The sequence below is a fragment of the Rhinatrema bivittatum genome, chromosome 2 (genome assembly GCF_901001135.1).
Source record: "Rhinatrema bivittatum chromosome 2, aRhiBiv1.1, whole genome shotgun sequence".
Lineage (NCBI taxonomy): Eukaryota > Metazoa > Chordata > Amphibia > Gymnophiona > Rhinatrematidae > Rhinatrema > Rhinatrema bivittatum.
This window is the reverse complement of record NC_042616.1, coordinates 92,102,599-92,246,777: the sequence shown is the minus strand read 5'-3', so window position 1 is coordinate 92,246,777 and position 144,179 is coordinate 92,102,599. Positions and strand designations below refer to the sequence as shown.

At 41.7% G+C, this 144,179-nt stretch overlaps 1 protein-coding gene across 5 annotated transcripts; it reads right to left on the bottom strand.

The window, feature by feature from the left end:
• Positions 1 to 24,952: 24,952 nt before the first annotated feature.
• ACTR3B (actin related protein 3B) lies at positions 24,953 to 117,784 on the bottom strand. Of its 5 annotated transcripts, XM_029588454.1 has the most exons (14): positions 117,513 to 117,782; positions 115,461 to 115,506; positions 113,264 to 113,319; positions 94,828 to 94,952; positions 90,127 to 90,237; positions 81,402 to 81,497; positions 69,356 to 69,409; positions 68,360 to 68,467; positions 67,239 to 67,382; positions 60,190 to 60,363; positions 56,054 to 56,146; positions 36,294 to 36,419; positions 26,220 to 26,303; positions 24,953 to 25,434 (listed from the first exon to the last, which is right to left on the bottom strand). In XM_029588454.1, exons 4-14 carry the CDS (start codon positions 94,897 to 94,899, stop codon positions 25,339 to 25,341), a joined length of 1,158 nt encoding a protein of 385 aa, XP_029444314.1. In that variant the 5' UTR covers positions 94,900 to 94,952; positions 113,264 to 113,319; positions 115,461 to 115,506; positions 117,513 to 117,782; the 3' UTR covers positions 24,953 to 25,338. The 5 variants fall into 5 exon arrangements, with proteins under 5 accessions (XP_029444314.1, XP_029444312.1, XP_029444313.1 ...); XM_029588452.1 differs by lacking the exon at positions 115,461 to 115,506 and having other exon boundaries at positions 117,513 to 117,784; XM_029588453.1 differs by lacking the exons at positions 69,356 to 69,409; positions 115,461 to 115,506.
• Between the last annotated feature and the right edge of the window lie 26,395 nt (positions 117,785 to 144,179).

The window sequence follows — 144,179 nt, the reverse complement described above, 5'->3', positions numbered from 1 at the left end:
TTAATAAATTGCTTACAGATTCTGATAAATTGCACAAAGAGATGTACATTTTAACAACAATTAGATATCAGTCTACAGCCATATGATAGGACAATACATATAGAAGGGAACAATAGGAACATTCCAAACAGAACGCTTAAACTACAGCTGTATAGATGACCTAGTTTATGATAGTGCTAATGCAATTTAGTGGTCATCTGAATTCTGACCCCTTAAATATGTTACAATGGAATTTGAACCACTAAGACGAAGTTAAAAAAAATGGATTAGAGATTACATAAAGACAAGCCACTGTAAAACACAAACAAATATCAGTGGTATTTACCAGTGCTTACAGGTTCTGCCTTTTTTGTCTTTCCATTTTCCTCTTATGCTTTATAAGTAAGGACCTTTGTTTTCAATTTTTATTTTATGATGCCTTGGAATTTCACTGTTAGAACATAAAAGAAATCAAGGGAAAAATGACTTTTCCACTGATTTTTCTCCTGGCTTTATATCAGTCATTTATGTTCTTAAAATTGAAATTCTCAGGCAAAATAGAACAAAAATTGGAAATGAAGGTCCCTATTCATAAGTAAAAGTTTGAACTCTGTGGTATTGCATTGCTACCCAGAAAATTCCATGCCCCAGGTATGGTAATAATATGATATTAATATGGTTTAATATCACAAAAAGGATACGGAAAAGAAGCACAAAGACCCAAGTTTTGCAGTTCAAAAACACGGACTTTCATGAAATGGGGAAGTACCTGGAGGAAGAACTAAAAGGCTGGGAGAACAAGAGACATGTGGATCAACAGTAGACCAATCTAAAAGGAGCAATTACCAAGGCAACTAATCTATATGTTAGAAAAGTAAAGAAAAGCAAAAGAAAAATGAAACCTATCTGGTTCTCAAAGGAGGTGGCTGACAAAATAAAGGCTAAAAGAACAGCATTCTAGAAATATAAAAGATCCCAAAGGGAGGAGCACAAAGAAGAATATCTAGTAGAACTGAGGGAGATGAAGAAATTAATCAAGACAGCAAAAAGTCAAGTGGAAGAGAGGATTGCCAAGGAGGTAAAGAGAAGTGACAAAACATTTTTCAGATATATCAGTGAAAAGAGAAAAGTTCAAAGTGGTATAGTGAAATTGAAAGGTGGAAAGGATCAATGTGTGGAGAGAGACGAAGAAATGGCAGAAATATTAAACGAATACTTCAGTTCTGTGTTCACTAAAGAGGACCCTGGAGAAGGGTCGACGCTAGTTAACAAGCAACTGGAGGGGAGTGGAGTAGATGTAACTCCATTTACAGTAGAAAATGTATTGGAAGAGCTGGAGAAACTGAAAGTGGACAAAGCCACGGGGCCTGATGAAGTTCATCCCAGGATACTGAGGGAGCTCAGAGATGTGCTGGTGGGTCCACTGTGTGACCTGTTCAAAGGATCCCTAGAAACGGGAGTGGTGCTGAGTGATTGGAGAAGAGCAGTGGTGGTTCCGCTTCACAAGAGTAGGAACAGAGAAGAGGCTGGTAACTACAGACCGGTTAGCCTCACTTCGGTGATGGGAAAAGTATTGGAGTCACTGTTGAAAGAGAGAATAGTGAACTATCTACATTCGGGAGAATTGCTGGACCAGAGGCAGCATGGATTCACCAGGGGAAGATCAAATCTGATTGACTTTTTTGACTGGGTAACCAATGAATTGGATCAAGGAAGAGCACTCGATGTCATCTACTTGGATTTCAGCAAAGCTTTTGATATGGTCCCGCACAGGAGACTGGTGAATAAAATGAGAAGCATAGGAGTGAGTGCAGAGGTGGTGGCCTGGTTGACAGACAGAAGACAATTTGTGATGGTAAATGGAACTCTCTCTGAAGAGAGAGCTGTTTTAAGTGGTGCACCGCAAGGATCGGTGTTGGGACCGGTCCTATTCAATATCTTTGTGAGCGACATTGCGGACAGGATAGAAGGTAAGGTTTGTCTTTTTGCGGATGACACTAAGATCTGCAACAGAGTGGACATGCCAGAAGAAGTGGAGAGAATGAGATGGGATTTAAGGAAGCTGGAAGAGTGGTCAAAGATATGGCAGCTGAGATTCAATGCCAAGAAGTGCAGAGTCATGCTTCGCTGGGATTTTGCTGGATACCAATCTTCAAGTTTGGTGAGTGAGATAATATTTCTTTTAGAATCTCCCTCTCTCTCCTAAACCTCATCATAGAGATCCAAGTTAGCTGTGAAGTGGAGGAACTGCGTACCCCTTTGTTTTACATATTTTCTTATATGTCTCATTCCGCCCGGAAAAGGAAGGCTAAGGAGCGACAAGCCTCATCTGCTCCAGAGGCTATATCTGTAGTGGGTCCAATGGATTTTCATATCCTCCATAGGATGAATGTGGAGGTAGAGAACTCGCTGAGCACAATGGGGGGAGAAGAAGAGCCCCCAGGCGTTCCAGAGTTATTAACATCTCTTTCCCCCGAAGGGAGATCGACACTGCCGAATCTGGCTGGCAGACTCCTGATGGAGGGAGGAAAGATCAGGCTGCCCAAAGAGGAGAGCCAGATAGAATTCCCCTTGAGGCATAATGACAATCTGGAAATACTGCCGGAATTTATCAACAACCAGGAGAGTGGTGAAAACTCCAGATGGATGGCAGATGAAGTTCCTGGAGAGAATTTTAATGAAATTTCTTTATTTCCATTTAAAGATTTGCCAAGACCTCAGACTTTCAGTATGGAATTCATTTGGTAGGCTATAAATGCCTTAAATAAGAACATGGGGTCACAAATGGAAATTTTAATTAAGATGCAATCAGATACAGGAATAAGAGTGGGGAAAAATAGAAAAAGATAATCTGCAAGTTATAAGTGATGTTTCATTACTTAAGAATGATTTGAGGAAAGTTAATGAGGTACAGACTGCTATCATTAAAGAAAATCAATACTTACAACTTAAGGTTGAAAATTTAGAAAACGTCTCCAAAAGTAGAAATATTTGATATATAAATTTTCCAAAGTTGGAGACTACTACCCCTATGCTAATCTGGAGAAGATATTTGATGGAGGTACTTGATATTCCAGAAGCTACTTTGCCTATTATCTCTAAATTATATTTCCTTCCACCATTAAAGAAAATCTCCAGATTAGAACGGGGTCTCTTATGAGGCACATTGTCAAACGCCTTCTGAAAATCCAAATACACTACATCAACTGGCTCACCATTATCCAATGTTTATTAGCCCCTTCAAAAAAAAAATGTAGCAGACTACTGAAGAAAAATTGTGCAAATACATGCTGTCTGTGTCTCATTAAACCATGTCTTTCTATTTGTGCTGTGATTTTGTTCTTTAGATTAGTTTCCTTGGCTTTTTTCAGCACTGAAGACAGACTCATCAATCTATAGTTCCCTGGATCATCCCAGGAGCTCTTTTTAGAGATCAGGGTTACATTGGCCATCATCCAATCTTCAAGTCCAATGGCTGAGTTTAATGATAGGTTACAAATTACTAGTAATAGATCTGAAATTTCAATTTTGAGTTCTTTCAGAGCTCTGGGATGTATACCATATGGTCTAGGTGATTTTCTATTCTTTAGTTTTTTAGTCTGCCTTATTATATCTTCCAAACACTTATATTTTAAATCTCCACTCAAAGAGGTTGTCCCACTTAATACTACAACATACATTCAACCCCTTTTATCCCAATTTATCCTCATAACTATATTTCTATGGGGTCCCGATTTTTTTCTATTTAATTTACTGTATATTTTTTTTATTTACCTCACCAATACCTGAATTTACACACTTTATTTGAAAAAAAATCTTTTTTAGAAAAAAATTTTAAAGACGGAGATGGATGTCTTATTCAATGACTCACTCAATTTTCAAATCCATTGAGTTAATGTTGGTCCTACCGTCCTCTTTTTTTATTCAAAATCTAAAAATCCCATATGTTTCTTTTAATTTTATTTCAATCTAGCAAAGTGATTTTTAAAACTTTTAAGTCTATTTTCCCGTCGTTTTACTTAACTTAGTGCTGTATCATCTCTGTTAAGTGTCCTCCCAGCACTAAGTTAAGTAAAACGACGGGAAAATAGACTTAAAAGTTTTAAAAATCACTCTGCTGTAGGGACAAAAATGCCTGTAAAAACCCGGAAACTATCCCTCATACCAAAGGGGCGCTGTAACTGAGACATATCCTCCACCAACAGAGGCACCAGAGACTCACCCTGCTTACTGGCCAGTTTCTACAACTCGCTCCCAAACAAGAGCAAGCCTTTAAATGGTAAGACTGGCTTTGGAAGCTGTGTCAGCTGACCAATTTCACAACCAGAATTGACGCCTGGCCACTATCACCCTAGCCACTGCTCTGGCCGAGGTCTGTACCAAATCAGAGCCTGCATCTGCTTAGTGCTGGGAGGACACTTATCAGAGATGATACAGCAGTAAGTTAAGTAAAACGACAGGAAAATAGACTTAAGTTTTAAAAATCACTTTGCTAGATTGAAATAAAATTAAAAGAAACATTATGGTGCTGCAAGTTAATGCTTGTCTTTTGCACCGTTGTGGATCAAGGTGGTGACCCACTGCATCTACAAAGGATCCAGCCCTGGGAGTGTGGAAGAGCAAGTCGGTGAAAGGATCCAGCCCCAAACAGTAACAAATTATTTTATGGCCCCACCCCTGCAGGATAGGCACACTGGGGTGAGGGTTACATAATGTTCCCTGTAAAATAGCTGTTATAACTCACATTGGTTTCCATTAAGATTTGTCAGTTGGCTTGAATGATAGATCACTTTATATTCCACGATGTAATGAGAATTACCTTATTTGTCCATACCATTTATATAATGTACAATGTAATGATGTCATGATTCCCACATCAGAAGGAATTGTTAGTTAGGCTTCTACATCAGTAACAAATAAAGATTATTAGTTTTGAACTGGACCACGATGCATACATTGGATATCTTTATTACCTCTCTCCAATATTTTGTATTGGGATTTTACAAAGAAAACCAGCTATATTTAGTGCAAAGTACTATGATAAACATTCTAATATATACAATATATTTACCACCTAAAGCAGGGCTTTCTTATGACTGTTCTACTGACTTTTTTTTCTCCTCTGCATTGGCCCTTGTGAAACGGTAGGAGTACAGTTTAGGAGCAGTGTACTTCTTCTCTACTCTGTGCTGACTGCTCCTGGGAGGGGAGGAACTGGATAGTAGGGATGTGCAGAGCAAAAGTTTATGTTCATAAGTCGAAAGGGGGTCCCATTTGCGGTCAATATGGACATATGGAGAATTCCATAAGGAGTCTATGTCCATACGTGCAAATAAAAATTTAAACCCCTCACCCTCCTTAATCCCCCCCCAAGACTTACCAAAACTCCCTGGTGGTACAGCAGGGAGTCAGGACGCCATTTCTGAACTCCTTTGCGAGGAGCACGTGACGTCGGCTTCACATGATTCCCCACGCGATCGCTCCGGGACCCTCGTTGCACCCAAAAGGAACTTTTGGGGGGGGGATTAAGGAGGGTGAGGGGTTTAAATTTTTATTTGCACGTATGGACATAGACTCCTTATGGAATTCTCCATATGTCCATATTGACCGCAAATGGGACCCCCTTTCGACTTATGGACTTATGAACATAAACTTTTGCTCTGCACATCCCTACTATCCAGTTCCTCCCCTCCCAGGAGCAGTCAGCACAGAGTAGAGAAGAAATACACTGCTCCTAAACTGTACTCCTACCGTTTCACAAGGGCCAATGCAGAGGAGAAAAAAAAGTCAGTAGAACATAGCTATGTTGAATAAGTTGGAAATCCGATCATTTTCGCCTCATCACTTTTTTAAGTTAAAAAAAAAAAAAAGTTGCGTTTTACATTTAAGTTCAAAACGAATGCACACCCCTACTGGAATGGATAGAGCAGGAAGCAGAGGCCAAGAGATAGAATACCAGACTTGTATGTCAGAACCTGGTAGTTAGCCATACTATTAATCATTTTGTATCTTGTACTTTTAACTGCTATTAGTAACACTTATGGGTTTTTTTCCCTTTTAACCACTAAAGGTGAATTTTAAAAGCCCGCTGTGCCCCAAAATTAGGGGATGTGCGAATATGTTGAGCTTGCGTGCACCAAGCAGATTTTAGAAACCACCCAGATATGCACATAAATGTCGCTGCGTTCACATTTTGGAATTTCTCAAAAAGGGGTGGGGTGTGGGCATGGTCTGGCTGAGGCATGAGCAGTACATGGGTGTTTCGGGACTTTAACCAGAAATTTGCATGTAAATATGTGCACAATCCAGCGTGCACCAAGGCCTCCTACTGCATAACTTTACTTCTGCTAGGGATGGCATGTGAGTAAAAACATTATATATAAGGTGATCTCATCGGACCAGTAGGTACTGGAGGTGATACGCGAAGGATATGCACTGGAATTTCGCAATATTCCTCGGGACATGTTCGTGGTGACCCCTTGCCACAGAAGAAGCAGGCAGTGGAGTTCACGGTCCAAAGGCTCCTCAGACTGGTTCCAGTGCCCACGTTTCAAAAATGTATGGGGCGATATTCCATTTATTTTGTTGTGCCTAAGAAGGAGGACTTCTATTGGCCCATCTTGGATCTCAAGAGGGTTAACAGTCACTTGAAGTTGACTCACTGGTGCTTTTCTCTCTCGTCTCCCTCCCCTACTGGTACTTTTTGCAGATTTAGATTCAAGAAACTTTATCATTCTCGGAAATTTTGAACATGTGTTGTCAAATTAATACATAGGGACGGTTACTTTTAAACTGGTGCATGGGCGCACATAGCGCACATTCGTTGACCCACACCCAGGGATGCAGCTATTTTATAACATACACACTTATATGCAAATTTTAAGGGGGCATGTATCTATGCACACAAATTCCACTTCTACCACGTACATGGGGGGGATTTTAAAAGGAACGTGCACAGACACATTTGCCAGTTTATTCCCAGTTCACCCAGTTAATAGGTCCTTCAACCCGCCCTGGTTTGATAGCCTGTATATCTCTGTTACCTCAGACCCTTTAAACCCCTCTGAAATAACTCTTCTGATAAAAGCGAGAGCTGTCCCCCTATTTCCCCTGGAAGGTGGATCGGCAAACCCTCATTGGGAATCTCTGGAAGGTCCACCCCATGAGCCCGCTCCTCTCTTGGACTACCAGGGATGAAAGGACTGAGCCGTTTCAAAAAGCCGAGTCTGCTGAAAGGTCGTCCCTCTGTAGGGCTGAAAACGCCTGGAAACCCATAAACTATCCCTCATACCAAAGGGGCGCTATAACTGAGTCATATCCTCCGGCAACAGAGGCACCAGGGACTCACCCTGCTTACTGGCCAGTTTCTACAACTCACTCCCAAACAAGAGCGAGCCTTTAAATGGCATCTTGGTAAGATTGGCTTTGGAAGCTGTGTCAGCTGACCAATTTCACAACCAGAATTGACGCCTGGCCACTATCACTCTAGCCACTGCTCTGGCCAAGGTCTGTACCAAATCACAGCCTGCGTCTGCTAAAACGGTGGCAGCAGGCTGCATAACCGCTCTGGAATTCCCTCTAGACTCATCAACCTCCTGAGAGAGAAGCAGACAAAATCTTGCCACTAGGGTGAAACAGGAGGCAATCTGTAAATTCATCACCACTGCCTCAAAGGCTTGCTTAAGAATAGCCTCAATCCTTCTATCATTTACATCCTTCAAGGCCGCTCCTCCCTCTATAGGGATAGTCGTCCGCTTAGACATGGCACATACCAGAGCATCCACTTTGGGAAAAATGCAAACGTTCTCTCACAGCTGGATCCAGGGGGTATAGACCTTCCGATGTCCGATCCCCTTTAAAATTTGCCTTTGGGGCATCCCATTCCAGATCAATCAATTCCTGGATGGCATCAATCACCAGGAAAAAACAAGAGATTTTACATAAGGAAACCAAAATGGGATTCTTCCTCGGCTCTGACATAGATTCCAAACAAGGGACACCCAGCTGTTTCAAGGTCTGGGAAATCAGGGCCAGCAGTTCATCTTCATGAAAGAAGTACAACATGGTTCAATACGGTTCCAGCCCTGGAAGAATTTCCCCATCTTCCAGTGAATCCGGATCAACCTCATCGTCAGTGCCACTGATGATGAAGTTGATCTAGATTCCTTTCGGGTACACACGCAGGGAGCTGAGGTGAGCTCCGGGGCTTAAACATAGGACTGGAAGAGGAAGAAGCCACCAGCTGAAGGTCTGACCGGACAGAAAAGGGGGAGCAGAGGACTGCACCTGAAGAAAGACTTGTAAGCCTTGAAAAAAATTCCACCCAAGAAAGAGCAGCTGAGTCCAGAGCAAGCCCAGAAGGAACTGGAGCTGGTCCCACAAAACTGCCCTCACCAGTGGAGGAGCCAGTCAAGGGAAAACCAAGATCTGGCATCCCCCCCAGTCAAGGCCGTGACCAACCCATCATTAGAATGGGAGGAGCCAGGCTTAGCAAAATCCGAGGAAGACTACACTTCCTGAGCATCTGAGCAGCACTGACACAGGTTAGAAGACAGGTCAAACTGAGAAGCCCTAATATGACAGGCAAGATAAATAGAAAGATGGCTTCTTGCTTACTGGCGCCATCGCTGTGGTAAACATGCATCAGAATAGCTCTCACTCAAAAATAAGCACCTAGAAGAAAGCATGGCAAGGTGCACGCACAATCTATGAGCCAGGAGAAGCATGTAAAAATGTTTGTGCATGTAAAAAGCACATCCTAAAACTGAGTGCTCAACGCGTGCACAGAGCTGACACACTGCGCACACTGATGGCCTATAGAGGGCAGCAGAACATGCACAAGAGCACGCAAAAACATTCACCACGGCCTACCACATGGCGTGCAAGAAAAAAGCCTAAGTGTGGGACCTAGCCAACAGGGGGCCGCGCAACCCACCAGGCTGCCCAGTTCTCTAACCCGAGCGGAAGCGGAAACGAATGTCAGTACAGCATGTTGAAAACAGAGACTGGAGGAAGTCCTGAAACTCCTCTGTCTTTGATTCAGGTACAACTTTCTTTTTTTTATTGAAACCTTACCTGAGCTCAGCGCTTACTGGCTGAGTACAGAGATGGTGTCCAGCTGCGAAGGGAAAGGATATCCGCCATCACCGCTGCACTTGGCCTCCTGCATCTGCTGCCTTCCAACTAAACTAGCAGCTAAGTTCACTCTGGGAAACCCAGCTACCCAACCAAGGCACACATTTGAGGGACCACGGAAATCGCCTCAGGAATTCTCAACCGGGGGAGGGACCATTAGGAATTACTGCAAGAAAGCAGGACTTTCTTTTCCTGAATTTAGAATTTAAAATTTCTCCTTTCAAAAAGCTCGAAGCAATCCCCATAGGCAGATGCACGTCCACCATCTGCTGAAGACGGAGAATACTTGCAGGCTGAGGTCACTGCAGGGTTACGTATATTGTGACGTCAGCTTGCTCCATCTCTATCTGCTAGCAGGGGAGCATAAACCCACTGGTCCTGAATCCATCTATCTACACGCTAGGAAATTGAATTTTCAATGTATTTTAATGTTGGCAAAATACACTAAATTTACTACATTGGGAATTGGAATCTTCAGTTTAATTCCAAAGCAGGTATGGCAAGGGAATCAACTTACCTTGTAGTGCAATCAAAATATACTTTAAGAAAACTTCAGAGTAAGAGAGTCAGACTTAATGGATATGGATGCTAAATACTAGTCTAAAACTATAAGTGCTTGAAAATGAGCTGAGGCATAATATGAGCATTTTCTGTTGCTGGCCCTTTATTATGGAACTCTCTGCTAGAGGCACTCAGGAAAGAGCCTCTGAAAGCCCTTTACTTCAAGAAAGTCTTTGGATTACTATAAACTCCTTACAGCTTATATACAGCATGGCTCGCTCTTTGTCCAGAAGTATTTTCTCTCCAGATATGCACTGAGTCAATTGTTTCAGGGTATCAATGATTCCTGGTTCATATTTTATGTAGCTTGGTATAGTCCTTGCAAGTGACAATAGCATTTCTGTCTTTTGCTACCTGCTGAGGATTAATCATTCAGGTGTTTGTTTTATTGTATCTATGAATGCATTTTTACTAAAAGCTGCTTAGAACTTGGGAACACATGCATACAAATTATTTTAAATAAATAAAATTAAATAAATACAGGTTTGCAGAGCTAGAACATCACTACTTGTTTTCTATTTCCAAATAATGTTGACAAAGGCAGTCATTTTAAAATGAGCAGGCATGCGCCCCCTTACCGGTGCACGAGGAAAGATGCGCTGGAATTTTTTTTTTTTTTTTAATCAAATGACCACTTACGCAAGTGCTTTAAAATACACCACAGGTATGCTCCTAATTTTAAGAGGTTACTCGAGCACAGCTAGCGTGCGTGTCTTCCATAGAACTTTGTTGGCTTTTACTCGCTTATGTAAGCAGATTTTAAAACATGCTTGTGCAAGCCACTTTCCCAGTTTTCCAATTAGTTCACCAGTTAATATCAAACTCTTTCAGATCCCTCTGGTTCTTCATCCTACACACCACCCAGTCAACCTGGATCCCTCATCCTGTCCTATAAGCCCTAAAACTGAAGAGCTACAGATTTGCTCATCAGGAGCAGCTGAAAAGTTACACGGATATCTCGCGTACATACACCGTGGTTTTTGGTTTTAAATTATGGAGTTATGCGTGCATGTGTTGGCCCTGCCCCCTTATTCCTCATGTGTGCAAGGGTATATATGCATGCAATCTGTGGCTTTTTAAAATCCATGGTTGCTCGCGCATGGCCCACAAACGCATGTATGTGGGCATTTTTGCATGAGCAACGCTTTTAAAATTGACCTCAATGTATTTTTCTAACCTTTGGTGAGTGTGATATACACATGTACTGGAAGTTCATCCAGTCATTCAGTGTCACTCTATACTTGTATCATTGGAGCACAGATAATTAACAACATCCACTGTATTAACTGTTGAACAAAAAATGTCTCAATTTGTTTTCTCTGAAAAGTGTAAATAGTTGAACTTGTTTTGTGAATGACTCATATTGAATAATTGGTATAAACTTAAAGACCTTTACTAAGGTCAGATTTTTCATCTGCTGCATGACTTTCTATTCTGTAGTGGGTAATGAATTTATTTTCAGAGTGATTGACCTGAGAATGGTCCAAAATTGTTTGAGATTGACATACTCTTTTGCTAATATCCAGTCAAAATTAATTCCTTTTATATTATAAACCCACAATGATAATTTTAACAATCACACTATTTATAATAATGTGATAATTGATACCACATCATAGTCAAACTTGAAGATTGATTATGGGACCCTCATAAGAATGGGCTAACTGCATTGCTGAAATTAGCCCTCAAATGTAATCATCGGTCCCGCAATATGCAAACCTATTCTGTTTTGTTTTTTGAAAGCTGTAATTAAGACAACCTATGTGGTAAGTGAAACGTGTATGCTGAAAATTCATGTGTGTCTGACACTGAAGACTTGTGTGCATTTAAATAGTGAAATCATTATGTGCTGAAAAAATGTCATTAAATGAAAACCTCACTGAGGATATTGAAACCAGAAAAAACAAGACTATCTTGTTGAAACTATTCTCAACATGAGCCGTATTTTGGAAACTTCCTGCTTCAGGGGGATCCTTAGATGGCTTCACAAACTGAAGGATGCTTACAGGTTACAGCAGCGAATATGCACTTGACAGAGTATAATGGTTGACTGATGGTATGATTTTTACAATTGTGGGGTTATAATACAAGAGGAGTTATTTTTGTCTTTGATATACTTTTTCACTCCTTTTTTTCGACCTTCTTCATTGGCTATTAGTAAACAGTGAAATACTAGATATTCGTCAAGAAACAAATTTACATTCTTTCAAAAAAATGTTTAAAACATGGTTATTTGAGCAGGCCTATTCTTCAACTGGTTAATCCTTTGTTTTGCTGACTCTCCCACTATTTAACTGGTTTTTAGTTTTATTAGAAGGTTAGTATTTTAGTTAATGGCCCAATGCAGGTTTTATAAAAATGTATTTTATTATTTTGTAATCTCATTTATTAGGCAATTTTAGTTAATACAGAATTTTTACTGGGCTTTCTATTCTATTTTATGTTTGTTGTTTTTTTTTATTTCTTTTGTATCTTAAAAGATTTATTTACTGCTAGTTTTAATTTTAATTTATGTAGTTAAGTTTTATTTGTTGTATTTGAAATAGGATTAAGACCTGGCCCCATTATTGTTGCGACCGGTCTTAGACAGCTTTGCCCCGCCTACCTCTCACTACTTGCGGCTCCTCCCGCTCACCTCGGACTACTGGCTGCCGCGGCGTCTGTTTGCCGTCCTCCCGGTGTCCTCGGACTGGCTTTGGTGCTGTCTCCCACCATGCTCCTCCAAGGTACCTTAGGGCGCGCGCACGCACGCTGCCCTCATCTTTATTTCCACGTTGGCGCGAACCTCAGGGGCGTCCCCCTGATATGATGTCACGCTGCCCGGATATTTAAGCCTACAGCATTTGCTAGCTCATAGAGTTAGTAACGGTAACTCTATGGATGGGATTCGCTCTCCGTACCGAATCTGCTCTGCCACTCCAGTGCTATCTGGAACTCTTACACCCTTCAGGGCTGCTAACAGGGTACTCGCTCCTCGAGGGCCCATGTTCCCTGAGTCGCTGCCTGCATCTTCAAACCTTTCTACTTGGAAGACGTCACTAACAGTTTTCATCTGTGAGTACAACTACCATCTATTCCACAGTACTGCTTCACTGGAACCAGGTACTCGCTCCTCGAGGGCCTGCCCTCTGTTCCGGTGCCAGACCTCTCGTCTAGTGGAATCTCTGTTACTGCTACGTGAGTACAATACCACTAAGTCTCTCTTCTCTAAGGGATCAGGTACTCGCTCTTCGAGGGCCTGCTTTCCCTGTCTCTGAGCTTCTCCTAATTCTACCTGGGACTCTGTATGTTTCTCACTGTGTACTCATAACTCTGTCTCTTCCACTACAGCACAGCTAGCAGAGGATTCGCTGTTCCAGCGTTCTGTGGGAGACCTGCCCAGCCGGGCTCAACATCCACTACTCACTACTGCCACCTCTGGTGGTTTCCAAAACTGTTTAATAAAAGATTCAAATCTGTGTTTGTGTGTCCAGAGTCTAGCCTGACACTGTGGTCCCTCATAGGACTGCCCCCATGGGCGTGGTCAGCTGCCACAGTGTCCAAGGATCCACCCAAACATCAATAACCATAACAATTATATTGTGAACCGACATGAAGTGATAAACAAATATTTGTTATATAAAAATGTTAAATAAATAACGTACATGGGAGTCAGACATTGGGATAAACCAGCATGAAAAGATGAATTTGGGGTTTGGTTAAGAAAGCAAAATGAGATAGAATCTCGGACACTAAATGGCAGCTTGTTAAAGAGTAACAGTGCTAGTACTGAAAAGCCGCAAGAACTAGAGGTTGCTTTTTTTGTACTGGAATACAGCGAAGTAAGATCGATTTAGAGCACAATGAACAAGGTTAGATGTAGAGAAGAACAAGAGCAACGAGACCATGAGGATTCAGACTATGTCCATACTTGCAACTGAGAAACAGAAGTTTTCATAGTGCATGGAATTTCACTAACCACCAATACCAAAGGCACAGCAAATGACTTACATGAGAGAGAAGAAGCTAGAAAAGAATGCATGCCTCCCAGTTCTGGAATGTGTTATGTAAACCACATTGGACAGCATTGCTGAGAAATTGAGGAATATAAGTTTTATAAATAAATAATTGGACAAAATTAGGTGGGTATAATGAAGAATCAGAAAGACAAACAAGAAGACAGTTGCAATAATGTAGGCAAGAAAAGAAAATGGAGTTCAGTGTCAGTAGTTAGATTTCGCTATATTAAGTGCAGAAATTAAAGGTCAGGTGACCAGTATTGACAGTGAGAAAATCACTTGCAGACTTTGATTGCTTTCCATCACAATTCAACCTTGCAGAATTGATATTGCTGGAGGTGAAGAGAAGAGTTTAGCCATGGTTGTGAATTAGGTCTAGAGCAATTCTAAGAAGCTATGGGACATAGGATTTTGAAAGATAATGACAGTGCTGTATATAAAGAAGCCCAGTAATAGCAAAATTGTTGATAGATTGAAAGGCAGAGAGAAGAGGCTAGTGGTGACAAGGCATGCAGCATCCAAATCATGAAATATAGGGCGGGAACATGCATGGAGTAAAAAAATGAAATAAACAATAAAGCTATATTATGTCTGCTGAGCATATTGGCAGATTCTGCTTGTGAGATGTTAATTTGGTTTTCTATATTTATCAGTACATTTTCAGTATACTGTTCCCCCATTTTACTTGCTTCAAATTCTTCTCCAATCTTTGAGATGTTGATGAGATCCAATGTAGATCTCAACAATATGTTAATCACTGGTGATTTTAATATGCAAGTCGATTCATTTGTTCCTTTCTCCTGCGTTGAGCATTATTTTAGATATTATGATATCAGTAGATTGGCAATAAATAGTTTCTACACATTAGTAGATCATATACTTGACCTTATCTTTTTGAATGTTTCTGTTTTGAAAACGTTTTCTCTTAATCTTTTAGTTAAAAAAGTTTCCTGATCTGCTCATTATCTGCTATCCTTTGTTTATCCAGTCACAGGACATCTCACAGCGCATGATTCTAGGGAGTGCTCATATAATAGAAGAGAGGTCATTGATTTAGATTGATTAAAGAAAGCCTTGGAATTTGTTTTGGCTAACCTTGATATGTCTTCTGTGGAGGTAGCTGTTTCCAAACGGGAAAATACCATCTAAAAGGTCCTATACAAAGCCACCCCTATGAGGACCTTTTAAGTGAAGCACAGTAAGAGAGCAAAGGGGTTAACTACTGATCTTTGAAAGTCGATGACACCGTTCATGTTGCACCCGTCGATTGCAGATGGCTGCGACCTTTGCTGCTCACCTCTCTTTTCCCTGCTACAGCGATTCTCAAGGCCATGGCGGCCTCAGCCTGCAAACGTTGCCTTCCTCGGATCCCTGGGACGTCATGGGCAATCCCGTCCGCCATCTTGAGTCGGGGATTACTTAGGGTACACACGCGCCAGCCCCTATCTTATGGACGTCATGGTGGGAACCTCGGGGGCGTCCCCTCTGCATGACATCACCCGCCTGATGTATTTAACCCAGCCTACGAGCTTCCTACGAGTTAACAAGGACTTCCTTCCTGCTTATTCCACTCCATTTGGAGACGCTTCACTTCATTCCTGAACTAGAATGCCTTAGGTACCTGCTCAGAGGGGGCCTTGTTACGTTCTGGCTATCTGCTCCTTGGAGGGCCTTCCTGCCTGGAGAATCCTACCTTCCTGATTCAGGGCATCGTGAGTTCAGCCTAGTGAATACTACTTCTGCTTCTACCACCTAGTAGAGATGTGAATCGTGTGCCAGATCGTCTTAACGATCAGATTCAGCTGGGGGGGTGGGGGGCGGGGGGGAAATCTGATCGTTAAGATATGTGAATTGGAATCATTTCCGATTCCAATTCACATCGCTAATTTTTTTTTTTTTTTTTAGAGGCCCGCGCCGCTAAAAAAAACAAAACCCACCCGACCCTTTAAATTGACCCCACCCTCCCTACCCTCCCAAAACCTTTTAAAATTACCTGGTGGTCCAGGGGGGCCTCGGGGAGAGATTTCCCGTTTCCAGGCATCAGCTGTTCTAAAAAAAAAAAAATGGCGCCGATGCCCCTTTGCCCTTACCATGCGACAGGGTATCCGTGCCATTGGCCGGCCCCTGTCACATGGTAGGAGCACTGGATGGCCGGCGCCATCTTTAAAGATGGCGCCGGCCAACTTTACTCATCAGCCCCTATTATAGAGTATAGTATAATAGGGGCTGTCACATGGTAAGGGCAAAGGGGCATCGTCGCCATTTTTTTTTTAGAACAGCTGATGCCTGGGAATGGGAAATCTCTCCCCGAGGCCCCCCTGGATCTCTCCTCTCCCAGAGGCCCCCCTGGATCTCTCCCCGAGGCCCCACGAGGCCCCCCTCGACCACCAGGTAATTTTAAAAGGTTTGGGGGGGGGTCGATTTAAAGAGTCGGGTGGGTTGTTTTTTTTAGCGGCACGGGCCTCCCTAAAAAAAAAAGGGTCGGGAGAGTGGGGGAGGCTAAGGGGGGTCGATTTAAAGGGTCGGGTGGGTTTTTTTTTTTTTTTTGGTTTTTTTTTTTTTTTTTTTAATCGGGCCATCGGCGCCATTTTAATTAGTGGCAGCCAAAATGGCGCAGATGGCCCGACAGCGGGAGATCGCGCCGGGACCCCCCCCCCCCCCCCCCACTGGACCACCAGGTAATTTAACATTTTGGGGGGGTTCGGGAGGGTGGGGGAGGGTAAGGAAATGGTTTTAAAGGGTCGGGGTGGGTTTAGGGGTTGTTTTGGTGTGCCGGTTTTCCCGCCCTCCCCCAAATAATTCCCGTGCCCTATTTAACGATACAATACAAATGCCCCTGATGGTAAATCGGGGGCATTTGTATTGTATCGTGCACTCTAACAATTTAGTACGATTTTAAAATTATCTGACGATAATTTTAATCATTCAAAAACGATTCACATCCCTATGACCTAGCTGGAGGAACCTCTGGCATACCCCATGCCACTACTGTGCTCATTCCAGCTACCTTTCTACATTCCTGAGTAAGTACCATCATCTACTTTACTCTTCTGACCTTCTGCACCTCTCTGGACCTCTACCTGCTGATCCTCGGCATACCCCACGCTGCGGGCCACTACCGGATCCCTTCAGAGAGTTACCATCAGGAGAAGAGTTCCCTGGCGTACCCTGCTCTGCAGGCCACTACCAGGGATATCTGCATTGAGCTGCTTTATTACTTTGGACAGTGTCTTCTCTTCCTGCTGTGGGTATTTCCCACAATTCCAGTACAATAAAGTCTGTCTCATCTGTGTCCTTCTCTACTGAGGCCACGCCTACCGTAGTGAGTCCCCACAAGGCTCCTCCCTGTGGGTGGAGCCAACTCTCACTACGGCCCAGGGTCCACAACCACACCAGATTATAACAGTTCACAGTTGGCTGAAACCCTACAGTTCTATAGAGCAGTGGTTCTCAACCTTTTTTCAGCCAGGACAGACCTGACAAATGGTTCTCATATGCGTGACATACTGAACATGTGACCGTCACAGGGCTAAATGTAAACCTGCACTCTGCATCCACAAGAACCCCCTCAACCCCCAGCAATGAGTGCAGAGCAGAACTAGGGCATTACCCTGTACAACTTGCCATAGAAAAAAAGATATTCTGGTTCTGATGACATCTCAGTAAAAGCAAAACAAACTCCCTTTACTACCAGGCACAATAGCCTTCCTTATGAAGAGACAGTAATTTACCACTAATGCATGTCCTATTAAGAAAACACAACAAATAAAATTGATATAAATGCCTACATGCTAGTAAAACACTTCACCTCGGTCATACACCCAGAACTGACCTTCACCAACTACAGAGAAACCACAAATTATAAATCTGGAGACAGAAACTGGAATGGAAAACCAAAAAAGCCACTCTGCATGCAGTGCAAACCTGGAGAAATGGAAAGAGAAATATAGCCCTAACAAACTCTCAGGATTTGCAATAATGCACCCAAACTAACCCGCACAAATTTACACCTGTATTATGGAACACACTCAAACAGTAACAACTCTATCTAAGAAATACAACTATTAAACCAGGCCCTAAACACTAATACATTTCCTAATGGGAAAACAAAATGAGCCAAGCTGCTATAGAGCTCCACACAGAAATAATTGTAAAGTTATTCTAAAAATGTTACAAAACAGCTGCTGAACAGAATAATATCCAACAATTAAAAACTCCTAAAAATTAACACGTCCAAATATCAATAAAATATTTTAAAACAGCAGACCGCACAATATTCAATAATTAAAATGGCAGTCAATCAAGAAAAATAAACTTAAAAAGCCACCTTTACTTACCCTCTCCAGCAACTCTTCTACTCCTTTCCCTTCCAGGCCAATAGCACTCACCAGAAGCAGCAAGGCACTTATTCACATCCACATACCCAAGCTCTCTCCCAGGCACCCCCACACACACCAGCTCTCACCCAGGAACCCATTCACACCCACAGACACAAGCACTCACCCAAGCACAAATTCACACCCACAGACACAAGCTCTCACCCAGGCACCCATTCACACCCACAGACACAAGCTCTTATCACCAAACCTCTTCTTCCTTCATGGCAGGGATGGGCTCCAGTTCTGCCGTGGTTTTACTCCAGCAGGCCTTCTTTTTCGCCGCCACAGGGATGGGTTTTCGTGACGGCCTTGCTTGGGTTTCCTCTTCGCCGTCACAGGGATGAGCTCCCATGGTGGCGGTCAGGTTTCCTCTTCGCTGCCACAGGGATGAGCTCCCATGGCGGCCTTGCTTCATCAGGATTCGATACTGCCATTCCTCCCACGCCACCCCCGGACTATGTGATGCCCCTTCTTCCTGCCTCACCGGCCAATCAGAGGCTTCCTTCCTTCTTCCTACTCCCACTGGCAGGTAGAAGGGAGGAGGCTTTGATTGGCCTGCGCGGGGGCAGGAAGAATGAAGGAGGCTTCTCATTGGGCAGTAGGGGCAGGAAGAAAGGAGGCTTTCCATTGGCCCGTGGTGGCTGGAAAAAGGGAGAAGGGAAGTACAACCGGGGCAGTGGGACACCGGGAGCTGCGACACCCTGGTTGAGAATCACTGCTATAGAGAACATCTTTCTATCATAGAGCATGTGATGACACCAAAAAGACTTTTTTCAAAACAGTTATAGCAGGCAAACAATAATACTTGAGAATTATTTCAGATTGAAAATTACCTCCTGGGGTTTTAACAAATGAGTTACACATGTAAATGTAAGATACTATCATAAAATGTTATCACAGAGTAAATCCTATGGACAATTCAAGGGCATTATATATTGTAGCAATTTTCAAAAACCCACTTACTCAAGTAAAGTACATTTACTCGAGTAAAACCCAGTTTTACATGTGTTTTGAAAATCAGGCCCCTAAGGGCTTGATTTTGAAAAGCATATACATGTTTAAACCTGGGTTTTACATGTATAAATACACTTTACCCACATAAGCTGGCTCTTGAAAATTGCTACAATACATGATGTTGAATTGTCCATAGGAGTTACTCTATAATAACATATTATAATAGTATCTTACATTTACACGTGTAACTCCTTAGAAAATTACCTTCTTATAGATGAGTTTTAAAAGCCTGATGTGCTGAAAGAGGAGATGTGTGAATATGTTGGCTGGCATACACCGAGTGGATTTTAAAAGCCCCTGGGATATGCATGTACATGCTGCTGCACACACAAATAAAAAGTTTCCAAAAGGGGATGGGGCATTGGCATTCCAGGATTTTACATTGGCGTGTAATTACTTGCCCGTACCCGGGTCCCCTGCTGCGTAACTTTACTTCTGCAATGAAGTGTAAGTTGCAAAACAAAAAATTCTAGGCAGATCAGCGGGGTTTTAAAGGTCAGGGCTAACAAGGAAGCTATTAAACTAGAGGGGGGGGGGGGGGGGGTTTGAAAGTTCTATCCCTTAATTGGGCAAACTGGGAACAAACTGGGAAAATGGTCAATGGCATCGGTGCTCATGGTTTTAAAAAACCCCCAACTTAAACAGTCGTGGAATTTGTGCACACAAGCACGTGCCTACTTAAAATTGTGTGAACATGTGAGCACCGACTATTTTATGAGCGCATAAACGTGTGTATGTTATAGAATGACTGCATCCCTGAGTGTGGACCGATAAATGCATGCACATGAGTGCCTGCAAACCCATTTAAAAGTTACCATCTTAGTTACTAGCCCTAGAGCCGATGATGTTTTACACCTCAATTTCAAATTTGTATATCTGTAATCAGTACACGACTCATTTAACAATAAAGGTAGCCAATATGTGTTCTGCCTTTCCAGCTTATCTGAATTGGTTTGGTTTTCCCTTGTAATCTTATCTGCAACATGGTATGAGTTCCAAGCTCTGGCATCTACTGAAGTTGAACAAATTACCAGTACAATGAATGCCTCCTTGTGTCTGCTCAGTTAGACATCTGTGATGAAAGGTCTCAAGGATGTTATTGTGCCTGCTGTCACCAAGATTGTTTCTCTCTGGTTTGGAGGGGTATTTACCTTCTTTATTAAAATGTGCCTCGATTCACCCATTATTAAAGAAGGCTGATTTAGATCATGAGGATCATGTTTATCTTTTCTTGCTAAAATCATTGTCTGCAGTTTTGCAACAATTGGATCATTTTATCCAAGAAAATACTTTAGATTAATTTTGGTTGTATACAGGAAATTCCTTACTATTGAGATATTACTACTATCTTGTTTTGACACTTTCAGGAAAGTCTTTGAAAATGGTCAGAATATTGTGTTAGTATTGTTACGAGCGCGCGCGGGCGCGGTCGTCTCGGGCGGGTGGTGAGCCCTTGGGCCACGGCAGGACCCCAGGAGGAGCCCAAGGCCACACCGTGGGAGGTGAGCTGAGCAGGCATGGTGAGCCAGGCAGGCAGGAACAGAAACAGGGAGTCCGGCCCTCAGCCGGACCGGCATGCCCATGGTAGCCAACACGGGGAAGTTGACTAGTGAACGGTCCTCCGACTGTTCCCGGCCCTTTCGGACCCGCCGCAGGGAACGGCAATGGGCAGCAGGCCGGACAGAGGCGAGGGCAGACAGAGTCCTTAAACTGAAGACATCAGATGGGGCAGAAGCAAGACGAAGACATCAGGACAAGGGCTGAAGCGAGACACAGGAAAGGCCCAGGCGAGCAGGAACTCCGATGCTGGGATACTCACATCCGAAGCCCCCTCGGCTGGCAGAAGCTCAAGAGCCCGTGGGACGAATCCCTCCTGTTGGCCACTCCAGGGCCCAACAGGACAGAAGGCTCAGGAACCAGGTCAAGGCAGAGACAGGTAGACATCCGGACAAGGGCTGAAGCAGACACTGAAGACAAGGCTGGACGGGAACATTGCACTGTCCATCAGGGCGCCCTACTCAGCCCACCCGTGGGACTGAGTCGCGGACCACCCTGTCCCAGACGCGCCCTACACAGCCTGAGAGGCTGGTCGCGGACCACGCTGAGAAGGAGGGCGCGGGGAAGACCCAGGCGAACAGGACTCCGATGCTGGGAAACTCACATCCGAAGCCCTTACGGCTGGCAGGCACAGGAACAAACATCTAGGCAGGGTCAGAGACCGACATCAAGGCAGAGACACTGGATATCAGGAACAGCAAGCAGCAGGAAACATGGAGGACCTGGACTGGCAAGGTTACAGACAACTGTAATGCACAATCTGCAGGCCGAAGACAAGCAGGAGTCGGAGTCACGGACCAGAGTCAAGGCAGGCTGAAGACAAGCAGGAGTCGGAGTCACGGACCGGAGTCAAGGCAGGCTGAAGACAAGCAGGAGTCGGAGTCACGGACCGGAGTCAAGGCAGGCTGAAGACAAGCAGGAGTCAGAGTCACGGACCGGAGTCAAGGCAGGCTGAAGACAAGCAGGAGTCGGAGTCACGGACCGGAGTCAAGGCAGGCTGAAGACAAGCAGGAGTCGGAGTCACGGACCGGAGTCAAGGCAGGCTGAAGACAAGCAGGAGTCGGAGTCACGGACCGGAGTCAAGGCAGGCTGAAGACAAGCAGGAGGCGGAGTCACGGACCGGAGTCAAGGCAGGCTGAAGACAAGCAGGAGTCGGAGTCACGGACCGGAGTCAAGGCAGGCTGAAGACAAGCAGGAGTCGGAGTCACGGACCGGAGTCAAGGCAGGCTGAAGACAAGCAGGAGTCGGAGTCACGGACCGGAGTCAAGGCAGGCTGAAGACAAGCAGGAGTCGGAGCCACGGAGGACCTGGATCAGGAGAGGCCACAGGCAACTGTGTAACCCAATCCGAAGGCCGAAGACAAGCAGGAGTCGGAGTCACGGACCGGAGTCAAGGCAGGCTGAAGACAAGCAGGAGTCGGAGTCACGGACCGGAGTCAAGGCAGGCTGAAGACAAGCAGGAGTCGGAGTCACGGACCGGAGTCAAGGCAGGCTGAAGACAAGCAGGAGTCGGAGTCACGGACCGGAGTCAAGGCAGGCTGAAGACAAGCAGGAGTCGGAGTCACGGACCGGAGTCAAGGCAGGCTGAAGACAAGCAGGAGTCGGAGCCACGGAGGACCTGGATCAGGAGAGGCCACAGGCAACTGTGTAACCCAATCCGAAGGCAAAGACACAGTGAACAGAAAGTCCTTAAATACTGGAGGTAGAAGGCAACTCCCTGGGAGGAGCTTGCCAGGACCGCCCACCGCTGGTCCTATAACTAGGGTAGAGAGCTGCGGGCCAGCCCCTAGGGAAGGGCGTCGCCCAACAGGAAGTCCAAACACTGAGGCTGCAAGCCACAGGCACAGCTAGGCCTCTCAGGCCCTGGAACAAGTCCCGGATGGAACACAGGCGAGGCCCTGGCTTCAAGGCGGCCTCTGGAAGAAGGTAAGAGACCTCCTGCAGCGCAGCAGCAGGGGGGATCGCAACAAGTATTCTTGGATGTTTCTGTAGCATTCAATATCATCAATCACACTATTCTATAATACCATTTCAGGGAATGCAGGTTTGATGGTAGTTTTTTCAAATGGTTCTTATCCTATTTGTCGGATAGAACCCATAGAGTTTATCTATAGATCAGTCCATTTGGCAACCACTGGTGTCCCAAGAGGCTTGGCTTTATCTGCCACCCTCTTTAACATCTACATGCTTTTGGCTAGGCTCTGTATGAGATACCAGCTTTATGCTGACAACATCTCAGTGTCACCGCTGTAGGCCAAGATGTTTGAACCCGTTCCTATTTGTTTATCACCCATAAAGCACTGGCTAATTCATAACTTTAGCTTTGAATTTAAAAAAAGACAGAAGTGATGGTGTTGCAGAGAACTAACAAGCTAAGTGTACCATCTTCGTTTGTTTTTGAGAATTCTGTTTTTCCTCTTGTTCATGCAAAGAGTTTTGGGTCACAGTTGACTCAAACCTGTAGATGTCTGTAGTGATTAAAACTATAATTAAATCTGGCTATTACAAACTTCATTTGTTAAAGCCATTAAAACCACTATTGAGCAACTATGATATTTGATCTGTCATGCAACCTTTACTGTTACTAACTTTAGATTATTGTTAACACCTTATTAATTGGCTCATCTAAAACATCTTTGTGTGCACTCCCATCTGATATCTGAATCTACAAGGTGAGATCACATTTCACCTGTATTTAAAGAACTGCCCTATTTGCCCATCAAGGAAAGGATCCAGCTTAAAAATCAAATTATTGATACACAAGATGTTGAAAGCTGATTCTCTGCTGTGGATTAATCAGATGCTACATATCTATAATCCTTCAAAAGCCCTGCAGTCATCCCAAAGAGGTCTTTTGGATGTTCCCTCTGTTTAATTGGTTCTCCTGGTGGAATATGGGAAAAGATGTTATCAGGCACTAGTCTTGTGTTTTGGATCTCCTTGCTGATAGCATTATGCATGGCAGACTGTACAAAATCTTTCAAGAAGCTACTAAAGACATACTTATTCCAGCAGGCATTTAATAAATGGGAGGGTGTTGGCTTAAAGTCTTCCATTTTTCAGAAGTTCTGATCCAGTATGTTGGGGTTTGTTGTAATGTTTTCTTTGTCCAAATGTTGTTCTGTCTTCTTTATGGATGTAAATTATTGTAAGCCATCAAGAGCTGTGCATAAGTGGCTTATAAATGTTTGAAATAAACTTAGTTTTTGGAGACTTGCCAGGTTCTTATGGCCTGGATTGGCCACTGTTGGAAACAGGATGCCAGGCTTGATGGACCCTTGGTCTGACCCAGTATGGCATGTGTTTATGCTCTTATATGCAGATAAAATTAAGCACACAGGGCCTCTATGCACATAATTTTTATTCACAGTGAGCGAAGGCATTCCTGGAGGAAGGGCTTAGGGACTAACGTGCATACTTCTGAAATATGTATGTAATTTTTCCTGAAAAACCTCTTGCACAAATTAGCCAGCGTAAATGTGCGTGGGCAGTATTTCTAGGATCATTTTCAAAGGGAAAGTATGCACATACTTGTGTTTTGAAAATTAGTGTAAAGTGTGTGGGTAAAAAGTACTCAATGACTTTGAACCAATCCAGGCTGTTATAAAACTATCCCCCTTTAAATTCAGTGTAGCATGGATCTCAACTCTCGATGTGGGCACAATCACCCATGCTATATTTTACAGCAAACCTTATATATATATAAATCACTGTTTGTAAAAGTGGCAATTGCTTTTATTACAGTACTAAAACACTGCATTTTATTTAACACATAAATGCTGCAATCTGTGAGCTTAATAAAATTAAAATAAATATATTTGGGTTCATATTTAAACGGTTTGCCCAGCAAAGTTCCAGAATCGGCCAAACTGCAGGTTTTGAAAATCCCAACGGGTGTCACCATCTCTTTCTTAATTGTCAAAGTAGTTAACCAGTTAAAAACCTAGCTAGATTAGTTACTGATGGGGTGAAGCAACGTTATCCAGCTACCTTAGCCAGGCAATGACAATATTCGGGTTAGCCACCTAACTTTTAGATAGCTGGGAATATTCAGCAGTGCACCCTCGATGCTGCATATCTAGTACAAGTTAGCCGGACTCTCCATGGCTGAATGTTGACACCATTATAATCCTAAAATAAGATGTTTTAAACATAGCACTCAAAATAGATGATTTTTTTCCCCTAGAAAATACAGCAGAGACAAAATGCCTTTGTTTCTGTTGACTGGAAATTGTGACAATCACATCATTACCTACTGTGCTTGTGCTTAGAATTGGCCGGTCAGTTATGCCTGCCTATAATATATAAAATGATCAGATATAAATACATATAATTGCAAGTTTACAATGTTTTATTTACACAATGGCTGCAACATTCATTCCCCCTCTTTTTTTAAATTTCTTTTCAGGGGTAGTAACACACAGCAATTGCACTGTTCTGCTTTCTTTTAGACATAGTTTGGCATATTTATGCACCTTCCCTTGAGCTACAATGTCTTTGTTAACTAGATGGTGACGTTTTAGGAAGGCAGGCTTAAGACAGCATGTAAATGGCTTCTACTGAAATGATCCTGGGCTGCAGGCAGCAGCACTGTGTAGTGCATCGTGCACTACCTGGTAGAAGTTTTCAAGGCATAAATGTCCTTATCTCAGCTCCACACATTGATATTCCTTCCGGGCAGGAGACGTCAGCATGTGCACATCAGGGCATTAACTATTATGACATGACTCCAAACACAGGATTGTGGCGACAAATGCTCGGCCCATACTCCTCATAGTCTTTCTTAGTGTGGCAAACCTGGAAAAACTCCGGCTAAAAGGTAAATACAAACATAATAAAAGAAAAACAAAAAAAGATTTAAAAAAAAACAGGAACACATACAAATCACCTCATTGACAATAAGATTGCCTATTCCTTTTTTCCACAATTACGTTCACAAATACGGAAAGCAGGTGTCAGAAATGGATTCTGGGCAGGCAGATTTTAAATCATCAATATGAAATCATTTTAAACATCATAATCTGGGCTGGCCTGGTAGTTCAGGTGACAAGCACTGAGTACTGCCATGCAGAAGGTCCCTGGTTCAATCCCTGAGTTGGGTCTTCCACTCCCGGGGTTGGTTGGGCTGGGGATGCTGCAGACGTAGTGTTCACAGCCCCCCCTGGGCTGAGGGAGAGAGTCATGGTCATTTTTCAAGGGTGACACTAGATGGCTGAATTCAGGTCTCAGGATCTTGAATACGCTATAAGCTCTATGGAACAGAGATTATCTGTATAGTGCAGCATGAGTTCAGTAGCATTATTGAAATGATAAGTAGCAGTAGTAGTAGTGGTAATGACTGCAGGGTTCCATAAGGTGGATATTTGTGGAGGAAACAAAAAGGGATATAAAATAGGGAAAATATCCCTAGGTATTTGTGAATGAAGGCTCATGGTGCCAGATTCCAGCCCTGGTTCCGATTGAGTTAGACCTATCAAGGAGCAGGAGGAAACTATCAGATCAAAAAAAACTCCCAAATAAACAGTGAAAGCTTCATAATGAAAGCTGTAAGGTACAAGAAGTAAATAATAGCGAGAGGAAAATTTTATAAACTATACCGTTGAAGCAAGCATGGATCCTCCAAACCAGACTGCATAGCGCTGCATATGGTGAGTTATCACTTGAACATCAATGGGCTTTGGCTGAAAAAAATGGAGTTGTTGAGATGTGTTACAGCCTGCTTATTCCATTCTAATTCACTAGTGCAGAGAGCATCCCTAAGTGTAAGCAATGACCATCCTCAACTCTCCTTACATTGCTACATAAAGGCATCATGGATTGGAGTGTCCATGGAGCCTCATTCTTCCTACCTCTCCTTAGATTTATACTAAAAGATTTAGAAAAGACTGAAGTTTCTACTTTCATTCTCCATCTCCTGACCCTTCTTACAAAGGCAATGGCTATGATATGTAGTTTTAAATTTCTGCTCCCAACTCTCACATATACAAAGTTAATGCCCTGACCTTCCTTCTTAGGCCAACAATGCAATGTGCTACTTAGATCTGTAAATAAGCAAAAGTGTAACTTAGCCTCACAAAACCACGTAATGTACACCAAAAGTAGCGAGTGCTAAAAATGTTAATAAAAATCTTATTTAGAATATGCCATACACATGTGCTATAAAGTTCAAAGCAGCACTTCTGCACATAAATTATAATCATTCACCCTAAAACTTAGTCCAAACTTTTATTCTAATATAAATATCCAAAACAAAAGTCCCATCACGGGTATCATAAAATTCAATTTATAATATAGTCCAAACTTAGGGGTAGATTTTAAAAAAGAGCGCGATCGCGTACTTTTGTTTGCACAGCAGGCGCAAACAAAAGTATGCTGGATTTTATAAGATACGCACATAGCCGCACGTATCTTATAAAATCCTGGATCGGTGCGCGCAAGGCTGCCGATTTTGGGCAGCCTGCGCGTGCCAAGCCGCACAGCCTGCCTCCGTTCCCTCCGAGGCCGCTCCGAAATCGGAGCAGCCTCGGAGGGAACTTTCTTTCGCCCTCCCCTACCTAACCCATCCCCCCCCGCCCTATCTAAACCCCCCCCCTTTACCTTTGTCCCTCGATTTATGCCTGCTAGAAGCAGACGTAAATCTACGCGCGCCGTCATCCGACCCGGGGGCTGGTCCGGAGGCCTTGACCACGCCCCCATGCCGGCACCACGCCCCCGGTCCCGACCCGCCCCTGAAATGCGTCATTCGGCCCTGCCCCGACACACCCCCTTAAAAAAACCCTGGGACTTGCGCGCGCCGTCGGCCTATGCAAAATAGGTGCGCCGGCGCGTGAGGGCCCTGCTCGCGTAAATCCGGGCGGATTTACGCAAGCAGGGCATTTAAAATCCGCCCGTAAGGTCAAACTGGTTATTTTCCTACACATGCGCATGTTTTAAAATGTGCTCACTTGTGTATGTAAAAGCCAAGTCCTAAGGAAAGATACACTAATAATGTTTCCTTGCATAAAATTAGGAGCACCCATAGATGCACTAGGCTTATTTTAAATAGTATGTGCATACTTGCGCGGACAATTTAAAATTCCAGCGTATGTGAGCTCATGTCTACATATGCACTTATGTAGGCACACGCCCAATTATTTTAACATTCCAGTCTTAGACTACTGTGTACAGTTTAATTGTCGCATCTCAAAAAAGATATAGTTGAACTGGAAAAGGTACAGAGAAGAGTGACTAAAATGATAAAGGAGATGGAACGGTTCCCCTACAAGGAAAGGCTAAAGAGGTTGGGTCAGTTCAGCTTGGAGAAGAGGTGGCTAAGGGGAATATGATACTGGTCTATAAAATCATAAGTGGAATAGAACGGGTAAATGTAAATCGGTTATTTACTCTTTCAAAAATCAGAGACTAGGGGAACTCTCTGAAGTTTGTAAGTAGCACATTCAAAACAAATTAGAGAAAGTTATTTTCCATTCAACACACAATTAAGTTGTGGAATTCATTACCGGAGAACATGATCAAGGCAGGAAGCATAGCTGGGTTTGGACAAATTCCTACTTGAGAAGACAATAAACTGCTATTAATCAAGTAGACTTAAACAGCCATTACTTATCACTATGTGATAGTAGCATAGTATTTATTTATTTATATTTGTTTTTATATACAGATATTCTTAAAACATCATACCGGTTCACAACAGTTAAAATACATAAATAACAATTTCATTAAAATCTAACCTAGACAGTATCGTGTACAATTAAGATCTAAGTCTAAAATAACAAAAATATTTCAATTTAAAAAGTGCATCAAATTAATAACATAAAACAGGTAAAATGACCAATGTGGAGACCTAATAACCTTAAGGACCTTACAGTTTCATATCTGCACACTGAAAGCCTGCCGAAATAACCAGGTCTTTAGGTTCTTCTTAAATGTCTGAAAATTACTGTCAAGACTTAATTCAGATGGTAAAGCATTCCATAGTTTGGGTCCGGCCAATAACAAGGTTCTTCTCTGACAAGGTTTAAATGAGCCAGCCTGGGAGTTGGTATTGTTAATAAACTTATTGCTGGATCGCAGGTTCTGTTGTGGTATATGGAAATGGAGTGCCGCGTTGAACCATTCAACATTGTCATTGAATAATGATTTATGAATCAGAGATAAAACTTTAAATTGGATTCAATATAAGATAGGCAGCCAATGTAAATCTTGTAAAACTGGTAATAATGTCATATTATTGGACCCTGATAAAACTCTTGCTGCTGCATTCTGAAGTAATTGGAGAGGTCTGATAGAGGCTAGAAGAAGGCCCAACAGAAGGGTATCGCAGTAATCCAATTTTGAAAAAATCAGAGCCTGCAGGACAGTTCTAAAGTCATTGGGATATAAATACAGTTTAAGTTTCTTTAAAATCTTCAACTTAAAAAAAACATCTTTGATCAAGTAGCTAATAAACTTTTTCAAGTTTAATTCACTGTCCAGTATGACATCTAAATCCCTTACATCGTTAATGATAGGGAAACTTGGTTCAGTGTTGTCAACTTCTAATATTTTATTATCAAACCTGTTGCAGATCACCAGAATTTCCGTCTTTTGTTGATTTAGAAATAAATTCATATGCGCTAATAATTGTTCTATGGAAGAGAGATCTCTCTCCCATAATTTTAATGCATTAATCGGGAGCAAAATGTGGACGTCATCAGCATATATATAATACGTTAAACCTAATCCAGCAAGCAGTTTGTATAATGGCAACATATAAATGTTGAAGAGGAGTGTCACAGATAGCAAGGAGCCTTGCGGCACTCCAGAGAAAGTGGCACTGGCTCAGACTCAGATGTTCCAAGCTTCACTTTGTATGATCTATTCGTAAAATAAGATTCAAACCGCTCTAAGACTTTACCAGATAATCCAATTTCAGATAATCTCTGAGTCAGAGTTCCATGATCACTTGTATTGAACACGTCTGAAATGTCCAACATAAGTAAATAAGGTTGCCCACTGTCCAATCCTCTGTGTCAGTTAATGTTAAAAGTACAGCCTTGGTACTACAAAATTTTCTGAAGCCAAATTGTGCCGGGTATAAAATGTTGTCTAAATATTCAGAGAGCTGCATGTGTATTACTTTTTTGATTTATTTCGCTAAAATTGGGAGATTAGCTCTCTGCTTCAATGGCAGGGGAGGAAATTCTTGACAATTCATGCATATCCAGCATAGCCCTCTGCTTCAACGGCAGGGGAGGATGTTTGACACTTCACGCATATCCAGCATAGCCCTCTGCTTCAACGGCAGGGGAGCAAGACTGAATCTTCACTTTCAATGCATAGCCAGCTTGGCTCTCTGCTTCAACGGCAGGGGGGAATGAAGAAAGGTGGATCTATATTCAGGCAACAATCAACAAGGACTGAATTACATAGTCTGAATAAACAGATAAGCATGGGTGTAGCTTGCTTATTGCAGTGGTTAATACCCCTAACTAAATTAAGCTATTTCACTTAGATACAGGTCCAACACTGCTCTCTACATTAATGGTGGGGGTGGAAGGGAAATAGAATTAAAAAAAGTTACTAAGAGCCAAGAGAAACAGATAAGTATGTGAGAGAAAAAAAAAGTGTGAAAGCTTGCTGGGCAGACTGGATGGGCCGTTTGGTCTTCTTCTGCCTTCATTTCTATGTTTCTATTAGACATGTCCCTAAAATTGTTAAGATTTGACATATCAGCATTTACTTTCTTTAACAGTGGTCTCACCACAGCACATTTCAAATTATCGAGGAATCTTCCTTGTTCCAAAGACAAATTTATCATATTAGCAATCAGCCTAGCAATTATATTGGAGTCTCGCTTTAAGGATTTAATAGGAATGGCGTCACTTGGATAAGCCGTGGGGTTCATCTTTCTAATAACAGTTTTTATTTCGGAGGATGATCCCAATCAAAAACAGACCAACTCCGGTCAGGAATCTTAGGAAGGGTAAACGTTTGCATGGTCACTGATGGATTATTATCTATTAATTTAGAGATTTTGTCCCTGAAAAAAATTTCAAATTCATTACATCTTTCCACTGAGGTACCATAAATAAAATTAGACTGATTGGATTTAGTTAAGTCAAGGACATAAGAGAATAATCCTTAGGATTGAATTTGTAATCATGGATCTTCCTAGCAAAAAAGTCACAGTTAGTCTTAGCAATATTTAAAAGTAATGCCCAGTAAGCCCCAAGGAACATAGGGGGGTAGGGTTTCTTTTTCTCTCCGGGCTCTCTCTTTACATCTAAGTCCCCTTTCTAATTCCTTTAGTTCTTTAGTATACCATGGAGCACCAATCTTAGAGTGGGATTTTATTACTTTTCTAGTTATAGGACATAGCTTATCTGCAAGATCAGACGTAATAGAGTTCCAAGTAATTATTGCTGTATCTAAATCATTAGTATCTAGCTTTGTCAGAGCAACTGGTAGGGCCTCTATTAAGTCTTCAGATTTAAAAGGTTTACGGAAATCAGATTCAGTGTTTCCAGCTGGTATATTTTTACATGACAAAATAAGAGACAAAGAAGTGTGAATCAGACTTTGGTCTGACCATGGTATGTGAGAACATGTAGGAGAGGCTATATCTTTAAAGTGAGAATTAACAAAAATGAGGTCCAGGGTGTGACCAGCTATGTGAGTCGTTGCTCCACAATCTGATGAAAGATAATGTGACACATAGTCGATAAAAGAGTCTCACAAGTAGAGGAGAGTGGTTTTACATCAATGTGTAAATTAAAATCGCCTAGAACTATAGCTGGTAAATCCATACTAATGTTATCCAAGATAAATTCAGTTAATGGGGAAGTATTATGCTCCAGCAGTCCAGGGGGTGCGTAAAGAAGGCAAATCTGCAGAGAATTACTTAAAAAAAAAAATCCTGTTTCGAATGGTGAGACAATATCAGTGGAATAATGTTCCAAATTTAATTTCTTTTTTGCTAACAACAACAAACCACCATCTCTCTTGTTCGATCTAAGAAAGGATCTTGCCAGGTCCTTGTGACCTGGATTGGCCCCTGTTCAAAACAGGATACTGGGCTTGGACAACCCTCAGTCTCATCCAGTATGGCTAGTTCTTATATAAAAATAATTTCTTCAAACCTCTTGGAAGGTTAGTTTTAAAACTGGTATTGAAATCCAAAAAGAATAGACTAACCTGGTAACATCAAAGGGAATAAAATGCTGAAGAGCTTGAAAAATGACACAGTGGATCTACCAACTCCAGCATTTCAGTAACTTCAATTGTTGCCTACTTTGAGTGATGCATTTCTAGATGGATTCATAACCATCCCAAAGATAATTCAGTTTGAAGCTTAGATTACAACACTGATGAGGCCAAACAGCTTTCCTTCTTAGACAAACACGCCACACAGGGCTCATTGGCTATACTTAAAAATGAAGAATTTCATTGGGTAACCAGAAATAAGGAAATGGCCAATTTAACAAATCATCCAATCACTTCAGGGTTGCCCAAACAGTGCCAAATTCAAAAACATAAACATCAAAACCTCATTTACAAAAATGATCACAAAAATCAGTCCAATCTAACTCATTATTCCTTCATTTCTAGCCTTTTAATGCTATGTGTTATGTGTCTTTAGAGACTGCTAAGAAGGAAAGCTGTTTGGCCTTGTCAAAATGCTGTAATCTATGTTTCAGATCAAATTATCATTGACATGGTTAGGACTTCACCTTGAAATACAATCCCCAAAGAAGTCAACAAGTGAAGTTGCCAAAATGCTAGTGCTGGGAGTTAAAGAGTGTCATTTTTCTAGCTCTTCAGTATTTCACTCACTTTGATGTTACCAGGTCAGTGTGTTCATTTTGGATTTTAGTACTAGCTTTAAAACTAACATTCAAGAAGAAGTTTGAAGAAACCTTTTTTAGTATTTTGTCTTTGGACTATATTATAAGGTGAAATCTGTGATACCCATGGTGGGAGTTTTGTTTTGGACATTTATATTAGAATAAAAATTTGGACCATGTTCTAGGGTAGATAATTTTAATTTATGTGCAGAAGTGCTGCTTTGAGCTTCATAGCGCACACTAGTACATGTATAACACCTTTCAAATAAGATCTCTACTTATTTCTGTCCCATCACAAATCCCATAGCTGTGACATTTTTAACCACAAATTTGAGTTAACTCATATGATAGCAGGGCTGGTCCACTTGAGCATGTAGAAATACAAATTAGCAAACAACTATCCATAAAGTCATCCATACCCTCACCTTCCTCAACACCTCCACCCCTCTAATACCTTATACCTCCTCTAGACCTATTAGGAGTGCATACAAAGACACACTATTCGCTCCCCAAGCCAAAACTTCTATCAGAAAACGTGCCATCTCGACAGCTGGCCCACACCACTGGAACGCTCTGCCACATGAGCTAAGGCGAGAATCCTGCCCGACTGTCTTCAAAAAGAGACTAAAAACATGGCTATTTAGCCAAGCCTTTCAGGACAATTAACTTATCTTCCTTTCAATATTCTCTCTACTTGCTTTTCTTCAGACTATCCCTCTCACCCATCCCTTTCTTTGCCTCTACCCCCTACACTTTCCTCATCATTTTCTTCATTTATTTAACCTTACTCTCATCCCTCTAAGATGAATATCTCAATTCCTCTGATTCTTTGATGTGCTTGTTTGTTATGTATAAATAATTTCCAATGATCATATAAGGCAAAGTTCAGACCAGAATGTTTCATCTTTTTACTGTTAAAATTGTTGAAACTTGTTTCACTATCGCTTTATGGCGAAATTGAAGTTATATGTAAACCGGTATGATTTGTATCTCTACAAGAATATCGGTATAGAAAAAATAAAAATAAAATAAATAAATAAATAAACTTGTAGGCAATACTGTCTTTTTGGACTATGTAGTTCCAAAGCCAATGTCACTGTTCAATTTTGTTTCCTTCTTGGGATGTTTGCTCATTTGCCCTTTTAGTTGGCTCTATGCAAAAGTTTCCATCTTGAGTTATAAAGTGGTCACCAAGAGGGTAATTTTCAAAGAGGCAGTCATGCATACTGTGTCGTGATTCTGCTCGTGGGACAGGCCTGCAAGCAGCTCACTCACCTCTCTGGATGCGGCCGTCGCCGCTATGCCATGCTGCCACTCCCATGGGGCGCTAAGTCGCGTCTCTGCTAGCCTGCTTCAGCGCAGCCAGACGCCTCTACCCCCATGCTTCCTGCGGCCAAGCTGTTGCCTGATCTTCGCAGCCTGAACGCCGCCGATTCCAGCTCTCCTTCATATCTCATAGGTGTTCAAGCGCGCCTCTGTTGAAGATTTAAAGGGTCCATGGTGGGAAAAGCCATGACGCATCCTGATGATGTCATTTCCATCCAGCCCTATAAAAGGGCTCTTTGGTCAGTTCCTCGGGGCCTTTGTGAAGGTCTGCTAGCACTTCCAAGGTCTTCCATGTTGCCTGTTCCATGTTCCTGGTCTCTTGTCAGTTCCTAGTTCCTGGCTTCATTGTCTTGTTCCTGAGTCCAAGTCTTTGTTCCTGTTTTCCACATCTTGCTCCAGGTTCCAAGTCTTCATTCTGTCCAGAGTTTTCAGAGACTTCATTTGCTGGTCCAAGTCTCCGGAAGTCCCTTGGTTTTAAAGCCTTGTTCTGAGATCCTGAGTCTGGTCCTGGTCTTTGGAGTTCTTGTTCCAGCTTCCAGCTTGTTCCTGAGTCCAGTACCTGCACTGCTATGGTTGTGGTCTGCAAACAGCCCTCAGGCTGCATAAGGCGTGCAGCAGTGCAGGATGCTCCTAGAGTTTCATCTAGTTTCAAGTCTTCTATACCTTCATCTAGTTCCAAGTCTCCAGTGCCTTTCTCTTGCTCCAAGCCGTCAGTCATGTTCAAGCCTTTGTCACGTTCTGTCTTGAGTCCTCAGCCACCATCCGTCCCGAAGCACAAGCCTTTCCCAAGCAAGTCCAAATGGGCTTTTGAGTGGCATTGTGTTGCTGGGTCTCATTTCCTGTGCATGCATGTTCAGTGAGACCTTCCAGTGTTCGAAGTTCAAGCCATGCTCCAAGACAAGAGTATTCCTCTTCCAGTTAGTCCATGCCCGGATGCATTCACCAGCCAGCGGCATGGACAACAACCAGCCCCGGGGTTGTGCAAGTCTTGCCGCAGCACAGGGGCTCATGCTCTCGAGCGTCTGTCTGCACTCGCAACACAATGATTTTTTTAAATCCTGCAGACTGCACTATAGCCAATTTGTTTTTTAATCCACAAACATTTTGACCCGAGGGTGCAAATTATGTGGGTTATATCCATGAAAAGCAATTACAGGAGATTTCAAAATGAAATCCTTGCACTTGCTTTCTGGGGCCACATTGCAGCCCCACATCTAGAGCTGCCTCTTTTCCCTGTCAACGCTGTGCATATTTTTCCATGTGGATGGCTCAGGGAAATTATGAAAGGGGATGTTTTTCCCCACACGTAAGAACCTCTGTACCTGTGGAAATTTCTTTGAAAATTGCACCCCCTCATCCCCCTTCCCCCAACATCATTAATAAATACACAGAAAATACAGTTATGCAAAACATTTTCAGGACATACCTTTTTTGGACTAATCTAATCCATAAAAAGGTATCACCCGCAACTTGCCTGATGACCTTTCCTCCCTAACCATGTGTATGAAACTATTCATAGGGTGCTTTTCTAATTAGATTGGAAAGTTTTTCTTCTGCTTCCAAAAGTACTATTGCTATTCTCAGTTCAACCTTCCACAGCACCTATTTATTAATTCAAAAAGTCAACTGTGAAGTTTAAATCAAAAGATACCATTATCGTTGTCAGTCAGAAAATGCTTATTTAAAACCCTTTATCCCATCAATAAATATGACTTCATGATGAATTACGCTACTCAATACAGTAAATACATTCTCCTTCGAAAATAGAAATGTGTCATTTACAGGCCTAAAAGCATTTGAATACAGGAGTGAACTTTTACACTTAACCATATTAATATGTATATTTTTTTTCTTAATAGAGGGCTATATTTTGATTCCATTTGCTTTCTTCCTGATCTTTTTTGTAATATAATGATGACATCTTAGCCGGAATATCTTTAAAAAAAAAATAAAAAAAAAGATTCAGTGTCAGAAGAAAGCAGTTTCTCTACTGCTATGCCAGAAATAGGAAAAGAGTGGAAAGACACACACAGAGAATAATACATACACACGCCTCTACATCTATTCTCTCTCATTGATCTCGTATGATATTCAAGAGATGGCCTGTTAACTTTAAACCTATCAGGCTAAAGTTAGTCAGATAACTTTATTCAGGGATATTCTGCAAGGCATTTATCCTGTTGAATATCGAGGATAACTTATCCAGCTATCCATTTCCTGGGGTTTTAAATGTTGGCTTTCATATTGCTTGTTGGAGAGTTAGTTTAAAAAAAAAAAAAAAAAAAAAGTAACTTGTTATTCTAGGCCCTGGAAATTTCCTCTCCATACTCTTCAAATATTTAGTACTTTTATGTTTAAATATCTTTATTGAGTTTAACAGATACAACACAAACATGGTAATACAAATTAAGGATGGGTACACAGGGTTAGTGTTTTTAAGAAAGTGGAGTTTGGTGATTTATACTGTCACAGGTGGTATCAATGCTCCTCTCACTTTATTTCATGCATGCTCTGAAATACCTTTATTCGTCCGCTACTAAGTTCTTCATTAAATTTCAACCTGGCATCCACAACTCTCTTCAAATCCCTCTGCAACCGACGCCCAAAATCCCTGAACATTGTAGATCCCCCAGACAGAACTATATTCTGCAGAACAAAAGCCAAAGAGAGCAAGGAAACATTTATTTTTTCTAGAAATAGTAGCTGTTTGAAAAATAACAATATATACGCAAAACCAGACTGTTATACTGTGCAGCCCTTCTCCGTCACGAGTCACTCTCACCCCTGTGTTTTCCCATTGCGCCATCTCTCATTGTATAAAGAGAGATCAATGTGCGCTACAGCCTACAAAACCTACCTCCAGCTGCAATCGTAATAAATTTAAGTCAATTACAGCAGAAAAGACAAACTCTTTGCACTGCCACACAAACTCCAGGCTCCCGACCCCAGCATCACAACATATACTTATTTGAAACATTTGTAATCTGCCTATATTAATAAAATGCTAAGCGGATAACAAGATACATACAAACAATAATCTAGTATGAAATGGCGTGTTTTGTAGCATGAACAGGTAAGCGGAGTTTCTCTAGAATCTGGTTGTGCCCTATTCTCTGCAATTAGATTCATATTCTGTGGTATTCATGCCCAAGTTAAACATTTATTTATTTTTAGTTTTTTATATACCGATGTTCCTGTATAATATACATATCGCACTGGTTTACAAGGAACTGAAACAGTCGCCTCTGGGGCGTCATACATTGGAACAAGTTGAAAAAAAGAACTTGCAGAGAGATAAAACAGACTACATTCAAAGAGACTATTAGCAGAAATAAAGTACAACTCAAAAACATATGTACAGTGGGATGGATGGGCCGGGGTCTATAATGTCATCGACTTCATCGGGCCTTAGCTCTCTGGGAACGCTTGGGCGAAAAGCCAAGTCTTTAGCTTCTTTTTGAATGTCATGAAGTAGGGTTCTTGGCGGAGGTCCGGAGGGAGCGAGTTCCAAAGTGGGGGACCAGCAGTGGAGAGGGCGCGTTTCCTCAGTGAGGTTTTTGCCGGCTGGGTGTGTAGCATGTTCTTGTACGCACTTCTTACAGGTCTCTTAGTAATGTGCTGCTGCAGTTGAAAAGTTAGGTTGAGGGGGGAGATGTTGTGTAGGGCCTTGTGTATCATCATGAGGGCTTTGAAATGAATCCTGAATTTAATAGGCAGCCAGTGAAGGTTCTGGAGGATGGGGGTGATGTGCTCCCTTTTGTTGGTGTTTGTAAGGATTCTGGCCGTCGCGTTCTGGGCCATCTGAAGTGGTTTGAACATGTACCAAAGGTTCAGCTATTTTGTTTCAGGCACGATCATGATTCTGCCAAAGCAGCTCATTGCTTCCTAAGCATTCTTTTTAGATTGCTACCAATGCCATTAACTGAAAGTGGCCCTACTCTAATCCTTATCTTGTTTTTGGTATGCTGAAGCTAATCGCCTAGCTTCCCTTTTCTCTTTGGCTGAGCCCCCAGTCATAAAAATTAAAACAAAAATCTCACTAAATGAGACTTATACAAGAAGGCACATGCTTGTGTCCAAGGGAGAGTGTGTTGCAGGGTATACAGACAGGACAATCGAACGCAGGTGGGCAAGACAGACGCCTGCTCCATGCACCAGACCAGGGGAGCCAGTGCACCATCCCATCACTGTCGCACCAGCAGTGGAAGGAAGTTCCTAGGCACTACATCTTAATTCTGTGGCTGACTGTTCCTCCTCCAGTGATGCAGCCTCTCCTACACAGAGAACTGGCCATTCATGTCATCAGAGGTGGGGAAACCACCCCCTCCACACACACACCTTCCTGGGGCACTATTTACCCTATTACAGCCCTGCATGCAGACGGTCACTTCTCTGACACCTCTGACTGGCTGGGCGATTTGCAATAGCCTCATAAAAAGGTAGATTCTGTGGCCAAAGTGTTCATGGATCTCTTTTTAGGCCTACCAAGGGTGAGGCCACAGCAGGTCAAGGGCATAACAACCAAAATGAAGAGGTGGTATAAATCTGTGTCCTAGGAATTTAGAATCTATGCATGTGTGGAGAAGTACTCAAAAACAGGAAATCTGGCGGCATCTTTTTTTCCTGCTGAAAAAGATATTTATGCAATCTCAAGGGATATTTATTTCTGTCCTGTGGAGATTTACTCTTGGAAATAATGTTAAATACACCTCTTCATTTTTCAGCATATGAAAATAAGGTGGATTATATATGGAGAGGTGGGGAGTGGTTGCAGAGACCAAAGATTGTAGATAAAACACAGAGGAGAATAAGATTGCTAACTGGCGCCATTTTTTTTTATTTTTTTTTTTTAATGGAAATACTGATCCAATACTGGTTTTACCCCACTTAATACATGGACTCTGCTCAGAGAGTGCCTCCGGCAGAATTAGATGTTGGAAGAGTGAGCTGATGACAGTTAGGCTACTATATGGAGAGTTAAGCTTGCGTAAATTTTGCCTTTTCTATATTTTTATTATTCTATATTTTCTAATTATATAGACTGATTGTAATTTTTACTGGTAGTGCTGCTGACTGGTAATAAAAGCTATGAATGAACAGAAGCTAGATTTCTCTAAGCTTTTAAGGGATGAATTTTCAAAGATTTATGTGGGGCTTGTGCGTGTTACATGTGTATATGCCAATTTAATTAGCCTCTGTGCATGGTAAGTGAATTTCCAGAATTGCAGGAGTATACATACTCTGTTGCTGCTACTCAGAAAACTATACACAAATGGGGTATGTCGAGGTGCTCGGAAGTATGCTCACTTTTAAATGGACTATATATAAATAAACTGCACATCATCAAACATGCACACATGTTTTTACACCTGCTAATCAAATCATGAAAATTAAGATTTGACTTCCATTTTGGCTGCAGTTTTTGGATGGGAGGTTTGCGTGAACTGATGAAGGTCTGGGCGGACTGGTGCTTGTTTGTTTATTTTAGAAACTTGTAGCCCATGCATATCCAAAGTTCAAAGTGGGGAACAATACACATAAAATAAACAATAAAAATATATCTACATAAGAATATACTCAAACATTACAATGAAACAACATTGGATATACATGTAAAAAAGTATTTTCATAAGTGAGATACAGGTATACCTCAGCCAACTTTATAAAATTCCTGCCTTTGCATATAAACAGAGTTTTGACATGCATGTTACAATTATTTAATATGTAAAACATAGGGGGGTAATTTTCAAAAGGATTTACAGTGTAAAAGATAATTTCATAACTATTTTCAAAAGTTCATTTACATGCTTAAAGAAACATTTTCAAAGGCTTACTTGTGTAAAAAAAAAAAAAAAAAGCCATATACCTATGCATGTGGCCCCATCATGTGTAATGCGTATTTCACAAAGGGACCACACATACATGTATTTATGCATGTACATAAGCCAAAGTACACGTGTATAAAAGAGATGTGTTAGGGGAATGTCAAGGTGCACACATTTTAAAAGTGACATACTCTCAAACGTCATCCAACTTTCACATGTTCATTTACCGTAATACTGGTCACACAAGTACATTTTGATTATTAACTTGGCATTTGGTGGGTTGGCTTCTCTGTGTGGGTGAACACAGAAGCAGACTAGGGGGTTAGAGGGAGTGTAGAAGGGTCCGATTGGGACCTAACGGGGACACATCTGAGTCATCTATGGGGAGGGGGTCTCTGAGACACACAAGGATATGAGGGAGGAGGGACTGGAAGTGAGTGTACCTGAGATAGTCTGGGCCATACTGGGTTGGAACTGGGATGTACAAGTTTATATTGAGGATAATAAAAAGACTGGGTGATAACTGGGACATACAGAGTATGCACACGGGGGTGGGAGTTCATGTTATTCTAATAGGTGTGGGAGTCAGTGGTGGAGATAAAACCTTTTCAATAATGACTAAAGGTCTTATGGATACTCATGTCGCAAAGGCCGAGGAGAGAGAGAGAGAGAACAAAGGAGAAGGTGGAGGTACCACTTACACACAGTATACAGGAGGACTAGGGCACAGTTCTCTCAGAGAAGCAAATCCTCTGCAGGTTCAACAAGGAAACCATACTCTATCTTTGCCAGCAACCTACCAACCGGAGGGGTCACATCTTGCTAGTACACATCAAGGTCATCACTGCTCTAGCATTTTTGGCTACTGGCACCTTCCAAACACCTCTAGGTGTCATGGCTGGAATTAGCCAGTTTGCCACCTCTATATGTGTATCGATCAGTTCCTGGCAACGTTGCTCCGGAAAACACACTACTATATATGCTCCCTCAGAGCAGACATCAACAAATCAAGATGGATTTCTATCAAACAGTATGTTTCTCCTCTGTCTTGGGGGCTTATCTATTGCGCTAATGTCCCTATACGGGCACCAAGTAAAAATGATGCCATCTACCGCAACTGCCAGGACTTCCATTCCCTCAATATGCAGGTGATTTGCAATCCCATGGGCATCACCTGTACATCATGCTCAAGTTTCCGAGATCCTCTCAAGATGCCTACATCCTCTCACAGTCAGGAAGCCATGACTGCCTCCAGAAAGGCCACATCACCAAGGGCTGGCTGGCTTCCAGGTAGGAATGCACTTTTCACTACTACCACCACACACAAACTAACCTTAATGTCTTCCCAACTTTGGCCCAGGAGGACTGCTAACTCTGCCTTGTGAACTACCCTGCTGCCCAAGCCAAAAGTATATCTAACTTCTCAGCCTTCTCCACTACAGGTAATGGAGGATATCCACTCAAAACCAGGCTCATGATCTCTCTGGCTCACCCACAGACCGCTGCAGATGGCCACTACAACAGGGCCCACAGACAGACCAGGGCAGTCATCGAGAGACCCTTCAGCCTACACAAAACACATTTCTGCTACCTGGACAGATCTGGAGGATGCCTTCATTTCAAGCCCCGCCCCCAATAAGGTTAGTGAGATCTTTCTAGCTTGCTGCAGTCTTCACAGCCTGTCTCCGATAGTGGTCAGTTCTGGTTAAAAGCACCTGGCAGATGCCATAAAGTAGATCTAATTCCTGCTTCCTTCGGTCTACCTGGCTTATAATGTTTTATGGACATTGCATTTACCACCTCCGCTGGCAACAGATTCCACAGCTGGATGGTGAAAAAGAACTTTCAATGATTTGTTTTGAATCTGCTGGTTGTTAGTTTTAAGGTATGTCCCCTTTTTTTATTATTATTTGAAAGGGTAAATAAGCATCCTATATTTACCCATGTTACCCCACCCATGATTTTAGAAACTTCTGTCATTTCCCGTCAGCTGTCTGTTTTCCTAGCCTGCGTAGCCTCTCATCATAGGGGAGCCATTTCATACCCTTTATCATTTTTGTGGCCCACCCTTGCACCTTTTCTAGTTCTGCAGTGTCTTTTTGTTCGAGATGGGGCAACCAGACCTGCACACAATAGTTCAGGTGCGGTCACACCGTGGACCAATACAAAGGCAATATAATATTTTCCATTCCTTTTTGGATCATTCTTTATATCCTATTTCTCTTTTTCACCATCACTGTGCACCGAGTTGAGGATTTCAATGTACAGTCCGCAAAGACTCCATTTTCTTGTATGGTGACTCCCAATATAGAGCCCAGTATTGTGTACCTGTTAGGGATAATTTTTCCCCAATGTGTATCACTTTGCACTTTGCCACATTAAATTTCATCTGCCATCCACATACTCAGTCTCCTAGTCTCACAGGGTCCTTCTGTAATTCCTTACATCTGTTGCTGGTTTAACAACTTTGAATAATTTTGTGTATCTGCAAGTTGTTTTTTTTTAAACTTTTTCTTTATTGAGATTTGTTTTAGAATTCAGTACATATGCAAAAAAGATATAACGTTCAGAAAAATAAGCACAGCTCCACACCACAGCATATAGGGTGCATAGTGTAATATAAAAATGTATTAACAGAAGGCATCCTTGATAAATGGATACATTAATGAGAGGGCATCTCTCATCTATTCAATAATAATCATTTAATCAAGTTTGTAGTATTTCCTAAAGCATCCCAAATCCAGTCATATTTAAACGACTCTTCTTCGGAGATACATCATAGCAATTCAATATGAGCTATTTAGCTATAGTAAATATAGCTGCTAGCAGCAATTGGGAAACCAAAGATCTCTTAGGTTTAGGGATGAGCAATTCCTCCCATCTCCCCAACAACCCAAGCCTAGATGAAATATAAATAGAAATACATAAAATGTTCACAAATTTCCCGTGTAATTTCTTCCCAAAAATTGTGAACCTCGGGATAACAGTCATATTTAAACTGCTCTCCTTTGGGGCATCCTAGTGATTAGAGCAGCAGGCTACGACCCAGGGAAACCAGGGTTCAAATCCCACTGCCGCTCCTTGTGACCTTGGCCAAGTCACTTTACCCTCCATTGCCTCCGGTACAAACTTACTGCCTGATTCAATAAGGCTTTTCTATCATTCTGTGTCTATGGGACACTACCTTGATGAATCAGGCTCATAGAATGTAACCCCTCTGAGAACAGGGAAATGCCTATAATACCCAAATATAATCCACTTTGAAGTACTGAGAAGCGGAATATAACTAAAAAAATAATACTACCACATATGAATATAGAAACCTTGGACTCCACATCCTCTCCAGCATGTAGGATCTGCATCAGCAGAGATTTTGGTGAAAAATAATGGAGTGTAATAAGTTCTATGTAGCAATTCCACTCATCTATTACACACGGAGACATGTTGAGCTGTTTCCAAATATGTTTCCAGTCCTTAGCATCATAGCTGGAATTTAAATCCAGGTTCCATTTATTAAATTAAGGTGAGGGAAGTGAGAGAACTATATTTGATTTTGAGTATTCCCCAATACATTGAGGCTGTGCATTTAGTTTGCGCATCAGTCTCACTTAAAAAGTCTTTGAGGCTGTTCAACTGTCTGAGAGGACCCTGCTCAAAATATTCACCCAGAGCATGCTGTAAATGTTCATATCCTGCCTAAAGTTGCTCACCCAGATCATAAAGTATGCAGATATCAGAGAATGACAATGTTCTCCTCATCCCACAGTTGGTCTACAAATATGAGCCCCTTTGGCCTTCATTATTTAAACTCTAAATTAAAAGTGCATTCTAAAATGCAGGGAATTTATTTTTATAGATGGGGAATATCAGAAAGATGAGTTCATCAGTCAATCCCAAATAATTACGAACATGTCGCCAAATACCAATCGTGCGAGCCAACACTGGGCTATTTCTGCACACCAGGCAACTTAAAGGTGAAGACGGAGGTAAGAAAGCTAAAGTAGATAGTTCTACATTTTGAGCTTGTTCTTTTTCAAGGGGAAGCCAAGTTTTATCCATATTTGTAAGTCACGTCTTAAGGACTACCAACCAGGCTGGCCAGTAATAGACATGTACCGGTAAATTGGGAAGCACCATACAGCCCAGTACTTTGGGCAACCACAGCTGGCTCGACTTAATTCTTGCCTTTTTTGTTCTGCCAGAAAAACTTGACCATTAGAGCATGTAGCTCTGAAAAAACTCACATGGAGTCATTAACATGGCAAATGCTAGAGGTAGAGAAGACGGGGGAGGCCGTTCATCCTAAGTAGGTCGATTCTACCACTTCACGAAACTGATATCCCCCCATTAAGTCTTGTCTAATTTTGGTGATAGCAGCACTATAATTAGTGTGATAAAGATCCTCAATCTGTTTGGGTATGTAAAAGCCAAGGTATTCAAACCCATTACTGACCACTCGGAACAGAACATTGCTAACAGTTCTGATTTCTGAAAATTATTTTTATATCCTGAAAGGGATCCATACATTTCCAAGAGATGCATTGGGACCGGTCCCAACTGTGCAGGCTCAATCAGGTAGATTAAAACATCATCCGCATAAAGTGAGATTTTGTGTTTTCTACCACTCAGTCAAATTCTCCACATATCTTTGCATTGCCATACCACCTCAGCTAAGGACTCAATCGCCAAATCAAATAAGAGGTGAGAAACAGGAACCTTGCCTTGTGCCCCTGGCAATGGTGAAGGGGGATAGTGATCCATTTATCAGCAATCTGACTAGATTGTTCATACAACGCTTTAATCCATTTTATAAACCTATCTGGTATGCAAAACTCAGCCAGGGCCACAAACAGAAAAGCTCAAAGCAGGCGATCAAAGGCTTTCTCTGCATCCAAAGAACCTATCAGGCTGGAAAAGCCCTTGTCATGTGCAGAATATTAAAAAGCTTCCTAGTATTATAGGTAGAGATTCTTCCTTTAACAAAGGCAGTTTGATAATAATGCACCAAACTCAACAGCACAAGTTCAAGCCTAGTCTGCAGCACCTCTAATTTTGTTTTTTTCGCAAGTTTGATCACCTCACTTGTTGCTCCCTTTTCCAGATCATTGCTGAATTTGTTAAAAAGCAAAGGTCCCAGTACAGACATATCTATTTTGGAAACCTTACCATTTCATCCTACCTTCTATTTCTTTTTAACTAGTTACCTATCTACAACAGGACTCTGCCTTCTATCCTATGACTTTGTAATTTCCTGAGAAGTCTCTCATGGGGGATTTAGTTAATTGTCTTCTGAAAATCCAAATACAAAATATCAACTGATTTACCTTTATCCTCATGTTTAATTACACCTTCAAAAAAATCTAAATATTAGTAAGGCAAGACTTCCTTTGCTAAAATCTTGTTGACTCTTCCTCAGTAAGCCATGTTTATGTATATGGGCAGTCATTTATTTATAAGAATATCTTCTTCCATTTTGCCCGGCTCACCGATTTATAGTTCCCAAGATCACGACTGGAGCCCTTTTTAAAAGACTGACATCACATCATTCACCATCCAGTCGACCACCTTCCAAGTCTTCGGGTATTGCGCTTGTTTTAAATAATAGATTACAGCTTAATAGCAACAGATTTTCAGTTTCATGTTTGACTTCTTTTAGAACTCTGGGGTGTATGCCTATCGGTGATTTGTTACTCCTTAGCTTGTCAATTTAATCTACTAAATCCTCATTTATAACAGAGATTTATTTCAGTTGCTCAGAATTATCACTATTAAAGAATGCTGCAGGTGTGGGTATGTTTTCAACATCTCCCTCAGAAAAGAGCAAAGCAAAGAATTCATTCAGTTGTTCTGTTATTTGTTGTCACAGAGTACCGTTTATACCCCTCAGTCATCTAGCAGCCCAAAGGATTTCCTCACATGCTTTTTGTTTCAAACGTACTTGAAAACATTTTTAGTTTTTGCCTCTCTGGCAAGCTTCATCTCAAATTCTCTTGGCATTGTCTTATTTACAAATGGATGATCCTGCCAGATAAACTTAATCAAGTTCTTTAATCAGCCATCAAATGTGGTGGATGAAGGCACAATATATGTTGCCTACTTGAACTTCAGTACAACTTTTGACACTGTTCCATATAAAAGTCTGGAAGAACGCCGGACAGCATGGGAATACGCGAAAAAGCTGTAAATTGAGGAACTGGTTGAATAGCAGGATGCAGTGTATACTGGTGAATGGAGTCCGTTCTGGTGAAAGCAAATTTAGCAGTGAGGTTCCCTAGGGCTTAATACCGGAGCCAGTTCTTTTCAATATCTTTATTAACATACTGCTGATTAAATTTAGGGGAAAATGTGTGTTTGCAGATGGTATTAAAATCTGTAACAGTAGATATGCCAGAAAAAAGTGTAAAAAAAAAAATGAATGGGGCCTTGAAAAAAAACCCAGGAAACGTGGTCATGGGGTTTGGAAAATGAGCTTTAATATGAAAAAATGTAAAATGTATTTGAGATGCAAGAATCTATTAACTATATATATCAATTAGAAGGATGAGAACTGGAAGCTCAGACAAGGAGCTCTAGGAATAATCATCTGAGATGACCTGAAGGCAGCCAGTAGAAGAGCAATGAGCAAATGAGAAACAATCCATATTCTCAGTTGCATAAGTAGAGGTACAATCAGCAGGAACAAGAAGGTACTATTGCCTCTGTATAGATCACTGGCAAGACCACACTGAGTGCAATGTGTTCAGTGCTGGAGGCCGTACCTTCATAAGGACACTGAGAAGAAGGAAGCTATATAAAAAGGGGCTACTAAAATGATACAAGGCCTGCAACACAAACTCTACAAAGAGAGGCCTAAGAGATTCAAACTGCACTCACTGAAGGACAGACTTGACAGAAACATTCAGATATTTGAAAGGCAAGGGTTTTCAGCTGCATTGAGGGATGGAAATTTTCAGTCAGGCAATTAGCAAGGGTAAACACTTTTTTACCCACTTACATCACTTTGAAATTTGCCCCAACTATTGAAGTAAATATACAAGTTCATATTCAGTAGGGTAAATGTTCCCCGATAACTTCAGCCAAACATTCTGGGGATCGTCTTCTGTTGAATATACTTGGCTAAAGTTATCTGAGTAAAGTTACCAATATAAACTTAACCAGCTCTATTCAGAATGCCGCCAATCAACTAGAAAAATTGAACAAGCAAAAAGCCCTTTTTGGGCCAGTCTGTCCAATCCCTCACCCCAACCTCAAAAATAATAGTCAAAATGTAGATCCCAATTGCACCTCCCCACCACCACCACCACAGACTCGCACACCCTGGCCCCAACCTCCCAAATAAAAAAAAACATCCCAGGGACAGTGGCCCAAGGCACTCCTACCCCCAGTCCAATATTAAAATTAATTTTATCCTCCCCACCCAACCAGAATCCCTACCCATACCCTTCCACCCCCAAACTGCTAAGCCTGGCCAACTCAGATAAGTCATACCAATGGAGAGGTGGCCAGCATTGCTGACAGCAGGGTTCATTTTCAAAAGCCAATTACCCATGCAATGGCTATTTAAATGGGTAAAATGGGTTTTTGAAAAACACCCATGCTGTGTGCAGATAAAAGGCCTGCAAATTGTTCTACAATGTGCATACTTTTGCCTGCATTTTGGTGCGGGCCCTCCTGGGATGGGTTTAATCCGGGGGTGATGACAATCGTGCATAACTTTGCATTTTCAAATCTATGCACACTGATTTTTTTTTTTTTTTTTTACAGGAAAAGCAAGTGCAAATCTCTGCAGGGACTTTTTCCTTGGGCAATTATCAAAGGAACAGCACATGCATTTTATCCCCTTTGAAAACCGGTGCACGGTTTTAAAAAATAGCCCCCTTAAAAAAAAAAAACCAACCACATTTGAAAACAAATACATTATTCTTTTAAGGCCAGTAGATTTGAAACTGGCACAAACACTTTAATCATCTTGGGTTTAGGGGAAAAAAAAAACCAAAAACAACCCTTCAGTCATCACTGCACACAATAAAAAGCATCAATTATTAAAAGCATGGAATGAAATTGGACCCAGCCTCTCCAAATACATTGTGTAACCTTCTCAATGTGCTTTTTTTTCCCTGCAAATTTATCCAGTAAAGATCCGCCTCCCCCATCCCTTTGGTACTTTTGTTGTGTAAGTCAAAACATGTTTTTTAAATATTAACAAATGGTTTAACCATTTGTTAAGATACATTGAGAAAGGAACAAAGGAAGAAGATATTTAACAATGAAGCATAATTAAAGTAATTGCCGTGAAACAATCCTCCTATTCATGCTTCAGACCATTACAGAAAACATTCTATTAAGATGGGTGCACAGTGCCACCTATCTACCAAACACCACACACTTCCACAGTTTCACTACAGGGCCAGTGCTTCTGTTAGGTGTTACGCATGCCGTCCGCGGCAGACCCACGGCACGGCCCCCTCACCTCTCTACAGTAACTCCAGTTCCTGGTTCCTCATCCCAGGTGGTAGGCCGCCAGCTCCGTCCTCGGGCCGCCACTGGTGCCTCCGGCTCAGCTACAGACCCTGGTGTTCCCGGTCCAGCCACCACTTCCACTGCTCCACGTCGGGCCTCTCCGCGTGGCCCGCAGAGAGACGCTGCTACTCGGCACCACGCCCATCACTAAAGCTTAAGTAGGGCCCGCGGCGGGAACCGAGCCACAGCCCCGGATGACGACATCAGCAGAGCACCGGTACCTAAGCCCGGGCTCCGCTCCCTAGCTTTGCCTTTGCAACAGGTCTCCTCGCTGGTCGAATACTGATTGCCTCCTGAGAGATTCGTCTCACTCCTGTGTTCCTGTTCCTCGCTGATCCTGGTTCCTGCTCTTCACTTTTCCTTGGATTGTCTACACAGACTTTGACTCTACTTTGCCTGACTATGTCGTTGCCTCTCTTCAGATCCAGACCTCTGCATTGCCTGACTACGCCGTTGCCTCTCTCCAGACCCTGACCTCTGCATTGCTTGACTACGTTTGACTATCTCCATGATCAGACCTCAGCCTTGCTTGCCACTGCTTCCAGATTGCCGCCAGCCCTGACTCAAGCTTGTTCCATGACGCCTCTTCAGCCTACATCCTAGTCTTGGCCTATTCAGGCTTCGGCCTGCTCTTGCTCGGCCGCCCCCCTGTCTTCATTCCTTTGGCTCCCGAGTCTCCGGGACACTGCCTCATCCAGTACAAGACTGTACCATATCTCTCCTCTGTCTCTGGGCTGACCTCGATCTCCTCATTGACAATGACATACGGAGGCCCACCTAAGTCCAGCCGGCCCTGGCACCCAAAGACTCAACCCACGGGGAACGAGGGCTGGTATTGGTGAAGCGCCATCTGGCCTCCGTTCATCAGTCCACTCTGCCTGCCGACGGTGGGGACCCGTAGGTCCCTCCCTATGGGCTGCCTCAACCCCACCTCGGCCCAAGGGTCCACCTCTGGCGCAATATTAGGAAAACTAGGTGGTCACCTACAGCGTCAAGATTTTGGGGGCGGCAAAATCCTCTCAGTGTGAGGTTCAGATGGGTACTGTAAGAGCAAATACTGTCAAAGAAGGGAGGGCTGTGCTGGAACCACTGCCACCAGTAATTAAACTGGGGGAGGGGTTGAATGACTAAAGGTTTGCCTAGGACACCAAATATGTTTGCACCGGCCTTGTTACACTACATACCTGAAAAAGACTCGCCATGGCAAAGGAAGTGCATGGGATGGAGGGAAGCAGTAAATCAATTTAGCCTGAATTCTGTAAAACTCTTGCTGTATAAAAAAAAAGTATATGCAGAAATATTCTGTGGTATTGTGAATGAATAAAAATATTTGCTTTCAGAATTCAAAAGCAGGGACATTTCATTTCAGGACTTGCAAAGCCCCACCCTTGCTCATGAAAAACTGAATAACCTCAGTTCCCTCATTAAGTGCCCCTCCCCCTTCACTGTCATTATCACAGTTAGGGAAACATACATCATGCACATCTAGTAAAGAGGAACAGGGATACTCTTCAGCATATTACAAATTCCAATATTACCAGAGAGTATGTCCATGAAATAAAAAACAATTGCCCATACAGCTTTACCCTTTATCATTTTCTTCTCGAAGCAGAGGTGGGCAAACCAGTGAGGAATGCAAGGCACTAGACTATATAATACACGACAGCTGCTTTTAAAAGGAGCATACCTCAGCCTCCACATCTGTTCCTAAACCTAGAAATTTAGAATTCTACTTCGTTCTCATCGATTGATATTCAGGACTGGCCAATTCAAAAACCTAAAGCTGAGTCAAGTCAGAGCTGACCAGAATTCTCGCAGATGGAGGCTAACCAGTATCAGTTTCTGGCAGGACATAAACCAGCGGCTCCTTAGGAGGTAACTTGTACTCTGGTCACTGCGCCAAATCCACAGTACAAGGAAAGCAGAGGACCTGTGAGTAATGAACCCCTCAGCAGAGTCAGAAACCACATGCCTGGGGGCACCAGATTGGTCCTTGGACTAGTGAAAAGGGCAGATTGGGAACAATCACGTGTTCCTTGCAACTAAATGCTGCCTAGCCATCTCCACTACAGAACCTGATCTTGCTGTGCTGCCTCCAGAGAACTTGCATCCTATCATAGGTACCTTGAGTGTGCCTGATCCCAGCAAGTCCTGCACATGTGTCATGAGCTCTTCTTGTCTGGCAGACCTGACTTCAGGGTGAACTAATACTCTGGGATCCAGACTCTCGCATTGTACTGTACAGAGACTGTCTGCTCCTAATCAAGGAATATGTTACAGCCTGACTGGAAACCCAAGAATTTTGCTGAAACGATATACTCTGCACCCTCCAGCTTTCCAGAACAACCAACAACACAGGCATGGAGGGCCTACCCCTACCCAAAAAAACTAACTCCTTGGCGTGAGCCAGTCTTTGCACTGACTAGAATAGGTTCCCCTGAGGTTTGCACACAACACTGCTTCTCATGTCTGCCTAATAGTGGCCCAAGGGTTACAGCCACCACTGCACAAGGGAGAACTCAAGGGACATAATCTACCTTGAATCTGAGCCTGAAACCCCATCCAGGCTACCAGGATGTGTTTGAAAAGAAAGCATCAATACCCTACCTCAACACTGGAAATAAGACTTGCTGTGAAGTTTGAAAGGAGAATTTAAAATTGAGAAACCTTTAGATATCACCAGAGAGCAGGACTTTTGTTTCTCAATTTTAAATTCTCCTTTCAAAATTCACAGCAATCCCCATAGGGAGATGAACATCCACCATCTGCTGGAAATGGAGAATACTGGCAGGTTGGGGTCACTGCAGGGTTATATATACTGTGATATCAGCTTGTTCCGTCTCCATCTGCTGACAGGAGAGCATAACCCAGAGCCCCACAGAAGGACTACTAACACACTCATGAAACTGAGTCCATCTGTCTACACTAAGGAAAACAAAATTATCAGGTAAGTAATTTCTCCATTTCCTAATGTGAAGACAGATGGACTCAGGACCAGTGGGATGTACCAAAACTAATCTCCAACAGAGTGGGAGGCTGCCCATGGTCCAGTCAACACCGCAAATGCAAAGGCTGCACTCTTCTGGGACTGCACATCCAGACAAAAAACCTGGAAAAAGTGTGTAAGGAGGATCACATTGCAGCTTGGCAGATATTGACATGAGACAAACTAACCTCCGCCCATGGCACTGCCACCCACTGATTTTCAATTGTGTGTACTGAAAGGGTATGGTGGGGGAATCTGGCACTATGCCTGCAATAATTATAAAATGTTTTCAGGGGTTGGGAGCTGGGTGATTGGGTTTAAAGAGCGCTAATATTTTTTAAATTTCATTTTGCAACCATTTAACAAGCTATATTTTGAAAATAGCCAATTAAGTAAGTAGCATGTTATTCAGCCACAAGCAGCCAAATAACTAAGACTGTTCTGAGGCAAACAGTCAGAGTTAGCCAGATATCTCTGAATATTGGATAAGGTAGCTGGATAACTTTGCTCTGTTCAGGAACTCCCCTGTAACACCTCTTTTTTTTTATCTGGCTAAAATTTGGCCATCTGGAGGGGGTGGGTTACATTTAAAGACCAGATTTGTCTGGTTAATTTTGGGATTTAGCTGGATAAATCATTTTGAATATGGATTTCGTTTGTTCAGAAGAGCTGAGAATGAAGGAATTGTGGATTTTAGGAATTGCTTACATGGATTTTCATGATCTCAAATGGTATTTTCAATTTGACAACTGGTTTCCTATTTTTAAATCAAGAAGCAAAAAGTTATTTCACCAAAGCAGAATTTCAGCCTCGTCAACAAGTATTTCATGCTATTGTTATAAATTATAAGATACTGTCGCCAAGTGCAAAATAATAGTATGAAATACTTGTAAAATAGCATTTTTTAAAACTTATAATTAGAACTTCTTATTTTCGGTTATAACTGAGAAAACACCGATAAACTCCTCCACCTCAGTACAAAAGGTGATTATGAGGGAGGTACGAAGGAAGTGCAAAGGTCAGAATCCAGCACCCCCCGTCCCTGCTGCTTGATAGTCATCTATTTGGCAGTTGGCTGTAGCAATTCAGTGGCACTCAGCCCCTGTTGGTAAAACCTGCTTTCCCACTCATTAGTGACATGTACCAATACTGGCATTTTCAAATTAATGGCAGACCAAATGCTGTTAACTAAAATTTTGGGTTAGAGAAAAGAATCCTGAATAGGGATAAGGAAACGGGCAGCGTTGTGGCGCAGGGACTGATTTGAATTAGTCTGGCTCTGCTTTAAATCTTTGGGTGTTTTTTTTTTCAATCTAGATTAAACCTGGCTCTCACGGAAATTCAAGATTTTCTGTTCTGCCCCAGTATCTAACTTTGAAGTTTGGTTTGTTTTTTTTTAAGATGCGATTTATGTGCTTTCAAGGCAACATAGGTGCTTTTCCTCAGAAGTCCTCTAAAGCTCACGGCTGAAGACGACGGAGGCCCCGGTGAGCCGTGAGCAGAGCTCATCCCAGTCAAGGCTGAAGACGATGGAGGCTCTGTGTATACATATGTGTTTGTGATTTGGAGCCTGAACGAGAGTGTGTGTGAGAGATGGATTTTGTGAGGGTGCTCGTTTGTGTGTGAGCGGGAGTCCTCGTGAAGGGGGTGTGTGATAGAGAGAAAGTCTATGTACAGGAGTGCGTGAGTATCCAAGAGAAAGAAGGAGCCTGTGCGAGTGTTTGCATGAGAGAGATGCAGCTTGTGTGAGGGTATGTGTGCGAGAGCGAGAAGGAGCCTCTCAAGCACACATGAGAGGGTGCATGTGTGCTTGAGACAGCAAGAGTCAGCGTGTGTATGCGTGCCTGAGAGAGGGAGCCAGCATGTGTGTGCCTGAGTGAAAGGAAGCCAGAATGTATATGTCTGCCTGAGAAAAAGGGAGGGAGCCAGTGCGTCTCTTTGTGTGCCTAAGAGAGATGGAACCAGCGCATGTGTGCGCCTTAGAGGGAGGGAGCCAACATGTGTGGAGTAGTAGCCTAGCGGTCAGAGCAATGGGGCCTGAACCAGGGAAGCCAGGGTTCAATTCCTCCCTCAGGGATTACTAAAGGCAAATTACCTCTCCCTCTGGCAAAAATAAATGTTGCGAATAATCTTTAAAATGATAAAGGGGATGGAATATCTCCCCTGTGAGGAAAGTCTAAAGAGGTTAGGACTCTTCAGCTTGGAGAAGAGACGGCTGAGGGGGGATATGATAGAGGTGTTTAAAATCATGAGAGGTCTAGAACAGGTAGATGTGAATCGGTTATTTACTCTTTTGTATAATAGAAAGACTAGGGGGCACTCCATGAAGTTAGTATGTGGCACATTTAAACTAAATGGAGAAAGTTATTTTTCACTCAACGCACAATTAAACTCTGGAATTTGTTGCCAGAGGATGTGGTTAGTGCAGTTAGTGTAGCTGTGTTTAAAATAGGATTGGATAAGTTCTTGGAGGAGAAGTCCATTACCTGCTATTAATTAAGTTGACTTAGAAAATAGCCACTGCTATTGCTAGCAAAGTAGCATGGGATGGACTTAGTTTTGGGGTATTTGCCAGGTTCTTATGGCCTGGTTTGGCCTCTGTTGGAAACAGGATGCTGGGCTTGATGGACCCTTGGTCTGACCCAGTATGGCATGGTCTTATATTCTTATGTGTCTGTGCGCATGCTTGCGAGCCTGAGAGAGAGGGAGCCAGTGTCTGTGTGCCTGAAAGAGAGCCAGCGTGCATATGTGTGTGTGAATGCCTGAGAGAGGGATCCAGTATGTGTGTCTGAAAGAAAGGGAGCAAGCGTGTGTGCGCACTTGAGAGAAAGAGGGACGGAGCCATTTGAGCGTGTATGAATGTTCAAAGAGCTTTTATGTATGTCTGTGTAAGCATGAGAATGAACAAGTGTGTGTATATGAGAGAGGGGAAAGTTTGTGCACCTCCCTTCTTCCTCCCACTAATCCATGACGATCTCAGGGTGACCGGAAGTCAAAAGTTCCCAGGAACGGAGAGCGAGTGATCTTTTTTATTCTTATTGATTTTAATTAATTGAATGTTATTGATATGTATGATATTTTGAAATATGTTATTGGTGTTTGGGAAATTTAAAAAATATGAGTTTTAATTTTGGATGTAATTCTGTTCATCAGCTGTTCTGAAATATTAATGTTTATGTGTATGGTTTTACTATAATATTGATGATTTATATTTCTTGATGTTTTCTGAGGAATGGTGATGTTTGTGTTTCTCCATTGGTGCATTACATACAGAATCCGACCTGTTGTGGTTTTCAGTTCAGTTTCTGTCTGTTCTTTTCCATTTATACTTTTTAGTCATTTTTTTCAGTATGTGGTGAGGGTCTGTCTGCGTTCTGCAGGTGTAATTGAGGTTAAGTGTTTTGCTAATATGTCGTTCCTACCTGTAAGTAGGGATCTATAGCAGCTTGACTTGATTGTTTTCCTAAAAGGAGGTGTATTGGTGATTTAGGGTCTGCTATATTTACAGTGCTTCCTTTTCATAAGTATTATTGTAACTGAGTGCTAACAACTAGCGCTGTTTTGGAATTGGAGGTTTATTATATTGTAATTGTGATTTAGTTTGCTCCTAGCTTTCTGAGGACCAAGCCCATACCTAACATGCATTACAAAAGTCATAATACCATATGTGTTCCAAGTGTATTTTTGACTTTTATGCAAGGTTTTCTGGTTGACACCATAGCAGTGTATGTAAAGATAATATACATGCTGCTATTATAATTTTACTTAAAGACTGTATGTTGAGTGACCTTTTTCAAGTAAAATCTTGCCTTATAAATGCATAATTTTAAATTGCATATGGAGAGGGCCAGGCACAAAACTGTTAAATTCACTTAGGGTGCCTAATACTCTTGACAATAGCCCTGATTAGAAAAAGAATACAAATTAAATGTTAAAAAAAAGAATGAGGAGGGGCCAGCACAGTAATTGATCCCACAGGGTAGCAAAAAAGCTAGCACTGGCCCTGTGCAGCAGCAGTGTCTGCTGCACAGGGCTGGAATTTTCCTGGATTCAGAATAAAGAACTCTGGGCACACAATACCCAATGAATATAGAGACATTTTATTTGCTGTTCCTTCCTTCGAAGGATGCACTTCACTATGAAATATAAAATGTCATTGTTTCCACTGGGATAGAGTGCTGTATGTTAACAGAGTGAGGTTTTGTTTGCTTTAAGCACCTTTCTAGTAAAATACCGGGCCATGTGTGCTATGGAAGTTTCATACAGACACCAAATGGAAAAAATCCTTTATCCTGTTTGACCTTTGTTGTTTTCCATTTTCCTATCCTCATCAAGTCTGCAGTGACTCTATCATTTTGCCACAGAGAGACTGGAAGGCCTAATGCACATACTGAAGGACTATGAATTTACAAGTTTTTTTGGCACAAGATTGTTTGCCAAATTTCACCCCCCCAAGACTTGCCTCTGCATTCTGCAAGCTTTTCAGAAATACTCCCACTGAGCAAACATAGTAGGAAACAGTTATCCACTGCAGGGAATCACATCAAGACATTGGAAACACAACTCAGAATACAGAACTGAGGGTTGGTTTAAAGAGAAGGCTGTACGATTAATTTACAAGTCACAAATATTTAAGAAAATCTGAGTGGCCTAGCTCAGGAAAACATGAGTTTGAGGACTGAATATTCTGCTGCAGACAGGAACAACACTAATCTTGCAGATCCCCCTCTTTTTCTTCTGGGAAGTTAAGAGTCCCACTGGTTTAACTAATGTTACCTACATTAGTTAACTGTTACATATTTTTATGCCTTTGATATCCCTGATTTTGTTTGATTACAGATTGTAATTTTTCTACTAAAAATGGTTATTTCAAAGAAAAAAAATCTTAAAACATCACGTCCCTGTCCTCTATTTTAAAGAATGGAAAGTGCATCTTAAGTTATATGTACCTTGTACAGTGGCCGACGGACATCAATAGGGCAATTCTGTATAACTTCATCAACAACATCTGAAATTGGCTGCATAAAATCTGGATTGGCAAACTGGTGGGGGGGAAAGCCACACATTAATACTCCTTACGTACAAGATTGTTTTTATAAAATGCAGAATTTAAAAGAGGATGAGATTGTAAAAAGGACAGCATGGTTCAGCGGTTTGTCTCTGTAATAAAACCCATCAACACAGTCAAAAAGCAAAGGGAAATTAATATCATCAACACAGTATTCGCCTTTTTGATGCTCATCTAAATAATGCATAGCACTCAGCTCGTTGCAGTAAAAACAGATGCCATGTGCTTTAAAAACTAGAAACAGTAGAGCTGGGCAATATAGATAGTACTATTGCTTTAAAGTACTGCTAGGAGGCTTGATAAAAAAATAATTGGTTTATAAGAGCATCTGAATCTGCAATATAAATGGCAGGACAGCTAGCATGTTGACCAACCTTGCCTCCAGTCTCGAAGGAGGATGTTCCTGTTTGTTTGTGCATCTCAACAAAGCATGGTGTTTGCCAAATGCACAATAAATATTTGCTAATCCACCATACAAAACTATAACTGATCTGGCAGTCCATCGTTTGAGACGATGAAGCCGCTGTGCACCCACTCTACGTATCACTACCTTTGGTTTATCTGTGCTCAGACATCAATTTAAAAAAACAAAAAACGAATAGGGAATTTGTTTTTGCTTATGCATACTCAATTCGGCAAACAGGAACAAAATTTTGGTCTATATATTTACCAGAGAGCAGAAACCCACTGTTTGGTATCATAAAGTCTACTAGAAGTAGTGAAAATTTTTGCAACAAACAATAGATTTATTATAAATTCAAATACCTTCTGTTCAAAATGTATAATGTAAATCCCCACACCTGCAGTAGCAGACTCTCTCTTTAAATTTTTGGTTATGTACACTAGGTGGGGCCCTTGCACTGAATGTAAGCTAGACGGTGTGCAAAAAAAAAAAAAGAAAAAGAAAATGTACACACAAGTCAACATTTCCTGGAACAGAACCAAATATCCCCCAAACTGGCCCAAATACATGCTTTTTGCATATGAAAACATGCCACCAGCTGTCTCCACATATTCGGTCATTCATCTCCGGAACTTTGCAAGACAGACCATAGCTTATAGACTGAAAAGGCATTTGTCCATCATGTTCAACCTTCTGATACATGTTCTGGTGATTGTACAACCCTGTGACCACTGATGGTTTTTTTTGACAAATAAATATGTCCAGGTCAGCGCTAGAAGCCTCTCTGACAGATGTCTCAATTATGGACTCAATCGGTGACCTTCTTCCACAATCGTCAAGCAGTACAAGAGTCCGGAAAGCTCTATAGGTCTAGGAGAAAACATGATTCTTTGCAGATTGCAATACCATCTGTGGACCGACATAGGAATTATCTGATTACATTGCTGTAAATAAAGTCCCAAGACCCCATAAGTCCCTTCTTCAGACGGAGCAGCAAGGCTAAGAGAAGGAAGTAGATGTAGTCTCTTCAACCACACCATCTCGGTTTTCAAAAACATATCCTTAAGCAATTTCAACATAAATCCTTTGATTTTACAACAGTTCACCGACAGCTGTGGTTACATTTTGTGCAATCTATGAGGTGTTAAAAATCATCTGAATAAGATCTTCTATCCATTTACTAATATTGTTGATGCAATGCTGTCAAATGATTTTAAAATCAGTTTTGTTGAGTGGCTAAAACTGGCCAGGGCTTTCTCTATTGCATATAGGGCCCTTAGGAGTTTTCCTTGCAATGTCTTATAGCTAAGTTGCCAGATAGAAATTCCTACCTTGGCTTGCCATTCACTCTAAGGTCAGCACTGGTGTGGTTGGGGGGGAATGGGGAGAGTGCTGAAGTCAGGGCGAAAGATAAAGCGTGCCCACCTCTGCTAACCCACGTCAATCTGGGAGGGGGGGAGGTAGCATTTCTCCCCCATCCCTCCAGTCTGACTTCCTTACCCTTTGCCTCCAAGGAGCAGGGATCAGTTGGGGGGATGGGGGGAGCCATCAACCATTTTCGCACAGGGCCCCACAGCTCAAAGAGAGAGGAGGCCAGGCAGGGCTGCAGCGGACCCCATCCCGCCATAGCTCCAAGAGCTCACAGGGTAATTTGCTCACAGCAACCCAACCCTTAGAGGCAACACTGGTCTGCCCATCCCTATGAAGCATCTCATTCCACAAGCAGTTCGTTACTTCACTTTTCTCCACCATCGGAAGCATAAAAGAAATAAACTGCAAACAAATACTCAATTAAAATTGGGTACCGCTAAAATGTTTGAGATTTATTTGCAAAGAAGTCAATAATTTAATTATTAGAAAGCAAAGCAAAGTGCCTCCCCTTTCTTTTCCCTCACTTAGTCAGCCTCTGTACCTTCCCGGAAAACTTATGCCTACTACCTCTACTTGATCTCTTAAACAGGTTAATATTGCAAGGCTCTTTAATTTAGACTAAATTTGTTTTCAGCGTGCCTACAGTCAAATGAGTACAAAAAGATGTTTTCCCAGAAATAAGCGACCGTACCAGCTGCAACCACAGCATTATGCTGTGCAAAGATGACTCACTGTGAAAACAAGCAACGATTCTGTAGACAGCGGCTTCACTCACTCTTACCATATAAGCCTGTTCTCTCTGTGACATTACTTAGAGAGGTTAATGTATCTTTATGTAGTTTCTTCTTCAGTGAACATTAAAAACAACAAAGCAAAATTCAGTGTACTTGAAGAGGACTGCAGATAAACCAGGTTACAATGACTGCCATGTACTAGTACTCTGCACTATACAATTCTGGGGGAATTCTGTGCAAAAATTTAACAAATTCTGCACAAAATATTTTACAATTCTGCAGACTTTGTTTAGCCAAAACAATATAACCACGGTCTTTGAGAAATAGTTAATTTAGAAGTGCAGTACAGTAAAAGGTTATTAGTGAAAGTTGAAGGATTTTTCCCGTTGTAAGGCTTGACCCCTCCAAATTGCTCTCCCCTCTGCCCAGGCTCAGTGACCTGCCCCAGCTGTCTTCCCCTTATGGTTTGAACCCTTTCCCCCGAACTTGAGCTCTCCTGCCCTCAGGTCAAACTCCAGTTCAGCCCTTCTCCCAGGGCTGACCCCGTTTTCCCCATCAGATTTGTTTCTGCCCCACCAAGCTCAAACCCTTTCCCCTCATTCTGTTTCTTTCCCCACATCTCCCAGGAAGCCTCTGACAAGGCTTGAACCCCTCCCTCTATTCTCTTCCTTCACTACAGCAAGACCCTTGCTTCTCTGTCTGACTCCACTTAGCAAGACCTCCATTTTCTCTGGGGAGGGAGAGAGAGAGAGAGAGAGAGAGAGAGAGAGAGAGAGAGAGAGAACTCCCTCTCCTTTAGTTCTCTCCCCTCACCTCAGTAAGGCCAGCCACACACACACAGCTTTCTCTGTGAGTCAGCCCCTCTTTAGCAAGACTCCCAGCTCTCTCTTAGCTTTCCCCAAGCTCATCGTCTAGCTTGCTTGTTTGGGCTCCAGTGGATCTCTAATCCTACCTGCTTTGTTTGGGCCACACCGGTCAAGGCAGATGCTGCTGGCTCATTTGTTGCAGCCTACGTAGGCTAATGTCAACTCTCCCAACCTTCTTCAGATCCCCCCGGAGGCCAGCCCGCTACTGCTCATTTCTCATGTCCAGCTGACACTGATGCTATTCCTTCTTCCCTTCTGGTCCATGTCAGCCTTTACTGCCATTGCTGCTGCTGCTTTCTGGCCTCCATTGCTAATTCTGAGGGGAAATGTAGAATTTTGCACAGGAGGTAAATATTGCGCAACACAGTATTCCCCCAGGACTTGAAGACTAACACTAAAGCAAATGTTTCAAAATCAGATTTTCAAAGTTATGACCCATATAAATACTTGCTAGCTTTCAGCTAAAGCGATACAAATTGCTGAAAGTTCATTGGATTATGGGGATGTAAATCTTGACAATCCCCGACTAAAATACTGAACAGAAAATACAGTATTATAAGATATTAGACGTTGACTGAGGTAGAAATGAATCTTGCACAAAATCGTAAATAGCTGTAATTTACTAATTAAGAAAACAGGTTACCTCTGGGTGAAAGAAAATTTCTGGCCCAAGGAACCGTTCATAGCCAACATCTATTACAAATGGTCTTTTGCTAATTGCATTAATGCCTGTATATTGCTTGATCCATTTGCGTTCATCCGCTTCATACTTGGTGAATTCCTTTACTATATCAGGGCAGATGTAGCAGAATTTTTCCTGTAAGAAAAATAGGTACATTACACAACACTAAATTTTTCTTGCATATGATTACATTATGCATGCACCCAAATAACACATTTTCTCCAGTGCAAACATCAACAGGGCAAAATTAGATTTATTTGCTCATTTTGTAAATATTACTGAGCAGTTTTTCTTGGGAGGATAAGCAAAATGTTAAGTCTGCACCTGTGGGTGACATCACCTGAAGGAACTTGGTATGCTCAACTGTGCATGTGCAGCACGCCCCATATCACCAGATTGTGTGGGGGCCACATTAGCCTGTTTTTTTGTAAAACTCCACAGTCCCAGTTCTCTCTCCCTCACTCTCTCTTTCTGTGAGGAAATGTTTCTTAAAATTCTTTATTCTAGCATGGAGACTCCTGGTTTTACTGATTCCACTCCTCTTAATCTCACTAGGTAGGTTTTGTTGATTGATTCCAAGTTTTCTTTATTTTCATTATCTGCTGGTTGCATCAACATCAATGCATCTAGCAGCATCAGTTGGGTTTTTTTTGGGTTTTTTGTTAAGATCAAATCATTTGATTTTGTTTTACTTGTTTTTTGGGATGATGCTCCAGGTGAAGAAGGGCAGCAGCTTCAATAAGTGCCTATTTTGGATCCCCATGATAAATGTGTGCTTTGTCTGGGGGAGAACCACAAGCTATCTGGGTGTTCCACGTGCAGAAAGATGACTCCTGGAGGACATCATTCCCAATGAGAGCTGAAGGAGGCACTCATTAGGAATGTTAAGTCTGGATCATTCACATCAGAGGCACAGGTATCAAAGGTCTCAGGAGCTGCACAGGCTGCTGGCAGTATATCAACACCTGAAGGTTATCGATCCCCTTCAACATTGAGCACCCATAGGGACCTAGGAGATAGGCCATTGTCCAGATCCTCCCACCCTTCAAAACACAAAGAGTTCCACTTCTTTGATTCCAGCATTGAGTAGCTTCGATGACATGCATTAAATGAAGATCAAAAAGCATTGGCAGCTGTGTCTATGAGTGTACGATGCCAGTAGTGGGGAAGTTCCTTCTGCTGTCTTGAATTCCTCAGAGCTTTCACACAGAGAATACAGCTCATCCTTGCATCATTCTTCAGATTAGCAACAGCCTCCAACGGTCTACATGCCACCCACTGATCTTTCTCAAGTGACCCAGGAAGATGTGGCCTCTCTTCCTGCTTCCCTGCCCCACCCCTTTGAAGAGGCCCGGCAGTTAGGCGCGTGCCGGGGTTTACACGCGTGGCTGGGCCTCTTTGAAAATTTGCCTGGCGTGCACAAGGCCCAGGATTTATGTGCACCAGGCATTTATAATCTACCCGTAAATCAGTAGTAATACATCATTTTTCAAATAATTTTGCTTGGCAGTCACAAGAAGCAAAATAATTATTATGTCCTTTTTCACATTTCTGATTTAGATTTTATTTCAATCAAGAGGAAAAAGAAGTACTTGAAATACATCAGCTGTAGTTTATTAAGTATACATGCTTGGGATTTTCTTGCTTATAAAACACTGGAAGAAGAAAAATGTTCTTACCTGTCAAGTTTCTTTATATTAACTTTAAAGAGCAACAAGGACAATTGATTATGTCTGGTTCGGGGGGAGTATAATAGACCAGGACCACTGGGACCAGAATCTGTTAGAGAGAGGAATGCACAACTCGCTCACAGCAGCAGCTGCACCGAACCTTCTAGCCAGATGGAGAATTTCTCTAGTTACTACTACTACTACCACTTCCTAACATTTCTATAGTGCTACATGGACATACATAGCACTGTACAAAAACACAAAAAAAGACAGTCCCTGTTCAACAGAGCTTACAATCTAATAAAGTAAACATACAGGACAAGCAACTTGGGGTATTTAATAAAGCAAGATAATGGTTAAGAAGAAAAGAAAATTAGTTAGCAAAACTAAAAGCAGACAATAAATGCATATGATTTAAAAGAAGTTTAAAAAAGGTGGGACTTCAGATGGGATTTAAACATGGCAAGAGAGGGAGCACGAGGCACCAGTTCAAGAAGACTCTTCCAAGCATACGGCGCAGCCAGGTGGGAAACACGGAGTCAGGAATTGGCAGTAGAGGAGAAGGGCACAAATAGGAGTGACTTATCCAATGAGCGGAGTACATGTGGAGAGGGTAGTGAGGTGCTGCAGAATGAAGGCATTGGTAGGAGAGAAAGAGGAGCTTGAACTGTATGCAGGAGTGGATAAGAAACCAATGCAGTGGGCAGAGCAACTTCCTCATAGGGGAGCTGTTCCATTCCCCTTATTTTGGTCGCCCTTCTCTGTACCTTCTCCATCGCAATTATATCTTTTTTGAGATTCGGCAACCAGAACTGTACACAGTATTCAAGGTGCGGTCTCACCATGGAGTGATACAGAGGCATTATGACATTTTCCGTTTTATTCACCATTCCCTTTCTGATAATTCCCAACATTCTGTTTGCTTTTTTGACTGCCGCACGATTTCAATGTGTTATCCACTATGATGCCTAGATCTCTTTCTTGGGTGGTAGCACCTAATATGGAACCTAATATTGTGTAACTATAGCAAGGGTTATTTTTCCCTATATGCATCACCTTGCACTTATCCACATTAAATTTCATCAATCATTTCGATGCCCAATTTTCCAGTCTCGCGAGGTCTTCCTGTAATTTATCACAATCTGCTTGTGATTTAACTACTCTGAACAATTTTGTATCATCTGCAAATTTGATTCTCTCACTCATCGTATTTCTTTCCAGATCATTTATAAATATATTGAAAAGTAAGGGTCCCAATATAGATCCTTGAGGCACTCCATTGCCCACCCTGCTCCACTGAGAAAATTGTCCATTTAATCCTACTCTCTGTGGCTCAAGGGCTTAGGCACCAGCTTAGCACTCAGGTCCAGGTTCTAATACCAGCTCTAGAGTTTTCTGGTGGTTTACATTTTTCGCCAAATTGACCCTTGCAAAGAGATTCAAAGCCTTCAGGTTCAGGATAGATGAAAACACACCAGATCTCTTGAGAAATAAATAGACTATATCCCCAGGAGTTTTTTTTCCCAGGGAAATGGGCAAATTGCCCATCTCACCCTCAGTTGCCAGATCCGGAAAAAGACAGTGGTCCTTACTGAGTCTTAAGAAGCTCTTGAACTCAAAAGGGAAGACGTAAAAAGACTGAAACTATAAGCTAATTGCACCTAAACATGACCAGAACCCACCTACCCTGCATATATTCACTCCGGGCATAAAACAATTCCTTCAGTCTTCCACCTCACTGCCAAGGCCCTGCCTCTGAAAAACTCCAAGGACCGAGTGTCCCCCCTGTCCTGTAGAGTTGTTGGAAAAGTGCTTGAAGGGATCTATAGAAACTGCATTGAATGAACAAAAGGGCTATCTCCCGTGAAAAGGTCAGTTTCCTGGTAAAAAAACAAAAACAAAACAAAACCCAAAAGAACAAAAAAAATACTGTCTATGCTGAAGGAGGTAAGCTTTCTTTCCTTGAGCAGAGCCAGACAGCACTTTCTTCACACATGATCCAAGCAGGCAGGGACTCTTAAAGGCTGTCCCTGGAGAAAATGTCAGGTGATCAGCTTCTGAGTCACATAATCATTCTGACAGCCACGGCAAATGCCACAGATTTGGCAGACAGATAAATTGCTTCAAAGGCTAAGTCTGCCAACTGCTTAGTAGCTACAGATAATCTTGGAAAAGATGATGACAGAGTACAGATACTTGTCTGTAGCTTTCCTTTCGACATGCACTTATTTATTTAAAATATTTCGGGACCGCCAATCACCATTTCAAGGTGGTTTACAATATAATGTTCATAAGCATAAAAGACATACATCCATAATGTGTATAAGATACAAACAAATCAGTTGGTTATCTTCCCAATAATCATCTGCAAGCATACTGTTAAAACAGAAGTTGATTCATTTATACATATAAGTACAGTTCCTTTCATTACAAATCCTTCAAAGATAATCACTCTGCTTTTTCCAATTATTTGTTCGCCCCAGCCTCAATTTAATAGTTAAAAAAAATCCAAAGCCATAAAAGTGGCAGTTAAATCATTTGCATGCTACATATGAAAGCACAAACTAAGATCACCACATTATGATAGAGAAAACTTGCTCAAACACAAAATTATGGCCCTGCAAATGTAGATCCCATAAACTACAGATTGCAAAGCAATCATAATCCCTGCATAAGATAGATTTAATGTGGCTGGCTAAATAGGAACCAGTGCTTCTGCAGGAATGGTGGTCCACTTGGTTATCTTCAGGGTAGCAGACTCCACTGAAAGTGCCTAGATCTGTTGTTCTAGAAGCACCTTAGAAATTAATTCTGTCTTTTAATACTTTCAGAACCTGCATATATCCTAACACAATGAGACTATTTTGCCTCATAGAACTCTTGAATGGTTAAGTCCATGGGGATGATGTTACCTCTCCTCCTTTTAGGATGATCAAAGGCTGAGTGTCTTAGCCATCCCTTGATTGTAAAGCTGGAAGGCCAATTAATCCATGAATAGCTTAGAACACAAGACTTGCTATGTTGGGTCAGACCAAGAGTCCATCAAGCCCAGTATCCTGTTTCCAACAGAGGCCAAGCCAGGTCACAGGTAACTGGCAGGATCCCCAAGGGGTAGATAGATTCCAAGCTGCTTATCCCAAGAATAAGCAGTGGATTTCTGCAACACTACCTTAATAATTGTTAATGGACTTTTCCTCCAGGAACTTCAAACCTTTTTTAAATGCAGACATACTAATAGCTTTCACCACATCCTCTGGCAATGAATTCCAGAGCTTAATTATGCATTAAGTAAAAATATATTTTCTCTTATTAGTTTTAAAAGTATTACCAGTAACTTCATTCTAGGTCCCCTGGTCTTTGTATTTTTCGAAAGAGTAAAAACTGATTAACATTTACTTGTTCCATTCCATTCACTATTTTATAGACCTCTATCATATCTCCCCTCAGCTGTCTCTTCTCCCAGCTGAAGAGTCCTAACCTCTTCAGCCTTTCTTCATAGGGGAATTGTTCCATCCCCTTTATCATCTTGGTCGCCTTCTCTGTATCTTAATTCTGCTATTTCTTTTTTGAGATGTGGTGACCAGAACTGCACACAATACTCAAGATGAGGTTGCACCATGGAGCGATACAGAGGCATTGTGATAGTCTCTGTTTTATTCTCCATTCCTTTCCTAATAATCCCTAGAATTCTATTTGCTTTCTTGGCTGCTGCTGCACACGGACCAGAAGATTTCAATGTATTTTCAGTGATGGCACCTAGATCCTTTTCCTGAGTGGTGACTCCTAATGTGGAACCTTGCATTGTGTAGTTATAATTTACTCTTCCCTACACTGTCTACATTAAATTTGCATGCTTAGTCTGCCAGTCTGAAAAATGGTGAGCTTTTTCCACCTCCTACTCCAAAACCACCAGATCCACTCTGGAGTTCCAGAGATCTGGGGCACAATCTCCCCTGGGAATCCTCAGAGACATGAGAGGACTTGACCAGTAAACCAGTGTGTTTGTGCTTAAGAGCATGCACGGTAGAAGCAGACATTGCGCTGAAGGGCACAGCCACAGGCCAAAGCGTCCTGGATTCTGGCAGAATTCGCAGAGTCAGGTTTCTCAGCCAGGGCTGAAATTGAAGGATCTGAAAGAGCAAGAGAATATGGTAGACCTGCAGATTCCAAGCAGGATGAGTAGAAACAAAAATACTAGTGCAGTAGGACACAGCATATCATGAAATTCAGGACAGTGGAATCCTCTTTTGAAGACCTTTGTGCCATTAGGGGATACTGCCACAGGAGCAGAAACCCTCTGCCATGCCTTGCTGAGCTCAAAGACATTTCTGAACTTGCCCAAGTTTTCTGACAGACGGGAGCCCACTTCTGTGGAATATAGCTTAGCATGATATTCAGGACATCACGGTCCCCTTTCTGTTATCAGTGATTGGTTGCCACAGGTGAAGAATCCTCTGCCATGTCTCATTACACTGAGAAATTGTCATTCTTATCTGACGCAGACTTCAATCAGATTCCACTGCAGGCATCTGAAGAGGGCTGCCCTCCCACAGCTGGATGACCTGGCGTTCTCCTGAGTCTATGGGCCCCTTTGGACCCAGGGGGGGAACGCAGCCCCCAGATACTGAACTTAGCTCTAAGTGCCAGTGGCGGGTCACATGAAAAAATAAATAAAAGGGAAAAAAGCTTTGCTCACATAGAACAGAACTGCTACTTGGACCCTAGGTCTATTTTCCAGTTGGTTTCAGCAAGATGGATCTCCATCCTCACATAGATCCATTCTCTCTCCTATGGCCTTATTTGTAACCTCTCACAAGATATCCCGAACCTGGAGGACTCACTTCTGTGGATGGCAATGTCCTGTGCCACCTGTACAGACTGCTACAACATGGCGGATCCAACAGCACCTCTACTCACCCACCTACAACATCTGTGATAAGACCACCACCAAAGAAGATGCATGAAGAAAAATAAACAACGAAATTTAAATAAAATATATGCCCGCTGCTCCAGCTACATGGTCTATCTTGCTCAAGACCAGAGCAAAAACTGGCTAGAAGGTTCCATGCAGCTGCATCTATGAGGAGAGAGGAGTTGAATATTCTGCTATCTAGTAGAGACCTTGGTCTATTTCACTCCCTGAACCAGTCAACCCCAACAGTACTGGCTGCTTGAGGAGTGCAATAGAACACAAAAATTAATTACATATGCAGGTGGCAAGCAAAAGACACTCCAGTATCTATGGCTGGCCAAAAGAAAAACAGAATGATGCAAGTCAAAGAAATATTTACGTACACTAAGTCACATTAATACTCTGAAGTATTTCACAACCATTTTTACCTTCACAGCTTTTGCTGTCTCCAGAGATTGCTCAGGAGGAATTCCCACCTCCCTCTCCCTTAACAGCTGTTGAATGAAATACGTAATATCTCTCCCTGCAATAGGGATGTGTTTGATGCAGCTTCCAATAACATAACCTTCTGCCTGAAAAAAAAAATGTTTTTATTTCATTAAATACAGTGCCAGGCTCTTCAGATCCATCATGAGCAAGAATCAGTGGATGTAGTGGTTAGATACATTTGACAAATATCCTGGGCACACGGCCTATTCTGTTCAGTCACTGACTAGCATGTTACAAGACCATTGGAAACTGAAATTTCAGAAACGACTAGGGGCCCAGCAGAGGATGGATGAGGGAAGACCGTTAGCATAACATGTCTAGGGAACATGCTGGCTGTATCAGCCTCCAAGCACTCTGCAGGATGGCTACTGATTAATTACACAACCGTGGAGACAAAAGCCCAGTCACCAATTCACTGGTCAAGAAATAAAAACAAGTTTCTGTAGAAGGAAGACAAATCAATTGCAATGGTTTTGAAGTAATAATCCAACCTGAGACTCGGGAGCCACATGCAGATCTACAAGGGGATCTGCACGACTCCTGTAGGTTATAAAAATCTGAACATTTGCAGCATCAAATGAAGCTAATATTTAAATTGTATATAAAAAAGTTTTTTGTTTTTTTTTTTAAACAAACACAGCTCTTTGAGGTTCAGGTCATAGCTTCAGAAGCCCAAAATATGGAGGCAACTATGCCTCCAGAGGGTAGAGTACATGAAGTTAAATCAAACCCTGGGGTATCTTATTGCTACTTCAGGAACCTTGTGGAATTTCACAGATTCGTCCTGACAGACTGTCAAGGTTTAAGTGTATAAAAATGCCAGCCAGCAGGTTTTCAGTAATTAACCTAACCCATCCAGGATTCAGAGAACAGGATTCTGAAAGAAGAGTATATTAAGGGGGCAATTTTCAAAAGCCTAGGTAGTCTGAAAGTCTGCAGCATAATTCTCTTCTTAGCAAAAGAAAGGAAATCAAACAAAACTAGTCAGTTATTTTGGACGGGATTTCACTCCCTTTATGCTAAAAGGAAAGATTTAATTGCCTAAGCTGTACACACTTACGACTGGAATGACATGGGTCACACCATCCCCGCTATCTATGACTATTCCGGTTAACGTTCGCTCTCCAACCTGGCGCGAAGTCCATGAGGCTGCTAAAGCCAACACGGCCTGTAAGTGTAAATAAGAAAACACAGTTAGCAACAGAACAAACTGAGCTATCACCTCCAGCAAAGTTTTTCTTACTTTACAAAATGACTCTTCCATCAAATCTCAGCTGCGATCCCATCAGCAGGTCAAAAGCAAACACGACGAGCAGCACAGGAGACTGAACACCAGAAGAGAGTTTACCTAACGGAGGAGGAAATGCATCTCTCTCCTGCACCCAAGCCAGGCTGGCGGTGAATCTTTTTCATACCGACGTAATGTGACAGCACAAAGCTTTTGCACTCAGAACTGCTAGCAAATTTATGTAACTTTATATTTAAAATCTAGTTTTTACATTCGAACAAGCTGTTTCTAGTTTTATTATTATTAGGATAATTGACAAACCACCCGCACAAGTGTAAAAGTCTGTGGTTAACAATTTATCCTCGGACTTTATGCCAGTGCTCAGAGGGGAAAACTTTTATCTTTGAAAATCGCCCAAGAAAAAAGTACAAGCGCACAGATGTGCACCTGCAACTTGCTGGGGTACTTTTCTGAGTAAATGTATATGCATACATACAGAAATACAAAAAGTACATGCGAGACAGAAAACTCCCCCCCACAAATCCCGCCCAAGGGAATATCACCCTCCTCAATGCGGGTAGGGTTGCCAAGTGGCTGCAGATTTTAAAGGACAGGTTGATCCAGTCCTGGTTCTACTTTCCTGCATGCAGGTAACCTACAAGTCTTCCTTTTCTTAGGGAATGCAATAGGGAAATCAGAACAAGTCCCAACATGCAGTGGGGTAAAACCAGGAATGGATCAACCCGCCTTGAAAATCTGGAGCCAGCTGTCAACCCTAACCGCGGGTAAAGTCGTTATGCGCACGGTGGCACCGCCCGCATAACTCACCTGCAGAAAAAGCTGGCAATTTTCAAAGATCACATTTCCACGCAGAAACGGCTTCTGAAAAAAAAAAAAAAAGTCAGGCTGTCTACGGGTAGAAATGCATAATTAATGGTTTATGGTGATACCAGTCTCCCAGTTTTAATTTATGTTAGTTTTAGTTGTTCCAAGTCAAATATTCCTTGTTCTATGTAATAGCATTCTTACATGCATATTAATGTTAAAATGTAAACCGAATTGATTTGTAACTCTGTTACATGAATTTCGGTATATAAAAATGCTAAATAAATAAATAATAATTAAAAGGGATTCTATGTGGGTCAACAGGTGTTTACCGTTGAGGAAAGCCTGGTTGAAAACTACCTACCTTCCCTGCAGGGACCAGTACATGTTCACAGCAAGCCAAATATCCCCTGAGGTGGGGGTGGGGAGGGCTAGAAACAGATACACGTTCTTTACACCTCTCTGCTGCATGTACGTTTCACCTGCGGGTTTTGCCTTTGTATCCACCGGCTTACAAGCACCATGGGCTGTCTGAAGATTACCCTCCTCATAGGTTAACAATTGTATAGTATGACTGCACTAATTCACCCAGCCTTGGTGCCTCTCTCTTCTCACTCAAACTGCTCTGCTTCTCGACGTATTAAAGCAGACAGCACAGAGTATGATGAATCCAATGTCTTTCTTCCTGTCGCAATTCATCCTTATTGATGTACAGCACTGATATGCGTTAGGCATTACAATTCTGAGGCAGACATTCAAAGCACTGCAGAGTTCATTTTACCAGCTAAAATTGTAGTTTGTGTAGTTACATTTAGGACAGCTCTTTATTCGGATAGAGTTCGCTACATAGATTTAGCCAGTCAGCCTGAAAAGCAAGGCAACCAACTAAAGGAAGTCATTTACGAAGCTACGTTTGGGCTCTACCACACAGTAAAGCATTTGCCCCATGCTAAACTAGAAAATGGGGGGGAGGAGGAAGGCATATCAGACTGAAAAGGTCCCAGAAATATATATGGGCAAAATATCAGCTGAGCTGAAAATATTGCAATCTATAAAGTGTGGATGTCCATGGCTGCTTATCTGCTTACGGAAGTCATTCCCTTGAAGCAGCTTTCGTGAAACACAGCTTGTGTCGGGGGTCACGCTGCTCTTTCTTTCTAAATTATTTAAAAGTGACTTGCCTAATGTCCTTAAGTATTTATACTTAACCTTTCAGCAACTTGGTTTTGGCAGGAGGTTCTTGATATTGGTTCAGACTCTGTGTTCTAATGCAAAAGGTCAGATAGGAGTAAATGGTAGGTTGTCCCAGAGATTTTTACTGCAGATATGAACCAGACAGGGCTATCCCCTTTCACCTCTTTTGTTTGCCCTCGCAATGGAAACCTTTGGCCTCACGGATTCAAGGTCACCCTGGGTACTCTGGTATTAAAGGAGACGACGGCAGTGATAACCGGATAGCACTGCCCTCGGACGATGTTCTTCTTTAGGTTACACCAAGCCTCTTCAAACTTTACCTGTAATAATAGATGAAATTAAGATGCTTGGTAAGGTTTCCGGTTATAGGGTAAATGAGAGTAAAACAGAGATTCTTATTCTCCTGCTGCGTCTGGCTGTACATTGGCGACTTCAGATGGATTATTCTTTTGAGTGGAGCAATGACACCTCAAAATATTTGGGGGTAATTATCCCGAGAAGGTTGGAGAAGCTTTATGGAGCAGAATTATTTACCTTTGCTCAGTAAAGTTAGAAATGATCTTCAGCTATGGCCTCCCCTCCAAATAACTTGGTTTGGCAGGATTGTTGCAATCGAAATGAATACTCTTCCTTGATTCATATTTCTGTTTGATAATGCTACCAATCTACCTCCCGCCTCTCTTCTTGAAGAAACTTAAGTTAATTTTTGATTTTATATGGCAGGGTAAAAGGCCCAGAGCTGGTTATCTGGTGCTGGCGGGCTACTGAGAGATAAAGGTGGACATGCACTTTCTGATTTTAAGGAATACTATTCGGCCATGCTATTGAAAATTGTTATATTTTGAATGAATGAGTTCCATGATAAGCATTGGGTTCCGATGGAAAGAGGATTTCTTCCTGATAAAAATTGAGCTATTCCTCTCTGGGCCACTTAAAAGGTGAGAAAGTTGTTAGCTATATCTCATCCTTTTGTTTTTTTCATTTTTGGAAGTTTGTACCATGGCTCGCCAGTGATGATGTCATCTTTTCCCCTCACTTCTCTCTTCGTTACGGAATAATCCTGATTTTCCTGACCATTTCTCAAAGGCAAAATTTTCAGGGTGATTTTCTAGGGGCCTTTGTAGAACTAGTCAACTTTTTAAGAATATATCTTATTTTCTCCCTTAGCAAACTATCCAGGAAAAGTTTCATTTTAGATAGTGTCCCTATTTTTCAATGTTTACATTTGAAGGGTTTGGCAACTAAAGAGCCTGTGAAATCTTCTTGTAGTAGAGCAGTGTCTGTTTTTGACAAGTTGGTCCCAAGTGTATCTAGGAACAAGGATTTGATCTCATTTATTTACCATTTGCTCTTGAATGCTGATTTTACAGTAATAGATAACCTTAAAAAGGTTTGGGAAAAGGATTTGGGTTATGTGTGCCTAAAGATGGCTGGAAAGATATTTTTCTCAAGTTACATAAACTCCATTAGTGCTTCTTTCCAAGAGAATGGGTATAAAACTTTTTATTATTGGTATTATACTCCTGTGAAACTGTAAAGCGGGTTTTAACATGGTTCCTCTTTGTTGGCGAGATTGTTGGGGAAGGGTTGCTTTTTTTTCATGTCTGGTGGGAATGCCGTTATTTATATTCCACATTTCAGGCACTTCAAAGCGGATTACATTCAGATACTGGAGGAATTTCCCTGTCCCCAGTGGGTTCACAATCGAAGTTAATATCTGAGGCACATATTCTACCTCTTAAACAAAGCAGTATGCAAATCTAAAAGTCATAAGTTTGCTGCAACTTACACTAATAATCTTAGAGACATGTAAGAAAATTACAAGCCAAAAATCCTCTCCTTTTTTTCTGCATGCATCGTTTTCTTCTGTTATTACAGTTTTTTAGTTGAAATCATTTCATGGATTTATAAGGTTATCAAGATAAGAATTCCTCTAGATCCAGCTGTACTGCAGTTGAGTTATAACTATCAAACTATTATGCCAATGTTATCAGATGCCCCCTACTGATTGTCCATACATTGGTGGCAGCAAGGCATCTCTAGCCAAGCCAGGTCACGAGTACCTGGCAGGATTCCAAAGGGTTAGACAGATTCCAAGCTGCTTATCCTAAGATAAGCAGTGGCTTTCTGCAACTCTACCTTAATAATTGTTATTGGATGTTTCCTCCAGGAATTTGTCCACATCTTTTTTAAATGCAGCTATAGTAATAGCTTTCATCACATTCTCTGGCAACAAATTCCAGAGCTTAATTATGTGTTGAGTAAAAAAATATTTTCTCTGATTAGTTTTAAATGTTCTACCCAGTAATTTCATTCTGTATCCCCTGGTCTTTGTACTTTTCGAAAGAAACTGATTGTTTACTCATTCCATTCCACTCATTATTTTATAGACCTCTACCATATCTCCCCCTCAGTTGTCTCTTCTCCAAGCTGAAGAGACCTAACCTCTTTAGCCTTTCTTCATAGGGGAATTATTCCATCCCTTTTATCATCTTGGTTGTTTTTCTCTATACCTTTTTTAATGCTGCTATATCTTTCATGAGATGTGGTGACCAGAACTGAACACAATACTCAAGATGAGGTCGCACCATGGAGCGATAGATACAGAGGCATTATGATATTCTGTTTTGTTCTCCATTCCTTTCCTAATAATCCCTAGCATCCTATTTCACTTGAGAACTACGGGATAGATCTTTCTTGGGAATGTGTACTTACACTGTGTTCCACATTCTGTCTTTGGACTTTTGTATTAATTGCTGTTATTTTTGCCCTTTTTTAGTCTGGAGTTTGACAGGGTTTGCTTACTTTTGGGGAGGAGGAGAGTTTTGGTTTTTTGGGTTTTTTTTACTTAAGTTTTTGCATAATTTCTCTTTCTTTGGTTGTTTGGGGGGATTTATTCTTTTTATATATTTTTTTTTCAAGTCTTGGTTTATGGATACTTTACTATTGTTTTCTCTATATTGTTTCTGGCGATTGTTAGGATCATTTTCCTTTGATTTGTATTGCTTTACATTTTTCACAATAAAACTTGAAAAAAAAAAAGCAACTTGCCTTTATATGGTTGTGATATTTTCATTATATTGACTTAAAATCATCTCTGATATTTTGCCAATATATTTCTGGAATTTTTTCCCAATCTGATATGCTTTCTCGCCTATTTTCTGGTATTCCTTTATGCATTGCTTTTTTTCTCTCCACTACATCTTTTGTGGTTACCACATGATAAATGCCTTAACACAGAGAGGACACCTGTTATTTCAAATACTGCACATTATCTTTTCCCACAAAGAACCAGCAGTGTCTCGATATGAAAATGGAGTTTATTTGCCCTCAAATCAGTTCATACGTAGGGAAATACAATGAAACACAAACAACACAGTTTGCATCAAAATTTGCAAGCTGCATTATTTGATCAAAAGTTAGCTCTTCCTCAAGAAGTGCGTTAGAGTCCTGATGCTCCTGGGGAAAGTTAACATGCCCTGATGCGACTGGGATACATTCTTAAAGGGCCTAAATGGCCCACATTCTGTTCCCCCCCCCCCCACCGGAAGTCTAAGGGGGATAAAGTTGTATGTGGTCAACTGGTATGATTTTTTTAAATGGTGATGCTGAGCATGGAGACCTATGGGTTGCTCTGAGCCACACAGGACCTTTGTGGACTTCTTGTAAATAAGGAAAGTCCCGGAGAGGAGAGAGGAGGGGGGGAGGGGGAGTTACTGTTTTTACTCAAATGGGGAGAGGCCCAGGACTTTCAACTTTAAAAAATAATTATTCTCCATCTTTGTCAGCATCACAGGGCAGAGGAGGGAGGATGATGGTACAGATTTCAAAACCCACAGTGGATTTTAATTGGGGGGCAGGGGTAAATATTCAGGCCACTCAGGTCCTTTAAAAAAAAAAAAAAAAAAAAAAAAAAAAGAAGAGGACTGCCCTGAGATGTGAGACCGCCCTCACACAGTGTATTTTTATTTTGGGTCATCTAAGCAGTGTTATTTTGTTCCACAATATTTTGCCACTGGGGAAAATACCATGGCTTAGTAAATAAACCTTTACATGTGAAAAGTCCATCCCAGACACATCCCAATCAGCCCCCTCTTTTTGGCTGGCTAAATCTATGATTCTGCAGTTACCTGGATGGAGGAACATTTTAAACCAGTTAACTTTATGTGGTTAGAAGCTGACTTTAGCTGCATAAACATTTTGAATGCTGACCCTTTTATTGCCAATTCACATAGTGATGTTAAGTTTCATGGTACATTAAACCAAAATGATGTTAAATCTCATACTCATTTTTGCCTTTCTACTTCTTGCTGTAGAGAATGCTAATTGAGTTTTCCTAGTCTCACCCTCATTTCTAGGACAGGGCTCTGACTGATGCTGAGTTAACTTAAAATTAATCAAGGAAATTGCTTTGTTCATGTTCCTGCTTTTGAATCTCTGCATGGCTGTTGTATAGTGGATGAGGAAAATATATTGACGTTAGGGGGGCTGAGATGCTTCTAACCTCTAGATGGGACATTAGGGGGAGCATTAGGAGATGCTTCTAACCTCTAGATCGGAAAACTCTGATTTTGAATCCAGAGGCTTATGTTTCAGTTTTGGACCCCAAATAGACAGTTCTCACAATCCAACAAACCGGGCAGAGTCCAGGATCCCCTGTGGGAGGAAGCAGCTCAGCTTCAAGGCCCTTTTCTATTATTCACTCCCAAACCTCTCTTTCAGTCTCTTGTAAACAGCACTAATGATCTCCCAGCACAGGACATCCACAATAATCACACTATAGACTGTGTGGGTTCCAATTCAATTTTACTGATAGGTTCTAAAAGTTAATTTATGGTTCTTAACAACTCAAATTGAAATAATAGTCCAACTGATTATCACAAGTTTAGGTTTATTATATTTTGACCACACTTTTCCAACAACAGTTCTCCAATTACACTTTTCCAGCAACAGTTCTCCAATTACACTTTTCCAGCAACAGTTCTCCAATTCCAGTTCTTCAATTCCTTGAGTACTTTCACTCCCCACTTCCCTTCACTTTGCAAATCATTCTCCTGATTTTCCCCAAGGGAATGGGAAGGAAAAGGTTTATCCTAATTTACTTCCAGTTTATATTAAAGTCCCAGTTCGTATACCTATTGTCGTCACTGTTCTCCACTCTCAACTTTCTGGCACCTAATGGGCTCCTTATCACACCTCCCTTCATTGATTCTCATGATGCTCGTAATACTCCTGGACCATACCTCACACTGCTCATGGAAATGGATAGGCAGACATCCCTCTATGCTGACACCACTTCTTTTTCAGTCCTTTCTAGGGGAAAGGCAGAGTGCCCACAAAACAGCAGCAGCTAAGCCCCCTGGACCCTAGAGTGCGCAGTAACACAAAAGGGAAAAATATTCCTCAAAAGGGCAACCAAATAAGAGGCAGGAAGGGTGAACAGAACTTCCTCTGGCACTAAAACTGTTACCAAAACATGAGCAAAATCAGGTGTATGGCACTCTGTCTCCTTAATTGTCCTAATCTCTATTTAGAGAGATGCCAGAATCCTAACCTAGGTAAATATTGAACAGCATAGTACATGCCATCCTTTGAAGCTTAACTCAAGAAATCAAACTCAAAAATCCATGCTCCAAGATGGTGGCAGGGGTTTGTAAAGGCTTTGAACACACCATCTGCTTCTCCCCCTGGGAGAAGCAAAACCAAAATCTCTTAACTAATCTCTTTGCACCTCCCCAGAAAATTGGCTCACTCCTTTTAGTAAGGAATCCTTGAGGTTCCTTACACACTAAAGTGTGCAAACCGTTACCATGTACAGTACAGGTGTTTGTGGCACACAGCAAATGTCAGTATGCATACTAAGCCTTTACCGTGGTTCAGAAATCACATTACTACTGCCCACAGTAAGTTTACCATAGCCGTATATTCAAATATAGAAAGGGCAATGGTAATGACGGATAATGAATGCTTGCCACATTTACCCTCTATGTACTAACGTGGGGGTAAGAGCTGTGGTATTTATTGTGCTTTTTTTTTTTATTTTGGAAAAAAAATCTTTACTTAATGGGTGGTATTGAGTTGCTCCCATACAAACAAGTTTGGCTCACAACTACTCACAACCACTTCTTTCCATAACCTGGAGTCTCTGCTGGTACCCTAGCTGCGGCAGCAGAAACGAATGAGAGAAAGGAGACAGAGCAAGAGAGATAATAGGGAAAGAGATGAAAGGAGGCAACGTGAGCAAGGGCAAAAAGGAAGGAGAGAAGCTAACGATGAGTGAGAGGGTAAAAAGGGAGTGAGAAAAAATGAGTGAGATGGGGAGGGACTAAAATGGAGATGGGGGTGGGAGAAAACTAACAGCAAGGGCATCGAAGGAAGGGCCTCAGCAAACATTATACTTGAGGAGGCCACACAGCAGTCCAGACACTACTTTTGTAGCCCATGCACATCTGTACTGTGCCTGCAACCTGTTCCCATCTCAGGACAGACTTCATGGCCTCCCTCATCTGCTCTGGGTAAGCAAGATTTGAGATCTCCTCTGATGTAAGAGTCCTTTGCAGTCTCTGCTACCTCCTCTCTGTGGTGGTGAGGGGTATGCTGGAATGATTCCAAACAGCTGAAGGCCATGGCTGCCTCCTTCCACAAATTGTCTTCTGCCTGTGTGGATTCTCACTGGAGTATGCCCCACCCATGCCGGGAATGAAGAGCAGCGCTCCAGGACCAAGTCAGTAGGGAAGGAAAAGTTATTTCATATCCTCAAACAGCTTCTCCCCGGTGCTGCTACGTTGGACAGAAAGTTGGGCATGACATAACACTTGACGTTTTCTTCTTTTTGAGTAGTGGAAAGGGGGGGGGGGGGGGGGGGTCTTCAGTTGTTTCCTGCTCCTTTGGGCTTCCAGCTCAGTAATGAGTTTTCTTTTCACAACTACCCAAGCATTGTTTCCTCTATTTCATATCCCTTCCAACTCACCTGGCCCAGTCATGGCAGCGACCGTCCTCGACCAGGCGCCATGCACCGGGGCTCCTTCTGGAACCCTGCACTCATGGACCTAAATCCGGCCTCCTTACTGGGCCTGCAACGGTAAACCTGTGAACTTCATGATTTTGAATTTATCTGTTCTTGTGTTTGTTTGTCATTTACATTTTTTATGTCTGTTTATTTGTACATCGCCTAGAGTACTGTTTTAGGTGGTTTATAAATTCAAATAAAGATGCAACTCCATCTTTGCTCTCTGCTTCAATGGAAGAGGGAAAAGAGGAAAAGGGGGATTGGATTCAGACAACAACCAACAAGGACTCTGACTTTTATGGTCTGGGGAAACAAATAAGCATGGGGTTAACTTGCTGATGCAGCTGTTACTACCCTTAACCAATAAGCCTGATACTTTTGATGCAACTCCAACATTGCTCTCTGTTTCACCGGCAAGAGGTAACGAGGAATTGTATTCAGACAGCAACTAACAAGGGCCATGACTTTTATGGTCTGGGAAACTGGTAAGTATGGGGTTAACCTGCACAGCACAGCAGATACTACCATAAGCTTGCTGGGCAGACATGATGGATCATTTGGGACTTTTCTACTGTCATTTCTGTTTTCTGTGTTTCTATTTCTTGTGCTGAAAATGTTTATGCTATCAGCACTTCTTCAGAAGGAGAAATTCCTTCACTACCAATGCCCGCGCATCCGAACATGTGCAGTGGAAACCTTTTTCATTTTACTTAGGCACTGTAATCAATTACCATAGGGTGGCTGATATTTTTGGCAACAGCATTAATCTGTTAAAAAAAAGCCTTTTTAACCTTTTTCAACTCATGTTAAGAAAAAAAAAAATGATACTTAAGGGTTGGTCCAATCCATATGTCTGTCTGTCTGTCTGTCTATCTGGAGGCATGGTAACTTCTGTGAAAATTCACCAATAGGAGGGGGAAGAGAGGGGAAGTAGATCATGGGCCTAACAGCTATGCTATAAGAATAAGGTCATTTTCAAAATGGTCAAAGTTGAAAAGCATTAGAAAATCTACGTATAAGCCTGAATTTTTGCTTCTCTAGTTAATGTAGTAATACAATGGTGGAAACTAGAATTTTTCTGAATTTTTGTTTTTAGATATATAGTAACATATTTACAAACAAAGTTTGCCAAGACATTTAAATCATGTGATATTGAAAGACAGCAGAAAGCATAAAAAGGAAATGAGAAAAGGAAAAAGGAAAACTCTCTTTTGTGTATTATGTATGCCAACAGAATTTCCTTATGCCCTCAGCAACTGCATCCCCCAGTTAAACACTGAGGGATTAAAAAGGCAAAATCAAAAAGAAAACCAGTCATGGAAAACAAAAAAAAAACCCAAAGGTTTAAAAAAAAAAAAAGGTACTAAGCAAATTAGTCTGTTAATATAATCACATTATAATCCCAACTACTTGAGCCCAAACAGTAGCATAGACTAAATATTAATGGAGTGGTGACTTATTTAGTTCTATCCTTAATAAATTTATCTCGCTGTACAGGATCAACACAAGAAAAATGAACATCCTGATAAGACACGTGACCAGAAATTAAAAAAAAAAAAAAGTCCACTCTTATCAAGAAATTAGAATGCTAATCTTACAACAAACATGAAACTCTTTCATTGCAGTTCCATATATGGAGCTGCTATCTTGCCATGACCTCACAAGCCCAGTCCCACTGTCACAGTACTATCGGCCAGTGGTGTGCACTGCCACGTGGTGAATGATCAGAATTAGATTCCTGAGCCCAGTCTCTGCTGAAGCTGACCAAAGCTAGGGATGCTGTAGAGGCCCATGTTCACAGCCACCCCCTTCCACCCAAGGTGGGAGGGAGTCCCAGCAACCATGCAACAGGGATAGCTACTGGCCACACTCAGGCCACATACGCATATTGGGATCCAAAGGGAGCCACATTCTGTGGCTGCTGGCAGAAGAATGTCACTGTGATAGTTAGGCGGGCTAAAAAGAGGGAAAATCCCTGGATAGTTTTCAGTGCAGGTTCATAGTACCATACCAAAGACTGGTTCCAACTGAGCTGGGAAGCCAAAAAGAGCAAGAAGGAAACGGTCAGGGCAAAATATTGTATTAAAAAGGGAAGACTTTTTTTTTTTTTTTTTTAATTAAACAGGCACCATTTCCAAATTTACAGCCTCCTATGACAATTACAATATTCGTTCCTGAGGAAGGGAGTATTAGTTCCTGAAAACTAGTCAGGAAATGTATTACATTAACCCAATGAGAAGGGTTTTTTTTTATATGTAAACCTTTATTCACATGCAGTAACATTGGTAACATGAAAAACACAAGATGATCATTCTTTAATCTATGCCCTAAATTAAGGAACCAGTCCTCGCTACATAGCAGCGTTTGACAATTCAGTTTGATTTCTGCTCTGGTAATTTAAATAATCTGGGCAGAATCTTCTGGGATTTTCCTGTCCTTAATCACTTTCATTTTAGTAAAAAGGAAAAAAAGAAATCTGCTTTCTTTTTTATCCGATCCATTATTATATTTGTACTTCTTCCACATCTATTGATTGCGAGGTTACCTGGCCCCAAAACAATTAAACATGGTCATACTTGCACCATCCTTTTAGACTTTCTGGGGTCAGCATTCAAAAGATTTCTGGGGTTAAAAATCAGTTTTTTTGACTGCAGAAATCTAACCGGTTAAAAGTTTTGTGAATCAGATTTAACCAGATATTGCGTCACAACTGTAGTCAATTAGCTGTGGCTGAATATCCAAACCGGTTTTCTTGTTTCTCAGTGACATTTTGAAAATCTATCCTTCCCCTTCCCTGTCTCCACACCCAAGATGTCCTTTTTCTTGAATGTTAACAGTGGTGAGCTGAAATTACTAACAGGCCGATACAGTACAGTGTGCTCCAGCAGAGCGCACTGTTAACCCGCGATTGGACGCGCATTTTTGACGTGCTAGCTTTACCCCTTATTCAGTAAGGGGCAATAGCGCGTCGAAAACGCGCGTCCAACCCCCCCGAACCTAATAGCGCCCGCAACATGCAAATGCATTTTGATGGCCCTATTAGGTATTCCCGTGCAATTCAGAAAGCAAAATGTGCAGCCAAGCCTCACATTTTACTTTCAGAAATTAGCGCCTACCCAAAGGTATGCGTTAATTTCTCTGGGCCCCGGGAAAGTGGTGATCATGGCGATATTAAGTCGGAGGTCCCGAAAGTTAAAAAAAAAATTTAAAAAAAAATAATTTTGAAATCGGCCTGCAGGTTGAAAACCGGATGCTCAATTTTGCCGGCGTCCGGTTTCCGTACCCATGACTGTCAGCGGGTTTGAGAACAGACGCTGGCAAAATTGAGCGATGGCTGTCAAACCCGCTGACAGCCACTGCTCCTGTCCAAAAAGAGGCGCTAGGGACGTGCTAGTGTCCCTAGCGCCTCTTTTTACCGCGGGCCCTCATTTGAATACAGAATCGCGTGCACAGGAGAGTGGCCTGGGCGTTCGCCCGCTCTCCCGCGACTTTTACTGTATCTGCCCATAAGGGAGGTCTCTCATTTTTGACCTTATTCAAAAATGCCCTTTTCCCATTCTGCATCTATGGAAAAACAAATCTTTATTGAACAAGGCCTTTGTGTGTCCACATCCCAAAAAAAAAAAAAAGCCCCGAATGTACCAAGAGTTTTTACTACAAACATAAAACAGGAGAAAACATTTTTTGCTTCTGGCCCCTGAACAACCGATTCAGGAATGTATCATCCATGAAAAATGAACGTGTACATTTGAAATACTGTTCCATGCATTATGTTGTAGAGTTCTGAAAAAAATGCATTTGGTAATTATTGTTCAGAAGCAAGCTCTAAGTTGAATAAATTTTCACCTGTACTGCAATATACAGTCCTGGTATATTAAATGATTCGAACATGATTTCGGCTAGGTATTCCCTATTTTCAGGAGTATTCAGTGGAGGTTCTGTCTACAAGGGGAAAAAAACAAAAAAACACCATCAAGACACAAAAAAAACCTGTGTATAAAAATACTTAAAATCTGATTCTACAACCATGATAGACAGGTATATGCGTCATGATTAATTAGCAGAGAAGATGCAGCTTCCAAATTCTCTCCAAACCTCTTATGGATATATCACCAGCACCAAGACTTCAAATTATCGATCTGATTTATACATAACTAGGGATGTCCCATGAGATGGTGGGGGGGAAATCAGAGTGACCTCCCTGGACCCCATGCTCTGAGGAGGCCCATTCAGATCACTCTGTGTGCCATCTATCTGCCTACCCACAGTGAAGTCCTTCCTGAGCTCAGAGTAAGAGCAAACCTCTTCCTCTCTCCACTCCCCAGGAAGAGAGCAGCACATGTTAGCTGCATCTGCCCCTTCCCTCTGCCAGTTTCACTTTGACATCTGAACTGTGCAGAGCTTTGTGGTCTCACGGGCCCAGTGATCTCTTCCCCTGTAGTTCTGATATCAGGGTGAAGCTGACAGAGAATGTCAGAGATATTGGTATGAAGCCCTACTTCTCTCAGCAGGAGGATCTCACTGGGGTAGGGAGCGCAGAAAAAGGCATGGATGCATTAGAGGGATCACAGCAGGCTGATCCACCTTGGCTCCTAGGGTCAGTCCTGTGCACAGCAATGCAGGGATGAGGTCAGTGTGTGCAGACAATACAGTGGCTCCAGGTTCCTACATATTCAGTGCCTTATAAAAGTCTTTCACACTCTTGTATATTTTTCACTGATTTGCACCATCAACTTTACATTTTCATTGTAAAAGAGCAATTATATAAATATTCCAAAACTAATTAAGAATTGAAAAGTCTGATTGCCAAAAAGTCTTCATACACTTTATCATAGTAAACACAGATTAGCTCCGGTTCAAAAAACTGCCTTAACAAGGCCCATAATAAGTTAACCAAAGCCCACCTGTGTCCAGTCACAGTAACTGAACTGATTCAAATACTCCTAGATGAAGAATCAAGCTACTTCTGATGTATGACATGAATCTAAGGTCAAAACATGCTGAACAAGGGGCTGTCGAAATGTTATTCAAAAGATACAAAAGGTATTTTAATATCCCTCAGGGCACTGTCAGGTCCACCATTGTAAAGTGGAAACAGTTTGCCACCACCAAGACACTGCTGTGATCAGGCCTTTCTCCAAAGTCAATAGCCATGAATTCAGGACACTGCTGTGGAAGGTCACTGTCAGGCCTGAGATTACTTTAAAAGACCTACAGAGGTCTCTGGCTAAGACAGAGATAAATGTTAACTGTTCAACAATTTCAAAACTAGTCCACAAACGTGGCCTGTATGTGAGAGTGGCAAGAAGGAATCCACTGCTGAAGAAAAGCCCTATTATGTGCCACATAGCATTTGCAAAGAAATACTCAGGGGACATTGCACGCATGGGGGAGAAGATTTTGTGATCTGATAAGATCAAAGTGGAACAAGCTAAGTGATGTGTGCTGCATAAAACAAACAGCGCATCGCCTTTCTAAAACCTTCCTTTCTGTAAAACATGGTGGTGGCAGTGTTATGTTGTAAAGATGCATTGCAGCAGCAGCAGGGACAAGGAGGCTTGTGAAGGTCAAGGGAAGGATGGATAGTGTAAACTACAGACTATTCTGGAGGAAAACCCGTTCCAGTGTACCATATACTTGATATAGGGAAGAAGATTCACCTTCCAACAGGACAATGATCCTAAGCATGAAGCAAAAGCAACAATGGAGTGAATCAGCAATACGAAAGTGAGGTCCTCAAGTGGCTCAGTTAAAGCCAAGACCTGAATCCAACAGAAAACCTGTGGCAAGACATGAAGACTGCGGTCCACAGATGTTCCCCAGTGAACTTGAAAGAATCTGGACTCTTCTGCCAGGAAGAATGGACAAAAACTAAACCATCACAGAGTACAAAATTGGTACAATTATCCTAATTGATTCATGGCTGTTATTGCTGCAAATGGAGCTTCCACCAAGTATTGAGTCAACAAGTGTGAAGACTTATGCAATCAAGAGATTTTTTATTCTTAGTTACTTTTGGAATATTCCTATAGTTGTTCTTTTATGATGAAATTATAGAGCATGTTGCTCAGATCAGCAACACATAGTATATAAGAAAACCTCAAAAGAGATGGTAAACAAATACATGCATTTCAACAACCAACCATCCAAATGAGTACCAACTGTGATACAATGTAAATATATAGAGAGAAGACTGTCCTATGATAATAAATGCTAAATTCACTGTGACTAACACGTACCTGCATCTGAAGACTGGGGCTGCGGTCTCGCACTGCAGAGATCTGTTGCTTGGTTACCAAATCTTTCAAGACTCTGAGAACCGACGCCAGAGACTTCAGAATCCAACGGACAGCTGACTTAATAGGTAGCTTACTGGAACAGCACCACCCCCAGCGCTACCAAAACTAGCCGGAAGTTCAGAGCGCCCCTGAGGTCGGAGGAGGAGCCAAGTGAGGTCATTTAAATTTTCACTCACCCCAGGCGCTGCGCGCCGTGCGTCGCGCACCAAAGGAGCGCATCCAAAGGAGCTAGCCCCTTTGCGCGTCCCTTCGCGCTGCCCTTTCAGCGCTCCTTTGTACAACCTCTATTTCTCTCAATTCATCTAAAACTAATTCCTACTGAAATTTTTCAAGAATGGATGCAACTAATAAACTCCAAAATCAAAATACAATAACTACTCTACCAATAAAAAAAACCAATGCAAAAGAAACACACACCTCATATTCCTCGTTATTGTAAAAAACCACAACTTTCAAACATCTCAAACACATACATCCAATTCTCAAATTATATTATGCTTTCATTTATACTAGTGAACGCACGCCCTATAGTTAAAAAAAATACTTTATTCAATGACTTGATTAATGATTATAAACCAGATTTCATTGCAATAACAGAAACCTGGCTTAAAAACACTGACATGGTACTCATCAACCAATTAAACAACCAATATTACAACATATTCTCAATTCCAAGAAAAAGAAAAAAAAGGAGGTGGTTTAATGCTAATCGCCAAAAAAGAGCTTCAGCTGTCTCTTCGGCCAATTAACATAATTGCTCCATTTGAAATCACACTATTTGATTCCACTAAACTTCAAATTTGCCTTGTCTACTGCCCACCAGGATCTCTAGAAAAAAATTGTTCACCACTAATTGAATATATCATGAATAATATTTCAATTAACAAACCCATTATCATCTTAGGAGATTTCAACGTACACTGATTTAAGCAACCATTCAAAAACTTGCCTAACCATCATTGATGCACTTGCTTCACTACAACTAAAACAAATAGTTGATGCTCCAACCCACAAAGCAGGTCATACTATTGACCTCATATTCATTAATATGAATGACTGGTATACTAACTCAACTAACATTATTGAAATACCTTGGTCAGATCATCACCAAATTCAAGCATCACTGACTTCTAAATTCATCCTTAATCCTCCTCAAACCCAACAAAATAATATTACCTATCGCCCCCAATTCAACATTGAAACTCCTACAAGAAACCCTTCAAATGGAATTATCTAATATCAACTTATCAAATTCTGATGAAGCCATAAAATCATGGTTAATGATCACTAAAAAAGTAGCTGATAACATCAATACAATCATAACTAAATCAATAAAGCCATCAAAGCACAACAATCCATGGTATAATGATAGCATCAGAGCATCTAAACGATTACTCAGGAAAAAAGAAAGAGAATGGAGACGTAACAAAACCTCAGTCACTCTAAACAGATACTGAACAAATCTAGCACAATATAAATATTCCATCAACAACACAAAAAAAAAAAAGAATATTTCTTAAAAAAAAAAAAAAAAAAAAAATCAACAAATTCCACCATAACGCCAGAATGCTCTTCTCAATTGTACAATACCTCACAAAGACTACCAATAAACCTACTTGCCCATCATTCAAAAGTGATGATTTTGCTGAATTCTTCAGTAATAAAATATTAAACCTAATTCAATCCAACTTCATCAATAACACCCAATCCATATGTCTGAACACAAAAATAAAATAAAAATGGACAGCTTCGATACCTCCTCCACCATCCAGATCCAATCAATCATCAAGAAAATGAATCCTGCCAACCACCCTCTGGATAGCATCCACATTACAAGCCTCAAGACAATTGAACCTATTATAACAAAATTAATCACCAAGATCGTCAATTTATCACTTACCGAAGGAAGCTATCCCAATTGTCTCAAATCTGCAATAATCAAACCCATACTAAAAAAGAATAACCTTGACCCAAACAACCTATCAAATTACTGCCCTATTTCTAATCTACCCTTTATTGCCAAAATCATAGAAAAAGTAGTTCACTCATAACTTGATGATTACCTGGAAACAAACAACATACTATCCCCAAACCAATATGGTTTCAGAAAAAATCTCAATACTGAGACTCTCCTTCTCTTTAAATGACACCATTCTAAGAGGATTTGATAACAGAAAGCAATTTCTTCTAGTACTCCTTGATCTCTCTGCAGCATTTGATACAGTAAATCATCAAATTCTTCTAGAACGACTATATGAAATTGGTTTAGCTGAGACTACACTTCAGTGGTTTTCATCTTCTCTCTCCAACAGAAGCTACCAAGTTTCATTCAATAATAACATCTCTAAGAAAATTAACCTCAATACTGGAGTTCCACAAGGTTCAGCATTATCTGAAACTCTATTTAATGTATACCTTTTACCAGCTACTAAATGATCTGCAAATCACCCACTACCTTTACGCAGATGACATACAACTTTTAATTCCCATAAAAAACTCCATTGATGAAACATATAAAGACACTTCTATACTACTTGAATCAATAAAACTCCTTACAAAATTAAAACTCATAATCAACATTGATAAAACCGAATTACTTATCATGAACAAAAAATCCAATATAACACCACTACTTCTATTCGCAACAATCAAATATCCCCTGTCACTCACGCCAGAAACCTTGGAGTAATAATTTTATTTAAATTTATTTATTTAAATTAATTTATATACCGGAGGTTCCTGTATAATATACATATCACCCCGGTTCACAAAGAACAGTAACTATCGCTACAAATAGCGGTTTACATAGAACAGAATAAAAGAAGTTTTACATTGAACAAAAACAAAGTAATAAGTTTTACATTGAAGTCAGCATGTGTAAATTTCTGATTAACAAAGGAAGAAAAAAATAGATCTGAATAACTCGTTGTGGGCTTGAAAAGACTTTTCTTCGTGTTCTTGGCTCTAGGGGAAAGCTTGTTTGAAAAGCCAAGTCTTAAGTTTCCCTTTAAATGTAGAGTGGCATGGTTCTAAACGAAGGTCTGGAGGGAGCGAGTTCCAAAGTGAAGGGCCTGCTGTGGATAATGCACGTTTCCTCAGAACGGATTTCATAGGTTGTGTGATTAGTCTGTTCTGATAGGCGCTTCTGGTTGGTTTCACAGATGTGTGTAATTGAATTTGGAATGTTAGGTTGAGAGGTGCGATGTTGTGTAAGGCCTTATGTATCATCATTAAAGACTTGAACTGGATCCTGTATTTAATTGGAAGCCAGTGGAGATGGTGGAGAATTGGGGTGATATGATCTCTCTTTTTGGCATTTGATAGAATTCTTGCAGAGGCGTTCAGGACCATCTGAAGTGGTTTGATGGTACATGCTGGAAGGCCTAGGAGGAGAGAGTTACAATAATCCAGCTTTGGGAGTATGATGGCTTGTAAAACCATGCGGAAGTCTCTGTATAGGAGGAGAGGTTTAAGTTTCTTTAATGTTTGAAGTTTAAAGAAACATTCTTTTGTTGTGTTGTTGACGAATTTGTTGAGACTGAGTCTGTTGTCTATGATGACTCCCAGATCTCTAACTTGTTGTGTGGTGGAGAGCCCTGTGGTGACCGGATGTTGATTAGTGTTAGAATGTGAGGAAGAAATTTTTAATTGATAATAATAATAATTGATAATAACCTATCTTACAATAACTACATAACTACCAAAATCAAAGAAGGATATCACAAACTCCTAATCCTAAGGCGGATAAAACATTTTCTAAATTCAGTAGATTTCAGAACAGTTTTACAACTAATAATTTTCTCAACCATTGACTACTGTAATTCCCTCATGATTGGCCTTCCATATATTAACATCAAGCCTCTGCAGATTCCTCAAAATTCAGCAGCCAGAATTTTAACTGGAAAAAAAAAAAAAAAAAAGAATGATCACATCACCCCAATTTTAAATTCACTACACTGGCTTCCTATTAAATCCCGAATTGAATATAAGACTTTGACCATTATACACAAATTAATACATTCCGATCACCATAAACAAACAAGCTTGAAAATCACTCCACAGAACAACAATAGGAATCTTCGATCAAACAACACCTCTTGTCTATTAATTCCTCCCATCAAAGATGCCCATCTACCAACAACAAGAAACAGAGCATTCTCCATTGCCTGTCCTAAAAAATGGAACTCACTACCACCTTATTTAAGAACTCAAACCAATATAAAAACGTTCAAGAAGGATCTTAAGACTTTCCTTTTTCACAAAGTCTACATCAATGATTTAATTCAATAATCTAACTTGAATCAATACTACCAACCAGACCCATGCAAGAGAGATACTGAATTAACATCTGGCATCAGCCATTGTAGCAGCAATATGAACTTATAATTAACAATGCTAGAAGTCCATTCAAAAGATGAATAAATACCAAAACTATTACCTTCCTCCTTTTCCCTTTACTTCCTTGTCCTCCCTTTTTCACCACCAACCTCTCACTGTTAATTTATGCAACTATGTTTTAATTGTATATTCTTTGTTTGATTTCTGTAAATCGTTATGATGGCTGCACCGAATGACGGTATATAAAACTGAACAAATAAATAAATAAATTATGTCATTTAATCATAGGTCATCATTTTTTCCAAAGTCTTTTTTATATATTGTATAATAAAAATTAGGTAAAATTGCCACACTTATCTTTTAGATGAAAATCAGCTTGATAACTTTGCAAGGCAGTCCATTAATTCAAAATAGTCCAGTAAGGAAATGAAAATCGCTAGACCAAACATACAGCCCAATACAAGCTCTGTTTCAGTGCCTTCATCAGGGACCAGAAAAATGTGAACGATCTAGTCTGGATAGCTGAAATCATAAAAAGAGATCATGGCAACTATGTGAGTGGTACTTTACATACTTAGAATCCACACAAATAAAACAGCATTTGAAGTCCCAAATTTGGTAAACCAAAAAATTGTTACAGAGAGCTGAAAAGTGTGGAGGTTTTCCAGATGCAACCGATGTAGTGACTAACATGTGCTAAATGTTGTTTGTGTTATGCAGTGTCCATGTCCTCAGCTGTTTGTTGGTAGATCCAAGAGACCAGTTTGGGAGCACTGCAGTTGCCTTAACACCAGCAAAATGCAGCCTCTGATGATTAAACACTGTACTGTCCGTTATCACACCTTTGAAGATTTAGAATGGCATACTATAGAGTTTCCATCACTTCATGTGAGGAAGACATTGTCGCATTCCTGAATTTAAAAAAAACAAACAGTGGATATTTAAATTGAATAACATTTTTCCCACTGAGATGAATGACAACATTGATTGGTTTCCATTGATCTGAATTTATAATTACCCTTTCAAATTGGTCTGCATAGTTGGATGCACGCTTTGTTTTTTTTCATTGGCTCATACTCGATCATGTGATTTTGTTGTAAGGATATTTATCAGACATTAGTACATCAGTTGCACCTGGAAACACTCCAATAGCACTTCAGCTCCTGTAACTATTTTTTGGTTTACCAATCTGGGGCTTCAAATGCTGTTTTATTTGTGCGGATTCTTTGATTTTCATCAAAAAGATAAGTACGGCAATTTTTCTTGATTTTTATTATGCAATATATAAAACAAAGACTTTGAAAAAATGGTGAAGACCTATGATTAAATAACAGTCAGCTGTGACATTCAGTGATGTGTGTTAGTCACAGTGAATTTAACATTTTCTTAAGCTCTATCATACGACAGACTTCTCTCACTATATTTAAATTCTATCACAGTTTATGCGACCACATTTATCTGCATTATGAACGTATGCACAGAATTGCAATCGATTTTGGAGCTGTCAAAGCTCTATAGATTTGCTATCACTTTGCACCCCTTAAACTCATGAATCTTTCCTCACTGGCCGTGGTGGGTGGCATGAATAAAACAAAACATGGACGTCATCACTTTTTCCAACACCAGCAAGATGAAAAGTAAACTGTGCCAGTTTTGGCAAGAAAAATACCACTAATAAGTCTCACTCTTGCCTCTGAATAATATTCTGTCAGCCAGTTATTTGAAGAAGCATCTGTACCTCAGATAAGCTGCCAAAATAAAGAGTAACGAGATCCAAAAAATGTGAATATTTTAGAAAGTTTTGACTTTATAAATATTTAAGCAAATTAAAAGATAGCCTCTTATGACGATCAGATGACAATGAAATCTGCTTGCTTCAGGTTGTCTGAGCAAATAAAAATTTAAAAAGCTAGATTTCTTGTACCCTTGCTCACCATTAAAAAGTAGTGATCTTCTGGTTCAGCTCGCAAATACTTAAAAATTGCATGTTCCATGAATCTTTCCATGAGATCCCAGTCTTCCACAATACCATGTCTTATAGGCCACTAAACACACAAAAGAATGTAAAAAGCCAAAAATGAGAAGAACAATCATCAAATAATAAAAACATAATAGTTAGGACTCAGTCTATCATGTTATGCACGTTAGTTAATCTAGAACTTTTCAAATGAACCAATGAAAAATAACATTGATTTAATGTATTTGGTATAGGATGGATGTATACTTTAATCAGTTGCCAATATACAAATCTGTACAATATATTAAATGTAACTGGATGTCAAATTCTGCCCTTGTGGCTAGTGGAATGGCAATCATTGCCCAATAGGTCATCCTGCCAGCACTGTAAGATCAGAGGTCTCCATCTGATGTGAGGTCAGTGTTCTGTAGGTTTGTTAGTGAAGAGCACCACTCACCACTGGGAGGAGTCTGATATTTAACAAAACTCCTGTGACCATGTGATGCAGGGGGAGTTGAAAATCAGCCTTAGCTCAGGGCTGAGTGAGCGGACATTTCGGGGGGCCTTGATCCCTTCACAGAGAAGGTCCGGAGTTGAGAAACAAGAAGATTCTAGGCACTGGAGTTGGAGGAGGAGAATTTGAGGAGAGGAGTTCATGGAAGTCCTGAAGTTAATAAAATACGTTCTGGAAATTTGGGATGAGTGTACTAGGTGGTGTCAGAAGGAGGACAGCCTGCCTGGGAAAGTTCACCAGAGTTTAAGACTGATTCAGCTACAATCAGCCTGAGACACCAAGGAAGAAAGCGAATTAAAAGATACAGCTAATTTTCATTCTAATATTAATTATGGCTCTCTCTAGGGAGGAAGGAGAACCAGTTTTGCAAGTAAATGGATTTTGAAGCCGGGACCCAAGGTACTGTTTCAGGCAAGTCTCCCTGCTATACTAATGCAGCAACATTTCAAGGGAAATATTTTAGCTATTTGACTCCCCAAGGAAACCCTTGCAGAAGCCCCCAGTGATTATTCTTGAGGCACTCTGGGAATCTACGGCTGGATCGGAGACTTCTTTATCTTCACAAATACAATCCCCTATCAATTACAAAATTCTCTGGTTACATTCCAGTCTCTTAAAAATAAAGGGGCAGATTGTCAAAGGGGTATGCGCATAAGAAACGCGCGTACCCCCCAAAAACCTGCCCCAAGCTCCCCTTGCGCACGCTGAGCCTATGTTGCATAGGCTGCCAGCGCGCGCAAAGCCCCGGGACGCTTGTAAGTCCCAGGGCTTTCCTGGGGGGGCGTGTCGGAGGCGTGGTTCCGGCCCGGAGGCATTTCGGGGGCATGGCAGAGGCCTCCAAAACTGCTCCCGAGCCTGGGAATTGCGCGCCAGCCGGCAGGCGTAACTTTTATAATAAAGGTAGGGGGTGTTAGATAGGGCTGGGGGGGATGGGTTAGGTAGGGAAGGGAGGGGAAGGCGGAAAGAAAGTTCCCTCCGAGGCTGCTCCAATTTCGTAGCTATTAAAATCCAGCGTACTCTTGTTTGCGCCAGGTGTGCACGTACTTTTTTAAAATCTGCCCCAAAGTGTCAAAAACAGTCCAACACTTGGAAGTGGAAGAAATTTTCTCTAAAAAGGAACACACTTTTGGTGGGTGGAAACACCAATTTTGTGTCAAAAAACTAAAGATTAGGAAAATATGGTCAGACAAGACATTGTGTTTTATAAACTTTCCAAAATTGTTACAACCACATGTATTACTATGTTTTGGAAGTATCTGCTGGAAATTCTAAAGGTCTAGAACAGTCTTCTCCACCAATATCCAAGGTATATTACTTACCACCCTTGGAGGCAGATAATAACCTAGTTTTCAAATAACTCCACATGGCCCCATATATGTGAATATATGGCCGTGAGGAGCGCTACTACAGTATTTTATAATCTGCGCACATCAGATATGAGCAGATTTTAAAATATACACATAGGACTACCCCCCAGCCCATGCACCGATGTTTGGTTATGCACAAATACCTGCAATGCATTGAAAGTTTTATTTGCAACACATATTTTATACGCAAAATAAAATATTACTTGCTCTTATAAAACCCTGATTCATGCGCAGAAGTAATCAAAATCACCGGTTTGCCTATATCACCACCAGTTCACCCAGTCCTTTTCCAGATCATTGAAACTTCCCTAGTTCTTCATTCTGAACTTCATCCAAATGGCCCACCCCAAAATAGCAGACAACTGTCAAGTCTGAAATCAAGTGAACTAGTCAATTAGCTGGCATAAAATCACATGAATAAGTTGCCAAATGTGCTTGCGCAAGTCTCTTATAAAGTAGCAAGTTTCACGCAAAACGCTAGGCCCGGCCCCGGAATGCCCATAGACCACCCCTAACTTGCGCTGGTAAACGTGTGCACGAAACCCTACGTACACGCATGCTTTTGATATATCTAAAATAGCATATACACAAGTACAAACTACTTCCACACACGTATATATTAATTTTATGCATGAAAATGAATTTATCAGTGAAGAAAAAGGAGGATCTGGTCCAACCCTTACAGACCAAGCTTTCCTTTCAATTTCTGAATTTAAAAACAAGCTTTGAAAAGTAAGCTGATGAGTCTGTGAAATCAGCTAATTTGTCAGCTTTATTCCTGAACCAGACAGGGATTGGATCCTCCATCTGCTCTTTATAGATCAGTAAACCAAGTGCCTAAATTGCAAAATCTGTGCTTTTCCAGATGTGACTAGGGCAAATGCAAAAAAACAGAAGACAACCATTTTTTGCTCTTGAGGCCCTGGGCTCTGCAGCTTTGTGGGTTATTTTGGTTGATTTCCCATGTAAATGGGTGATTAAATATCAATCTAATAAATTGGTATTTTATGAGCCAACTTATTTTAACTAATGTTCCTTGGTTATAGATCGGGCACCGTACCGTCTCCGGTCCTCCTCATTTACCAAGCATTTTTTCCCCATAGACAGAATGGAGAAACCCTGCTAATTTTATACTCTCCCAGGTGTCGTATCCTTATGATACAGTGAGAGCATGTCAGCGGGAATTCTCTTTCAATAGCGATTCCTGATGGACTGAACCATGTGAGTAGAGCTGACAGTTTATTTTCCTTTTCATTTATTTCTACCCTCTTCATTGTTTCACACATGATAGACTTCTGGCATGGTTATTTAAACTGCAAATGACATTTAAAACATTATTATTATTATGGCTCTCTCTACAGGGCAATCTTGCATGCTATTTTTTTGGGGAGGAGGATTCTGTTTCATCTCTCTCTCTCTTCACCAGCATTTCCAGCCTAGTTGGAATCTGCCCTAACCCGGCCCACTGGTGACAGGGCAGGTACAAAGCTAAGGTGGAAAAGCCTGTGTGTGAAATCACCCTCTATAACCTAGTCATAATATGCGAAGACTGCAGCCAAGGCCAGATTTCCAGTTAAGCAAAATAAGCAGCTGCCTAGAAGGTGTCTTGTGTCAGGAGCGTGGGTCAGAAGTGAAAAGGGGAACCCACCGGAGATGGATCCCCCTCCCCCCACTTTGTCCTTATGCCACCTTGGAACAAGGTAGAGCGAAATCTGATCCTGTTTGTTGCTCCTTTTGGAATATAGGAGGCACCTAGATAGAACTCCAGTCACAAGCACTGCTGATGCACAATGTTTGGGATTCCCTCCATCCAAGAGCAATGACAGGTGCCTCCATTATTACTCTCAGTCACTACCAGCCCAAGGAGCACAATTTGAATCCAAGAAGCAAAGCTGGGTTTCCTGCATGCCAGTATGCAGCAATCCCTCTGGGCAATCGGACAATTTTATAAAAGGCCTGCACAAGTTAGCTGGCAAATACATGCATAAGTTAAACCAGCTTTCAAAGCGCAAGTCCACTTTCAAAATTATCCCACTAAAATCTTCCACAAACAAATACACCTGCTATTTGCATACGAGTAAACCTTTCGGGAAAATTTATGTGCATGTTTTTTTAAATCCTAAAGAATATGTGCACCAGTCCTCAACTCTGTCCTCGGGAACACCTCTTCTCACTACGGATAAACCTATGCACATACCAGCACAGACCCATGTACGTTTATCCACATTATCGGGCGGCCATCTTTATAACAGGCCATTTCTGTGGGTAAAGTACCATTTTTAGCCACGAAAATACCTTTGACATCACTCATATGCTCTGCAGGCAGCCATTGAAGAAGATAAAGCAAATCAGTTAAGACATGTCATAAGGCTCTCAAGAATAAAAAGCAGCTTTACATGATAACACAACAGGAGGTAGGTTGTAATGATTAAACAGAGAAATATACATCCTTAGGTGAAAATGACAAATTAAAAGACATGAGATGTTTGTCTTTGCATTTAGGGCTCTCTTGTAGGTGCCAGGGCCAGCTGGTCTTTCACCTCTTGCTGAACCTGTGGCACTCTAATAAGCTCTGCAGCAAATCAGACTCAGCAAAGGAGGGAAAAATGGGTTCTCTGCTCATGTCAAATCCCCAGGCTTCAGAAAAATTAACTTTTCATCTGAATTATCTGTGAACAGAATTTCAGCCTAGCTGATGTTATCTATAAGCTGGGTGAAAGTCCTCCCCTTCGACAAAATCCTAAAACTCTAATAAACTAGATGATTAAAAGTGAAATATCTCTTTGCATGTTCTTACCTTAGTAGCATATGTTGGTTTATCTATGGCTTCATCACCTATGAAAAAATCTAGATCATCCATACCCTTCATCAGCCTCCTCTGGGCTTGGTCACCAACTTTAGCTGATTCTCTAATTGCAATACCTGAAAGAAAAAAAAAAAAAATATTATATATATATATATATATATATATATATATATATATATATTACCTTGTGTATGGTTAAGTAGATACATCTGCTGAGCAGGTGTGAAGAGTAAGCAGACATGAACCTTAGCTCCCAGCTTACCTGCTCTGAAGGGCATTGTGAGTATATTTGAGAGAGACCAACAATACTGTTTCAACTACAATTCCCTCTTGTTCATATCATTTCTGATTCCTCTGAAGAAACTCCCAAAATATACAAATTTTTAAAAACCCAGCAAGCGTCAAAACCAGGAGATTTGCGCATGGCTGGGCTGCACGCACGCGGCGGGGGATTTCTGAAACACCCACGGCCACGCGCGCATCTCCCGGTACGCGCAGAAGAATGGGTTAGGGGAAAAGGGGACGGGCCAGGAGAGCGCCATTAGGCACTGTCCCACTGAAGTGCACGACAGCAGCCAACCGGCCCGCACAGCCTGCTACTGCTCTGAAGAGCAGGTACATTAAAAAAAAAAAAAAAAAAAAAAAAGGTTAGCGGGGTTTTAGGGGTCAGAGTTAGTAGGAGAAGAAGGCGGCAGTTTAGGTCGGGGGTTTAGGAAATTCCCTCCCAATCTGTTCCTCTATTGGAGCAGACTGGGAGGGAACTGGGATTAGGGCCTATCATGTCACCAGGCATATATTGTACAATTTCCACCCCCACCCCCCACCCCCACCTTACGTGCTCGAATTGGCTGGGAACCGCGAACACATGGATGCCCGCGCGTGGGTCATAAAATGTTCCTTTAAGCACATAAGATAACTGCCTATAGCCACTAATCTTCACTGGAATATTCAGCTGAATCTAACTGGTCAAAATTGGCCTGGCTAGATTTAGTGCAGCTGGGGTTCCCTGGCTCAATTTAGTGCTGAAAACCCGGCAATAACTGGCTAAGTTCTCTTTAAAAGAAGAACATATTTACAAAAGCAAGGGGACAGTTTTGATTTAAAAAATTTACCCCAGGGGGTCCCATCCTCCTCCCCATTTAAAAAAAAGACAATTGCTATGCCCATGTCCCAGCCATCCCAATGGTCTTTATGAAAAAAAAGAAACTCACTCCCAATGGAGCTTTGTCAGTTTGACTCAGTAAAGAACATCAGAAAATGTCTTTAAAAAAAACTTTTGTTTTAATTAGTGCATTTTTAAATGTGTTTTGATTTTACTTACCTATTTTTGGTTTTGATTAACTTTCTTGAGTATATTTTAATCATGTGTTTTTACTTTCATTAATGTTTTAATTTCTTATTTATATACATTGTTTTTATTATTGAATTTTATGTTTGTACTCTTATATATCACCTAGACTTATTTTAGTGTTAGGTGATCCATAGGTCTTAATAAATGTAAATGTAAAAATGAGTCTTATGGGCCCCATCTCCTTGCCCACAACTCTCCCAATGCTCTTTTTTGAAAAAATGAAGACCTGCATTCTGCAGCCGACCATAACCTTCCTTTGAATAAATAAAAAAAAAAAAAAAAAAAAAAAGGTGGGAGAAGCCCTGCTTCAGTCTCAATAAGAACAGAGGACAGGCCTGGGGATGCCTTTCCCTGCCCTCCTGTCCCATCTAGAGGGTGGGTAGAAGGAGATGGGGGCCCACACAACTTGTTTCTTTTTTTGTTTCATAAAAACCGTTGGGATGGTGGGGACATGGGTATAGCAATTTATTTATTTATTTATTTTTGAAAGGAGCATTGAAAGGATGGGACCCCTGGGGTACATTTAAATGTAAAAAAAAAAAATTAAGCAGGCTAAGAGAATTTGAAAAGAAGCTTGCCATAGAGGTAAAAAACAAGTAATAACATTTTTTTTTAAGTACGTTTGAAGCAAACAACCTGTGAGGGAGTCAGTTGGACCACTGGATGACCGAGGGTTAAAAGCAGTTCTCAAGGAACATAAGAACATGCCATGCTGGGTCAGACCAAGGGTCCATCAAGCCCAGCATCCTGTTTCCAATAGTGGCCAATCCAGGCCATAAGAACCTGGCAAGGAAATAGCAGACGAGGAGGATGGGTCACACCCTCACTGGAATCATTTTTTTATGGTGACTGAGTGACTAAATGAAATCACTGTGAAACTGGAGGATGTAATAAATCAGACTGACAGATTAAAGAACAAATCTCTGGGTCTGGATGGTATTCATCCCAGAGTTCTGAAGAAACGCAAACATGAAATTGCAGATCTGTTCTGGTGATTTGCAACCTATCATTTAAAACAGGCACAGTACCTGAAGACTGGAAAGTGGCTAATATGATGCCAATTTTAAAAAGGGGCTCCAGTGGTGATCCAGGAAAACTATAGAACGGTGAGCCTGACATAAGTGCCAGGCAAAATGGTAGAAGCAATTCTTAAAAACAAAATACTAACCAATTAGATAGCCATGATTTAGCTGGGGAGAGTCCACATGGTTTTTGCAAAGGGAAGTCTTGCCTTACCAATTTCCCAGATTTTTTGAAGACTTAAACAGACAGACATGTGAATAAAGGTGAGCGAGTTGATATAGCATATTTGGATTTTCAAAAAGCATTTGACAAAGACTCATGAAAAACTCCTCAGGAAATTGAGAGGTCATGAAATCAGAAGCAGTGTTCTATTGTGGATAGGTAATTGGATAAAAAGACAGGAATCAGAGGGTAGGACTAAATGGACAGTTTTTCAAATGAAGAAAGGTGGAGTGCCCCAGGGGTCTGTTTTGGAGACCTGTGCTATTTAATATATTCATAAATGATCTGGAAAAAGGAACATCAGAATGAGGTGACCAAATGTGTAGATAACTCGAAAGAATTTTGTGTCAACAAAGCAGCAGATTATGAGGAACTGCAGAAGAACCTTATGAGAATAGGAGACTGGCACGTAGGGATAACCAATCCCAATTATTGGTACTATGTTAGGAGTCATCATCCAGGAAAAGGACCTCAGAGTCTTTGTGGACAATACCTTGAAGTCTTCAGCTCAGTGTGCAGCAACAGTCATAAAAGCAAACAGACAACTGTTTGGAAATAAACAGGAGAACAAAACTGAGAATATCATAATGCCTTGATATAAATCCATGGTGCAACTGCACCTCGAATATCATGTGCAGTTCTGGTCACCTCATCTCAAAAAAGACAGAGGGACATAGAAAAGATACAGAGAAGGATGACAAACATGATAAAGGGGATGGAAAAGCTCCCTTATGGAGAAAGGCTAAAACAGATTAGGGCTCTTTAGCTTAGAAAAAGACAACTGAGAATATGATTGAGATTTATAAAATCATGTGAGGGGTAGAAAGGGTAAATAGGAAACGCTTATTTACCCTTTCAAATAACATTAGGACATGGGGACATTCCATGAAAACTAGAAACCGGCAGATTAAAAAAAATCATAGGAAGCTTTTTTTTTTTTTTCATTTAGCACACAATCAAGCTATGGAATCTTTTGCTGGAGGATGTGGCCAAGGCAACTAACATAGTGGAGTCAAAAGAGGCTGGAGAAGTTCTTGAAAGAAAAGTCCATAAACAGTTATTAGCTAGGTAGATTTGGGAAAGCCAGCGCTTATCCCTGGGATCTGCAGAGTTCTTGTGACCCACTCTGACCACTATCAGAGACAAGATGCTGGCTTGATGGACCTTGGTCCAACCTAGCATAGCATTTCTTATATTCTTAATTAGATCTTGCACACTAAAGCTATGTCTTGAAATTGTTAAATGCTAAATGCATTTATGAATTGTATTTTCGATATTCAAAACACATTCAGTGCTATTTAACCATGCAAGCGGGACTTATGCGGCTAAGTAGCGACTGCTAAATATTCTCCTGCATTCAGTGCCCGCCACTTACATGCACAAAAAATAGCCATATAACACCGATATTTGGAGTTAGCTGCATAAGTATCCATGTAAGTTTTGCTGCCCCATAGAGCACATCTAAACTTAGTCGGGTAGACTTATCCAGCTAAGTGGTTATATATACACATATATTCAGCAGCTTTGCCATGCCGCTAAATATACATCGTAACTTAGCCACATAAGTTCTAACCAGCTAAGTTACTTACATGGTCAGTTTTGAATATCTAGCCCACTATATCTATTTTTGTAACTGTATGAATTTGTATTATATTTTGTAAGCCACTTTGTGTGGTCTTATGGGACTAAAGAAGCAGGATATAAGTGTATGATTAGATGAGAAATGAGACCTAAAATGATTTGCAAGATCTTAGGCCAGCCATTATGTGTGTCCAAATTAAACCAAGCAAGTCAACTAAACTATTCTTGGCTGCACCCCTTCAGAAACACCTAAGATGATATAACTCATAATTTCTATCCATGAAGGAGTTTGGCATTAAAACTCAACCCAAAGTAATGGGGGTAGAAAGAAAGACATATGCAGCAAATAAATCTAGTCAAAACCAAAATAAAAAGTGAAAGTGGTGGTAATTAAAAAAAAAACCACCCAGTTTTTCTGCATGGCCCACCTTCAATAACCAATGATATAATTTATAGCTTTGGGTGAGACATTAAATTGAGGTCATCTCGACCTTCAATATAAAATGATTCCATGGACCTTTTCTTAGACGTACTAATTGATTCACAAATCCAGCCTAAATGCCAACACAGGTTCATAATCTGCTCTATATAAATTACCTAGCTAGGCTTTCAGGGGAAAACAATACATCTTCCCTTATTCTTATCTCCCCATCATAAATGTGAATAGGCTAGGCTATATTTGGTTGTCTTGGATGGCAAAGTTTAGATTTTGGGGTTCTTGTAATGAATTTTTGATGTATTGGGGACTGGGGCCATCTATGGAACAATAAAATGTTTAACATGCAACGAAAGCCTACATCTTTCTGTAGCAGGGAAAAAAGATTCTAAGTGAAAAATTCAGATCATACATTGACAGGTGTTTGTACTAGAGGAGGGGTATGGCTGACAGAAGCCAGATGGTTCAGACTATCACCACCAACACACAAACAGAGATTGTGGGGAAAAAATCACAAAAGCGTTGAGTTTATTAGCCTGTTCTTGAGCAACAGGGCAGAAAAAGATAGCAGTTATGAGGCTGTTCAGAGTACCAGCAAGTCAAGGAAAAAAACAGCTGAAAAGCTGTGTACACAAATGCTCATAGACTAGGTAATAAAATTCCAGATCTGCAATCCCTAATAGTGGAGGCTGACTTGGCTATTGTTGCTATCACAATGACGTTGTTCAAGGAGTCATATGAATTGGATGTGGCCATACCAGACTATAATCTGTTTAGGAACTAAAGGAGTAGCAGCTCTTTACATTAAAAAATATCAATGCAACTTAACTACAGGGGTGTGGAGAAACAAAGGAGACACCGTACGCCATCTTGGAAAGAGAAGTTGGCACTTCCATCTACTCCAGTGTGATCTACAGATCTGAGACTCAAGCAGAGGAACAAGACAGGGATCAGGCTGAAGACATCCTAAAGATGGGAATGAAAGGGAAGGTTGCGTTGAGAGATTTTAACCTGCCAGAATTCAACTGGAGTATCCTGTTTGCAGACTCAGTCACAGAAAGATCCTGGACTGCTTTTAAAAGGGCTCTCTTCAGACAAATGGTGATGGAACCCACAAGGGAAGGGACGATACTAGACCTAGTACTTATGAATGGAGAAAGCATTTCAAATATCCCGGTAGATGCCAACTTGAGCATCGGTGATCATCAGAGAGTATGGTTTGACATTACGCCCAAAGCAGAGAGGAATTAGTCAAGGATCAAAAATACCAACTTTAGTAAAAATGGGAAAATACCTTAAAGAGGCGCTGTCAGGATGGGAGGTAGGTAGGTAACATGGAAGAACAGTGGGCTAAACTAAAAGAGGCTATAGTAAGGGCAACAGATCTTTATACTAGAAAAGTAAGTAAACAGAAGAAAAGAAAACCTCTAACAAGGTGGCTGAAGTAAAGGCAAAAAGATTAGCATTTAAAAAGTGCAAACTGAAGGATCCATTCAATAAATCGTTGGTGACAGGGGTTTCCCGTGAGACTGGAGAAGGGCAAATGTGATTGCTTTTCATAAAAATGAAAACCGAGGCCTGTTAGCCTGACTTGGTAATGGGAAAATTAATTAAAATTCAAGAAAAGCTAGTGAATTGTCTACAATTAAATGAGCTGCAGAATCAGAGGCAGCATGGTTTTACCAGAGCTAGCTCATGTCAAATAATTCTGATTTATTTCTGTGATTGGGCGACTAGAGAATTAGATCAAGGGCATGTGCTGGATGTAGTTTACTTGATCTTCAGCAAAGCTTTAGATACTGTCCCGCATAGAAGGCTCATGAATAAATTGAGCAGCCCTGGGGGTGGGTTCCATGGTGGTAAGATTAGAAACTGACTGAGTGACAGACAGAGGGCAGTGGTAAATGGAATTTGCTCAGAGGAGAGAAACGTGATAAAGGGAGTGCCTCAGGGATTGGTCCTTGGGATGATTCTGTTCAACATCTTTGTGGAGAAATAGTTTGCCTCTGCAGAGGACACAAAAAAAACCTGCCAGATTAGATACCCCTGAGGGAGTGAGAGAGGAAGTTATGTAAACAAGCTTAGAGAGTGATTGATTGCTTGGCAATTAAGATTCAGTGCACAAAAGTGCGGAGTCATACTTTTGAGGAATAGAAAACCAAAGGGGCAGTACACAATGAGAGGTGAAAGGCTGATATGCACGTAACCAGGAAAGACACTTTGGTGTAATAGCATCTGATGATCCCAAGGTAATGAAACAATGTGATAAGGCAGTGGCCAAAGCAAGAGGAATGCTAGGGTGCAAAGGGAGAGTTAAAAACAGCAGAAGGAGGAAGTGATAATGCCTCTGTTCAGGTTACTGATAAGGCCTTACCTAGAAGACTGTGTTCAGTTCTGGAGGCCGTATCTCAGAAAAGATATAGATGGCCTTTCCCTGGATTGGCCTCTAGTCTACCAAAATAGTGGGATTCTTATATTGATGATAGTCCAAGAACCAAGGATGCATCTTTCCTTTTGATGCCCAAGTATTATTATCAATAAATAAGATGTCACTATGATATGTGTTTGCAGGGATATAGAAAATGTGTTACATGTATATATCTCACATTCATATTTGTATGCACGTTTATGAGAGAATAAAACTGTGAGTGTAAAGACATTTTTTATTTTTTTTTTATTGCAATTGGCATAGCAGAAAGGGTGGGGTAGAGAAAGGTTCTATTGTCCACCTGGTTCCCATTGGACTGAGCGAATTTTCAAAAGCATGTGTGTGCGCGCATGAGACCCTGCTTTACACACATATATAATAAGACCTTTTGAAAATTACCCCAGAGCTTGTACATGGAAGCAATTTCATGCATACTTGAAAAGAGGTGCTCTTGGGGGTGGAATAAGGGAAGGAAACCACTGGCACGTGTACATTCTAAAATGGAAAGTATGCAGGAACATTTCCATGTGCTCCCAGGGAGGCATGAATGCGCACCACACACACATACAACGGACCTGACGCTTCAGCCCTAAGCGCTATGCTACAAAATTGGGCTCCCTAAGAATTCTGCTGTTCTCTTACTTCCTCTCTCCTGAGCAGAAGGATATCATTCTGACGGTGAAAAGGAAAACAAATCAGCACAGCAACACGGTAGCTGTTGGCAGCTAAAGACCTACTGATGAAGTCAGTCTTGCCTGCCCAGTTGTTCCCATCTATCTTACTCCAGCTATGAATGAATCCCAGCTGTGATCTATTCTATACAAGCTTGACAGCCTGGAGGATTTTGCTCCTCAACCCGGTCAGTTCTGTTGCCTTCACTCTTCAGTTCTCTACCGTTCTGGGTAGTTCAGCACACAACTGCCGATGCTTAAACTGGAACCCGTGTCCCCTAACTTCTCAGTGTGTCCCAAACACACTTACATTATTTCACAATACTGCTTAAATCAAAAATTCTAAAGAAAGCTGAAAGTGCCACAAAGCTGGATAGAAAAATAAGCAATACAGTACATGGACTCGTGAAGAGTAAAAAAACAATGTTGCACACGTAATTTTGTAAAGAACTTCCACAAACATACATGAACATAATTCACAGGATCTACACAGTTCAAATGTCCAAACAATAGAACCATAGGTCCCATCTAATAAAAGTAATCATTTTGTACTTTACACAAGTGTCAAAATAATCCATTGTGCAAAAATTGTGACGATCCTGAAAGCTGGACGATCCTGAAAGCTGGATCCCCGTTTTTTGGGGGGTTTTTGGGGGTTTTTTTGTAGTGAAAAATCTTTTTTCGGGTTAGCGCGCGCCAACAAAAACAGCAAAAATTAACAAAAAATAACAAAAATAAACAGTTTTTGTTGGCGCGCGCTAACCCGAAAAACGATTTTTACGAAATTTCGGGGGGGGAAAAATGATAGTTTCTTTTTTTACCCAATATATTAACGAATTTAGAAATATCGTATGATATTTCAATTTGTTAGAAAAACGATTCACATCCCTAGTAAATATAACAAGTGATAAACAAAATGGTAAGAATAAATTCCACAACAAACACCTCTGCTGGCAGGTTATTCCAAGCATCAACCACCCTCCAGTAAAAAAGTATTTTCTCTGAGCCTCTGTCCCTTCAACTTCAGATCATGATTCCTTTGCACCTTCTTGTACTGCTACATATATTGAACATTCCTATCATATCTCCTTTTCTCTTCTTTCTTCCACCACCTACATTTTAAGTGCCTTTGGCCTCTGTATAGGGTTTGTGTTGCATTTTACTAGCCCTTCTCTGAACTGCTTCCATCCTCTCAATATTCTTATAAAGGTAGGGTCTCCAGAAATTAACACAGAACTAACACTACCGGGGAAATTCTGCACACATTTTAAAATTCTGCATATTTATCAAAATAATGCAAAATAATTATTTATTTAGATTTATATTCCACTTTTCAGCTACTTTCAAAGTGGATTACAGGCAGGTACTGTAGGTATTTCCCCGACCACAGAAGGCTTACAAACTCAGTTTTGTACCTGAGGAATGGAGGGTAAAGTGACTTGCCCAAGATCAGAAGAAGCCGCACTGGCATTTGAACCCTGGCTTCCCTGGTTTGTAGCCTACTACTCCGACCTCTAGACTACTCCTCCACTGTCTGAGTAGTCATTTAAAATTAAAAACAGAAATTAATTACTGAAAGATGCTCAATGTTTCAACTTTTGGTGCAGAAATCCCCCAAGATCACAGTAACAATACATTATAACAAGAGCTTCTGCAATTTTGCTTTAGCAATGCTGACTTCTACCATCCACTATTTGTGGCAACACAGCGAAGTTCGAAGCTCTTGCCACAAATGACAGTGGTAGAAAGAAGTTGGTGCTGTCTTCAGCCCCTCTGGGGTGCCGTAGATTGCCAAATTAAAAACATAAGCCCTAATCATTAGGAAGTAGACTGCTCTTCCCCCTCCCTTCTCCCCCTATTCTCTCTCCTTCTCAACTCAGCTTATTTCCCCAAACCATTGTTTTCCCGTCCCTTAGCTTGTGCTCCCAACACTCACTGTCTCTCCCCAGCACATCCCTCCTCCAACCCTCCTCCCTCCCCAGTACCACCCACACACTTACACTCCCTCCCCACATATTCCCTACCCCCAACATATACAGGCAGGAAGAAGTATGTTCTCCCCCTCCCATATATTTTCTCACTGTCTCCATTAGGTCCCTCCCCAGCTTCTCTCCAACATGGCCCCCTCCAAATACACCTTTCCCCCAGTCTCTCTCCACCTTCACAAACTTCTACAGACGTTCCCTTCTCTCCCTCTGCTGCCTCACCTCCCAACTTGCCCATAGGAACCGGCCTACCCCTCCTGCCAAAACAGCCTCATGGGCTCTCCAGGAACCACGCGGGTCACGTTCTAATTCGCAGGCTGTTTCCAAAGTCTCGCAAGAATGGCACAGAAGAAGTTCAGCTCATTGTGCAGTGCAAGGCAACAACTGCACTGGCTCCAGTCCTGGCGCTTTTTCCTCATTTCTGCAATGTGCTTCTGAAGTTTGCTTGGAGTCTGGTAAATTCTGCACAGGCGGGAAATTAAAGCATAAATTCTGCTTTGCATAGTTGCACTGAATGAATTCCCCTAGGAGTCTCAAGGTGAGGTCTCAGTGACCTGCACAAGGCCAATATTGCTTTCTTTTTCCTGCTGCAACCAAGAACAATGTTAGCTTTCCTTGTTGCTTTACTATATGGACAGGTAACCTGGTCATCTTAGGTAATTTTATTAGGTCTCTTTTCTGTTTAACAGTTGCCAGTACCAGCCCTTATAATTCAAAAGTGAATAATGGATTTTTGCACTCCAGATGCATAATTTTCCCCTTTTGCATCAAACCACAGTTCCAAATCCTTGACCATGCTTCCATTTTATTCCACTTCTCTGGGTCTATCTGACCTGTTACATACTTTTGTATCATCTGCAAACACATTTTCTCTCAAGTCTCTCTGTAATGTTGCTTATAAAGATTAGATATGGAAAAGATCTGGTACAAGCAAGGAGTAAAGAAGCACCCTATTAGCCTCTCTATTTTCATCAGAATGGATTCCACTGACCATTCTTCTGAGTTCTATTGCTCAACCAGTTAGGGGGGGGGGGGGGGTTAAGTGGTTTTTTGTGGGAAATTCGTGATACAATATTGGGCTATGGTTTTTTCTTTCCCACAAGATGAATTCATATGTTGCCAAGCCCACAAGTGTTAAAAGGAGGAGAGGAGAGGTAAATCAAAATAGCCAACTAGTCTTGTTAAGTAAATTGGCTAGATGTCCATTGATGGTTGTAGAGCACAGTTTCCTAACCAGTGTTTCTCTTGCACACTGGCATGCCTTCAGACCCAATTAGGTGTGCCATGGAAAAAAGTCAACACTACCTGATGCTCAAATCCAGACCAGCAGCTCACAACAACAAGAGTCTCTTAAACATGTAGGAACTCCTTCCTGAGAGCATGTGTATTAATGCATGCCTCCTTCTCCTAGTTACATCATGAGCCCTGGAGAGTGGTAATTATTATTAATGGGCAGCATACAGGACAAGGAGAGCCAGGCACATAGTACCTCCTCACCATCCTCTTGAGTTCTTTTAGCCTCTTATAATCAGGCTGAATTAGACAGACACAACATACAGTGAGCATTAGAAGTGACTCATTCTGAGTGCTGGGAACTGCAGCAGTGGAGGAGGTCTGGCAGCCATGGTAGTTGAGCTGGTTATCTGCAACACACTGACTTCTCCCTTCTCCTGCAGCTGTGTACAGAGAGCTGGTCCATTGTCATAGATTCATGCGTCTCCCTGTCCCCTCTCTGCCTTTGTTTTAAAATTTGGCAGAGAGACTGGTGAGGCTTTTAGTGCTTCCCTAACTCTTCTTTTGACCACGAGTCCTCTCCATATCCACTTTGCCTGCGCCATGTATAGCAGTGTGCCCCCCAACAATTTTGTTAAAAACATAAGAAGTGCCCTGTTGGGTCAGACCAATGTCCATTGAGCTCAGCATCCTGTCTCAGACAATGGCCACAAATATTAGTCATATCCCAAATACTTGAATCTGTTTCTTGAATCTCACTCCTGGGGATAAGCGCTGGCTTTCCCAAGTCTATCTGGCTAATAATAGTTTATGGACTTTTCCTTCAGGAACTTATCTGACTTTTTTTTTTTGTTTGTTAATATAGGTGTGGCTTAGGCTTGAAAAGGATGAGAAACGCTGTCAGAGTAACCATTCATAGCTCAAATTAAAAGTAATTTTATGTTAAGGTTCATATAGGAAGAAAATTGGTTTAAGAGACAGTTAAGGAACTGTATGAAACACACTTTATTATATCATGTACTTTAATTGAAAAAATGAATACAACATAATTTGTGTGTGTCTATTGATCTGAAGTCGGCGAATCAATGTGACAAGGCAATAGCTAGCGCCAGAAGAATGCTGGGCTGCATAGAGAGAGGAATATCGAGTAAGAAAAGGGAAGTGATTATTCCCTTGTACAGGTCCTTGGTGAAGCCTCACCTGGAGTACTGTGCTCAGTTCTGGAGACCGTATCTCAAAAGGGACAGAGACAAGATGGAGACGGTCCAGAGAAGGGCGACCAAAAACGTGGAGGGTCTTCATCGAATGACTTATGAGGAGAGGTTGAAGAATCTAAATATGTACACTCTGGAGGAAAGGAGGAGCAGAGGTGATATGATACAGACTTTCAGATACTTGAAAGGCTTTAATGATCCAAAGATAAGAACAAACCTTTTCCATTGGAAAAAGAAATCAGCAGAACCAGTGGTCACGATTTAAAACTCCAGGGAAGAAGACTCAGAACCAATGTCAGAAAGTATTTCTTCATGGAGAGGGTGGTGGATGCCTGGAATGCCCTTCCGGAGGAAATGGTGAAGACCAGAACTGTGAAGGACTTCAAAGGGGTGTGGGATAAACACTGTAGATCTATAAAGTCTAGAGGATATGAATGAAGAGTGGGTGGCTCGCAGGAATGACGGCTACTACCTGAAGATAATACCCTTATTCAATAAACATACACACGGTTAATGCGACTCCAACATTGCTCTAAGCTTCAACGGCAAGAGGTAATGTGGAAAAAAGGATTTGCATTCACAAAAAAGCAGGGAGTAGCTTGCTTGTTACAGCGGTTACTACACCAAATCAAATAAGCCTGATTACTTCACTTTCAATGCATATCCAGCATAGTTCTCTGCTTCAATGGCAGGGAGGAATGAAGAAAAGTGGATCTATATACAGACAACAACCAACAAGGGCTGAATTACATAGTTTGAGTAAACAAATAAGCATGGGTGTTGCTTACTTATTGCGGCGGTTACTACCCCTAACTAATTAAGCTAGATATTTCACTTTATGCAGTTCCAACACTGCTTTCTACATTAATGGCGGGGGTGGAAGGGAAATAGAACCAAAAGGTTACTAAGGGCCAAGAGTAACAGATAAGTATGAGAGGGAGAAAAAAGGAAAAGTGCAAAAGCTTGCTGGGCAGACTGGATGGGCCATTTGGTCTTCTTCTGCCGTCATTTCTATGTTTCCATTTACAAATGAATGATAATTTGCACTACTAATTATTTGGCACAGTGTCAGACACTTGTTTCATTCATTGTCATCATCAGATTTGCATGAACCTTCTAGAAACCTCACCCAATTAACAGCTTTCAGTCCTACACATGTACTAGCTTGCTTGTTTACCACAGTCTTCTATGTGGAACATAATATCCACTGTAACCCCCTGTTCCAACATTTTTGTCACCTCGTTTAAAAAAACAAAAACAACAAAAAACAAAAAAAAAACCTTTATTTTTATTTGAGCTGTTCTTCCCATGAGGGTCTGGGGTCTAATCTACTCGTTTCAAGGTGGTGCACTGTCTTTCTTTAATAGTGCTCCTGTAGCTTTGCACTGGAAAGCTTGACCCATCTATTTTGATAGATGGGTCTGTAGTTGGCCTGCATCTTTCTTACTCCCACATTTTAGCAGTGTGTTGGATATAAATAGAGAAGGAGAAAGAAAGGAGTCGAAGAGGACTCCAAGGTTACGGGCTGATGGGACCAGGTTGACGATCATGTTATCCACAGAAACAGAGAAAGGAGAAAGAGAGAAGGCGGGCTTGGGAGGAAAGATAAGGATCTCCGTCTTGGCCACATTGATTTTAAGGTGGTGGCAGGACATCTAGGTAGCAATGTCAGACAAGCAGGTCGAGATCTGGCACTAAATTTCTGGTGTAGAAAGGGAGATCTGGGAGTCAGCATAAAAATGGTATTGAAAGCCATGAGAGGAAATCAGAGCACCAAGGGAATTAGTATATGGTGAGAAGGAAAGAGGGCCCGTGGTACTGCAGTAGAGTAGGAACCACCAGAAGAAATGCTAAAAGTGTGATGGAAGAGGTAAGAAGAGAACCAAGACAGGACAGAGTTCCAAAATCTAAGTGAGGACAAAGTATCAAGGATAGGTGGTGATAAACAATGTCAAAAGCAGCTGGAGGATAAGGACAGAGTAAAGACCTTTGGCTTTAGCCATAAACAGGTCATTGGAATCTTTGGCAAGGGCTGTTTCAGTTGAATGTAGAGGGCAAAAACCAGACTGGAATGGAACAAGAACAGCTTGAGATGAAAGAAAGTCAAAACAGCGGTGGTGAACAGCACATTCAAGTAGTTTGGAAGTGAGAAGGGAAAAAGGATGATATTTGGCAGAACAGGTAGGATCCAGTGAGGGGTTTTTTTTAAGGAGCGGTACGATTACAGCACGTTTGAAGGCAGCATGGAACAGTAGCAGTGGAGAGTGACAGAAGGGATGACTGCAGTGGAGACGGAGCTGAGGAATTGGGTGGGGACAGGATCAGAGGATCAAGTAGTGAGTTTGGAGGAAGAGAGAATACGAGCAGTTTCCTCCACTTCAAGAAAGAAGGAGAAAGTGGCAGAGGCTATGGAAAGGGTAGAGGAAAGAAATGTGGGAGAGGCAGGTAAAAGTGAAATAGTTGAGAACTCAGTAGAGCTTACAATTTAATCAAGACAAACATACAAGCTAAAAGAGATTTGGGGAATTTCATGTATTTAAATAAAGGGTTAAAATCAATAAATATGTCAGCAGAACAATCAGGGGTTAAGATGTACAAGCAAAGTGAGGGTGGTTTATCTGATCTAATATTTCTGTATTGCAGAATTGTTGCGTCAAGAATAAGTCCATATACAAAGTTTGTTTTATATTTTGCCTTTAATAAAAATGAAACTTTAAAAAGTTGGGTTTGTAGACTGGACTTGAATAAGGCAAGAGAGGGAGTATGACGCACCAACTCAGGATGAATATTCCGCGTACACGGTGCAGCCAGGTAGAAAGCACAGAGTCCAGAGTTGGTGGCAGCGGAGAAGGATCTTGAAAGGTGTGACCTGCCCGATGAGCGAAGTTCATGAGTAGAGGCGTAGAGAGAGATAAGAGAGGAAAAGTAGTGAGGAGCTGTAGAGTAAAGGCTCTTGTAGATGCAGAAAAGGAGCTTGAAAAGTAAGCGGGAATGGATAGGGGACGAATGTAGTGACTTGAAAAAAAGAGTGATTATACAGGCATAGCAACTTTGCACATCAGCTGCAGCTCCTCACTTATCTTTTGAATTCCAATCATCAGGCAAGTCACTCCAATCTATGTCTGTCTTTCTTCTCTCAAAAAAAAAAACCCAGCATAACAATATCAAAGAATAAAAATAATTTTTAAAATTCTAAGCCCCATCTATAAAGCCAAACCTTGGCTCCCTTCCTTAGAACCTTGGATAGTTCTTCTCTTGTCAGTGGAAGAATCTTCCAGAGCTAAACACATGCAGAGGGCAATTTTCAAAGGCATTTAAAATGGGTAAAAACCTATTTACAAAGATAAAACCCCAGTTTTGAAATTTCCATGCTCCCCCCCCCCCCAAAAGTGGCTAAAAATATGCCCACTGTTTTTCAATGCAAGAATTCTTAGCCAAAGGTAGGGGAGGTGCTCCTAGGAACATGTTCTGAATGGGGTTGGAAAGTAACACACAAGTGTTCCTTGTCCCTTCAAATCTGTACACATTTTTCATAGGAATTTTACCCAGACCAAAAGCAAGTAAATAAGGTACAAGGGAAAGTGCACACAGGCTCTGCATCCAGGCAGGCAGTTTGTCCCCAAAGAGTCTTTTCAAATGAGAACTTTGAAGCAGGGAAGTAAAGTTCATTCTATCGCATTAGGCCCACCAGAGTTTTCACACAGCAGCAATATCTGATACATACAGAAGACAAGTATTTTAACTCATAGGCATCATTTAAAAAGTAAAGAAAATAATGTTTAGTAGGGAGATCGTGTCATTTGTTTGCCTTGTAGTCTGGTGGGCATTAGCGCATGCTACGTGAACTACACAGGTTTTACAGGCACTAAACTGTTTCTGTGCAAGTAATATTCTGTTACTACAGGGAAAGCGAGTTATTTAAAAAATGTATAGCCCGCATTCTCAGCAGGTTACCAACATGACGTACACGATATCAGAGCAGCCCTTACCGCATTAGATAAATGCCACGCCTACACAGGGAGACCCAGTGTGAGTAGGCAATCTTTACTTGTTGTTTCACAACGCGGAACACAACAACGTTCACTCTGTAGTCACATACTAACGTGTACAGAAACAATGCTGCAGAAAGAGCCGCAAAGCTCTGGGGCTTTGGTGTTCTATGTTGCCAAGCAAGAGGGCATTAGGATGATTCGCACTTGGGATCCTGCTCCTTGGCCCGCCTGACAATGTTTTTCTCTTCTATAAATACGTATAAACACAAAACCTTTGGCTGGAAGCAGGTGCTGAATGACTGGGAAACTTATCCTTCTGTGTAGTACAATACAGTATACAATGGCATATGATTTACAGCTTCATGCAGTTTGGGCAACTACTAGGTTTAACCCTTTGCAAAAATAAGAAATGTGGCAATTTACTAATTTTTTCCAGAGCAATGAGGTAGGTTGAACAATTGAGGGTTAGGGGTAAGAGGCTGAAAGATTTCCTGACAAACAAAATTTGTTCTTTGATTTTTATTGTAATTATGTTTAAAAATAAATTATAAATTTAAAAATTAAAAAAAAAAAAGAAAGATTGGGAGAAAATGGTGATTGATAAGAGGAGAAACAACCCAAAGAATAGACAAGTTGGGAGCAGGGTGAGGCCTGTGGCAGGGACCCAGGCTTGGAGAAGACAAGCAGAGACATGAGACAAATGGAACAGATACACATGCAGAGCAAATGTGAAAACAGGGAGGGAGCAAAGTGAGGATGAAAGTGTGAGAGAAGCTAAAGAATGACAGAAAAAGACAGAGAAAGATAAACATGTGGAAGAAAGCATGAAAGATTCCATGCACAAGGCCATTCATGTGTATGCTAAAATGATATAGAAACTGTATAGGTAACCTATGGAAGAGAGTGTATATATGCACAAAAAAGAAAAAGATAAAAAAAACTGAGACTGCAGAAAAATGATAAAAATACAAAAGAACTAAAGTAAAATGGCATTAGAGAGAAAAAAAAAAGTAGTAGTAGATATTGTAAGAGAAGAGAGTAAGAAGAGGCACATAAAGGATGGAAAGAACAGAGCCACAGAATAAATCAGTCAAAGAATGAAGTTAGAATAATTAATTCATTTCTTGAAGGCCAATACTGTTTTCACTGACTATATTCAACAGTTTTGTAGGCTTCTTTTTTAATGCCTTATTAGTTTTATACAGTTCATAAAATATAATTTTAAAAAATAGGACACATCCCAAAATCATAATATACATCAAATAAAATCACAAAACAAATCATATTAAAGGGGTAAAAGTCCAACTCAACTCCACAGATAGAGGGGAGACAGGAAAATGCTAAAGAAAAGGCTTCATGGAAACATACAATACAATGTAGCAATCTACCATCACAGAATTCCTACTCGTTACTCAATTACCACCACAGGCAACCATCTCACCTGCTTCATCCTGAGTTGTGGAGTTACTAGATACAATAGAGGATTTCCTTATTAAAATTGCTTCAATTGGTCTAGATCAACAAAACTATCTATGCTTCCTGCATACTTAATATAGTTTTGAAGGATGCTGAGATATATCATAAAAAGTGCTTTCAATTGTGCAGAAACTCAGTATTTTGAGGCTCTAATTTAGAAATCTCATTCATCAAAATAAGTGACATTTTAAATTTGAATTGTTAAATTTGTGTCTGTGATGAAGTGCAGTGACAATTGACCTTTCTTGTATGTTATATGCATGCCTGACAACAGTAAAAAAAACAAAAAAAAAAAAAAAACATGTCTATGAAAAACTGCGCTTACTTGCCAGTAAATCTTCATTTGTTCTATGCTACATATCAATGGACCATATGTACTAAGGGTTTGCTCCCAATTTGTGTCTATAGGGAAAATGTTTAATATGGGGTAGTCAACTCTGGTCCTCATGAGCCACAAACAGGTCTGGTTTTCAGGATATTCACAATGAATATGCAGGATATATTGGCATACAATGGAGGCAGAGCATGCAAATCTCATGCTTATTTTGGATATCCTGAAAACCAGTCCCGTTTGTGGCTCCCGAGAACTGGAGTTGGCCACCCTGGCTTAATACACCTGGCCCATTACCCTGCTTGCATCACAAAACCTTCTAAAAAATTTTGAGAACTTCTGGGGTTCTGTCCAGTCCTCAAAATCCCAGACTTGTTTCCACACGCCCCTCCCACTTTCCTTTTTTACAATGCTCTCTTTCAATCCCTACCTGACTCTGGAGAAAAGCATGCTACATCTCAAAAAAAGATACAGGGTTACTTACATGATGGGATAATGAACTGGGGCTCTGTGTTGCCTGCATAGCCCAACTTTGAGTACCTGTGGGGAAAAAATTAAAAAAAGAAATGGTATCAAATCTTAAAAGAAAATGTTTATAGCGCTATGTCATTCTGTGTGTGCATTTTAAAAGGGTATCTATTTATATAATTTTAAAGGTCTGGATGGAAAAAAAACCCAGGTCACCCAGGAGCCTAAAATGTAGGGTCTGCTACAACGTCACTAGATGGAAAAGCCAGGGATGGAAGGAGGGGCTGCCTGCTGAGGTTCTATAGAGGAGCGGCAGCGAGTGGACAGGTGGAGGGGTGGCAGGCACTGCGGCAGGAAGAGGGTTCAGGGTAGGCAACAGCTATAGGGGGCTGGGCACCAGGCTGCAAAAGGAGGAGGAGGAGGCAGTGAGAGGGGAAAAGGTTGAGAGGGGAGAACGAAAAAAATAACAGAAGACTAAGCTACAAATACACAAAGATTTACCTCTGGCTGGTACTTAAGGAGTAAATTTTCAAAAAGGGTTCTGCGCAGACAACTAGTATATATATGTGCATAAGTAGCTTGTACGCACATATATGCTCTCTTTTATATATGTTTTCAGTTTTGCATGAATATTTTACAGGGGAGGTAGAGGGGAAAGGGCAATCTAGAGGCATTCCAGGAAGGGGGTTCAGAAGTGCATGCAGGAGGTACAAAGCTGTAAGAGATGTGCATGTATACATTAGTGAATTTGTTTGTATACTCTTACACCTGCAAACTGACACACACACACAGGTGAAAAATCAGACTTGCCTGTCATCTGCACTTTTTGGGTGGGAGGTCTGGGTGAACTGCCGGGGGAATCAGGGTGAATCGGTAGAGGGTCTGGGTGAACTGGTGACTTCATGTACGTGTGCAAGTGTTTTCAGTACAGTATATGTGCATACTTTATAAAATACATGCCTCCGCATTTAATTCTGGGAGTTTATTGATGCAGTGGCACAATTATTTCATGCATAAAATATATATACACACACACAAGTTTATAAAATGGGTATTGGGAATATATGCATGTACTGAGTATCTGTGTGTACCTCCAGCTAGGCCAGTCTATACCAAAGGGAGGTACCCAAGAAGTATCTAACTGGGAGGAAGACAGGGCTGTTTTGAGGACTCCTGCCCCAAGGGCCAAATCTGTCTTGGCCCTCACGTCTAGTCTGTAGAATCTCAAAGGAATGTAAAAATGGCCAAGTGGTCACTTTACAAATTTCATTTGGGGATATACTGGTTCCAGACAGGCACCCTACACCAAAGGGAAGGAAGATCAGCCTAGCTGTCGAGCACAAATTCCCTGACTTAGTTCTGACACCCTCTAGGGAAATCCATTCTCCACTGTTGCCCTTGGGGTCCTCTCCATGCTTTTTGCACCACCGGCTCCCATCTGCTGAGGCAGAGAACTACTGGGGGCCTCCCTTGCTGCACCAGAGAACATCATCAGGGCCAGGTGAAGTCTCACTCTCTGCCTCCATCTGCTGGTAATAGCTTTCCTAAAATTTATCTGGTTAATAATGGTTTATGGACTTTATGGACATTGAAGTTCCAAAGAAACAAAGCGGAAATTGGTCAAGCATAGCCACATTTTATGGACATTGTCAACCTTTATAGATCTTTACCTGTCTGTACAAGTAATATGTGCAGGTCTAAGATCCCTGAATAAGCCCATCATATGCATCACCTGCCTCTCCTCACTATCTTTAAGCAACGAAATCATTTTACTAATCCAACTGAGACTGTAATACAACTATCTCTACTGGCCCTCACCAAACTAATAAAGAATCATAATGTCAAGCCTTATTGATTAAAGCAGAGGATTAGTGCAAGGCCCATCTAATCTGCATGTACCTAATGCAGTAATCAAAGAGCCTGCCCAGTCTCATGCTCTATCCTCACTTCCTGGTATCCAAGTGTTCATTGTGCTAATCCAAAAAGAATTGCAAATTCATGCATTCCGAATGCAGATATCCAAGGACCAAATACCATTTTGGAGGGGATGAACTAGAAGCCACAGGCTGGAAAGAGACTTGGGAGTCATCTCTGATCACCTCATGCTATCCAGTCAGTCTGACAAAGCAGTGAGAAAGTTAATAGCATGTGTGTGTGTGTGTGTGCATAAAAAGAGCTCTCACTAGCAGAAAGATAGAATAAACTAATATTACCTCTGTAATGGTCTCTACTGTGACTCCTTGAGTTCTGCGTGCATTTCTGGAGGAGGAGACAGATACAGTCTACAGGAGGCAGTTCAAAGAAGAACCATGCATGGCCTGTATTATAAGGCCATACATAAGGAGCTAAAGATTTACACTCGACAAAAAAAAGAAGGTAAAGGGTAGAGATAATAAAAGCTTCCAACTATCTAGCAGGCTTTAATAAGGTTCCAGAAGAGCATTTTCCATAAAATGAAGAGCTCAGGAGCAGGGGGTTCATCATATGAATCTGAAGGGAGGCTCAAAAGGAATGTGAAAATACTGAGAGAGTGGCAGACGTTTGAAACAAACTTCCAGCAGTGGAAGAATTCAAGCTTACATAAGATAGATGCAAAAGGGATGTGGTTGAGGAAGAGACAAAAAAGATCAAGTATGATCTGTGACAACATAGTAGACAGGTACAAATGGGCAGCCTGGTTAGACTGATATTTATCAGCAGACATCTATGTTTCAATGATCTCTCGCATTACAATTTTCTTTCCACTGGAGAATGGTAATTTCTCGTGCATTATTTATTAAAAGTTAGGAGGTATCTGAATGGGTCTCTCTCATAGTCACTCCTCTCTTCTATGACATGGATATTTATCAGAATAAAAACATGCAGGCATCACACTAAAGGACCAGTGAGCCAGCACATAGAGTACACTTATAATGATAGGGGGTGAGGAATGTTCAGAATCTTCAAACACCATCTTCTTTTTAATGAATTAAATAAAAGTCAGAACAAATAAGTGGAAAACATGTACGCTTGTAGCACAGTGCAAAGGAGATGCATTTCATAGTTTTCTTGGCTATGCTATCAGAAGCCTTTCTGGTGCACAGATCTTGCCCAGATTGGGGAGGCACACTGGAATCCCAGCAATATCCGTGTTTGAGGAGGGCTGCTGATTTATGTACACTGACAAGACAAGGCTAAAGCAACAGGTGCTCAGCACTGGTGAAACATAGGATCTTATTGACTTTGCACATTTAACTGCCAAATAAATTATCTAAAAATAATAAAAAATAAAATATTGTTAAATGACAGCAGATAAAGACCAAAATGGTCCATCTACTCTTGCTATAAAAACTGAAAATCCACTCTTCTTACCACAAGGTAAGGCTTGTTTATGCAAAGGAGGTGGGTGTTTCACATCAAATTGTGTCATTTTTCTTAAAAGGCTCAGGGAAATATTATGGACCAAAAATATCCTGATGATATTTAGAGCCTGATTCACCAATAATTTTCTACTATTTTGGGGCTATAAAGGAAAAAAAGCTTAGTTAATCAGATCTATAATCTCTGCAAAAAAAAAAAAAACCTAATAAAATAAGTCTGTAAATAATGCATTAAGTATATATTAAAAAGATGTTTTGCAGTTCAATAGCAGCTGTATTTTAAACAAAATCTAAAAGTAGAACTATAATAACACAATAAAGAATCCAATCCAAAAATGAATTATGGAAACAGATAACTGCAAAGATAAAGTTAGAAACAAACCTACGACTTGCCATTTCCAAAATATTCTGCCATTTTATTCATAGTTAACACTAGGAAGGTCATACTAAACTTATTTTAATAATTAAAGTTTGATAAGGTAAAAAAATACCCACACAAAATCTGCAGAGTCAGTCCCCCAGCAGAGTTCATTTATACAGCTAGCACCTGCAATACGTTAGTCCTCAAGGACTTAATGAAAGTCACATTATAGAAGCGCACATACTTTAATCTGCAATTCTCTGTCCAATGAAAAAAGAAACCAGAGAAGCCGCTCTGCCAGTCTTGGAAAGAAGCTCAATACACCTCCAAAAATAGCCAGCTCTCCGAATTTTCCAATACACAGCTTAGAAGAGCATTTGGTTGGGCTTTTGTTTGATTTTTTTTTTTCCGTTAAACTTATACAATATATTAAAACAGACCTATATAAAATTTAGAGCACATCCTCTTATTTATAATATTGTACCTAAAACTATATATTATCTAGCGGCTAAAAGTATTGCAGCAATCAATTATTGACCACTTACCCGGTGCCACTGTCAATGACACAAGGAGGCAAGTGCCCAGCCATAACTCCGGCTCCAAGAAGTGCAAAAAAAAAAAACAACCACACTATTCCCCCGATGAGAATATGAAGTTCCAACACAGAAGATCGATGTATAAATGGTCTTGCCCACAGGGGAGATTCCCTCCTCCCCGGGCTCGCAGGGGCGAACAGTTGCCTCCTGCTGCCTCCGGGAGGCAAAGACCAGCAGGGCGCACGGTGCACGCCCACCGCGGACCAGCTGACAGCTGCGCGTCTTCCAGAGCCGAAAGCAAACATCCCCCGCCCCCCGCCGCGTGCTCCCGGATGTGCTTCCCACATCCGCAGCCCCTTCCGCGGGAAAAACATGGCGTCTTTGGTCCGGAGGGTGGCTGTCCCGTCTGGGTAATGACAGACGGCGCATGCCAACCCTGGTTTTAAGAGGAAAATAATTTTGCCGCTGCGGTCCGCACACAGCCCCCATCTCCGCTGTTGGCTATTCTGCCATCCGGTCTCTGGGGCAAGCGTTTCAACAGCATGGCGGATCGTGCCTGCTTCCCCCACCACGCACCCACCTACCCCTTCAAAGTGCCACCGCCAAACAGGGGCTTCAGATCCCTTTCCAGTAATCACCTATACAAATAAACAGCACACCAAGTATTGCTTTTCTGCAGTTTATTTTTGTGTTTTAGGCATTAGGATAGGGAGAAGGAAGGATAAAGTTTTTTCTTTATTTTTTAATTTTCATTTTTACAAACATAATAGGTAATTGTTTGTATAGCTAGGCAGGCAGTAAATTAATCCAAAGGAAGAAGTTTAAAAAAAAAAAGAAAGATACAGCCAAATACAAAATTTTTGTATAGCCTAAATAAGAGATTGACATTCAAAAGATATGGGAACTTTTCAGTCATCTGGACAAATCCCGAGATTTAGATGCGGATACACATAAATGCTGTTCAGCTAAATTTTGTACAGGTAATGAACTACCCACATAACATTTTAGCCAGATAAAAACAAATAGGGAGAGGAGCTGGCTGTTGTGGTACATGTGGGCACCAAGAACATAGGACAGTGTGGGAGGCAGGTTCTGGAAGCCAAATTTAGGCTTTTAGGTAGAAAGTTGAAATCCAGAACCTTCAAGGTAGCGTTTTCTGAAGCTTCCTGTTCCACACACATGTAGGAATGAAACAATGGTAGAGGGGATTTAGTTTTGTGAGGACGTGGCAACCTTTTCGGGGATGGAGGGAGTCTTTTCTAAAAGGATGGGCTCCACCTTAACCAGGGTGGAACCAGGCTGCTGGCAATATCTTTTAAAAAGGAGAGCAGTTTTTAAACTAGAAAAAAGGGGAAAGCTGAAAGTCGCTCAGCAGTGCGTGATTGAGAGGGCGTTATCTTTGAAACAAACTAATGAAACAGGAAAGTTAGAGCATCCCAACAGACAGGCTCCAATAAAAGTAAAAGTATCCATGTGCCTATAAGTAAAGAACCACCTGAGTTAGCCATGATGCATGGTAAAGTCATTCAGTAATACAGAATGGACTTGGCTCTCCCAGCTAGTACAGCATGTGCAGGAACTCCCGCATGGTTGTTGCCTCTTGATCCTTCTCAGTCTATTTCAAAGCTAACTAACTTCACACTTAAAGAATCTTTGTCGTGATGGCTGATTGGAGAAAAGGTTTAGCTTTCTGGATAGGAAAAAGCACGGATGTTTTCTTGATCCAGAATACTGGGCTTGATGGACCTTTGGTCTGACCCAGTATGGCATGTTCTTATGTTCTTAACCTTCTGTGGAACTCGCTCAGAGCCACATCACATACCATGCTCCAATTGAAGCTGAGGAGGTGCATGAAAATGGAATCAAAGAAAAAGCTCATAGAACAGAGAAAGTGATAGGTGCACTCTTCCACCTTTAAAAGTGGCTGTGAGCAATAAGTCCAGAGGTTGTAGAAAAATTCACAGAATCTGAATACAGCCGTGAGGATCTTGCACGCTATAGAATTGGTGCGAAGAGATCTGGCAGTAAGCACTGTGCTTTGGAAGATTTTCTTGAAAAATTGTCTAGTAGTCATTTACAGGATGGGCTCTAGGGAAGTGGACAATTCCAACCCCCAGAGATATTTGGACTCCATATTTGAAATTTGTCTCCCTGGCCATAGGAACTCCATTAACTGGTGTTTTTCATATTCTTATCTACAATCAGTCTAGAATGTTGTGGACTTGGAGAGGCGCTGATTATGCTACATGTTCCGGGGTGATATATGGTGGCATACCCAACGATGGAGTAGAAGTCCATCTTGCAAATGTGAGGGTTTACTATCTCAGGAACCCCAAAGATGATGAGTACAAACCAGGGGTATACAAGTTGCTTCAGAGGGGGAAAGGAAAAAACCCTGGTGAACAGGCCCTGAGAGAACTGACTCCGCTGCCATTGAGTGGGAAGTTGAAGAACATGTAACAAGGGTTCTAATGATGTGTACACCCTAATGGGTGACTTTGGGGCTCCTGTCTGAGGTATTGCTGCAGCAATGCTGGTGAGGAGCTACTGGATTATTTCATCCATCTCTTTAAATATTGAGGTAAAGAAATTTGTAGGAAGACCTGCAATCTAGTCGAATGACTCATGGTTTCTGACTAGGAATAATGGATAAAACATCCTCTTCAGAATCAAGGATAGGTTCCCACACCTCAATAGGAAATTTCCTCTTTATTTATTTATTTATTTATTTATTTATTTATTTACTGTAGAGCATAACAGAGCTGGAGTGTCTAATGGAGCACAGTGAGGATGTGCTTGCCAAAGCAAACATCCATTGCATTGATGTGACTGGCTTCGAATGGGCAAACACACTTATTTTTGTGCCGTGTACTGGCCCGCTTTTGGTGTGCTTCCTGTGTGCTTCCTGTATACTTAACACACATTTCCATGCATTTCTGGCAAACTCAATGCATGCTTCCAGCTCGCTATTGGCATGTTTCCAGCTCACATCGACATTTACTGCCTGCATCAAGTGCATCAGGGGTCCTCTGTATCAAATGTATCGAAGGGTCCTCTGTATTGAATGTGTCAAGAGTTCTCTTGCATTAAGTGAATCAAGGGTTCCTCTGCATTGAGTGCATTGAAGGTCCTTCTGCATTGAAGATTCCCCTACATCTATGCTGCTTGTGCATTGATGCTTCCTGTGCATTGGTGCATCAAGTGTGTTGGCTGTGATGTGCCTTGTGTTGGCCTCAGTGCACCATGCATTGGCAGTGTGCCTCGTGCCAATGCATGGTGCTGTTCGATGCAGGGCAATTGTGACACTCAACCGCATGGTTTTGATTTGGGCCGATGGGGAAGTCTTTGAGCATGTCCCAGCAAGGCAGTCAATGCTGCACTGTGGAAGGAGGATCTACCCTGGCTTCTGAGAGAATTATACAGTTTCTCTATATCCTGGAACCTTGAGAACATGGGAGATCTGTCCACAGGCCTGGGGCATCTATTCCTGGGCATGGTCCGGAATGAAGTGAGGATAATCTTTGGTAAGGAAAAGCACCTTACCACAGAGCAGTTCTTGTTTTTTGCTGCCATTTTGAGAAGGCAACAAATCTCTCTTTTTTTTTTTTTGTAGCATCAAAAGGTGCTGCAGTGCAGCAAGAAAACTGAAGAAAACAATGAAAAAAACAATAATTTTAAGAATTTTGAAAAATATTATCTGGAGAGATATACACGTCCGTGCTGTGCTTGGACAAAAGCAGACTGAGGAGGTTTCTGAGCTAATAACTGCATGGGAGTTCCTGCACATGCTCAGAAGAGCTCATAGGTCTACTAGCTTGGAGAGACGAGTCAGTTTGGTACCACTGGATGACATCACTATATATCATGGCTAATTCAGCCTACTTATGGATGGAAAAAACACTGTATACGTTGAGATGAAATAAAAGATACTGCAGTGCATAGACATGTTGAATACTTCATATTTAACTATCAGTTTAAAAAAAGGCTAATGCCTCTGACAAGGTACAGAAAGGAGGGATGAGGGCATAATAGCTTAGACCTTTAAGATGGTCCTTCCCTCTGATTGAGAAAAGGGGTGAGTTCCCAAGGTGCCCTACATTCAGAGGGGAAACCAATTAAAAACAAACAAACATACTTTTAAGCTAGGAAGTGCAGGTAGGGGGGATGCACCCAGTGGGTGAGATGAATTTGATCACATATAATTCCTATGATTTATAGAGTCAAAGATTACAAAAGTCATTGTTGAGGGATCTAAGTGACCAGTACTGCTATAGGCAAGGAGATGGCAGTATAACACAATGACAATGTATACACAAGGCTGCAGGACAGAATACCAAAATTTCTGTATCATCTTTCCACTTTATTGCAGATGCAGATTTATTTTTCTAAGAATGTAATCTGCATTGTTAATGGGAAAAATTTCATAGTAAATGACAACAGATAAAGACCAAAATGGTCCATCCAGTTTGCTCAATAAATGTTTAGGATAGTAGCTGCTGTCCCATGCAGGTTACCTCTTTGCCTTCTGTTTAGGGTTGTTACTGTCACTCCATGCAAGTTACTGTCTTAGGTATTTGCAGTATTTCTGCCATTCACCTTTTAAATATGTCCAATAGTCATCAGATTTTGAAAAATGTATGATACATAATTTTAAGGTGTGCATCTCAAAGCCACATTATCTGACGTCAAGATATGTATATTGGCTTTGGTAGAAATGGAGCTTTCTTCCAAAAACATCCATACTCCTGATGGTCTCTGTATGTTTTCCTTCCTGGACTTCACATAAATCAGATACTTCTGTTTGAACCTTCAATGTTTTGAAAGTCACTGCTGTTTCAGTGTGTACCATCATTTTCCATATGGGAGAACATGTAGCTGTTGCTTTGATAATTGAGCTGCTTGCAGCTTTGAAGCAGGAGCCCTGGCAGCAGCTACCTCTCGCTACCGAAGCGGCAGGAAAACAAATTAGAGCTGGGACCTTTTCAGAAACAGGGGTGCACACAGAGGCTGTTAGCTGGCCTATTAAGACAGACAGAGAAGCTCCACATTCCAACAAAAAGCCCATCGACAACAGCACAGGATCCACAGTTTTCATGATCAGGCTAGGTGTCTGAGAAAGCACAAGAGGAGAGAATGTGCTCCCACTAGTGTTTCAAATGCAGATCCTGATGAATAAGCTTGAACAGTGAAACTGTCCATCACTCAGTCTGGTGCAAATGTTTTTCAAGGGATAAGATTTTACTTTTCCTTTGTGTTTCTCTATATTTACAAGAATGGAAATGTATTCTCAGAGGGCACACAACACTTCCTCCAACACCTACTCAGCAAGGACAGAATGAACTCACCATGTAGCCCACCAATAATTTTGTGGAGGGGTATGAGTGTATTTCTTTCCTGATGAGTATACATCCTGTCCCCTCTTTCTTGTTCTGCATTCCCTCTCTCAAACCATTCACCATGTTGTATTCCTCCCTCAACTAATTCACCTCTTTCCCCCATCCATTTGCTCCTTCTCTTTACATCCCCCTCTGTCAATACTGTTCTTCAATTCCTCCTCTCCCTACCCTCCTTTTTTCTTTTCCCACTCTCTCTCTCTCTTTACTTAGATCCGGATGTAGGTATGCAGGTGCTCATAGGCAATGGGAAGGGTTACTCCCAGAACTCATCAGGCCTACCTTGAATTGCTCCTACCCCGTTCCTCTTCTCTCCCCTTGGCCTCTCCTGCATCTCTCATCTTGGAGTCACCACACCTCTGTTCTGTTAAGCAGCACCCACAGAAGCAACAACTCAGGAAGAAAATTCAGAGTGTGGCTTGCAAGCACTCACGGGACCTTTGGAGGTCCCTGCTCCCACCTCCTGCTTGGACTTCCTGTTCTCAAGCAAACCCATTCAAAGGGTGGGGCTGTGGCAGTGCTGGTGACTACACTATAGCTCGCAGACTTGACTGAATTTTCTTCCAGGAGTTCCCGCTCAGCAAGGCAATGGCAAAGGGCCAATGCCCCAGCGCTGATGAAAATTTGACACTAGAGGCAGTTGCCTGTTTTGCCTATCCCAAAATCTGCTCCTGCATCTACCTACCACCCCCCCCCCCCCCCCCCTTTGACTACAGCACTCTCACCGCTCCTCCTTCAGCTGGTGGGGTCTGGGGTTCCATTCCATACCCACTGCGGCAGCCCCTGGCTCCTTCCTTTCTTCTGCTGAAGCTTGTGGATCCCCAGTTGTCCCATGGCTCTTTCTTTTCTTCAGCAGGTAGAGCCTGGGGATCCCTGCCAGCCCTGCTGCTTCAGCCGGCAGCTCTTTTTGTTCTTCCGCTGGCAGGGCCTGATGAACTCTGCCAGTTCCACTGCTCCCCTCCACTGGCTCTTCTAACTTTTCCTCAACTGACAGGGCCTGGGGAGCCCCGCCGACCACACTGATCTTGCTTTCTTCTCTAGCCCATGGTTCTTTCCATTTTTTTGGCTGGTAGAGCCTGAGAATCCCCGCCAGCCTTGCTACTCTGGCAAGTGACTCCTCTATCTTTAACTGGCAGGGCCTGAGGAGCTCTTCCAGCAATACTGATCCTGCTGCCCGTCCCCTTCTTCTATTCTTTTGCATCTTTTTTTCACCTGCACAGCCACATACAAACTGATGCAATGCCATGAGCTGGCTGCAGCACATGGCTTGACGCACATCCGTAACCCCTGATTGAAAACGGGGGTTAGCGCCATCCAAAATGCACGTCCAACCAAGTGTGTAGCTAATAGTGCTCATCACATATAAATTCATGTTGCTGAAGCTATCAGCTATTTCCCCCTCCCACCCACCGATGCAAAAAAAAAAAAAAAGAATGTGCACCCAATGCGCATATTTTTACCCTCAAAAATTAACACAGGCCCTGGAGCAGGCATTAATTCTTGAGAAACCCAAACAATTTACAGAAAAGCAGAAAATACTGCTTTTCTGTAGTTCCTCCGACTTAACATCATGGAGATATTAAGACGGAGGAACTGAAAAAGGAGAACCCTAAAAAAAAATAGTGTCACCAGCAGTCAGGTTAGGAAAAGGGTCCCTCATCTTCTCCGCTCTTCCTCATTCCTCGTCTCTTGGATTGGACTTCTGGGGTTTTGACCTCGGACTGGCTCCTGGCTTCATCTCGGATTTACCTTCTGGCTTCGACCTCAGCTTGGGCCTTGACACTGCTTGACCTCTGCCTGCCCCAGACCACGGCCTGCTCTCGTTCCTGACTGAACTCTGCCCGCCCAGACCTCTGCCTGAACCACGACATCGATTGAACGCTGCCTAGACTTGAGCCTGAACCTGACTCCGCCTGCTCTTCCAGTGCTGGCCCATCGCATCCTCATCTCGATGGATCTTCACCTGCCCAGAGGCCCATCCCTAAGTCCAGCCGGCCCTGGCACCTGAGGGCTCAATCTAAGGGGAAAGAGGGCTGGCATTGGTGAAGCTCCAGTTGGGCCTCTGCACCAGTCAGCTGCACCTGCCGATGGTTGGGACCTTCAGGGCTCCTCCCTGCAGGTTGTGCCAACTCCCCCTCGGCCCAAGGGTCCATTTCCGCAACACTCATCTAGCCCAGTCATCACTACGACAATCCTCTGCCCGGGCCATGTAAGATAGGGAGAATTACTACTAATCTCTAAGGTAAGGGTGGCCAACTCCGGTCCTCAGGAACTACAAACAGGCCTGGTTTTCAGACTTTTCATAATAAATATGCAGGATTGAATACAAATCTAATTAATGCATATTCATTGTGGGTTTCCTGAAAAACCAGGCTGGTTTGTGGTTCCTGAGGACCAGAGTTGGCCACCCCTGGCTCTAAGGGAGTATTTGTTAGTATAATTTATTTCAGTTTCATACTTAGAATAAAGACTTCTTTGATTTGTCAAGATGTAAAGTAATTTATTATGCGTTTTATCATTTAAACATAATTGATTGGTTATTACACATATACATAGCAATTGCTTTAGTGATTCAAGACAGATGCACTTTTACAGTTTCTAATTTAGCACAACATATTGACTCAAAGTGTGAACAGATTTGTTAATTCACATATATTACAGGCAAATTAAAACCCTTGATTACTTATTTATTTTTTTATATTCTGCCTTTCAGCCACTTCCAAGGGATTACATTCAGATACTATCAGTATTTCCCTGTCCCCAGAGGGCTGATAATCTAAGTTTGTACCTGAGGTAATGGAGAGAGAAGTGACTTGCCCAAGGTCACAAGAGAACTTAGAGGCAACTTGTTAATGTAATTAAGAATCAACGTTTGTTTCTCTCACCACACAGGTAACAACCAGAGATTGAAGTGCTGTGCAGTTTCTCTGTTAGCAATGCAGCCTCTGTGCTGGTCAGGAAGATTCAGTAGCTTGATGCAGGCATCTCAGGTCAGTGTCTGTAGGCTGATCACAGAGGATCGGCAAATATGCAGCAGCTTCTGTCGGAATCTCAGTGATGTCAATGCTGGCCCTCAGGGTATTGGTAGCTGTTGGTAATCAGAGCCATGGTGTGCCTATAGCCAATATGGCCACAACCATAGGTGCCACTATCAAAAGGCGCCATAGCGCCACTGCTATGATGGGCCTCAGTAAAGTGGAAAAGCAGTGTGGACCGCCGGCCATGCTGGTGATTCTGGTGAAGTCACACTGCTTTTGACTCATATGTATCGGAATCGGGGTGTAGCCAAAAACAGAAGAAGCCTCAATGACGGCAGTGGAACGACACATGATTTTCTGAATGCTTCTCACCCCCCCTGCAGGGTGCTATCGTGATCCCCTCATTCACCCTCTCTGATCCTGAAGAATGGAAGAATCGTGGCCTTGCAGCACGGGCTGCTTCCTCCACCTGATGACGTCATTCAGGCACCATCAGCCGGGAGGGAGGAAGCAGCCTGAGCTGAAGGCTGCGAGCCTTCCTTTCTTCAGGAGCAGAGTGTTAAGGTTTTGAGGTGTTTGGTGGATTCTTAGGTGCTGCAGTGATGGCCACTCCCATGGGGAGGAGTCCCGCGGGGAACTGCAGTACCGGTCTAGACTCAGATGCACAAAAACAGAGATAGTTTTTATTGTACAGCTTGTAGAGTTCACCAGAGGTGGCAGTAGTGAGCAGATTCCTGCATCAGCAGTCTTGGGTCCTTGGCTTAGGAGACCTGTCCCACAATTTTTATTTATTTATTTATTTAGAAACTTTTATATACCGGTATTAGTGGGGTCATCATACCGGTTCACATATTAACAAAAGATTTAGAAGTACATTTCAACAGGGGAGGCGAACTGGGCAGGGGGTTAACCTAGAGCAGTAGGGAAAATAGATTAAACAACAAGAAATCAACAAGAGGTCATAACAAGAAGACAACAATGTACATTGTGATTAGATTCCTTAATATAAGGAAAAGGGCGGTCACCTAGGGGGTATGAGCAATAGAGGGAAGGGAGGGTCTATTCTGTGTAGGCTTGGTTGAACAGGAATGTTTTTAGTTTCTTTTTGAATTTGATGGCGCAGGGTTCAAGGCGCAAGTGGACGGGTAGGGAGTTCCAGAGGGCGGGGCCGGCAATGGATATGGAGCGGTCACGGGTGGATGAGAGATGAGCTGCCTTCAAGGACGGTACATGTAGATTACCTTTGTTGGCAGATCTGGTGGCTCGGGAGGACAGGGGCGCAGTGAAAGGGAGGTCAAGCCAGTTGGAGTTGTGTGTGTGGATAGATTTGTGTACTATGGTCAGGGTCTTGTAGTGTATACGGAAAAGGATGGGAAGCCAATGTAGATCCTTGAGGACAGGGGTAATATGTTCGTGTATGCGTGTGTTGGTAATGAGCCTTGCAGTGGCGTTTTGCAAAAGTTGAAGGGGTTTTATTGAAGATAAGGGGAGCCCTAGGAGGAGGGCATTACAATAGTCCAGTTTGGAGGTAAGGGTGGCTTGGATCACTGTGCGGAGATCTTGGGTGTACAGCGGGGGTCGGAGTTTCTTAAGAACGTTGAGTTTGAAGAAGCCTGCTTTGAGGATAGATTTGATTTGTGGTTTCATGCTAAGGTTGGGATCAAGGAGAACTCCGAGGTCCCTAACAGCTGGTTGACCTGAGAGGAGGTTAAGTTTAGGGTCATTAGGTATGAGGTCAGGCGGTTGCGAGGAGATGTGGAGGAGTTCCGTTTTGTTTGCGTTGAGGGCAAGCTGAAGGTTGGTGAGGAGGGAGTTGATGGCTGCAAGGCAATTTTCCCAGTGCTCCAGGGCGTCAGATATAGAGCTATGAATGGGAATGATGATCTGAACATCATCAGCATAGAGATAGAATTTGAGTTTAAGGTCAGTGAGGAGCTGGCAGAGGGGGGTGATATAAATATTGAAGAGGGTTGAGGAAAGAGATGAGCCTTGCGGGACTCCTTGTTGTAAAGGGTGTGAAGCAGAGAGGTTGTTTCCAATTTTGACAGAGAACTTTCTGTTTGAAAGATAGGATTTGAACCAGGCGAGAGCTATTCCTGAGATGCCGATGCTTTCTAGCCGTGTCAGGAGGCGGTGGTGGCTGATGGTATCAAAAGCCGCCGAAATGTCAAGGAGGGCAAGGAGGTAGCTGTGGCCTTGGCCCAGACCTCTGAGGAGGTAGTCGGCTAGGGAGAGGAGTAGGGATTCGGTATTAAAATGTTTTCTGAAGCCAAATTGGGAAACATGGAGGATAGCGTGATCTTCAAGGTAATCCATCAGTTGCGAATTAACAACTTTTTCCATTAGCTTGGAAATAAGAGGGAGGTTGGAGATGGGGCGGAAATTGGAGGGGTCTTTAGGGTCTAGGGAGGGTTTTTTAAGAAGGGGTTTGACGACAGCGTGCTTAAGTGAGTCTGGGACCATCCCATGGGTGAGGGAGCAGTTGATAATGTCTGCTATGGCTCTAGCTATGCTGTTTGGGATGGCTATTAGCGCTTTGGTGGGGATGGTGTCGCTAGGGTGAGAAGCTGGCTTAAGTTTACGAAGGAGGCTAATGATTTCCTTAGAGGAAGTGAAGTCAAGAGTGGCCATTGTGGGTTGGGATGAGGCGGGGATAGGAGTGAGGGTGGTGGGGGCACAGAGATTGGAGAACGGAAATCTGGAGAGGAGGTTGGCGATTTTACTCTGGAAGTAGATGGCCAGTTCCTCACATTTGGCGGCTGCCTCAGAGTCTGGTATGGTAGGAGGGATGGGGGTGGTGAGGCTGGCGACATAGGAGAAAAGCACTTTGGGGTTGAATTTATAGTCATGGATTTTTTTTGAGTAGAAGTCACGTTTGTGTTTGAGTGTAGATAGTCTGTATTCGTGTAATGCTGTTTTGTAGCTAGAGGAGTGTTGCGGGGTAGGGTCCTTGCGCCATATTCTCTCTTTCTGTCTGAGATTATTTTTTAGGATATATGTATGGGAGAGTGAGAGAGAGGGAGAGTGAGAGAGAGGGAGAGTGAGAGAGAGCTCCCTATACCACAATGGTGGTATAGGGAGCTCCGATACAGATTTCCAATGAGGAACTGTAGGTGAGACAGATTGGTAGAAGTATTGATAGCAGGCACCAAGGTAGACAACTCAGGCCCTCGAGGAGCGAGTACCTGGATACTGGATAGGCACCCGGAAAGAAGCATAGGGCCCCCAAGGAGCGGGTACCCAAGTTAGTATAACCCCGGAGAGTAGAGAGAGCTTCCAGCAGCAGCAAGAAGCGGCAGAACAGCTTAGACCGGACAAATCCAATCCTTGCTAACTCAAAGTCAGTCAGCAAATGGGCAGGCTAAATACCCGGATGTTTTGTTGTCACTCGAGGGAGACGCCCCCGAGGTTCGTGCCAACGTTGGAATAAAGACGTGGGTATCGCGTGCACGCGCACCCTAGGAGGCCCTCAGGTGAATCATGGCAGAATGCCTTGCCATAGCCGTTCAGAGGACGCTGGGGAGTGCGGCAAGCAGATGTGGCGGTCGCCATTTTCCTGAGGCTAGTGGAGAAAGTGAATATTGAGGTGAGGCATGTGGGACAAAGCCATCTGAGTCTGACAGACGCAACACAGAGAGGGTGAATGAGGGGATTGCAATAGCACCCTGCGAGGGTGCATAGTGTTCATGAAATCATGCACCTGCCACCTGCAGTGAGTGAGAGGATTGTGAGTGAGGTGTGGGAGGGGAACAAGATTGCTGAGGATTGGGGGACAAGATTTCTGGGGAGTAGGGGGCTGGGAGGGGAAGGGAGGGCCTGTTGAGCAAGACTGTTGGGGAGTGGGGTTTCTGGGATGGAAGAGGCATCTGGAAAGCAACACTGCTGGGGAGTGGGGGGGTCTGGGTGGGGAGAGGGGTCTAGGGACTAAGACTCCTGGGGAGTGGGGTGTCGGAGAGGAGAGTGGACTAAGAGTACTGGGGAGTTGATGGAAGGGGAGCAAGACTGTGTTGGGAGCATGTGTATGGGAGAGTGAGAGAGAGAGAGAGCAGGTGTGTATTCATGTGGGAGAGAGAGAGAGAGTGAGCATGTGTATGGGAGAGTGAGAGAGAGCAGGTGTGTATTCATGTGGGAGAGAGAGAGTGAGCATGTGTGTGGGAGATTGACCCCACTTCCTCTCTGCCTGCTAATCATGACAATTTTAGGGTTTCTGGAAATCAAAAGTTCCCAGATATGAATGGGCGATTTTTTAAAAATCCTTATTAGTTCTAATTATTGGGTATTATTTGATGTGTTATATGACATTTTATTGATGATTGGAAAATTTTAAGGTGAGTTTTTAATTATTGAATGCTATTCTATTCATTAGTTTTGAATTATTGTTTTCATTGATATGGTTTTACTAATTTTGTTTTATGAGAAATGGGTTTTTTTATTGTTGCAGTTCATATAGAATTTGGCTTGTTGCAGTTTCCAGTTCAGTTTTTGCCTGTACATTTCTATCAATACTTTATGGTCTCCTTATTCTGTATTTGAGGATTTATCTGTGTTTTGCATGTGTGACTGAGTAAGGTATTCCAATAGTGTGTAGTTTGTTTGTAGAGATCTATAGCAGCTTGGCGTGTTCTGTTTTCCTAATAGGAAGTATATTGGTGTTGCAGGCATGGTGTAATATTTGCTGTGTTAAATTTCAAAGGTAGAGTGGTTGTTGTTTGAGTGCTAGCAGGTAGTGTTGTTTTGATACAGAAAGTGTATTGCATTGTAATTGTGCTTTTTGTGGCTCTCTGAGGATCATGCCCAAGATGCATTACTGTAGGCCTAATACCATATGAGTTCCAACTGTGTCTTGCCTTTTTGCAGGGTTTTCTGGTTTGCACCACAGCAGTGCATGTAAATATAATATACATATTGTAAGTGATAGTTTTACTTCAGAAGACTATGCCTTGAATGTCCTTTTTTATGTAAATCTTTTATTATAAATGCATAATTTTAAATTGTCTATGAGGAGGGTTTGATGGGGTGGGGGGGGGGGGGTAGAAGGCTGTAAGCTTTTCCTAGGGTGCCTAATTACCCTTGCACTGGCCATGGGCATTGCTGTACAAACATTTAACAAAGTTTCCCAACTCATGGTATTGTGTGTTGTGTAATGGGCAAGGGTGCAGTTTTTCACTTCGCCATAGGTTCTGTTGGTAATGGTGGCAGCTTTTAGAACATAAAAACATAAGAAATTGCCATACTGGGTCGGACCAAGGGTCCATCAAGCCCAGCATCCTGTTTCCAACAGTGGCCAATCCAGGCTACAAGTGCCTGGCAAGTACCAAAACACTAAGTAGATCCTAGGCTACTGATGCTAGTAATAGCAGTGGCTATTCCCTAAGTCAACTTGATTAATAGCAGTTAATGAACTTCTCCTCCAAGAACTTATCCAAACCTTTTTTAAACCCAGTGTTGCGCCCGTCGGTCGCAGGCAGCTGCGACCTTTGCTGCTTACCTCCTTTCTCTATGCAGCTCCGAGTCTGGGGAGAATGGCGGCCTCCACTTCCACACGCCGACCCTCATGGCGTGCCCGGGACGGCATGGGTGCTCCCAGCAGCCATCTTACATCCGGGGTTACCTAAGGCACGCGCACCTGCCCCCTTTTTGAAAGCATCATGGCGGGAACCTTGGGGGCGTCCCCACTGCATGACGTCATCCACTTACCATACTTAAGCTCAGCTGACTTCTTGCAATACGAGTTAGCAAGGATTCCCATCCTGCTAGTTCTGCCTCTCTGGGACTTGCCTCACTGACTTCTGGGTGACCTAGGTACCCGCTCCTTGGGGGCCTTGCCGCACTCAGGGCTATCTGCTCCTCAGAGAGATATCTCTTCTTGTCTCTCTCTTCCAGTGAGTTCCTGCATCATCCTCAGACGACCCTTGCTGTTCCTGTTCCAGACCTCCTCGGTGCCTGATCATCCATCTACTTCCACAGTGCCGGTGTGAGTACAGTATCTGCTCCTCTACAATTGTGGCACGGATTCTCGGGTTACCCCGCTTGCGGGCCACTACCGGATCCCTCCTGACTTGTGCAACCATACCATTGGCTTCTGGACCACTCCGCGCTGCGGATTACTACTGGATACCAGCTACAGGATTGACTCTATTGCTCTGCTCCTCGGATTACCATTGGCTGTATAATAAAGTTATTTCCTCTGATGTCCTATACTGCTGAGACCTTGCCTGTTGTGGTGAGTGCCCACAGGGCTCCTCCCTGTGGGCGGATTCTTCACTCGCCACGACCTAGAGGCCCACGACTAGTTCAAGAACACACAGAACATAACACCCAGCTACACTAACTGCACTAACCACATCCTCAGGCAGCAAATTCAAGAGCTTAATTGTATGTTGAATGAAAAAGAATTTTCTCCAATTAGTTTTAAACTTGCTACTTGCTAACTTCATGGAGTGCCCCTAGTCTATTATGTGAAAGAGTAAATAACCGATTCACATTTACCTGTTCTAGATCTCTCATGATTTTAAAGACCTCTATCATATCCCCCCTCAGCCATCTCTTCTTCAAGCTGAACAGCCCTAACCTCTTTAGCCTTTCCTCATAGGGGAGCTGTTCCATCTCCTTTATCATTTTGGTCACCCTTCTCTGTACCTTCTCCACTGCAACTATATCCTTTTTGAGATGTAGCAACCAGAACTGTACACAGTACTCAAAGTGCGGTCTCACCATGTAGCGATGCAGAGGTATTATGACATTTTCCGATTTATTCACCATTTCCTTCCTAATAATTCCTAACATTCTGTTAGCTTTTTTTAACTGTTGCAGCACATTGAGCCGACAATTTCACTGTATTATCCACTATGATGCCTAGATTTTTTCCTGGGTGGTAGCTCCTGATATGGATCCTAACATCGCATATCTACAGCATGGTATATTTTTCCCTATATATATCACATTGCACGTATCCACATTAAATTTCATCTGCCATTTGGATGCCCAATTTTCCAGTCTGACAAGGTCCTCCTACAATATATCACAATCCGCTTGTGATTTAACTACTCTGAATAATTTTGTATCACCTGCAGATTTGATTACCTCACTCATCGTATTCCTTTCCAGCTCATTTATAAATATATTGAAAAGCACAAGTCCAAGTACAGATCCCTGAGGCACTCCACTATTTACCCTTTTCCACTAAGAAAATTGACCATTTAATCCTACTCTCTGTTTCCTGTCATTTAACCAGTTTGTAATCCACGAAAGGACACTGCCCCCATCCCATGACATTTTAGTTTTCTTAGAAGCCTCTCATGAGGGACTTTCTCAAACGCCTTCTGAAAATCCAAATACACTTCATCTACTGGTTCACCTTTATCTACATGTTTATTAACCCCTTCAAAAAAATGAAGTGGATTTGTGAGGCAAGACTTCCTTTGAGTAAATCCATACTGACTGTGTTCAATTAAATCACATCTTTCTATATGCTCTGTGATTTTGATCTTTATAATAGTTTCCATTATTTTCCCAGCACTGAAGTCATGCTTACTAGACTATTGTTTCCTGGATCACTCCTAGAACTTTTTTTAAATATTGGGGTTACATTGGTCACCCTCCAGTCTTCAGGCACAATGGTTGATTTTAATAATAGATTACAATTTTAACCAATAGATCTGAAATTTAATTTTTTAGTTCTTCCAGAACCCTGGAGTGCATACCATCCAGTCCAGGTGATTTGCTACTCTTTAGTTTGTCAATCTGGCCTACTACATCTTCTAGGTTCACAGTGATTTGGTTCAGTTCATTTGACTCATCACCCCTGAAAACCATCTCCAGAACCGGTAACATCCTCATTAGTTAACAGAGAAGCAAAGAATTTATTTAGTTTTTCTGCAATGGCCTTATCTTCAGTAAGAGACCCTTTAACGCCTCTGTCATCTAACGGTCCAACTGACTCCCTCACAGGTTTCTTGTTCGGATATATTTTAAAAAGTTTTTATTATGAGTTTTTGCCTCTGTGGCCAACTTCATTTCAAATTCTCTCTTTGCCTGCCTTGTCAATGTTTTACACTTAACTTGACAATGTTTATGCTTTTTTCCATTTTCTTCAAATGGATCCTTCCTCCAATTTTTGAAAGAGGCTTTTTGGCTAAAATAGCCTCTTTCACCTCACTTTTTAACCATGCCAGTAATCGTTTTGACTTCCTTCCATCTTTCTTAATGTGTGGAATACATCTAGACTGCACTTCTAAGATTTTAAAAAATATCCATGCCTTTTGTATACTTTTAACCTTTGCAGCTGTACCTTTCAGTTTTTTTCTAAGTATTTTCAAAGTTTCTCTTTTGAAAATTTAGTGTTAGAGCAGTAGATTTATTTATTTATTTTAAACTTTTTTTATACCGACATTCGTTTGCACATCACATCGGTTTACATGGAACAGCTATAACAATAACATAATTAAGGAATGGCAACAGGGAAAGATAATATCCCAAGTCCATAAAGGCGGATTGCAACAAGTATAACTAAGGTTGATAATTACATGAGCATAAAGTAAAGTGGCAAAGCACATATTGTCCCACTTCCAGGCATTAGTTCAAATTTGATCATATTATGATCACTATTGTCAAGTGGCCTCACCACCGTTACCTCTCTCACCAAATCCTGTGTTCCACTAAGAATTAAATCTAAAATAGCTCCCTTTCTCGTTGGTTGCTCCATGAAGCAGTCATTTATTCCATCCAGGATCTTTATCTCTCTAGATCAGGGGTGGGCAATTCCAGTCCTCGAGGGCCACAAACCTGTCGAGGTTTTAGGATATCCTAATGAATATGCATGACATAGATTTGCATACAACTGAAGCAGAGTGCATGCAAATCTCTCTCATGCATATTCATTAGGGATATCCTGAAAACCAGACTGGTTTGTGGCCCTCGAGGACTGGAACTGCCCACCCCTGCTCTAGATTGTCCTGATGTTACATTTACCCAGTTAAAATTGGTGTAATTGAAATCTCCCATTATTACTGCTCTGCCAAATTGGTTAACTTCCCTGATTTCTCTTAGCATTTCATCATCTGTCTGATCATTTTGGCCAGGTGGACGGTAGTATATTCCTATCACTATACTCTTACCCAAAGCACATGGAATTTCTACCCATATAGATTCTACTGAGCATTTAGTTTCTTGTATGATCTTTATCCTGTTGGACTCTATACCCTCTCGGACATAATGTGCCACACCCCCACCAAGTTGATCCTCCCTATCATTGCAATATAATTTGTACCCTGATATAGCACTGTCCCATTGGTTATCCTCCTTCTACCAGGTCTCTGAGATGCCAATTATGTCTATCTCATCATTCACTGCTATACACTCTAACTCTCCCATCTTACTTCTTAGACTTCTGGCATTGGCATACAGACATTTCAAATTGCACTTTTTTGTTTGTATTAACAACCTGCTTTTCAGCTGATACAAATAATTATTTAGCCCAGGTGATTCTTTACTTATAGGCACATGGACTACTTTTGCTTTTATTGGATCCTCTCTGTTGGGATGCCCTAACTCTCCTGTTTCATTAGTATCCTTCAAAGATATATTCCTCCAAACTGTGCACTGCTGAGGGACTGTCAGCTTTCCCTCTTCTTCTAGTTTAAAAGATACTCTATCGCCTTTATAAAAATTAGCATCAGCAGCCTGGTTCCACTCTGGTTAAGGTAGAGCCCGACCTTTTAGAAATGTCTCCCCCTTCCCCAAAAGGTTGTCCAGTTCCTTACAAAACTGAATCCCTCTTCCCTCACCAACGTCTCATTTACACATTGAGACTCTGGAGCTCTGCCTGCCTCTGGGGATCTGCATATGGAACAGGGAGCATTTTAGAGCATGCCACCCCAGAGATCCTGGATTTCAAATATCTACCTAAATTTGGCTTCCAGAACCTCCCTCCCACATTTTCCTATGTCGTTGATGCCCTTATGTACCTATGACAGCCGGCTCCTGCCCAGCACTGTCTGTAATTCTATCTAGGAGACTCATGAGGTCCACCACCTTACCAAGTGGTTCTCGCATCCACCAGCCACCCAGCAATCTACATTTCTATTAATTGAATCACCAAATATAATGGCAGGCCTAACCCTTCCCTCCTGAGTAGTAGCACTGGCAGACTTATCCTCAGTGCAAGAGGACAATGCATCACCTGGAGAGCAGGTCCTTGCTACAGAATCACTTCCTGCTACACCAGTTAGATGCTCTCCAACTGGGAGACCTTTCTGATCCAAGGCAATACCAGGGCTGTCAGACTAGATTTGAGTCTTGGCTACTATGTCCCTGAAGGTCTCATCAATGTACCTCTCTGTCTACCTCAGCTCCTCCAGGTCTGCCACTCTAGCCTACAGAGATTGGACTCATTCTCTGAGAGCCAGGAGCTCTTTGAACCGGGTGCACACATATGATCTCTCACCAGCAGGTAAAAAATCATACATGTGACACTCATTGCAAAAGACTAAAAAGCCCCCCTCTTGCTGCTGGTCTGCTGCCTTCATTTTAATTTTGTTTCGTTCCTAGTTAAGTTTAGGTTGCTAAGGGAGTTGGAATTAGAGTACTTTAAATTTATAGATGTATTTACTAATTAATCTGCTACTAACCTACAAGGGGATAATTAAACTCTCAAACCTTTAGGGGCAATCGCTGAGAGAAAAAGAGACTAAAAAGACCAAAAAAATTGTAAAAACTTTGCGCTGAAACTGAGAATGCTGTGAACTCAGGGATGAAGAGACTCACCCCCACTGACGTCATCACGCTCAGCGGCGAGCCGGTAAATGGCCACATTCAACCAGGCAGTGATGCGGAGGGGCAGCCCACCAGTACTGGGCATCTTTAGGGGCAATCGCTGAGAGAAAAAGAGACTAAAAAGACCAAACAAATTGTAAAAACTTCGCGCTGAAACTGAGAATGCTGTGAACTCAGGGATGAAGAGACCCACCCCCACTGACGTCATCACGCTCAGCGGCGAGCCGGTAAATGGCCACATTCCACCAGGCGTCACGCGCCGTGCGTCGAAGGGGTGCACCAAAGGGGAGCGCCAAATGGGCGCTCCCCTTTGTGCACCCCTTCGTGTAATCTTTTGTGCTACGCTTATTTTAATTCCCTTAAGTTTTCCTTTGTTAATTAATCTTTTTCATAGTGTTTAGTAATCTCTTGTTTATTAAATATGTTCAATGTATTCGACTTAGGAAACCTATTTTCCTGCATACTCTGTTTTTAATGTAAACCGGTATGATTTGTATCTGATACAAGAATGTCGGTGTACAAAAATTCAAAATAAATAAATACATAAATACATAAATAAATAAGGGCTGGTGCAATAGTATGATTTAGATAAGAGCCTGATTGATTTTAATGAGAAACTGTATCTTGCCTAAAAATCAAGGATTGAGCTAGGGGTGTGGGGAGGGAAAGTGGTGCCGAGTGATGGGAGGTGGTACCGCTTCACAAGAATGGGAGCAGAGAGGAGGCTGGAAACTACAGGCCGGTTAGCCTCACCTCGGTGGTGGGAAAAGTAATGGAGTCACTGCTGAAAGAATAGTGAACTATCTACAGTCAGAAGAATTGCTGGACCAGAAGCAGCATGGATTCACCAGGGGAAGGTCCTGCCAGACAAATCTGATTGACTTTTTTGATTGAGTGACTAGGGAATTGGATCGAGGAAGAGCGCTCGATGTCATCTACTTGGATTTCAGCAAAACATTTGATATGGTCCCACACAGGAGGCTTGTGAATAAAATGAGAAGCTTAGGAGTGAGTGCCAAGTTGGTGGCCTGGATTGCAAACTGGTTGACGGACATTAGACAATGTGTGATGGTAAATAGAACTTACTCTGAAGAGAGAGCGGTATTAAGTGGAGTGCCGCAAGGATCGGTGTTGGGACCGGTCCTGTTCAATATCTTTGTGAGCGACATTGTGGACGGGATAGAAGGTAAGGTTTATCTTTTTGCGGATGATACTAAGACCTGCAATAGAGTGGACACGCCGGAAGGAATGGAGAGAATGAGACAGGATTTAAGGAATCTGGAAGAGTGGTCGAAGATATAGCAGCTGAAATTCAATGACAAAAATGCAGAGTCATTCATATGGGGTGTGCAAACACGAAATAACTGTATTTGATGGGGGGGTGAAGGGCTGATGTGCATGGAGCAGGAGAGAGTCCTTGGGGTGATAGTGTTTAACCATCTGAAGTAGGCGAAACAATGTGACAAGGCGATAGCTAAAGCCAGAAGAATGCTGGGCTGCATAGAGTAATTTGCATGCATAAAGTGCACTTACACTTGAATACCTATGAAGAATTCAATCGCATATATTGTAGCAATTTTCAAAAGCGCACTTACACAGGTAAAGTGCATTTACATGTGTAACAGGTACGAACTTAGATTGTAAGCCCTCTGGGGATAGGGAAATACCTACAGTACCTGAATGTAAACTGATGTGATATGTCAGACTGAATGTCGGTATATAAAAAAATATAAATAAAATTTTTAAAAAACCCAATTTTAAGCATGTAAATGCTTTTTAAAATCAGGCCCTGTGAGAATAAATATTTGGGGCATACACATTATACAGTACCAAAGAAAAACCATAGGAGGTCATTTTCAATGGAGTTACTTATGTAAATGTAACATACTATTGTAGCAATTTTCTAAAGCCATTTACCCATGTAAAGTACACTTATGCAGATACATCCTATGGACAATTCAATGGCATATATTGTAGAAATTGTCCAAAGCCCATTTACGTGGGTAAAGTGCATTTACACATGTAAAACCCAGTTTTAAGTGTGTTAATGCTTTTGATTAAGCGCATAGAATATACCTTCTACAACCAGGTATCTTCCCTCAGGATTTTTTATGATTTTAGTTAGCTTTTTGTCTAATACTGAAGAATTTTACATCTTATTAACAGAACCAATTCCAGACACATTTTAGATAACACATCTCAGTGATTTATGCACATTCTTTCAATAGTAACTAATAAATTGGAAAAAAGAGAAGAAATAATAGGGAATAGAACGTTTTTTCTTTGCCTTCCAGCCTCACTTATCTCTTCCTGTTCGCTATATTGGGAGGGGAGGGTTGGAGCAGGAAGCAGAAGAGTATTCTCTGCTGAGTGAGATTCAGCACAGCTAGGAGGCAGTAAATTTTCAGCTGGCCTGCTATCCTCCCCCAGATTTTTGCTACCCTAGGCAACTGTGCCTGGAATTCCTGTAGACAAATCCAGGCCTGCGCACATGCATCTACTTGCTCAGTTATTGTTGTCAAGTTTCACTATCAAAATAATTACAGTAACAGGCTTGCCCAATAGCTCAGTGGCAGCACTTCCTGCCATGTGGAAGATCTCTGGTTCGATCCGTGAGTCAGGGCTTCCACAGCCCAGGTCAGTTGTAGGTGTGGATGCCTTGCAGGCAATGTTCCAAGCCCCTGGGATGAGTGAGGAGATGGGAGAGGAGATGGGAGAGGTAATCATGGTGATCATTAAGGGCAACAAATGTTTACCGAATTTAGAGTCCATGATTCAGGGATGCAGAGGGAGCTCTGGTGCCTGGCTTTCAGTCTTAGGGCCATAACTGCAATGATCAAGAACAGTGAGAGGGTATTTTAAAATAAGGAAAAATCCTCAGCTAGTTTGAATGAAGACTCATGGTGCTAGAATCGCTGCACTGGTTCTGACTGAGGGGGGGGGGGGGGGGGGGGGGCGAGGAAAAGGAAAAACTACCAGGCCACTACCAAGCCAAAAAGATACAGTAATAAGCTATGAAGTGGATTCTCCAAAAGTACACTAGGTGGCACTGTGTTCAAATTTCACTGATAGAATACAGCTTTAAAATATCATGTGTATGTTTCTAGAGCCCAGAAGAAAACCAGTCTTGCTCTGTCACTAGGACCACTTCTGTTTTAGGAGGGTGAATGGAAACTAGATGATGGAACAGCCATAAGATTTGGGTAGCTCCTACAAGGTAACAGTACACAAGAGACGACCTGCACTTAGTGTCTGCAGAAAGGTTATGGCCCTATTATCACTACTTCAGTCTGCTCAGAGACCTGAATCTAATATGTTAGAAGAGGGTTAAGGATCTGGAGTGAGCAACTAAACAATGTAAATATCTTTTCAGCACTGTACTTTCTAAGCAGATAATTCTTTTCATCACTTTCAGAGTTTTGTATACTATTTGGCAATAGAGTTTGAACTATTAAATATGTTGCTGAGTCATTTTCTTGCTATATTTTAAACAGGTGTGCACTTTAATTTTTTTCTTTTTCTAATTTTTGTTTCATATGTGGTTTATTTCTTTTATTTGAAAAGAAATTAACTACAGAGCAAATGGAAAACAAAGCAAAACAAAACCAGGTCTAGGCCCAGGCCCAGGCCCCAACTCTCCTGCCACAAAAAATTAAAAAAATTCAAGGCTCACCGGGGGCATTTCCACAATCCTCCCAACCTCTCCAACTACCCCCTTACTCCTTCTCTGGTTGCTGAAGTCCAAAGGGGGGCAGGAGCAATCCCTAATCACTCTTGTCCCCCAGGTCAGTTTTTCAAAATGGTACCAGAAGGCCCTAAGGCCTGCGCCATTTTGTAGTACTGAGCCTCAGGGATGGGCAGTTCCATTTTGAAGCATTGATCTGGTGGGGCAGAAGCGATTAGGGATTGCTCCTGCCTCCTTTGGTCTTCACTGACCCCAGGAAGATGCATCCAAGGTGTGGAGGGTGTGGGGAATTTTATGATGGTTTTCGGGGAGGCACTGAATTCCTTCTAATAGGAATCCGTAGAATTCTCTATATGAGTATGTAATATTTGCATAGCAAATAGCATGATATGCCCTTCTCTACACACTTTTAAGCTAGCACACACTAAGGCTTAAAATGTAACACCTGCCTCAAACCAAATGTTAAATTTTTTTGATGCAAACTAAGGTCTAAAAATGCCTAATTATGTCCAAATCTACCATGCTAATTGGCCCAAAATGAAATAGCTACCGTAGTTAGGAGGGATTTAATCTTCCCTGATACCTCATGGATCACAATCTCCCTCTTCCCTCCCTCCCTGAGCAGCATCAGGCAACCCCCTCCACAAGTAGCTTGACTCACTCATACTCACCCAAGGAGCATCGCACGACTCCTCCCTCATGCAACATCACATTCCTCCCAAGGAGCATCACACGACTCCTCCCTCATGCAACATCACATTCCTCCCAAGGAGCATCACACGACTCCTCCCTCATGCAACATCACAAGCCTTCCCAAGTAGCATCAGGCATCCCCTGCAAGCAAACGTCAGACAACCCCTACAGTACCATCATACTCCAACTTTCCCAAGCCTCTGAGGCAGATCCAATGCAGCCCACCCTCTTCCCAACATGAATTGCCAACCCCTCCCCCCCCCCATCTAAAGCATAGATGTCTCTCCGTAATAAAGACCCTACCATTCCAGAGGGTCTGGCTCTTCAGGGGCAGAAAGAACATCATGCCCACACACTGCTGCAGCCATCAAATGATACCACAGCATCATTCAGCAGCTGAAGCATTGCAAACAAGAGGGTTCTGACATCTCTCAAGTCACATAACTTCATTCCAGAAGAGAAGAAGGTTTCATGGCTTCATGTTAGAGGGAAGTAGAAGTTGCTCGGGAGGGAGGGGGGCGTCATATTTTGTTCAGGCCTTGGAGAAAGGGGGTCCGAATGTGCTATGAGGAGTTGTATGATAATTACTCAGGGCCAGAGAAGGGGGGGGTCTAATGCTGGTTAGGGGGTGGTTGTGGATGCTGCCTTGGGTGGTTGGGAAGTGGTTAATGATCCACTGGCAGGAGAAGAAATCCCCCTTCATTTTGGGATGGATAGCACAAGGGATTTCAAGATGCAGCATGTGGACATCCAACTTTTTATATGAGCATCTACGCTAATACAGTCCTCAACTACTAAGGGTTATTTGAGCATGCAGTCAGTACAATTTATTACATCACACATTAAATGACATTTTAGTATGCACATTAATTTTTATCAACTCGTATGCTAAAAAATTTTTCCATGAGTTGTATTGCATGAGCCCCTTAATGAACAGAAACATAATTTTGCCTACTTTTACTGGTAGTGAATATGTCAGTTGTTATCCTTTCAATTATACTACAGACTTTATAATTCTAAATAAAAAGTGACATTTCACATCCTAATCTCCAGTTGGCATTCTTTTGATGTATCTTTGGGCTGCTGCCTAACCACACTTCCAAATAGTATGGCATTCAGTTTAAGTCTAATAGATGCCCAGAACTCCTGTGCCAATAAATTATTTACTACTTATAATTTTTTAATCAAAAAGAAAAAAATAAAATATGCATATTTTGTCCAGATACATATAAAATCCTTGCATATCTAGCTACACACCAACACAAGCTTAAATAAAAAATTAAAATCTAGGACTTGGAACATCATTTCATATTATTTAAAGACAGCAAATGGAATAAAATAATCTACTGTTCTTGTCTTCATCTTGGTTAGAAATGAATTGGCAGCATTAGTCTTCTCTCAGCATTCCCAATTAAAACTAAATGCAAACATAATTAAAGCGTCAGTGCCAAATGCTGCAAAATAAAATCTGCAGCAAGTATGAAAACAAGTTTAAATCAAGAAGAATGATGAAGCACCCATCATATTAACTAAAGAGATCCCAAGCAAGAATAGGTATTTGTTATTTAAAAAAAAAACCCTGATCTCTGCAAATGACCAGGACTGTCATTTGTCTTTTTCTTCCTCCACTGCTGAAAGTCATTATGAGTTCATCTACCAGTTGACTACTCCCTTCAAAAGCACAAATGTAAATATTATGATGGCTTAAAGGAGGGCTGACAAATGTGACCTTACCAATAGTCACCTCTTCAAATATTTACAGCTACAACATGTGGTTTATGTAAAGCTTGACAAAGCAGACAAAAAACCAAAACACTTATCGAGAAAAGGATATTATTGCATTGATACAAAATGAATAATTATATTACATTCTACAAAAGTAAGAAATTAAGCCAATAAATTATTTTACTTATTTAATTATTTTACTTAAAATCATGTATTAATCGCTAAGAGTTAAATATTTCAGAGGGGTCACCATGTTAGTCTGTAGAGGCAAAAAGAAATCACCAAGATAGTGGCACCTTACAGGCCAACAGATTTCTTGAGGCATAAATACACAGGGTGCCCCTCAGCCTCAGGGACCTTGTTAAGAATAAACAAAAAGTATGCATGGAGAGATCCCATAAAGTGCACAGGAAACTATTTTAACAATAGCCAGATCACAGCTATGAGTGCTGAACTGCATTCAATGCATTACTTCTGTTTCATCAGAATGGATTACATCCCTTGTAAGCTTTAAGATGCTCCATTTGAATATTAGATGGATCTCCTAGAGTGCATGGTACAATAAGGTAATAGCAAAATTTTTTGGATTAATGAGATGTATACAAAGTTTTACTTGTTATGTTTGTATCTTTAAATGCTATACCTTACGGTAAGGTAAATCCTTATTTGTATTGTAATGGAAAAATTAATAAAGAGATTAAAAAAAAAAAAAAAAAAGAATGGATTACATCCCAACCCAACTAAACAAAGCGGAATGTAATTTGATCACCTATTTCAAAAAGAACTATAGGTGGCGTGCAATAAATTCAAACACACAAAATTCATTGCAAGACATAATAAAACCTAACAAAGGGGCAGATGTAATAAAATACATTCCAAAACTGGTGCAAACATTTAGTACTGATTTTTCATCGTATTGATGGCAGAAGAAGATTAAATGGTCCAGCCAGTCTTCCCTGCAAGTTTCTTAGGGAAGTAATTGCTATTCCATGCAGGTTATCCCATGCACCCTTTTCTTCATTTCCACTTGTAGCCTTTAGGCATCCACAGTGTTTATCCCATGCCCTTGTGAATTTGTTTATTGTTATCATCCTCATCACTTCTTCCGGAATGTCATTCCAAGTAACCATCACCCTTCTCCATGAAGAAATATTTCCTGATGTTGGTTCTGAGTCATCCCCCCTGAGTTTCATTTCGTGACCCCTAGTTTTACTACTAGCTTTCATATGAAAATATTCAAGGATCATGGATCATAAAAATCTTTCAGGTAACTGAAGGTCTCTATCCTGCCTTCCCTGCACCTCCTCTCTTCCAGGGTATACATATTCAGATCCTTCAGCTTCTCCTCATAAGTCTTCTGATACAGGCCCCACACCATTTTGGTCACCCTTGTCTGGACCACCTATGTCCTGTCTCTATCCTTTTTTAA

Bases quoted from the DNA above. Each gene is read 5' to 3' on its own strand.
- ACTR3B (XM_029588452.1), bottom strand. From the start codon at position 117,556: ATGGCTGGGCACTTGCCTCCTTGTGTCATTGACAGTGGCACCGG. The intron at 113,320-117,512 runs GTAAGTGGTCAA...TTTTCCCCACAG, and splicing joins GTCATTGACAGTGGCACCGG to GTACTCAAAGTTGGGCTATG. The intron at 81,498-90,126 runs GTGAGCAAGGGT...TTCCCCTTGTAG, and splicing joins AAGATCACTACTTTTTAATG to ACAGAACCTCCACTGAATAC.